Raw genomic sequence first — 143,593 nt, forward strand, 5'->3', positions numbered from 1 at the left:
CTAATCAAAACTTAATCACTACGTACCTTCTTTGTTTCAAAATACTTGCAAGTTGCAATGCAACTACCACTTTTTAGTACTAGACAAATTAATTTTAAACTTTTACATTGATAATAAGAGTGATTACATGTTTCATCTTAATTAATTTGTTACTTTATGTTGCATATGTGATACCATCCTATTAAACCACCTGTCAAAAAAATGGTTCCAAGTATTTTGAACGAGAGGTATTATTAACGGATATTTTGACATGTATAATATACTCTTTCGTTCTTTTTTATTGTTCTTATTTGAAATTTTGACATTACAAGTAGAGGTGGCCACGAGCCGTGTCGGGACGGCCCACGTGCCAAGCCCGCGTGTCTCGTGCCACAACGTGCCGTGCCAAAACGGGCCAAGAAATGCTCGTGTCGTGCCGGGCTCGTGCCAAGTTGTAAAATCTAAGGCCCATGCACGACCTGGCCCATGTGCCGTGCCGGGCCGGCTCGTGCCGTGCCATCGTGCCTTATACAAATTTTAACCAAAATAAGTGTGCCGACCCGTCGTGCTCGTGCCGGGTTCGTGCCAAACTTTTAGAATGTTGTTCATGCATGGCCCACGGCCCACCACTCGTGCCGGCGTGCCATGCCGTGCTCATAGCGGGCTCGTGCTGGACCGGGCTCAAATCGTGCCGTGCCGGCCCGGCCCATGGCCAGCTCTAATTACAAGTGACAGAATTGTTTAAATTCATTTGAAATATAAGAAAAAAAAATTATAGAAGATGAGGTGGTAGCTCAGTAGAGTAGCAACCCGAATTTCAGGGTATTGCCCAGGATTTGAATCCTCATCCCAGCCAATAAACAATATATTGGCCATTTAATTTTAGACTGTTTAGCCTTGTACTCAGCTTCGGAGCTAGTGTGCCCTGCAGGCTAGTAGCCTAACATGATTGGTTTTGGACCAATTATCTTTCCTAATAAAAAAAAATAGTATCGTATGAAGACTTGTTGGATTAGTATTAATGATTACTCCCTCCGTTCCATAATATAGTGCTTGCATTTCTCTTTGGGTGTCCCAAATATTGTGCCTATTTCTTTTTTATCAATTGGTTTGGATTAAATTATCCTTCATTTTTACATAAAACTTTCCAAAATACCCCTACTTTTTTAAAAAAATATGTGCCCCTCTTTATTGTTTTACACCATTTCAAGGTATATTTATTGTTCTTTTATTTTATTTTAAAGGAAAAAGAAAAAAAAAAAAAAAACTAGTTCCAAGGCAAAAATGCCCAATAAACATGTACTTCAATATATATTTTTGTGAAATTCTAAAACTTTTTTCATTTTCCTTAATTCTTGTGAAAAATGAAAAGTGAGCAGTTGAGCACTGTATTATGGGAGGGAGGGAGTAGTTTATTGTACAACAGCAAACTCGCAAGTTGAAACAAGAAGAACAAAGAGAGACAAAGTGGGTAAAACCGAAGTAATGAACACTAGAATAGTGAGAATTAATGAATACCATGAATCAAGGGGCAGTACAAATCTGTGCAATCTGCAAGTCTCGGACTACCCATGTGGGGTGCTTCAAAGCCCACCTCATTGCAGAAATTCCAAGCTTCCAATGCAAATCTGGTATTTGGGTTCTTCATTTCTGGGTCTCCAATGGCTGAAATGAACTTTTCTGAGGCATATGAGCTTGATGCTATTGCTGCAGAGGGTGTTCTCCATAGATGGAGCAGCAATGGTAATAGCAGTAGGTGAAGAGGAGAGAGAAAATGCATGGCTTTAAAATTATTATTCACAAATCACATATGCTGCCATATGAGTTATGACATGGTATAGAAAAGGTAAGTGGCGCGTCAAGAATGCGGCAAATATCTGTACTATACGGCAAGCAAAACTGCGTAAGTTCCCTATCAATTCCAAAGTAAGTGGTAATTGTAATCTTTTTTAGTTGGGGAAAGAGAGACATCATGATTGCTTTGGCTGAAATATACTTTATTCGTTTCTTTTTAATTGTTACACTTTAAATTTTATACATATTAATGTAAAACTTTCAAAAGATATCTATCTTTAATTTTATATTTATAAAAATTATAAAAGTGCATATTTAAACTTTGAAAAAATATAGATTTAATTTTATATCTGTAAAATTTATAAAAAGTGCATATTTAAAATATCTTTTTGTTTTTTTTATATCATTTTTACTTTTCTATGCGCGTCTCCTAATGTCACTCTTTGAACTTAAATATCTTTCATTATATATTAAGAAAAATTCTAACAGTTGAATATTGATAATGTACCAATTGAGACGAATCAAAAAAGACCCCACATGACTATATTTTTTCTTATAAATTGAAAAAAATGGAGAAGACTCTCTCTTAGGATGCGTTCTATTCAACCTATTGGCTCTGAACTTATTGGACCTTATCTGAACTGAACTTATTGGAACTTATTAAATCTGATTGGACCTGATTCAACTTATTAGACCTGATTGAACCTGATTGGAACTTATTGGACCTTATTGGAACTTATTGACCTTATTGAAACTTATTAGACCTTATTGGCCATGATTGAAACTTATTAGACTTTATTGGGCCCGATTGAAACTTATTAGACCTTATTGGACCTGATTGAAACTTATTTGACCTTATTAGACAAAAACATTGACCATGAATAACATAAATATTACCACTAACGTAAATATTACCCCTCAAATTTTTTTATGGAGTAATAATTATTATAATTCGTCCTTTAAAAAATAATGATTATTAATTATTTCTTATGATAATTAATTTAACAAAAAAATTACTATTTATATAATTGCCTATACATAACTTTCACCACTAATATATCTAATAGTCTTGTTTAATACTATATAATCATTGTGGTACTATATATTTGACCATGATTATAATATTATTTAATAGCAATATGAATACTCAAATAATAGACAATAATACAAGTATAGTACTATACATTGTGGTACTTTAATAAAAATTCTATATAAAACATAATCAACTAATAGTAATATGAATAATAAAATAATAGACATAACAAATAAATAATAAAATAATAGACATAATACTAATAAATAATAAAATAATAGACACTAATACAAGTATAATACTATAATCATTGTGGTATTTTAATTAAAATTCTAATAATAACATAATCAGCTAATAGTGATATGAAATTATGAATAACAAAATAATGGACAATAATACAAATGTTTATTAAACATTGACTATTTGGACCTTATTGGACCTTATTAGACCTGATTGGAACTTATTGGACCTTATTAGACCTGATTGGAACTTATTGGACCTTATTAGACCTGATTGGAACTTATTGCACCTGATTGGAACTTATTGGACCTTATAAGACCTTATTGGAACTTATTGCCCTTATTAGACCTTATTGCAACTTATCTGAACTTATTGGACCTGAAACTTAATTTTTAAAGTTAAGCAGAACGCACTCTTAGGGTGCGTTCTGTTCAACTTAAAAAATTAAGTTTCAGGTCCAATAAGTTCAGATAAGTTCAGATAAGTTCAGATAAGTTCAGATAAGTTGCAATAAGGTCTAATAAGTGCAATAAGTTCCAATAAGGTCCAATAAATTCCAATCAGGTGCAATAAGTTCCAATCAGGTGCAATAAGTTTCAATCATGTGCAATAAGTTCCAATCAGGTCTAATAAGGTCCTATAAGTTCCAATCAGGTCTAATAAGGTCCAAATAGTCAATGTTTAATAAACATTTGTATTATTGTCCACTATTTTGTTATTCATAATTTCATATCACTATTAGCATTATGTTATTATTAGAATTTTAATTAAAGTACCACAATGATTATATAGTATTATACTTGTATTAGTGTCTATTATTTTATTATTTATTTGTATTATGTCTATTATTTTATTATTCATATTACTATTAGCTGATTAAGTTATTATTAGAATTTTTTATTAAAGTACCACAATGTATAGTATTTTACTTGTATTATTGTCTATTATTTGATTATTCATATTGCTATTGAATAATATTATAATCATGGTCAAATAATTAAGGTTAACAATAATAATAATAATAATTATTATTATTATTATTATAATTACAATATTTTGCAATTCGTCTTTAAATAACTAGAGATAACATGTTTTCGTTACTAATAACTATGAAAGATATAAATGTTATCAATTGATTGCTTCATTATCATCACTGGAGTATCTTTCTTCATCGGAGTATCTTTCTTCATCTTCTACATCATCCTCTTCAATCAATACGTTTTCTTCATCAACAACCAACCATATTTCATCTGCAAATATATAAATAGTAATTTTTTTGTTAAATTAATTATCATAAGAGATAATTAATAATCATTATTTTTAACGGACGAATTATATAATTATTATTCCATAAAAAATTTTGAGGGGTAGTATTACTTAGTGGTAATATTTATGTTATTCATGGTCAATGTTTTGTCTAATAAGGTCAAATAAGTTTCAATCAGGTTCAATAAGGTCTAATAAGTTTCAATTAGGTCCAATAAGGTCTAATAAGTTTCAATCAGGGTCAATAAGTTTCAATAAGGTCCAATAAGGTCAATCAGGTTCAATCAGGTCCAATAAGTTCCAATCAGGTTCAATCAGGTCCAATAAGTTGAATCAGGTCCAATCAGGTTTAATAAGTTCCAATAAGTTCAGTTCAGGTTCAATAAGTTCAGTTCAGATAAGTTGCAATAAGTTCAGGTCCAATAAGTTGAATAGAACGCACCCTTAGGGTGCGTTCTATTCAACTTATTGGCCCTGAACTTATTGGACCTTATCTGAACTGAACTTATTGAACCTGAACTGAACTTATTGGAACTTATTAAACCTGATTGGACCTGATTCAACTTATTAGACCTGATTGAACCTGATTGGAACTTATTGGACCTTATTGGAACTTATTGACTTTATTGAAACTTATTAGACCTTATTGGCCCTGGTTGAAACTTATTAATTAGACCTTATTGGACCTGATTGAAACTTATTAAACCTTATTGGACCTGATTCAAACTTATTTGACCTTATTAGACAAAAATATTGACCATGAATAACATAAATATTACCACTAACGTAAATACTACCCCTCAAAATTTTTTATGGAGTAATAATTATTATAATTCGTCCTTTAAAAAATAATAATTATTAATTATCTCTTATGATAATTAATTTAACAAAAAAATTTACTATTTATATATTTGCCTAAACATAATTTTCACCACTAATGTATCTAATAGTCTTGTTTTGATTATATAAAACACTAGTAGAAAATCAAAAATTTATATCTTTCATTGTTATTAGTAACGAAAACATGTTATCTCTAGTTATTTAAAGATGAATTGCAAAATATTGTAATTATAATAATTATTATTATTGTTAACCTTAATTATTTGACCATGATTATAATATATTTAATAGCAATATGAATAATCACATAATAGACAATAATACAAGTATAATACTATACATTGTGGTACTTTAATAAAAAATTCTAATACTAACATAATTAGCTAATAGTAATGTGAATAATAAAATAATAGACATAATACAAATAAATAATAAAATAATAGACATAATACAAATAAATAATAAAATAATAGACACTAATACAAATAAATAATAAAATAATAGACACTAATACAAGTATAATACTATACAATCATTGTGGTACTTTAATTAAAATTCTAATAATAACATAATCAGCTAATAGTGATATGAAATTATGAATAACAAAGTAATGGACAATAATACAAATATTTATTAAACATTGACTATTCGGACCTTATTTGACCTTATTAGACCTGATTGGAACTTATTGGACCTTATTAGACCTGATTGGAACTTATTGCACCTGATTGGAACTTATTGCACCTGATTGGAACTTATTGCACCGGATTGGAACTTATTGGACCTTATTAGACCTTATTGGAACTTATTGCCCTTATAAGACCTTATTGCAACTTATTATCTGAACTTATTGGACATGAAACTTAATTTTTTAAGTTGAACAGAACGCAGCCTTAGTATGAATAGTGTCAAGATTCCATGTGAGAAAGATAAAAAAACAAAGGGAGTACATAATAAGATAAATCTAACAAGATACCACATGATTATATTTTTATTCACGTACAAGTCACTAATGATGGTCAAAGTGAAATTTGTAACTATTGTAAAATGTCAAAGTGTCACATCTAATGAAACGGATGAAGTATAGAGTTATATATGTTTTTCATAAAATAGAGTTAAGTAAATTGTTTATAGCTATCAAGAAAAAACTTATGTTCCGCTCAAAAAAAAAAAAAAAAAAACTTGTATAGTTATAGTAAATACTTCACACATTCTATTAATATTGCATTTAAGAAAGTTACGTGAAAAGAAGAGAGATAGAGATACATAAAAAGTGGGAATTATTTGATTAGAGAGAGATAGAGAAAGATATTACCAATAAAGAAACTTTGCAAGTAATGTGAAACTTTTCAATTCCAAAAGAATCAATGAAGTAGAACTTTTGTAACAACCTGAGTTAATTAAAAAATATTAGAAAGTAAAAAATGTCAATAATTGAGCGTAACTTATGTGATTAATGTGTTAATTAGGAATTGTAAATAAGTGTGCGATAAATATTTTCTTTCATAAAAATTTCTTTATAAAACAAGTATTATGTTTTCTTATATTTACGTATTTGTGTGTGCTTATAAGTGTGATTTATTAGTTAATGGAATCTGCGTAATAAAAAAGTAAGAGCTTCTATATATTAGTATGTGTAATTTAGGGATTAAGAAATATTTGAAGAAACACTGGAGACAAGAGTAGGAAAATGTTGAGGCAAATGGCTAATTATATTATGAGGTTAATATTAGAGGAACTTTTACAAAACACGAAGGCTAAAGATAAATATATATGAAGAGCCAATCTCATGTAAGGGAGTGGGAACCATGTAAGGTCCTAAAATCTCTTATAAGAATGAAAATTGTATAATTAAGGTTCATTAGAACAAGAAGAGAAGATCATAATTTATGTCGTTTGATCATTTGTGATAGGAAGACTAAATCACCCTTATTAAAGGGGCTAAAGCTGAAACTGTCCGAATTCTCTCAATCAGCTAACAGAGGATTAAGCACAGTAGAAGAGACCTTGTCGAGCTAACCCAGACTATTACCAACTCACTCAACAACATCACAGAGTGCAGAACTAAAATCCCAACTCTATTCAATTATATTAACTATTACAACAAGACCCTGATTATTCTCACACTTTGTTCCAGTAAATTCCTATAGAAAATCCGGCAGCTTTTCCTTAATAGACAACCCTAAAGCGGGAAATAATTTAAACCTATATACAATACAAATTAAATCCAACTCCAAGAATACACTAATCTTAACGCTTTCGCGGAGAACCACCAAGAGAGAATCAGGACCACCAACGACTCTTAAGTAAAGAAATAGATTATAAATAATAAACGATTAACTATTACAAAGTCGAGCATCCTCACTTGAAAGTGAAATACTACAACTCCAGCTCGTATCAACTTCAAATTGCAAAAATATTAACTTACTGCTTCAACCTGAAACATTTAGGAAACAACCACCCACCAAGTGACAGGCCACAAAAATGACAAAACAACATATAGATACATCAACAAGGCTGAGTACTAAACCCGTAAAGAGATTAACACATACTTTGAGGGCTTTTACTTGAAAACGACGAAGCACTCAACATGATCAGAACATCCAAATCCATCTCAACATGCATAGAGTAAGCTCTTATTGATAAATATAATATATCTTTATTCATTACTTGTTTCATAATACACCATCATTCACATAACAACAAACACAACAACGTGACTCCCAACAGAGACATATTTCATACATTTTAATTTGACCTTTCAACTTACCATAATTTCTCATAAGGAATTTGAGGTTGTCAGCTTTGATATAAACAATATACTTTATTTCCTTTGATCGATTTCTTAGCAGAACCCCAAACATATGCTTTCATACTCTATCAATAACTTTCTTATATTTTATTTGATAAACCCTTAACTTTCACTATAACGATTCCTTATCAGGAATCTAATCACATGATACGATTCCTTACCAAGATTCCAATAACAAGATATGATTCCTTTTCGGGAATCCAACATTAATATAACTTAGGGAAATTCCCATTGGTAACCTCATACTTTTGCTGAATCTCACTGGTAACCTCAAATTTTTTAAAATGTCATTGGTAACCCTGTACAATATATACATTCTCAACCATGACTTTGATGAGGAATATTCCATTAAAGAAGGGAATATTCCGTTAGATTAACTCCTTAAACCATAATTAATCATCATAATTAAACCCTAAACTCAATATAGGCAAATCAGATCGTTTTTTGCAAATTCTGACCTCGAAACCGACCCTAGTGAAGGCAAAATTGACCCCTAAAATATTTGAATACCACTTCTTATTTAATTTTTTCATCATTTCGTATCTGCACGCAAATCGAGGTACGTTCGGTATGTAAATACGGGAAAATCCGATCGATTTTTGCGAATTCTGGCCTCGAAACTGATCCTCTTAAGGGCAAATTTGACCCCTAATATATTTGAATACCACTTTTTATATTTTTTTTCATCATTTTGTTTTTGCATGCAAATTGAGGTACTTTCGGTATGTAAATACAGGAAAATCGGATCATTTTTTGCAAATTCCGACCTTGAAACCGATTTTATCAAGGGCAAAACTGACCCCTAAAATATTTGAATACCACTTTTTAATTTTTTTTCATCATTTCGTTTTTGCACGCAAATCGAGGTACTTTCGGTATGTAAATACAGGAAAATCGGATCTTTATTTGCAAATTTCAGCCTCGAAACCGACCCTAATAAGGGCATAACTGACCCCTAAAATATTTGAATACCACTTTTTAAATTTTTTTTTACATCATTTCGTTTTTGCAATCAAATCGAGGCACTTTCGATATGCAAATACATGCAAATTTGAAAAATTATTCATTACTTAAAAACAAAATAATTTGTTAAAAATTGATATTAAAATATTTTAGGGGTAAGTTTTGCCTGTATATACATACCGAAAGTACCTCGATTTGGGTGCAAAAACAAAATGATGAAAAAAAAATTAAAAAGTGGTATTCAAATATATTTTAGGGGTCAATTTTACCCTGGATAGGGCCGGTTTCGAGGTCGAAATTTGCAAAAAACGATCCGATTTGCGTGTATTTGCATACCAAAAGTGCCTCGATTTGCGTGGAAAAATGAAATGATGTAAACAAAATTTTAAAAGTGGTATTCAAATATTATAGGGGGCAGTTTTACCCTTGTTAGGATCGGTTTCGAGGTCGGAATTTGCAAAAAAGATCCAATTTGCCTATATTGAGTTTAGGGTTTAATTATGGTGATTAATTGTGGTTTAAGGGGTTAATCTAACGAAATATTTCCTTTTTTAATGGAATATTCCTCATCAAAGTCATGGTTGAGAATGTTTATATTGTACAGGGTTAATTACCAATGGGATTTAAAAAAATTCGAGGTTACCAGTAAGGATTAGCAAAAGTACAAGGTTACCAATGGGAATTTCCCTATAACTTACTATGATATGCATCCTTATTAGGAAATCGATATCGGTATTCATATTGAAATATTGAATAAACATCCATTACATTACCTGATATGATTCCTTATCGGGAATCAAATATTGAAACAATTAACCATCATACGATTCCTTATCGGGAATCGAAGATCGAAATAACTTTCATAATTTGAGATACTTTATTCTAACCAGGGGGAAAGAGAATGCGGCGGAGGAGGCAAAGATTACACTCCGACAGTAAGGGTCGTCCCCCAACTATTCGCTTTACTTTCGGCCAATAACCGCGACTAGTCCGGAGTTCATTTTTCGCTGATCAAATCAACAATCCACATGTTTCGCATTACCTTATATATCGCCCGATTATCGCCCCACAGAATAATGGACATGTTTTCCTGTGAGGCCTCCACGGTTCACAATCCACGGGGTATTGTTCATGTCACATCATCCTTCAATTCAAACAAGGCTACTTTTCCCTTTAGATTCCTTTCGATTACCATTCCTAACTCAATAAGATAATTCTTGGAACTCATCCAATACTTTTGATAAATCTTAAGAGACTTTAAACAACAAGCCAACTATAAGACTTTTCCTTGTAAAAATATAATCACTTGATATAACATCGTCTTTCAAAGTATTTCGAGACCAATATTCATGAATCTAGATTCAAAGCAATTTAAAATTATAAACTTATGAACTACAACAACTGATAACAATCAAATTCGACAAAACATCAACTACAATGACAAGAGGTCTCTCAGTTAGAGTTAACTAACGAGAGTTACTAAAGCAGCTATGCATAACTCATACTTTTGTATATAAATAATTTATACTCTTTTACCCTTCATGTTTATCAATCTAGATTTGTCTCAAGAACAATACTAGTAGTGTAATGAAACAACCACAAAACTCATAATAGGTCCCTCACAATACATTTAAATCCTAATCCATACTTTCACCCTAACCCTAGATAAGAAACTACTCACTAATCATGGATTCTAAGCAATAAAATATGAAATCTATAACTAATCTAGGGCTAAACATGATTAAGAGATAATTAATCAAATAAAAATAACAATTATGAAACTATAATAAAGGAGATCTAATAATATGGAAGAACAAAGAATAATAATGAAAAGAGAGAATAAAAACTGAAACTTTGAGATTAAATTGAATAGAAAGTACCTTCAATGTTGTAGAAATCACAAACTTTAATCTACGAAACTCAAATCTAGCAACAAGCGTAATGATTTTCTCTATAATATGAACCCTAATAATAGTCTCTAGTCTAAGGAAATAACGCATCAGTGCCAAAACTAATAAAAAACTATCGTTTTAACTAGGCTCAGTTTTTTTTCTTGTGCGGATACGAATGGTGCGAGCTCACCAAAATCAGGTGCGGTGCACCATTCCTTCTGCCTTATAAATCAGATTACATGAAGCTTGTTCTCCTTCCTTTGGCCTAGAACGGCCCCCACCACAACACCCGGAGCATCACACATGAGCTCAAAAGGAAGCTCCCAATTAGGTGGTTGCATTATTGGGGCTGAAACAAGTGCATCTTTCAACCTATAAAAAGCTTATAGACAATCATTAGTAAAAAGAAAGGGGAATCTTTTGCTAAAAGTTGAGTCAAAGGCTTGGCCATTTGTGAAAAACCTTTAATGAAACGCCGATAAAAACTGACATGGCCAAGAAAACTCCTTACATCCCTAACATTTGTTGGAGGTGGAAGGTGTTTGATTGTCTCAAGTTTAGCGGGATCAACCTCAATGCCCCGACTAGAGATCACATGACCAAGAACAATTCCCTCTCCTACCATGAAATGACATTTTTACCAATTCAATACCAAGTTCATCTTTCGACATCTTTGAAGTACTTTAGACAAATTGTTAAGACATATGTCAAAAGAACCACACACCGAGAAATCATCCATAAAAACCTTTATTTTCGACTCAAGCATGTCGGAAAAGATGGCGGTCATACATCTTTCAAACGTTGAAGGTGCATTACACAATCCAAATGACATCCTTCGATAAGCAAAAATGTCATAAGGACACGTAAAAGTTGTTTTCTCTTGATCTTGTGGGTGAATCGGGATTTGTAAAAATCCGGAGTACCCATCAAGGAAACAAAAGTGTGTATGACTCGCCAACCTCTCTAACATTTGGTCAATCAAAAGGGATTGGTAAATGGTCTTTACTGGTTGACTTGTTCAACTTTCTATAATCTATACACATCCTACAACCCGTAACCGACCTTAAGGATACAACTTCACCGTGCTCATTCTCAACTATGGCCAAGCCTCCTTTTTTTGGAATTACTTGGACCAAACTTACCCATTTACTATCCGAAATAGGATAGATTATCCTGGCCTTGAGTAGTTTCAAAACCTCATTTTTCACAACTTCTTTCATATTTGGATTTAATCTCCGTTGAGGTTCAATGCAGGAAGCTTGATCATCTTCAAGATAGATACGATGCATACAAAGGGATGGGCTTATGCCCTTAAGATCATTAAGTTAGTAGCCGAAGACACTTCTATTTTCTTTCAAAGCATGTATCAAAATTTTCAATTGGGCGCCTTCTAGCTTCGCATTAACAATAATGGGAAAAGCTTTGTCATCATCAAGACATTGATATTTTAATGAGACGGGGAGGGGTTTTAACTCTACCTTAGGAGGAGGCGTAGATCTCTCCTCCAAATTGACATTAAGTAATTCAAACCTTCCATGTGGTGAGTGGTAGATCTCAGACTCATCTAGGAGTTTCTCATACTCCTCTTCTTTTAGTGTACCGCTATCTATCTTACCCCAGAAAGTCTTTTGGAGAGGGTCTTCAAGCTCCATGGCTCTCTCCATCTTCCTAATCTCTTCATCTAGCACATCAACTCTCATAACTTCTTCCATAAGTTGCTTTTTCATGGACCTTGGGAACCCGAACACCATTTTCTCATTTCCAACTCTCAAGATGAGAGTGTTGTTATCATAATCAAAGAGCATTCTAGCCGTTTCTAAGAACGGCCTCCCTAGTATCAAAGGTGTGCAAGGATCCTCGTCCATGTCCATCACCACAAAGTCACAGGAATGGTGAACTTACTAAATCTAACGGGAACATCTATCAATTCTCCAATGGGTCTTCTAATGGTGCTGTCGCCAATTGAATAGTTCTCCTTGATGACTCCAAAGTATGATTAGGATTGCTAGCTATAGCTAAGGGCATTAAACTCACTCCGGCTCCAAGATCGGCCAAAGCACTCTTTTGTTCAACACCTTCCATTTTTACCGGAATTAGAAAAGCACCCGGATCGGACTTCTTTTCTGGCATAATTCCTTGAATGATCACACTAACATTGTGTGGAAGGTGAGAAATCGTTGCATTATCAAGTTTATCTCTATGAGTCAATATATCTTTTAGAAACTTTGCATAGGCCGACATCTCCTTTATAGCTTGCAAGAATGGAATGTTGATTTGGATACCCTTCACGAGTTCAAGAAATTGAGCAACTTTATCATTCAACTTTTTCATTGCGAATTTTTGTGGAAAAGGAATTAGCGTGAGATATTGCCGAGTTGGTGCTCCTTTCCCGTTTTATTTTTTTATTCCTATGTATTTTTATCACTCTTTTGTTTTTCATTCTCCCCTTCTTTCTTTTTCTCTTCTTCACTCTTTTTCCTCCACAACTACTTCACTTTTTCCCTTCTCGACCTTGACTTCTTTCATAACCAAACCCTCATATCTCTTCTCCGATCTCCAGGTAACGTCATTCACTCTACCATGATTAGCGGGGTTGCTACTAGGTTGGTTCGAAAGTGATTGTTGAGACTGTTGTTGGCTAATTTGTTGGGCTAATTGGGCAAGTTGTGTCTCCATCATCTTATTATGAGTTTTCATTTGTTGGATGGTGAAGGACACTTCCGCATTGGATTCAGTTTGTTGGGTCATGAACACTTCAAGTGCGTCTTCAAGTGAAGTCTTTTGTGATGGGGGAGGGTTATACGGGGGTCTTTGAGCTTGTAAACCACCCCCTTGATTGTACTAGGAGGTGGGCACGAAGTGGCTTGAAATTGGTTGTTTGGTAGTTGAGTGAATTGGTTTTGGTTTTGGAAGGGTGCTTGTTGTGTTTGGTAGTAGGGTTGTGGTTGGTGAGATTGTTGGTTTCCTTGCTTCCACCAAAATTTTAGGTGATTTCTCCTACCAGGAGTATAAGTAGGTGCGTAGGGGTCATTTTGGGCCCCTACCGCGGCTACTTGCTCCAATGTGCGTGGCCATGCATTGAGTTGCCACATGATCACAACCTCCACATGGTTCACAAGGTTGTGTAACATTTACCGGGCTTAATAATGAAGACGATGCCAAGTTGATCTTGTCAAGATTTTTCATCACAACTTGCAACTTGGATGCCAAAGCATCATAATTGTCAACATCTATCTTACCTGCGCTCCTTGTATTTAGTTTTCGACCGGAACCCCCCAACCACTATGTCTTGCTACCTCTTCAATGGTGGCTTCCACATCATTCAAGTTAATTTTCAAAAGCCGCGCTCCCTCACCCGCATCAAGATTAGCACGAGTTATGGGATTTAGGCCATAATAAAAAGATCTCAAAAGCATAGCCAAGTCATATCCATGATAAGGTAAGTTCGTCTCAAGTCCTTGAATTCCCATGCCTCACTCAATGTCTCACATCTAGTTGAGAGAATGTAGTTATTTGACGTTTTAGCTCCATCGTCTTCTCTTCCGAAACAAATCTCCTCAAAAAGGCCTTAGTCACCTCCTCCCATGTTGTTAGAGAATTAGCGAGAAGTGATCAAGCCATGCCAGAGCTCTACCATCAAGTGAAAAGTGAAAGAGATGAAGTCGAGTTTGCTCTTGAGTAGCATTATGCTCATTAACAATGTTGCACAACTTTACAAAGTGAGCAAGATGCTTGTAAGGAAATTCACTACATCTCCCTTCAAATTGTCTTTCCTTGATCATTCTTATTAATTGGATTGGAAATTCGTACTTACAATCCGGAAGAGGCGGACGATTAATACCATTTCTCTCCTCGAATGCCATTGGAACCCCATAGCCGTCAAGAGTTCTTTGTTGATTTCCGGCCATTCTAGAAGGAGAAATAGAAATTGTTGGAGTGCCCTGAGAAGATGAGCCTGATTTATCACCAACTCTAACTCGTGGAGATGGTGAAATAACTCGAAGTCTACCCCTTTGCCTCTTTGCAAATGGAGTATCACCTGCGGGGTTTGTGCTCATGTACAACACCAAAGCTAAGTAGAGGCTTAGTGATAACAAGGACGGACTTAACGACCCAAGCAATGAATTAAGAATATGAAAATAATAAACAATCGTAACTCATAAAACAAATAATCCAAAGTTCACCTCTACTGCGTTCGCGGCAACGGCGCCAAAATTTGGTAGGGCAGGATCTCGACACTCGAGATGTCGTTAAGGCCCAAAAATCCCCTCAAATTAAAATTTATAAAACACCTCAACACAACCCACTAACAAGTAGCAAGGAAAAGCAAGGGATCGAACCCAAGGGAAAACTGGCAGTGAACACAAATTTCGAACTATTAGAGGATGAGTCTCGGCTACAACTAGGATTGATTGTTGTATCAAAATAGGTCAAGCAATTAACTTGTAATGAGAATACAATACGATGAAAATAGGTCTTGGGGATGAGGCTCCAATCTAAGTTCATATGAGATAGTCAATGGAGAACCAGTTAATTGAGGTATGGATGAAATGAAGTGAACTATATGCCATAACTAATCACCTTCTCAAGCAAATTAGTACTATGTTAGACTAAGAAACTCCTACTCTCGTGGTAATTACTCAATTCAACATGCTTAAGTACATTAAGTTCACAAAATCTTGACTCAAAGACCTAATCTCTTAGTGAATTCAATACAAGTGAGTCTAGTGAGCTACACATCCTAAATTCACCTCTCGATTACAATTAGGATAGCTTAGAAGATTTTCAATGGTGAACAAGCAAAGAGACCCATAATTAAATTACACTAAAACTCAATTTTCACATTCACAATCCCATCAACATGCTCCAATAAACTATTCATAGTCACAAAGAGGGGGTTTCACCCCCAAGCCCGAAAATGGGACTACTCACTACTCATGATAAACAACGTAGCACACATAGAAACACAAACTACCAACATGCAAGTAGAAATCGAGTAGAGAAATTGGATAAACTAAAGAAAATCGAAACATGCAACTACTTGGATCGAAATCAAGTGCTAAAAGTACAAACTTACTGATTACAAGAAATTACTGTCAAGTTTAAAGCTTAAAATCCACTACGAGTGCATAGATTATTTGAGATGCTCAAGAGTTTGAAGTTGTCACCCCTTCTCTTTCTTGTTTCTCTCTCCTTTTAAAGCTAAAAATTGAAAACTATAAAGCAGAATCAGTCCCCCTTTTACATTCTCCCCCCTTTTGCTTTTATATGGCACTCAAAATAAAATATTCAATCGTTGCGGAGAAAACGAAGTAACGGCCAAAGCAAAGGGGAGCGTCCGCTCCTTCATGGAGCGCTCGCTCTGGGGTTCTTGGGGAGAGCTCGCTTCATCATGGAGCGTTGCTCCTGAGGGCTTGCAGCCCATCCACAAATTCTGCCCAAGTTGAGCTGGAGCTCCAGTGAGGAGCGGTAGTTCGAGCTTGAAGCAGCAAAGTCGGCTCCAGCATGGTGAGAGCACCCCAGCCAAAGCCATGAGCCACCTCGACAACCTGCAAAACAACACAAACAACACCAAAACGCAGCGACAAACTACTCTACTACACCAAAAAAGACTCAACGACACAAAATTACGAAAAATGAACTAAAAACTAACGAAAACGCCTCGACCAAAGCTTAAAAGGAGCCTAAAAGACGACCTTGAATGAGCAAAAAAGCTCATTCATCAGCGTCCATTTTTTCACAACCAAAGGTTTGCCAAAGAACGGATGAAGGCCAAAAAATATAATAGAGTTTCTATCTTCTTTATATTTCATTTGAATCACAAAAAAATCGCTCTTTATGTTTATAAACCACTGGTTCAGATGACAACCCCCATTGAGTCTTAGCATAGGATATAATAACAGTCATAGTTGGTTTTTATCCTACAACATATATGATTAAAGCATTGGAGTTCATCCTATCAATTTCATTCTTATCAAAATTGGCAGTGGGACTCCCCTCTAATAATGTAGGAGCTATAAACATGAGGCCCATACCTTTGTCTGTGATTCGATTCTGCCCAGTAAATTGCTGCCATTTATGCGTCGTAACATCCACTTGTCTTTGAGAAGAAGTAATCGCCATCGCATTAACCTCCTGTCCACCCTATTCAGCTACTGTTAGTGTTCCATTAGCTGGATTTTCTATACTACCGCTTTCGTCAAAGTCGCTGCTCCATTCATATTCTCAGAAGATCCTGACGCAAGTGAATCATTTTCCGGCGCCTTCGCCTTCTTCCTCCACCCCATTATACCTCGAGGGTGCACGATAGTGTAAACCCTTATCGAATGCCTTGAGAGGTTTTTAGGACATTCACTTAACAACTTTGAAGTTTTAATAAGCACTTTTAAAGAGGGTTTAAAATATTTTAAGGATGCTGGAATTTTATTTGAGTATTCATTAGTGTTTCTGTAGTTGTATTGATATTTGGTAGGTGGAGAATTCTCTTTAGATGATTTCTAAGGTTGATAAAGTGGCCTCTCATATGTCAACACAATGTATGTACATACTTATGTGTTAGTAGACTAGTATCATGTCCTAATATAAGGATCTGTAGTATCATGTATAGGGAACTATTTATAGTTCATATGTGATTTATATTTAAGTTGAATTACATGTTTTATGTCGTTGTGTGAAGCATGTTGCCTATATTGGTTATATTCTGTTTATATGGTTGATTGGCGCAAGCATATGGGTTTGGGAACTTCATTTTATTAATTCACATGAGAAATTAATAATTATGTTGTTATTGGATCATTAATCGGATAATGTTATTTTCTTTGGAGTATTTTATTTACTTTACGAGGAACGATGGCCTTATTTGGTAAGTTGGTTATTCACCTATGAAAGGTTGGTTGATTGTTGACTTAGATTAACAAATAAATAATGGTTATGAGACTAATAATGGATTTATTCCTGGATTTTTGACTTGTTAATCATCTTATCTAATCCTAGGATGAAAATTGAAGTTTCATGTATCCTTGATGATTATATTTATTGTGTTACTTTGTGAGTTATCACAAATAAATGATTTATTAATCACTTAAAGTTGAAAGTGAATAGCAATAAGTTTTAGACTTGTGCACATCTGATCAAGTGTTGGACTTGTATGAGTTGGAGTACATGGTGGTAGCTCATGGCTTTTCTTGGGACCAGATTGATCACCATGTCCTTTATTATTTAATTAGTACGTCGATATCGTTGGTTAAGGGAGTACGGAGTCGCGCTTGTACTTCCTTCTAAATTGAAGACTTGTTTGGTGTGGACAACTCTTTCCATTGCCAATTCAATATAAATTATAATTAACTTTGGTTGTGGAGTCGAGTTCAGTATAGTCAGTCTGTCATGTTATTACATTATTATTCATCTCTACTTTGATGCTTACTAGTATCAAGTAAGGATTTATATTTATTTATTATGTAGTACATAACTTATCTAATTACATGCTTTTGTGTGTATGTTGATCATGGTTGTGCCTTATTGATCTTGTGATGACCCATTTGGTGAGCAGTCTCTCAGATTAATAGTGCATCGACTATTTCAGGTTTGAAGATGATGCATCATGGGTTCGGGATTTATGGAGAGCTTGTGTTTAGCTTAAAACTTTTATAACTAGTTGACATTCATTTATGGTTTGAGTATTTGACTTTTAAGATGGTTTGACTTTTCGTTTGGTTTAGAGTTGAATTTATGGTTGACTAAGTTAATTATGTTTCTAAAGTTGTTATTTATTATTTCCATTGTAAAATTCTGAATAAGTCGATACGTTATCACACAGGCGATAATGCTTTTATAATTCTCTAAGATTTATATTAAAAAGGTATTTCGAAAAATAGAGATTTGTCAGGGTGTTAAAAAGTGGTATCTTGGAGCTTAAGTTATTATTGGCCTTCTGTGCCAAGTTACTTAAAATGAATTTTATAGAAAACGAGTTCCTACTTATTCGTTGTGCTTAAATTATTTTTTGAAATATGTTTCAATATCAAAAAGGGTTCGAAAATTTTTAGGTTCAAAATTTCTTTTAGTCTGATTTTTTATTTTATTTTATTTGATATTTTATTCGATTCTTTATTATAATTTTTTCGAAATCAAATATTAAATTATTTGTTGTTTATTTTATTTTACTTTATTAATGTTATTAGAAATGGATAGTATAGGACAGACACATAGGATAGAAATATTATATGTCTGCATTTAAAGATTTAGTTCAGCATGTTCATGTTTTTCTTCCCTTGTTAACTATTTGATGTTATTCCTAGCTTTAATTTTTTTTTGTTGCTTATTGTTTATTGTAGAAAATATACGCTAAGTAAGGGTATTATTTATTTATAAATATCGTGTTCATTAGTTAATGAACCCCTAGCCTAGAGGTTATCATACTGATAGAGAAGCTACTCGAGTATGAAGCTACTACAACCCAATTGTAGTGAGTCATGATGAGTATGATGGAGAGTCTGACAACGAGACTTACACTAGCCTACAGGTTATCATGCGTCTTGTGTTAAAAGTAGGCATCCCTGATAGCAACGACGAGGTCATTCAGGAGTAGAAATCATGGCAGAGGGAAGACCCGAAAGGACATCTACCATGTTGTTTTGAGGGTTGATAGTGATTCTAAGTCAGAAGAGGATGAGCCTCAACCTAAGAAGATCCAAAGATCTACTACAACTAGAAATTCAGATTGCTTCTACTATGACGGTGTGGACAATGAAGACATCGAAGATGAGATGTTCACTCCAGAGAAGTACAAGGAAAATAAGGATATGACTGATAATGTAACTCCATAAACTATTTATACTTATCCTTAGATTAGTTGTTGAATAAGTAGCTAAGTACAATGGCTTAAATTTCTTTATCTAGTATCCCTGTTTTGTTAAGGAATAAGCTTGATTATTATGGATTGAAAAAATATTATTATCATCATTTTGAGGAATAAAAGTGATTATTTAGCTATTCAAGTTGAGTAAGAATTTATTTTAGTATGCGAATAGGGAATATTTTATTCTACTCGTGTGATTAAAATTGTATTTAGTCCTCATATATATTATTGATGCGAATGCTATTCATGAATGAGTATATGGTTGATGATGGTTTAAAGTGATTGAAATTAGCAATATTATAATTCCATATAATGTTATTGTGATGGGATCTTGTATGATGAAGTCGAATTGACGCCTTCATAGTAAATGGCAAGTAGTTGTGAATTTAAACCTAAAGTAGATCTATGTTAAATTTCAGGTCTTGAGGTAGAATGGCCAACAACGATAACGCCTTAGTCTCTGCTATTTGCCTATTGATAGAGAAATTGACTCAAGAAAAAGCTGAGCGTCTTGATCTTGCAGGGGACATGTTTAAAAGACTAGCTAAGATTAAGCTGCCATGCTTTAAGTGGCAAGTTAACTGATGTGACCAAGTTATGTGCAATCATAGAGCGTTAAGAATTCCATTTCACTAAGGTTTAAGTCTTAACAACGATAGGGAGTTATATGATGAATTTGATGTATTAGAAGAGATTGAAGGACATTTTGTGGTTCTATATGCTTATGATCATTTGCAGGTGGATTTCCGTCCCATGTTGGCGATCCATTCAACATAAAAAGCTCACAAAGATCGTTGAAGTAAAAGGTTATATGGTTGATACATCCAAGTTCACCCTCTTAGTGTTGCTACAACAGTGATTGTCCACATTTTGCATTAAAGAGCTCATCTCAGGCATTTTCTCAAGACTAAACAACCGAGGTAGTAGAAAATACCCGGGCGATGTACCATAATTGTCCAAGTCACGCATATCGAGCGAAAGTAAGAGTTTGGCAGTAGCGAGTTCCCGGGTGGCACACTTTGGCCCTGTTTATATTCTTCGGCGATTTTCGGTCTTTCGTAGGTTTTATTAATATTAGAAAAACGTCGTTTTGTTTTGATGTTATGTAATCCCATACCTTAGAGAGAATAGAGAGGACGAACCTTAATCCCTATTTTCCCTTTTGAGTTTGGAGATCATTACTTTGAAGATTTCTTTAATGGATACTATTTCGAGCATAGCTAAATCTAGTCTTAAGAACGGTTAATCAAGCTTCTTTTTATTATTGTGAGGTTTCTTCTTGTTAACTACTTATTAATTATAATTGTGATTTCTTGATTTTAATTTATGATTATTGTGCGTATTGCTAGGACTACTACTAGTTTTTACATTCAATCTATCTTTTGCTAGAATTTAGAATTGTTCAATTTATCTGCTCTTCTTTCATGAGTAGCAACATAGGGTTAGATTTACGAATCTGATTGTTATTGATTAATCATTAGGGAAACCATAATATCCAATTTGAATATTTTGTGCTAGCAATTTATTGATTGACTCATTGATTCCTAGTTCGTTGACGTTTTATCGATTTGAATCTAATCTCTAAATAGGTTAGGTTAATCTTTCGTTCAATTTTTTATGATCGTCTGATTATGATTGTTTGATGGTTCTTTTGCGCTTGAAGAATAAATGATTATTGTTGCGGTCATTACATGGCGTATTGCGACGGTTTTGGCTAGGAACTGCAGCAATATCTTGGTCTATTGTTGCGGTTGTTGCCCAAAACCGCAGCAATAGGTCATGGTACATGTAAATTTTAATTTTTTTGCATTTTGCAATTAAATTTGAAAGAATTAAACCAGACAACTAACCCCTCCACTATTAATCTCTCATCTAAGGAGACTATTGCAGCATTGAAGTACAATAACAACACAAAAGTAACTAAACCAAACCGCCATATATTCAATAAAAATAATATTTTACCAACCCTAATTACAAAAATATGTAATAAAAATGAAAAAAGAGCTAATAAGGAAAAACTTTTAAAAAAGGAAAAAGAAAAAAAAATTACAGATACAGAAGGACATAAAATAAATAAAGAAAACTAAAAATTAAAGGAAAATGGGAAAATGACATTAGATCTTGAAACCAGGGGCGGACGAACGGCTTGGTGCGGACGACGTTGGTGGAGACGGAGAACGATTTGGTGCGGACGATGTTGGTGGAGACGAAGACGGCGAACGACGGTGGTGGAGACGAAGATCGCGAACAAAACATAGAATCTGAGGCGCAACATCTCTCCATCATCATCATCAGCAATAGTAGGCGGCGACATAGGCGGAATCATCAACATCTCTTCATCTCAGAGTCGTCGGAATCATCACAGTGAGTCATTAATCGTAGTAAGGACGAAAGAGAGAGGTTAAAAATGGTCAAAGATGAAGGGTGAGCATCGCTAGATACTGGTGAAGGTTGAAGAGGGTCGCTAGATTCAAGGTCAAAGATGGTCGCTAGATTAAAGGTCGAAGATGAGGACGAAAGAGAGAGGTCGAAGATGGTCGTTAGATTCAAAGTGAGAGGAGTGAGGGTGAATTTGAGATGAGAGAGGAGAGAGGAGAGAGGAGTGAGGGTGAAGTTGAGAGGAGAGAAGAGAGAGGAGAGAGGAGAAAGGAGTGAGGGTGAAGGGTGAGAGTAGAAATGCTGTATGAGAGTATGAGGAAACAAAACAAACCCTAGCTGATGATAGCATGCGTTATATATTTTTTGAATATATTGTTGCAGTTTTTTGTCAAGAACCGCAATAATATATTAAAATATTATTTTTTAATAATATTTTAATATATTGCTACGGTTCTTGACAAAAACCTCAGCAATTGGTCTCGATTTCTAAGTCAACGTTTTTCAAAAATTTTCCTGTTGATACCATATTGTTGTGGTTTTTGGTAGAAACCGCAGCAATATTATATTTACCTTTTGTTTTTACGGTATATATTGTTGCGTATAGGTAAAATCGCAGCAATATCATCGCGAGAAAAATGAAATTGATTTCCAACTTTCAGTAATGATCAATAGTATGAATCGAAGTGACCATTAACCGAAGTTAAGATTCTTCTCTTATTGATTACCTTTCTTGTTTCTTGTTCTTTAGTTACTTACTTAATCATTTCTTTCATTACAGAACCCCCATTTGATCTATTATAAGCACGAGTTAGTCCCTAAGTCTCTGTGGATACGACCCTACTTGCCACTTACATTCACTTGTATTGGACAGAAGGAAAAATATACTTTCATCTTTGGTAGCTCGTGCGATCGCATCCCACCAAATTTTGATGCCGTTGCCGAAGACTTGCCAATTACTAAAACGTGTTTATTATAGATAGTTATTTACATTTTGTATAATTTCTTAGTACATGGTTGATACTCATACCACTAATCAAGATCAATTGCAGTACGATCCATAACTTGAATTAAATCTTTGCAGGTTAAAGAGAGAATTGCGAACAAATTTTCGAGAACTTCTAGTTGCTTTGAACTTTGAGAATAAATGCCACCTAGGCTCGAGACTCGTACTCTGAGGGAGATCTCTGCTCCTAATTTCGATCAATAACCACTAAGTATCACTTTCCCAACTCTGGAGGAAGGTACCACCTTCAAGCTTAAGTTAGGGCTCATTCATATATTACCATATTTTCATGGGCTCAATGGTGAAGACCCTAACAAGTTCTTATCTGAGTTTCATGCTATGTGCTCAAAGCATGAAACCGAGTAATGCCACTGAGGAGCAGGTTAAAATGAGGGCATTTCTTTTTCTCTTAAGGATATAGCCAAAGATTGGCTCTATAATCTCCCACCTGGGTGTATCTCCAGTTGGTCTGAAATAAAGAAGCGGTTCCTTGATAGATATTTTACCTCTTCAAAGTCATCCACACTCAAGAAGGAAATTAGCAACATAGAGCAGCGATATGATTAACCTTTGTATGAATATTAGGAACGTTTTAAGAGGTTATGTGCAAGCTATACGTATCATGGATTTAGTGAGGAAGATTTGATCTTATACTTCTATAACGGGTTTTTTGATGATGATTTGCGGATGATTAATGCAGCTAGTGGATGATCGATCATAAATAAGACTCTAGGGAATGCTAGAGCTTTGATAGAGGAGCTTTTAGAGGGCTGTAGACACATTAGTAGGCGATCCACCCAAAAGAAGATGAATGTGAATAGCTCAAATGCGCAAAACCCCAAACTTGAAGAATAGGTTCAAGCTCTTACCTCACTAGCAAGAGAACTCATTGTTAAGGGACATACAACAAGTTAAGGTGTATGAAATATGTGCTTCAAATCACCCCACTAATTATTGCCCACAACTTCAAGAGGGATTAAGCGAGGAAGTCAATGCTCTTGGTTCAAAGGTGCATGAAATTAAAGGAAGTATGATCCTTATTCCAACACAATATCATCAACCGCAACAGTTCATGAGACCTCAGTTTGCAGTTCAGAGTCAACATTAGAGTTAGAATTTGACTATGAGGCAAAGTTCTACAATGTCTACTGAAGATATGCTTAATGCCTTAACCAATAATGTGACCAACCCACAAGGGAATATGGTATAGTTCCGAGAGGAAACCCACTCTAATATAAAGAATTTGGAAACACAAATGAGTCATGTTTCGATGCAGTGAGCAGACTAGAGGCTCGTGAGTTTGGGAAATTACCCTTCCAAACAAAAGTAAACCCAAAGAATAATGTGAATGCTATCATGATAAGGGGTGATACACAGCTGCAACAGGGTGAAAACATGGTTACTAAAAACAAGGAAGTCACTTAACTTCCAAATCATAGGCCTCCCTCACCTTTTCCAGAAGCTTTGTGGGCCGATAGAAGGTATGAAAGCAACGAAGGTATACACGAATGTGAGGTAAGTTATCCTATTTTACCTAAAGTAGAGAAAACTAGTGAGCATGTTTATGATATTTCTCATAATACACTTCCCCCCAAGTATGATGACCCATGCATGTTTACCATCACTTGCACTATTAAGGACATTTGTATTCCCAAAGCTATGTTAGACTTGGGTGCTTCACTTAATGTGATCCTATTTTCACTCTATATGTATTTAGAGCTTGGCCCTCTGCATGCAACGAATGTCATAGCGTAATTAGCTGACAGATCCAACTCTTACACGAAGGATAAAGTAGAGGATGTGTTAGTTCATGTTGGTAAACTTCAGTTCCCTACTGACTTCTATGTACTGATGGACATGGAGTCTGATAGTCATGTTTCTCCTGTTCTTTTAGGGAGGTCGTTTTTGAAAACGTCCAGTACAAAAATTGATGTTGGTGCTCGGTCATTCACTCTGGAGTTTGGGGGAATACATAGAAGCATTTAGTATTCATGAGTCCAAGAATTCCCTAGCGAATGATCATCCCTCTTGCTTTGTGGGTACTATTCAGTCCATAGAGTATGATACATATGATACAAGTGAGGGGCATGAGTCATTGGAGATTGAAAAAGTCAATTTCAAAGAAGTCATAAGCCATTATTTACAAAGTGACTTACAAAGAGAGATAGTAAGGTTACAAAAACATAAGAGACCACCTGATTTACCACATTGTTTTACACCATTATCACTAACGCTAGCTGTGCAGGAAGTTGTCTCATCAGAATTACATGTACAAGTGTTGGAACAAGGAGTTCAATCATCCCCTTTTTCTTTTCTATTTTTTCCCTTACTTTTATTCTTACTCTTAAACCTGAGCCCCTTTTTCTTTTCTATTTTTTCCCTTACTTTTATTCTTACTCTTAAACCTCACCATTTTTTCTCCTCCACCACAACAAATTATCTTTCACCCATCACCCTTACCTCTCTTGATCTCGAGCTACATTTCAAAACACTCTCAACCAATCTTAATCGAACTTAAGCCAAAAAAATATCAAAAGAACATTGAGAGGTGTCCATTAGAGAGACTTTGGTGAAATTATAAGGTCGAGATTGATGCAGGAGTTACATGAGCAATACTTATGGTGCCCAAGCAATAGTGAGCATTTGCATACTAGATTTGGTTCTACTATAAGGTGCAAATATCGAAATTATATTCTTCCAATGAATTTAATTTTGGACTAGTCATTTACTTGGTTGTTATAGGGAGTTGTGATAGAGTATAAATGTATTCCTGGGGCCTCAACCATCAGCTTGAGCTTTTGGTTGAGTTGGTCCTTTGACATGGTATCAGAGCCAACGTGACATAAAGGTCACGGGTTCGAATCTCATCACCCCCTCATTGCTAAGTGGAATATTTAGCGCCAGGTATGAGGGAGACCTGTGCTGCATCCACACTTCAAGCCCAAAGGGCTCTTGCGTGAGGGGGCGTGATAGAGTATAAATCTATTCCTGGGGCCTCAACCATCAGCTTGAGCTTTTGGTTGAGTTGGTCCTTTGACAAGTTGGCTTGTGATATGGTGTTGTGCATTATTTTTTGCCAATGTGTTTTCTTGTGTTGTTGGGGTGTGAAATGTTTTTGATTGGTATTGTTGACGGAGTGAGAAATTTTGTGAGAGTTGGTTTTTTTGAGTGTTCCCCTTATATGTTCTTGTGTTTTTCATGTACTTGCTCTCGCATTGGTGAAAATGTGTTGTATAAGTAGGGGGGAGGAAATTCTAATATTTTGATTTGATGTATATACGTTTTATTTGTGAAAAAAATAATACAAGGAACCCGCTGAGTGATGATGGTTCTAATAATTGAATGAAAAAAAAGTGATGAATGGAACCCGCTAAGTTGAAAACCTGAATGTGCGGGCAACTCAGGCAAAATGGGGGCCCAAATTGGTTGAAAACCCGAAAGGGTAATCTATGCAAAAAAGAGGCTAATTAGAGCGGGTGAGATGGTGAGTTCATAAATGAAAAAAAAAGGTGTGATGCTAGGATGAAAACCCGAAAGCGATCATAGGCAAAATAAGAGATTAAAAGAGAAAATTTGAAATCATTTGCCGGACTTGGTGTCATAAGGAGGGTTGATGATATAAGGAGTGTCTCGGGTAGGTTTTTCATCTTGGTGTTCGGAGTTACATGTGAACATGTTAGAACTCACTCATCGTTGGAGGAATAAGGAGTTTGATTGTTATGATTGTGTTTAGATGGTCCAAGTTCGAGTCCTTTAAGATTTTTTGGGATTTGAACTTCCTTCAATCATTTCATGACATGAGAATGGTTATGGTGTTGTGAGATTAGAATGGTTTTGAATCTTTTGAGATCTTTCGGTATTCAAAGTCGTACATTTAGATTATCTTGGTGTTGAGCATAGTGTGAGAATGCTATATACATTATTTTAGGCGATCTTTTAGCTCAAATGTGGGGGTAACTCTTACTCTTAGACTTGGCTTCCAGCAACTCAGATGGAATAACAACCTTTATCATACAATAGGATAAAGAGATAAGGAGAGTAGTGAAAGGTGAGCAATAACTTGGAATGGGTGCCTCATTGACATTTATATTGGGTTTACTCGAGTTGGAGTAAAGTTCAAGTGTGGGGGTATTTGATGTGACCAAGTTATGTGCGATTATAGAGCATTGATATATAAGTTAATTTCACTAAGGGTTAAGTCTTCAGAAAGAGAGTTTACGTATCTAAACCTTAGTGTGGAGAAGAGGGAGTTATAATGAATTTGATGTATAAGAGGATATTTAAGGAGATTTTGTGTATCTATATGTTTATGATCATTTGCACCTAGATTTTCGTCCCACGTTGGTGATCCATTCAACACAAAAAGCTCACAAAGTTCGTTGAAGTCAAAGGTTATATGGTTAATGCATCCAAGTTCACCCTCTTAGTATTTCTACAACAGTGATTGCCCGCCCTGGGTGTTGAAGAGCTCACCTCAGGTATTTTCTCAAGACCAAAGAACCTAGGCAGTAGAAAATACACGGGCCGCGCCTCATAATTACCCGGGTCGCGCATATCCAGCGAAAGTAATTACCCTGTTATGATTCTTCGACAGTTTTCGATCTTCCGTAGATTTTATCAGTTCTTCTTTCATGAGTAGCAAGCTAGGGTTTGATTAATGAATTTGATTATTCTTGATTAACCATTAGGGTAATCATAATTTCCAATTTGAATATTTTGTGCTAGATATTTGTTGATTGGCTCATTAATTCCTAGTCCCTTGACGTTCTATCAATTTGAATCTAATCTTTAAATAGGTTAGGTTAATCTTTAGTTCAAGTTTTATGATCATTTGATTATGACTGTTTAATGATTCTTTTACGGGGAAGGAATTTGATTTCCATCTTTGAGTAATTAAGAGTAAAGTTAAGTATTTAAGGAACCGATGATCAATAGTATGATTCGAATTGACCATTAACCGAACTCAAGATTCTTCTCTTATTGATTACCTTACATCTTTATTGTTCTTTAGTTACTTAGTTATTAATATATTTAATTACAAAACCCCCATTTGATCTATTATAAGCACGAGTTAGTCCCCAAGTCTATCTGGATGCAACCCTACTTGCCACTTACATTCACTTGTGTTCGAAAGAAGGAAAAATATACTTCTATCTTTGGTAGCGCGTGCAACCGCGTCCCACCACTGACCCTACAATGTTAGAGAGCTGGATTAGGGAGTTTGAAAAGATTTTTGGGGTTGTAAATTGTTTTGAAGCTAGATAGGTTAAGTTGTGTTATACCTAAAAGATGAGGTTGACTTATGATGAAAAGAAAACGGAAATAGACTTAGTTAAGTGGAAGGATTTAATTTGGATTCCTTTATTGATTCGTTAAGAGGAAAATTTATCCTGCTTTTATGAGAAAACAAATAGCTAAAGAGTTCATAAAACCGTAAGACAGGAGTATGACAATTTCTGAGTATTATAGCAATTTCATGGCATTATTTAGGTTTGCACCTAAGGTTGTAGCTATTGAAGAGCTAAAGGCTCAAAAATTTGAGCAAGGTTTGAGTGAGGAAATCCAATTAGGTTAGGTGGTGAGAGCTTTGCATCCTTGGATGTTTTTTATGGGAGAGCCACCCATATTTATGGTCTTTAGTCGAGGTGTGATAAGAAGAATGTTGTAGTGCCTGAGAAAAAAACTTCAATGCTGGAGGAAATCAAGGGAACTTTACGAAGAATAGAAATAGGAATGGAAAGTTCCAAGGAAGGAGTGGTCAAGAATGGTCATTACTGCCAAAAGAAGGGACGTAAAGAGTTTAAGTGCTTCACCAAAAAAAGAAAAGAGCAGAATGGTAATGTGAGTGTTAATCATTGAAGGTCTAGGTTCAACAAATTAGGCAACCAAGGGTCGAAGCTTATAAGGTCGCAGAACTATCAAGGAAGCTACAATAAGCCTGCTAGTGAGAGCAGCAACAACAACCAAAGTAAAGCTCTAGGTAAGCTATTCGTGATGAGCCGCAATGAAGCTAAGAGATCTGACGACGTAGTTTATGGTACTTTTTCTATTAACTGTGTTCTCGTTAAAGCGTTATTTGATTCTGGGGCGACCTTTTCGTTTGATTCGTCATTTGTTATTAAAAGTTTGGGGTTGGTAGACATTGAAGTAATTGACCTGTATATAAGTATACCTACTAGAGAAGTCAGAAGGTGTACCAAGCTGTATAGAGACTTGCCTCTAAAGATAGGAGATTGTGTTTTTCCTTCTAATCTGATAGAGTTTAATCTGAGAGACCTAGACCTTATTCTGGAGATGCATTAGTTAGGTTTCTATAAGGCCAAAATAGATTGTTGAGAAACCTTTTGGGGAAGTTAACTTCACACCGATGTTTTGGAAGCCTAAGAACATTGGGGTCATTTATGCAATACAAGTGAGGAAGTTGGCGAAGAAGTGATGTGAGATGTTTTTCTGTAGTGTGCGAGATGTAAGTAAAGAGGTTGAATTGAAGAATGATGACGTATCAATTATGAATGAGTTTATGGATGTGTTTTAAAGTGAGATTTATGGTATGTCACCTAAAAGAGCTGTTGAGTTCACCATAGACTTAATTCCTATTACTGCACCTATTTCTAAGGCAATGTATAGGATGGCACCTCCTGAGATGAGCGAATTGAAGACGCAGTTGCAAGAACTGTTGGATAAGGGTTATATTAGGCCTAGTTCGTCACCTTTGGGAGCTCCTGTGTTGTTCGTGAAGAAGAAAGATGGAAGTATGAGGTTGTGCATTGACTATAGGGAGTTGAACAATGTGACCATTAAAAACATGTATCCTTTGCTTAGGATAGATGACATGTTCGACCAGTTGAATAGAGCGAGTATGTTCTCAAAGATTGATTTATGTTCGGGATATCACCAATTGAAGGTAGATGATAAGAATATACCTAAGGCTAAGTTTAGGACACGTTCGTTATGGTCATCATGAGTTTATTGTGATGCCTTTGGACTGACTAATGCCCCGACTATATTTATGGACTTGATCAATAGGATATTCCATGAGTTCTTAGATAAGTTTGTTGTGGTATTTATTGATGATATTTTTATTTATTCAAAGATTGAAGAAGAGCATAATGAGAATTCGAGGATAGTATTGGATACGCTTAGGAAGAACCATTTCTATGCCAAGTTCTCTAAGTGTGAGTTTCGTTTGGAGAATGTAGCATTTATGGGTCATAATGTGTTTAAATAAGGAGTTTATGTGGATCCTACAAAGATTCAAGTTGTTAGTGAGTGACCTACACCAAGGAATGTGTCGGATATTAGGAGTTTTCTGGGATTGTCTGGCTATTATAGGAGATGTGTGAGAGATTTCTCAAAGCTAGCAAGACCAATGACTAATTTGATGAATGAAGAGTCAAAGTTTGAGTGGAGTTAGAAGTTTGAGGAAGCTTTTCAGACTTTGATGGAGCGTCTGACCTCTACACATGTTTTAACCCTGTCCGAAGGAAATGAAGGATTTGAGGTGTATAATGATGCTTCGAAGAATGGTCTGGGGTGTAACCTGCAACAGAATGGGAAAGTAATGGTGTATGCATCGCATCAGTTCAATTCGTACGAGTGTGATTATCCTTCCCATGACCTAGAGTTAGATGCTTTTGTGTTTGTCTTGAAGGTTTGAAGACATTACTTATAGGGGGAAACTTGCAAGATCTTTACTGACCATAAGAGTTTGAAGTACATTTTCACCTAGAAAGATCTGAGTATGAGGCAAAGAAGATGATTATAATTGATCTAACATTATGACCTAGACATCCAATATCATGAAGGAAGACGAATGTAGTTGCCGATCCTTTAAATAGAAAGTCGGGCCATATCATGATTTCATTGGTAGTTCCCGAGGATGTATGTCAGGATAAGCAAAGGCTTAGCCTATAATGTAATACCCCGAAGTTTCAAAGATTATTTTATTATTTATTAAGATTTAATATTATTTCCACTTAAAAATAATTTTATGATAATGAGATTTTATTTGTTAACTATGTTTATTAAAATAATGATTTCATTTAGTTTTGATTTATTTAACAAGTTTCAATTAAATCATTTACTTGTTTTATTATTTATTTCATCATTTCTAAATTAATTAAACTCTTTACTTGGGTTGTGGGAATCTTTGTTCAAGTTGTCCATCCATATACTTTTTTTTAGCCCAAAAGAAAAGCTAAACTTAAAAACAAAAAAAGAAAAGAAATAGTGAAAATAATTTTCACCACTTTCCTCCCTCATTCCTCTTCTTCTGATTCAACAGTAAATGAGTTAAACGGGTCATCAATTTTCAACTTTTGTCAGTAGAAAATTCAATTTTCCCAACCACAATATCAGATTTAAGGGTAAATTTTCAAAGGCTAGACTCCATAGCCCTCTCATCTCTCACATCCACCATTAATGGCCTTAACCAAGCTCCAATTTTCTGACCAACCTCCACTATAAATACTGAACTCCATTCACTAAAATCCTCAAGAAAACAATCTCAAAAGGTTTGCTTCAATTCATTTCTCTCCCTCCTTAATTTTTGAATTTTGTTTTGAAAAGATTAAAAAAAAAAAATTTCAATCCGCCATTAAACTCCAACCTCCAACCTCCAACCTCCTCCCCGCTTCTCTGTTTCTCCTTCGAACCACCACCACCTTTTCACCACCACAACAAAACCGCCTGAACGACCACCTGAGTCGCGCCACCACCCTCTTGCGGCAGGCGGAAACCGCCAACTGCCAGCCCCAAAACCCATCGCAGCCAGACTTACCTCTCTCGCGCAAATCCCTTTCTGTCGCCCAGCCACCCTCGACCCGCGCCCAGCGTCCGTGGCGTCTGCCACCCTCCGCCTGGCCGTGTGCCGGCCAAAACCCGCCAGCCGAACTCCTTCTTCCCCCCTGCTTTGTGCCTCTCTTGCTTCTTGTCTCCTCTGTTTCTCACTTCTGCGTTTCTTTTTTTTTTGGGGGTTAATGAAACTGATTCTTTGAATAGTAAAACCACCCTTTTCCCTTTATTTAGTTTTATTAGTTTTTTTTTTCACAAATGACTTTCCTAAATTAGCCTATTTTTAAAGTTAGTATATTTAGATTGACTTAAATCCTTTATAACTTGATAAAAGTTTTCTAATTTTTCTAAAATGATATAACGAGTAAAATAAAGTTAGTTTTCTATGTTTAAAATAATTGTTTAAGTTAATAAAAATTAAGTTGAAGAATTTTTGTGAATATTTAAAATGATCTCATATATAGTGTGAAAACTATAAACTTTGATTTATAAACTCTCTTAAGTTCATTATGGATTTCGTTAAAGTTATTTGAATTATTTAAATTGTTATTTTATAAAAAGGGGTTAGTTAGGAACTAACTTAGAGATTGTTAATATTTATTGTAGACTCCGATTTCGTAGACGAGGACTGTCAAGAGCACTAATACGTTCGTGAACTTAACTTTGGGCACGCGTCACGAGGTAATCTCCGATGTCCATCTAAACATAGATCCCGCTAGTGTAAAATGAATTGATTACGTGATTATTATGTGCTTATAAAATTTATAAATGATAAGTATGGACTATAATCATGAGGTCTCAACGTAATGCGGATTTATGAATACGAATGATAAAATGAACAACGATATGGATTTCGATAATGAATCTTGACTATGGACAATGTACGATATGACAAAGATGTTATTATAACGTTATTAAAATCGGTTAGTGTCATTTAATAACGTTATGATTATTCCTACTATATTACGATGATTATCATTATTATTATTATTTTTATTATTATTATCATTATCATTATTATTATGATTATCACTATATATATATTTATGATTATCATGAATATTATTATTATTAAAATTTTATGAAAGTTGGAATTAGTAAGAACGTGTGATAATGAAATAATCTTGAATCTGAAGTGATAGATGAAATCAAGTGACGGTTGTGTTTATGAAATGAGTTATTGAGATCTCTATAAATGGATTGAGATTATGATATGTTCACACTAAATTGAACAAAATGACTTAAATGTGTATGTGATTTATGTGACGACTTGATTAAAAGATGTTAATCACGTAAAGTGAAATACCGGAGGGAAATGATGAACAGATTGCCCTGTATGAGTGGTTCAGCGCCCCCCTACAGGTTCTCTGGTTACTATGCTGATTATTCCGTTACTATCTTCCTTCTATCTTGTTGTGATCCAAGTAGAAGGGGTGTACACACTAGGGACTCTGTTATTATCGCCATTATGATTTTCGTAGGTGGTTACAGGGGGTTACCTCGGCCTACAAGTTGGTGGTTACAGGGGGTTGCCCCGGCCTACTATGTTGAAGTAAGTGGTTATAGGGGATTGACCCCGGTTTACTGGCGTTCTCTTTCCTCTCCTTGAATAACTGGATTAATTGAACTAATGATGTGATTATTCAATGTATATATATGTGTATATGTGCTATGACTTCCAAAACTAATAATCTACTATTTTATAAAGTATTTTCAACTTAAGTATTTTACGGGATGGAGTTGGAATTACTCAGTTTTTCTGATTTTTGGGAGCTCGCCTCTCTTGTCTCTTTTCAATGTATTTGTGCAGGTTGGTGATCGAGCGGGGGAACAAATAGGGAGATCATTTAGAGTTGTCATCCACTTAGCATATGATTTGCTTCCGCTGGAACGTCTAAACACTTAATTAATTAGTAGTGTTTAATGAACAATTTACTTAGTTGTAAAAATTAATGAATGTGAGTTTAGTTTGTTTTAATTTAGCCTTGCATTTATTTCTAAGGAGATAAGTGCGGCGGTAGCGCCACCCGTCGAGTCGAACCCTCGTGGATTTATTTTCCTCCAAACCCGAGTCTTATCGAATGAAGAAGGGTTCGGGTCGGTGAAGGGGTGTTGCATATAAATTCTAAATCCCGGGGAGATCGAGGCAATATTGAGTACTTTGTCATTGGGGTTGTCAGATTCTCGATGAGATAAAAAAGAGTCAAGTTGGAGACGAGCAGGTAGATAAGATTAAGGAGAAGATGAAGCAAGATTTATGATGATGGAAGCTTGAGGTTCAAGGGAAGGTGATGTGTACCACAACAGTGTGAAGAGCTTAAGAGAAGGCTTATGGATAAGGGGCATAATACTCCACATTTTGTGCATCTTGGGGGTAACAAGTTGTATAAGGATCTTAAAGAGATTTATTGGGGGTCAGATATGAAGCGTGAAGTCGCAGAGTTTGTGTCAAAGTGTCTATCATGATAAAAACCCACATGCCCACCTCCCCACACCCCTACCTACCCATCTGCCCATCTCCCCACACCCCTATCTACCCACCTGCCTACCCACATACCACCTCCCACACCCCACCCCACCCCTGCCCACCCACATACCCTCTACCAACCTCCCACAACCCCCTGCCTACCCACATACCACCTCCCACACCCCTTTGCCCACCTGTGAAAACCCCTCCCCACCCACCTCCCCACCCTCTGCCCACATCCTAGCCCAGCCCAGCACCCACCGTGGTAGCCCCCTCCTCCCGCTGAACACCTCCCTTCCAAAAAAATAAAATAACTAAAATGCAATAAAAAAATAAATTTTAAATAACTTAAAAAATATATTGAAATAATGTATAAAGTGTACATATTATTAGGAAAATAACAAAATCCTCCCAAAATGTTCATAAGCAATCGTCACAAAGGTAAGTGGCCAACTTATCCCGAAATTCATTTAGTTCTTCCATGGTCAAGCGCTTCAAACTTCTATTCATATAAACCTTGCAAAACAGCAAAGGAATAAAACACATACTATAAGAATTCAATCAATTATTGTAGTTTAATAGTTCTAAAAATTACATATACCTTCCGGAAATTCAACCAACAATAAATTGAAGGTTAAAAATTTACACAATAGTTATATTATACCTTATATAGTCATATTCATAAAAACATTGGGGTTAATGACTCAAAATCTAATACATGGATGCAAAATGTCAAAATAGGCCCAAAATTACATTTACGTTCTCGAACTTCGACCAAAAACTAATGCAAGTCTAAAATCTACACAATAGTTATATTATACCTATATTATCATATTTAAAAAGAATTTGGGGTTAAATGACTCGACAAATACAAATTGGACGCGAATCGGAAAAAATATGCCTAAATTCACATTTATGTTCCAGAAATTCGACCAACAACAAATGCAAGCCTAAAAATCTACACACTAGTTATATTATACCTCATATCATCATGTTCAAACATAATTTGGGGTTAAATGACTTGAGAAGTACAAATTGGACCCGAATCGGCAAAAATGACTCCAAAAATCGCATTTACGTTCCTGAAATTCGACCAACAACAAATACAAGCCTTAAAATATACATACTAGTTATATTACACCTTATATTATCATGATAAAAAATAATTGGGGATTAAATGACTAGAATCTAATAGTTGACACGAAAAGGCCAAAATAGGCAAGTGTGTAGGGGTGGGGGATGGGTGAGCCAGGGGGTTGGGGTAGGTGGGAAGAGGTGTGCTGGAGTGGTCAGGCGGGCAGAGGTTAGGGATGGTGGGGGGTGTGTGCAGGGGTTGGGGAGGGGTACGCAGGGGGTTGGGAGTGTGGACAGGGTGGGCAGGGGATTGGGGGACGTGGGGAAGGATGGGCAGGGGTGTGCAGAAGTAAGGGAGGGGTGTGCATGGGGGTTGGGGAGGGGTGTGCAGGGGTGGGGGAGTTGGGTGTGAGGCAGGGGTGTGGGAGGGGGTGGGTAGGTGTGGGGTGGGGTTTGGAAAAGGTGTGGGTGGGAAGAGGGTGTGGGTGGGCAGGGGTGTGCAAGTGTGGGTGGGCAGGGATGGCTGTGGGGAGGTGGGTGTGTGAAGGGTGGGCAAAGGTGGTATGTGCACCTCTGCCCTCCCTACACACAGCCACAACCACTTGGAACCTTAATCCATACAACGACTCGTGAAAAATCCATTTCTTTTGTCTCGACATCGTGTAGCAAGCCGATGGCAAATAATTCTTCTCCGAATCCTCCACCTTCTGTTTTCTTTTCCGAGTTTTCTGATCAACCCTTTCATCTGCTAATGTCTTCTTCCTTCCGTCCCTTTTCTAAGCCCATAACTTTGATCGAAGCCCCTGTTTAATGTTGTCATGATGCCTTAACATCTTTTGTCTTGCTCAAAATATTCATAAGTGCCACAAGAATAGCATCATAAACATTCTTCTGTATGTGCATGACATCCAAACAATGTCTGACCTGTAGATCTTTCCAATATGGGAGTTTTCAAAAAATCGACTCCTTTTTCCATAATCACGTAGGTCCATCAACCTCACTCGCAAGGTTAGCAAAGATTGTTTCAATGCCCTTAACCTGATTATGAAATTCAGTATCAGTTAATGGTCTACGAGCAACTTTCGCTTCAACTGCCCATCGAATGTGTTACTTCTTAAACCGATAGGGATGGTCGTGTTTGACGAGCCTTCGTGTGCGCATATAGACATGTTTGTAGCCCTTAAGGCGTATAGACTTCGTGTCATCTATACAAATTGGACACAGTTGTTTTTCTTTTGTCGTATACCTAGATAAGTTCTCATAGGTTGGATAATCGGTTGGAGGTATACATCTATGTCATTTCCAGGTTGTTTCGGCCCCGATATAAGAAGCAAAAGCATGATGTACTTGCATTTCATGCACAACCAAGGAGGCAAGTTATAAACCACTAAAACTATTGGCCATGTACTATGTTGAGAACTAAGATTGCCAAAAGGGTTCAGGCCATCCGTACATAATTCAAGCCTCAGATTCCTATCTCATTACCAAATGCCTTATTCCCCCTGTTGATATTTTTCAACTTAGGCGAATCAGTCAGATGCTTCACCAGACCGTATTTCTTCCTACAATATCCATGCCACCTCAAATTCTTCACATTTGCTTTGATTGAGAACATGCGCTTAAATATATGTATTATAGGTAGATATCAAAACACCTTAGTTGGTGGTCCTTCACTACCCCCAGCTCCTTCACACTTATACCTCGACAATCCATAACGTGGACATTCGTGTAAATGCTCGTACTCAGTACGATGAAGCACACAATCGTTAGGACAAGCATGTATCCGCTCGTACTCTAAACCTAAAGGACACATGAGTTTCTTAGCATAATAGTACGACTTTTACAGTTCATTTCCTTCAAGGTGCATATCAGCTAAAATTTCCAATAACGATGTGAAACTATAGTCTGTCCAACCAACTTTCGACTTAATGTTGAAGAATGTAATCACGGCAAAACGTTTGGTGTACTTTGTACAACGTCGATAGAAAAGCTTTTTAGCAGCCTCAAACATAGACTCAAAAATACGAGGTCGTTTACATGAATGATCTTTAACTACGTTTATCATCTCGTCTACTCGATCCCTATCTCCATTCCCATACTCATCATCCCAATTCACATCCCCGACATACATCGCTCACTATTCTAGAGCTTCCTGTATACTTTCCCTCCACACTATGCCAAACCCATACGTGATATTAAGGCCTAAACCCACGACAAAAGACATGCTCCTTAAGAAAATGTATACTACTAACCTTGCTCACATTTCCACAATCAACACAAGGATAATAAAAAATCAACTGCTTTAGAGGATGCTTGATATTGTAATGCAGATTTACAGAATTTCGAGACCCCATTCACAAACTCAATCGATTCACGATTACCGTACATGCAAGTACGATCCATCCGATCCTTCAAGAAGACCTCTAATAATCAAACACAACCAATATTTATAATGTATCAATCATTTTTTAATTACATACACATGCAAGAAAGTCAGATATTTAAATTACATACAGACACATGCAAGCTAAGATAGAGACATGTTCAAATGTATGCATGTAGCCGAAAGTCCTTATCACTCCAACCTAACCATCCTTGGACGTCTAATCTCACTAGTGAATATATGCCAACTTTTCAATTCTATGGAAAATCCAGCAGCATTTCCCTACAAATCTCCAAGTACACAATGTAGATAATTGCTTATCTACATATGTACCCAGAGAACAATGTAGAGATACGATAAGCCAAGACTTTCCTCAAAATTGAAAAGAAGACACACATCAAGTGACATCAAACATCCAAGAACAGTCTCAAATCGGGGACTATTCAAGACATACTCCTAATCAGTAAGTCTTGAACGGGTATCTAGGCATATGATGATGATTCATAGATAAACTACATTATTTTCATACAATCGCATATCAGGGCACATACATACATCAATAAAAATCATAACTTTAATCAAGTTGAAACACATGACAACTTTATCTAGCTCATCAATCAACCAAACCAAAACAAAAACATGTAAACAAATTAAATAGTATACCTCTTAACATTAATGAGGACAAATGAAGAGAGAAGAGATAGTTGGAACTTCATTTTATCCTTTCTTAGTTTTTTCCTACAATTAACAAAACCCACATTGCACATTTAATCACATAATATCAACAAATTTAACTAAAAACAACACCTTCCGCACCCCTCCCCACCCCGACACTCTGCCCAGCATCCTCACCCCTGCCCACCCTTGTCAGCCCTCCCCACCCCTGCCCACCCTCCTCAGCCCTTCTGTTACCCCTTTCCAATCGCCTGTCCACCCCCCCACCCCACACACACACCCTCCAACACACTTAAATGAACATTTTGTAGTAATCAAAATGAAATTAAAAAAAATTAACACCTTTATCTTGGAAACGAATAATTTGCATTAATGTTTTGAAAAGTAATAAAAAAATGAAAAAGAGGGGAACTACCGGAAGAGGCGGAGAGGAGATAGTGAAGGTGGTGTTGCGTCGTGGTGGTGCTGCACAGTGGTGGCGCATACAAAAAAATGAAACCCGCAATTAGAAAAGAGGAAAGGAGAGAGTGAAGGTGGCGAAAGTGAGTGAGGAGTGAGAGGGAGTAAGTAAGTGAGTGAGTGAACGAGGGAAATTCGTGTAGTTTTTAGTAATAAAGATGTGCGCGCATATTTTTAGTCCAGGGAAGGGCTGAATTTAGCCCTTCTTCGCAGCCCTTCTAAATTGAATGATTGCAGTTTTTGGGCGAAACGCAACACTTCACTGAAGTGAAGGGATGCGGGCGTCATTAAACCGTAGCCCTTCGTTACAGAAGGATTGCGGTTATTTGCGAAGTTGCAGCCCTTTGCATAAAGGGTTGCGGTTACCTTAAAAATCGCAGCCCTTCTCATAAAGCATTGCAGTTACCTTAAAAACCGCAGTTCTTTATGTCAAAAGGGCTGCGTTTTTTGGTTAATCGTAGCCCTTCATACTTAAGGGCTGCGTTTTCTTAAAAATGCAGCCCTTCTAGTTTTTTGCTCTAGTGAATAAACATGGGAGGAGAAAATTCTCGCTTTCGCTAAATTCAACCAAGAACAACTGGAAAAAGGGAAAAGGAACTGGGAGGTCAATGATTCGGACCAAGAACCTATGCTTGACACATGTTGGAGCACAAATAACGAGGCTCAAGAGATAGCTGGAATCCTTTTAAAGTAAATGGTGCATGGAATAAGAACAAGCGCACGGGTAAAATTGGAGCAGGTTTTGGATGGTTGTTACTCAACTACAACACAAGTCGAACCCATTCACAACCTTCTCTAGCAAACTCTCTAGTCCAAACTGAGTTTGAAGCCATTTAGAGTGCCATGAAAGAGGCCGAAATCATCAATAGGTCCACTATAATATGAACTTACAATGTTTAAGTTGTCAGAAACCTAGCAACTCTAAACATCGCAAGCAAAATATGGTGGTTGGTGGAGGATATCAAGACTATTGCATAATCTCTTTCCTCATGCTGATGCTGGAAGGTCTAAAGGGAAACAATTAAGGAGGCACACTCCCTTGTTTCACCCCTCCCCCCCCCTAATTTTTTTCTTTGTTTCTTTTTTTGTCTGTCTGGTTTATTCCGAGCTATAGCCAAAATTAAAATTACTTGCATCTTTTTTATAATTAGAATCTAACATAAGTTTATTTGGTAATTTTTTTTGTGAAGGAAAAAAGAAACGAGGGAGGTTCCCACATGGGGGGCCACCCTAAAGCATCCTTGAGGATTATTACAGAGAAGGGGAAATCGGAAATTTCAACCTGTAGGTAAGATAAGTCGTAGAATGACCCATATGAGCCAATGAGTTAGCCGCAGTTAGCTTCCTAATAAATATGTTGAATTTGAACTTCTTCAAACCTTTTAAGATCCTCCCCTGCATCTAAAACGGTAGCGTTAATTGTCCACGGAATTTTCCAAATCTTTTTAATAGCTTTGATGACAGCCGAGTTATTGCCTTCAATATTAACTTTCCTTACACCCAAAGAGAGCGCCCCCCCTAATACCTTCTCGAAGACCTCTGGCTTCAGCAGCTAAAATAGACTCAAAACTACTCAGAGCACCAGCACCACATAACTTAAGAGTACCAGTCTCATCTCTAATGATAAACCCGAACGCAACCGGGCCATTAAAGAGTTCAGATCCATCAACATTTATCTTCACAAACCCGACCTCTGGAGGGGTCCAAACAATCAACTTTCTGCTCTTTTCTTTGTTTTAGGAGAGGGCGACTTCCTTTTTCCGGAAGAAAGAAACAGCTCCTCCGACTGCAAACTAGGCATACCTATTTTGCTAATTTTGTCCAAATAAGCACAAATCATACTACTAATCCTTACTGCAGAACAGGCCTCGTATCGAAATATCACACCATTTCTATTGTACCAAATAAACCACGATGACAAACATTTCTATGTCTACCATATAAAACTTCTTTTTAAGAGACTATAAGAGCTCGACAAACGACATATCTTCACTGATAATACCCGGAATTGGTAGATTATTCCTCCGTGAAAGTTCTTCAAGCACATCCCTAACTAAGGGACAAAGAGGAAAGATATGAGCAGCATCTTCTGAAAGCGCATTCCAGAAAACACAATCTAGAGGTAGATAGAAATGACTAAGTTTCAGTCTTTTCTTTGTTTGGAGACCATTATGAAAAAGTCTCCAATTGAAAATTTTAACTTTCGGGGGGACTTTAAGTTTTCAAAGCCAATTGAAAACAGGATGGCCATGAGCCTGGGAGTTCATACCCTGAAGCAAACTAACTCCTGATTTCATCGTATAGTTTCCATCAGGAGAAAGGCCCCATAACAATTTATCCTTCATAATATTGCTTGGGATATAAACACTTTCAATATCATTTAAAATGTCCCGAGGCACCAACTGAGATAAAGAATGTAAATTCCATTGACTATCCTGAGAAATAAAATTACTAGCTAAAAATTCTTCAGACCCCTCTACAACCTGACATTTGTCTGCTAAAGGAAAATCATAAACCCAATGATCAAACCGGAACGAAACTGATTGACCATCCACTATACTCCATCTGACTCCTATTTTGAAACTGCTCTGTAAGTTCATATGTTTACGTCATTGCCAAGAAATATTAGCTTTTAGTTTATAATTAATCAAATTTTCCCCTTTTAGGTATTTTTTTAACAAGACTTACCCATAGAAGTTTGAATTGGAGGGCTATATTAATTTTTTTTGGATTTCTAGAGCCCCAACCCTCCTAATTTCTTTGGCTGACAAATCTTATCCCAACCTATCAATTTGGGGGATTTTACATCCGAAGATTTTTCCAAAAAAAAAATTTTATAACTCTTATCTAACAAAGATAATATTGAATAGGGGAAAAGAGAAACTCTGCATCTGAAAATTGGCTTTTGTTGCTAAGTTAGATTGAATAAAAATTGTTCGACCCGCTTGTGAAAGAGAATTAGCCTTCCATTTAGTCAATGGCGAAGCAACTTTTTCTTAAACTAGTGGTTTGACCGCGCGCTACGCGCGCGCATGGCTAGTAGTAACCAAATTGACGTAAATGCAGGTCAAATGGCCTATAATTTTTTATTATTATAAGAATTGTCCATTTTTGTCACGAGAAGCACATTATTTTTCCTTGTGGTAACTTCATTTTTTATCTAATACTCCCCCAAAATATCGTAATGGTAAGAGTTAAATGAAGTTTATGTATATAGTAGAGAGCAAATATTCTAATACTAAAATATAACTTAGTAAATGAGAGGTATATTTAATAGAATTATATATTTTCTACATCATGATCGAACAATAATTTTTGGTTCATAATCATGCAAGTCATTTTAAATTGACTTAGTAAATTAATAGGTAAACTTTATCTTCTTATGATATTACATATATCTCAAAAAACAAAATAAAATTTCAACACTGAGAGCTTCGAAAATAACCAAACACGAGACCAAAGATATGGGAGCAATATGTGTAGTATTTCAAGTTACTGAATCTAGTACGGTGTTACTACAAATTATTCGACGTCATGATAAGGTAATAATTTATGTTACGTAAGAAATTTCTAACAACAATATTCATGATTTGTTTGCATTGGACATGAGTGCTAAAGATTTCAATAGACTTTTATGCAGCAATTCAAAATCAATCTTTAAGAAAACATAATTTTCCTGAAATTATATATACTTGTGTTAGACAACATAAGAAACTAACGACAAGATACCATTTTTCAACCCAAAAAAGCGTAGTACAAAATAATCGGTCAACATGTATTTGAGACAATTATACTGTACTAATCGCAAAAATAAAGTAACAAAGCCGACAAGCACACTGCCCTTTATTACCGGTTTTGAGCAAGTAGTGGGCGCTCCAATGATATTGACAGCCTCAAGAGACCTTGAGTGGATGCTTAGCCTTAACAAGAGCAAACACTAAATAGTGCACTCCTTCACACTATGTCCTCCACCAAGTGGTACTCTTGGCATGAATTCTGCAGATATCAACAAGGACAAACAACTTGAAACCGACGCTCCAGGACAAAACTAAGAGCATGTTAGTGATAAAATCTATTAACAGAAATATCGACAAGAAAAAGGAAGTCGACATCCTGAAAAGCATTTATTTGGTCAAAGACTCAAAGCCTAGAATTGATGACCAAAGCCTTGTTAACTTTTATGATAAGTAAATATCCGCTTTCATTAACAAAGATCAGTTTTCATCAGCAAAATCACTTTAATTAACAGTAAGATTCAGTTCTAATCAGTAAATTATAATAAGAGACAGACAAAGAGGATCTTGTGTCACCAAGTGGAAGGGAAAAGGCCCAGTTATTTCTATCTCAAGCTAAAGCCTGTGGGAAGTTTAGTTTTGACATAATGTCCGCAATCATTTGAGCTTGACAAATATAGATATATTACAAAGCATGCAGACTTAAACGACCAGGTACAACATCACATTCGACTCCTCAGGAAGGTACAGCCCAACTATGAAGTATATCAGCGGAGGTGTGTCGAATGTACACGCTCTAATCCAAAAGTTAAAAGAAATTGAAGCTATAAGAGCTAAAAGCATTCAAACATGGGAAGATGCTTGCTCTCACATGTTAGATTAAAAAGCTTCTGCATAGCATTTTAAGAATTATTTTATATATGTATATGGGAACTTCAGCTAGGGCCTGATCAAGCAACCAAGTTATTCTGAAGTCCACTAACACAATTTCAGCAATGCTTACTCTAGAACGAATAGGAACCCATTGTGATCTACACAAGTTAACATCGAATTGTAGATAAGAAGGCAGAAATACACTTACCTACAACTTTCCAATTCTTTTTATCATCATCAACTTCAGCAAAGTGGAAGCTTGGTAGCAGATGCATGTGAATAAGAACAACAGCAAATAACTTTTTCAAATGAAGCTAAAGATCCTTTCTGTATGCTGCCAGATTCTCAGTACCTCTTCCTGTCTACTTAGATGTAGACTATCCATCAAAAAAGTACTTAGATATAGCTTATCTCAGCTCAACTTGTATTTTTAGTTCAACGCTTTGACTTATCGCCACTCAGCGTTTGTTAGACACCTAAACAAACCAAAACTTGAGCATATTGCAAATAAAGTTTCTTCCTCAAATCTCTCTGGAATACCTTCTCTCAACTCTTTCCAAGTCAACCAATCCTAAGACTCAGGTTACTCATATCCCCTGTCAATCCTACACTAAATTACAATAAACTTAACATCTACAAGAAAAGTTAAGTACATCTCAAATTGCAGAGCATTAAATATATTATCACCCTGGCATATATGGGTTGGTCAACTTCTGCTTAATGCTGCTTCTTAACCCAAATAAATATGCTATAGATATAAGTATAAACTTTGATATATCTTGCAAGCTAAGATAGGTTTGTTTATAAATACCATGACATAGATCATGTTTTATGCATATGAACACTGTTTTCTACTAATTATTTATGGACATTTGCTTTTCTCTATTGGTGGCTTTCTCCTTTAGACCTTGACGGCAGGTGGTTTTTCTTTATCTCGATTTTCTTTACTTATTTTCAGCGTAGTGACTATCTAGCTCAAAAGCATTAGTTTTAGGGGAAAATTCAACATACTGCAATTCATTACAGGCTCCACACATAAAAATGTGGATTTGTGTACAGAATTGAGGTAGACTACGGAAGAAACCATCCATGCAGGTTCAAAAATAGACTTTAAGAGCATATAAGCAAAAATTGAAGGAAACTACCTGTGATGTGAAAGCAAGATATCCACCTCGGAGGTCAATTAGACCATTAACACTGTAACAAAAAACAATCATTAAGGCCTTAATATCTTGAAGAGAGAATACATCACATTTAAAAGCAAAATAGAAAGCTCTTTTTTTTCACGGGACCTTCTTTTTTACAAAATTATTGGCCCTGCATTCGACCTATCTAATAATGATCCTATTCGTCAAAAACTATGTCCAATATAGTTCGTTTCGTCTTGACCATCCCTTACGCCTCCCATTAATCATGCAAAAATGATTAGGTGATTATTTTTCCCTGGTCTCCACCAATTATTACCATATGACAATTAAGTTATGTAATATCTCAATCCTTAACTTCTTCTAATTCTAGACCTCCAACTTCTTCATTCTTTTTCCTTCTACCATATCCTCCCTCTATACCTATCTTTTTCTCTAATTAGTTTTAGACATTTTACGAAAGCCAAACTATTTCTATTTTGTCATGTTTCCCCCTTCCTTCCTAGCTCACTTTTCCTAGTTTTATCCTAACTTCTCTAATTTAGATATGAGTTTCTATCACGTCTTAATTTAGATACGAGCAAACATTAATTAAAGTAGATAATCAAGAGATACATTAACTTACCCGGAATCAAAATTGTTTCGTCTGCAATCATATATTTAATTTCTAAGGAGCTGCACTAATGAGGATTATAGAGAAAGTGGGAGGGGTGGTTTTGTGGTATTTCGTAATTCCAAAATATTGTAATTGGTAATTTGAGGTTTTGCATAACCATGTAAAATATGGATATCACATCCTAAATCAAGAGATATCCATTAGGGCATTGAAGGAGTTTCATGTGAACATGGCATGTAAAATTAGGATGTAAAATTAGGTTTGTGTTTGGAAATCAATTAGAATGTTTGCAGGGGAAATAGCTTCACATTGGATTCAAAGTGAAGCTCACGCACAAATGTTTTCAGGGATCTTAACTAAAAATTAGGCTTGTGTTTGAAAATCAATTAAATCCAGAGTATGGAAATAAATTAGGATATACCCTGCAAAATTAGGCTTCACAAATTAGGCTATAATCAGCATATTCTGTTCACATGAAAGCCTAAATATATATAGAGTTTCAGGTTCACGTAGAGGAGGGTGTCTGCAGGGGGGCAGGGTTATATGTGCGCGAGGTGGGCAGGGTTGTGTTTGCACTATGCAGTGTGTGTGCACCGTTGTGGTGTGAGCAGGGGTGTGGGCACTCATCTCACTCCCTTAGTGATCTAAAGGGACTGCCTCACTGCCCACTCATGTGCCATGTTTATGTCCTTGATTTTCTAGCCGCAAGCACATATGTACAATAAAGCATCCATAATGTGATTGTGTATTTGCTTAAGTTTATATATTGTTCTAGTAGACTTGCTAATGCTCTAATAAGTGATAGCTGGTTAGATTCAGTTTTTGTGTTACTCTAATAAGCACTTTCAACCAGGTTTTTTTTTTTTTTTCTAAAATTGCAATTTTTTTGTGTTACAGCCGTATTCTGGAAGCACTAATATGTTTAGTTATGGATTTTTTTATAATAGAAAGAGGGAAGTATAATATATAATCCTTGCATTAATTTGTTAAGTGGTATGTTTTTAAATCTATTATTCATATGCATCAACCTTTGTAGTTTAGGAATGGATGAGGTAATTGTCATTGTTCGGATGTCACGCTATGTTCTACCATAAATTATTTCCTATTATTCTTCAAGGCTAAAGATAACCAGTCTTGAAGGCATAGATATACCAATCTTACTACGATTACTATCCATCCTTTTCATATCCAATAAAAGCTTTCTAAGCGAAGCTTGAATTTCATAGTTTACAATAATAGCAGAAAGCAAAGAATAGAACGAAATGCAAACTAAAAATAATATATTAAAAAATTAAGTACATGTAAAACCGACCTCTTGGTGAGCACATCTTCGAAGTCTGTCAGTCTGTCGAGCAAGTCGAATCTACTTCATGACATACCCAAATAGAACATCACCATCAGCACAAGAACCACATATGTATATAAGATGTCATGATTCCCAAAATTAGTCAAAAAATGCTTCACCATCAGCCTTCCATCGCTACTACTACTAAACAAATCATTCATATATATTGCACCAAACTTTTCCAATAACAATCCAAGAAAACACACAAGTGAATGATCAATCAAGTATACGGACTACAGAAACTAAAAAGAAAGTTAGAATGCCATGAGTTAGAGAACTACAACTCAACGTAACTAAGCTTATCTTGAGGATAATTATGCCACGCACTTATCAAGTTTCAGTAATGAAAAACGAATTCAAGCACACAAAGACATGAACAAAATAATCATGCCTAGTAAACTCCATAATCCTTGAATTTTAAGTTCTAGGTATTGCCAGACACCTCTCATCCTTGAAACTTAGCATCCATCCGAAACGCAAGTAATCAAATACTCATTTATGCTATTCTTTAGGAAACAACCATAATCATAAAATTCATATTGAAGAATTCAAAAATCCAACAGAATTGCGACTAATGCAGGAAGCATATAATCATAACCTTACCAAAAAAAAAAATCACCATCACCTCAAACATAGCAGAATTTTCGATAATCCATGAAATAACTAACTGCAAAATAAGCAATTCGTAATACCCAGAACAAAGTAAATGGAGTACAAAATATTATTCCTGGCCCATTTAGCCAAACAAGCATATACCACATGCCACACCTACGATTCCTCTAGAATAACCTGATCTCCGTTATTGATCACATATTACATAGCGTTTCACTATAGAAAGGTCAAGACTTCATAGCATGTCAATATAGAAAGTCCAGATCAAATATCCCAGACATATCTCATGGTTTTTATGATACTTCAAACAAAATTCAAACTTTCAAGACCTTTAAAAAAACCCAGAGCAGAAAAATATTGTGTGACAAAGCACATTGTTTGTATTTCACTATATATCAGTTTATTGCAGAAACTCGAGCTGTAGTAAAGCCCAAATTGCAAAAATTATAATATGGAGCAAAGAACAGGATAAACTAATCCAAGCAAAACATGTCTACTAACTCTTGTAGTTACCAACTTATAAAGAACACCCTAAATCCAATTTTTGACTTAGTTGATTGCATAGTTAGACTTCTGTATTGATGTCCCTATCTAGGTTTACAAAGAAAATGTGACAATAGACATTGAAGTGAAAATTTAGGAGGAGACATGAATTGATGAAAGGAAGGTGTTTTCTCGATTGATGTGCGAGAGGCTGAAGTATACAAAATCAAATTACCCATTTTCAACTTAAATGAAACCCTAAAACATGAATTATCAGGCCTTTGAGATTAATCAAATTTAAAATTGAAAAGAAACCCTTAATGATGAAATATCAAGCCATTGAAAAATCATAATCGATAAGGTTTTCTTACCTACATAATGCTATCATGGCAGAAAAAGCTGCGACTTGCGAGAAGAATAGAACAACGCTTCTAAATCATTTTAGGGAAGGATTATAAAACATTTTTTAAGAAATGGATGAAGAATAATCTGATTTCTCACTCAAATTTGTGTGAAAGTGACAATTTAAAAGCTTGTATGAAGACTTACTCGTAAACATACCTTCGATTTTTGGGAAATTCGAGTTCCAAGCTCGTCGACAGAGTTCATTCTCCCGTAAAATGTTTCTCTAAATATTCCTGAAATCGGGAGAAGGCAATTTGACCAACTACTGCGTTGATCTAAAAAGAATAGTGAGAGGAAAAACAACTTCCATAAACACTCAAATTTCAGAAAATATGACACACAAAAAATAAAGAGAAAGAAAATAAAAAAAGAAATGAAGATAGAAAGAATGGATAGAAACAAAAACCTTATTACATCGATCTTGTTGCATCTTGTTGTAGAAGAAGGAGCCTAACTCACAAATCGCAAAAAAAATGAATTAGAAACTCGAATTCTTCCAAATCGTGGTCTACTATTTCAATTCCTGAATCCTGAATATTAAAGGCTTGAAATTGCTGCAAATGGAGTCCAAAATGTGCATCATGAACTTGAAATTGAAATTCGGAAGGGAAAACCCTAGAATTGGGGAAAAGTATGCTAGGGTTTTTTGTTGAATTATCTGAAGAAGCTGTGGAGAGAAACTGGAGAGAGAAGAGACCGAAGACAGAAAAGAAAAAGGAGAGAGGAGAGAGACGCATTAGAGAGGAGGGAGAAGAAAAATCGTGTGGCTCAGATGGAAGGAAGAGATGGACGGCTGAAATTGCCCAAAGACTTATGAACAGTAAACTTCACCCATTTGTGACTCAAAACACTATTGATTTGAATAGTGTCTAACTTTGCCACTTTTAAAAGGTTATGGATATCCACAAAAGTGTGATTCGTAACTTTAGTGCATATAATAGGACAACCCAAATATTTACCTAACACAAGAGTCTCTTCCGTCTGGAGAATACTAGCAAACCCCTTAGAAATGAGACCACCTACATTTTGCGTACGTTGAAAGGCTGATTTATGAAAATTAACTAATTGACAAGACTTAAAATAATATTTGTCGATAATGTCCTTTATGATATGACAACTATCTGTCGTTGCTCTAGCAAAAATCATTGTGTCGTCTGCAAAAGTAAGAAAGCGGATCTTAACGCTAAAATGGCCTAGTTTAACCCCTATATCTCTTGAGCCAAATAGACTGGCTTGGTGGAATTTACGAGCTAAAATTTCTGCACAAAGAATGAAAATATAGGGAGATAAAGGATCCCCTTGTCTAGTTCCCCGGGTTGGGGTAAACATTTTTCCAGGGATCCAATTTACGAGAACTAAACAAGAGACAGTAGTAATGCATTGCCTTAACCAATTAATTCATTTATCACTAAAACCTAACATTTCAAAGACCTTAAAAATATAGTTCCATTCTAATCTATCATACACTTTTCCATATCTAGTTTAATAGAAATCCATCCCTCTAATCCTTTTTGATTTTTAAATGAGTGAAAAACTTCATGTGCTATTAGAATGTTATCTTGAATTAATCTTTCTGGGACAAAAGCCCCTTGAAGAGGGTGAATAATTTTACCTAATACCTCTTTTAATCTATTTGTCATTACCTTTGAGATAATCTTATAATTAGTAGAACAAAGACTAATAGGCCGAAAATGGTTAGGATTTGAGGGGTTATCAATCTTTGGAATAAGAGTGATAAAGGTATGATTAGCTTCCTTTAGGAGATTTTCTGAGTGGAAAAAGCCCCAAGAGCTCTAAATAACGATCTTCCAATTAGAAACCAATACTTTTGAAAAAAGAAAGCGGGAAAACCATCCGGCCCAGGGGATTTATCAGGTGTTAAATCAAAAGTAGCTACTTTAACTTCCTCAGACGTGACCTCTTTACTAAGCAATTCATTATCTTCTTTTAAAATTTTCCTTTCTAAAAGATCAAAATCCTCCTAATTGCTAATAGAACAATTTGTGTTCCTCAAAAATCATTGTCGAAATTCATTAGTTAATACACACCTCAATTCTCGAAGGATGCCTAATCTCATTACATTGCTCATCTTGGAGTGAGTTTGTCAGATTACGATTCTTTCTAATGATGGCACATGCATGATAATAACTAGTATTTGCATCACTTAGTTGTAAATGATTAGATTTAACTATTGTTTTCCAATGAATGTCTTGAAAAATTAAAAGCTTATTTTTTTAACTATAAATAAATTTATATTAAGGTATTGAGAGTCACTTTCTACAATCAATCGCTCTTGAATAGATTTTGATTCCTCCTCAACTACTCTGAGTTGCCGAAAAATACTCCCAAACCTTGTAGTAGACCAGACTTTAGCTTTTTCTTTTAAAAGTTTACATTTACAAGTGAAACAAAACAGATGAGATCCTTGAAAACGAGTACTGCAGGACTTTTTAACTATACAATCAAAGTCGTCTGTCGAGGTCCATTGTTTATTAAAACAAAATGGAGGGGCATTTCTAACTTGACTTAGATTTAAAGATAGCAAGATTGGGCAATGATTGGAAGAAGTAAAATTATGATGCTTAACTTTTGAAGTAGGAAATAAATTCATCTAGTCCAAACTAACTACACCTCTATCTAATCATTTAAGTATATTATTAGGCCCGCGGTTTTTTCCGCCAAGTATAAGAGTTTCCTTCAAAATGTAACTCTACACATTCAACTGATTCAAACAAAAGATTTTAAATTAAGCTCCTCGTAATTTATCATTACTTGAGCTCAACTCATTGAAATCTCCCATAATCATAAAAGGCAAATCTAGTGCACTTAAATATACAATCAGCCCCTCCTAAAAATCTTATTTTAGAGCATAGTTAGGTGGAGCATATACAAAAATAGCAATGAATAAGCAGTTCATAAATAAAACTTCAATTGAACAGGTCATAAATCTACTAGTTTTATGAACAACCTTCAAAATAAATGAATTAGAAGGGTTATCCTTCCTTAAATACCATAGGCCACTTGTTAGCCCAACAGTAGGGACATAATCAAAATAAGTGAAGCCACATTGCCTTACACTCCCTTCAAAGAGAGAGGATTTCACTTTGGTTTCACAAACAACCATAACGTGCAGTCATGCACATTATTACATTTACAAAAATCTTTAATTTCTTCTGCTGCAAAATACCTCTTGCAGCCCGTAATGTTCCAAAAACTTACATTCATTCACAAAAAATTGGCAGATGAAAGACAACCTTGACTAGACACTGCCCCTTCTTCAGGCCAGATGAGGCAGAATCATCCTCCCTATGTTCCTTTCTCCTTTTGGCTGAAGTTGAAGAAGAAACTTGCTTCACAGGATTAGCCTTTTCAACATCCATTCCCTTAATTTGCTTGATCATTGATGCCTCAGAATTAATTGAGTGAAAAGAATTTTCAGGCTGAGACAAATATCATCTATCATAGCATCAGCATCATTCTGCAACTCATCAATAATATAGGTGTCTTCTTCAACACCATAAAAGGTGTCATCAATAGCAAGAATGTCATCCTCCTCAGGGAGAAAATCATCAGCATCCTCATTAGAATTCCGAGCAAATAAAGTTGCTGGGTACACTACTCTCAGAGGAACAAGAGAAATAATTTCATCATTGGCAGGGGGAGGAGGGAAAGGCAATAGCCCAAACCCTAGCATTGCACTGATCATAGGACTCCACATCAACAACATAAAAAATCATTGAAGCTTTACCTTTCTCATTCGTCTTAGACAAACTCAACGCAACAACTCTCCAAGCTCCAACTTATTCACCTTCATTAATCACATTACCCTTCTAACCAGGATTTAAGTAGGATTTCTTTCGAAAAGAATTATGAAAACATCAGATCCAACACCAGGAACATGAGAATTTCGAGGAAAATACTTAGGCCTTTCCTCTACTACATTAGCTTACTCAGCTGTAGTGAGAGACTTAGCTTGCCTTGAAGCATTTTCAAGGAAATCTGCCAACCATTTCTTTTTAGGATTCATAAGTAACATAACTGTAACCTCTTTCTAAGGAGGGTACAACAAAGAGCACTTCTAAATACTATGATCATCACCTCCACAAAAAGAACACCCAGTAGAAAAATCTTCATACCACAAAACATAACCGCTAGTATTGCCACCAGCCCTAACAATTTCAGCATATTCTAACAATGCATCTGTAATATCAACTCTCACACAAAGCCTTGCGAAATGGAGTTTATGCTCTAAAAGAGATCTTGTATGAAGTTTAACAAAAGTTCCCACATTATTATAAGCCAAAAAGTTAGCCACGGATTCAGGATTTAACAACTCAATAGGAAACCTTGGAATCCTAACCCACAGGTCTATCCATTTCAATTCCTCAATATAAGGATCAAAGTTAGCACGCCATGGTTGGAGAACAAAAAGTTCCCCCTGCACATGCCATGGTCTTCCGGACCACACAAGACAAAGATCCCCAAAGTTAGCAAACCTAATCATCACCCAATGATTACCCATATCCATGAATTCAATTTCACCCTTACAGAATTTCCATTCAACTTCCGTTCTACTAATAATAGTCTGCAAATCAATAGCTTTACCTAGCATTTTACCTGTCAAACATGACTTAGGGAGATCATCTACATCTTTTTTAACTTGAGGAAAATCATCAACATTAACAACATCAGGAAAAAAAAGGGTCAGAACAATCACTTACACCCAACATAGCAGAACCAGAAACATGGGATAACCCAGCCATAGACGAATTAGGGACAACCATATATAGTAATAGGAGGATTGGTATCCAAGGACGTACCATCACCTTCGACAAGTTTAGATAAAATAGCATCTTTAAAATATTTAGGAACTAACATGATAATACAACACACTAACTCACAAATGGAATGGTAGAAGAAATATAGGAAATCACTAATCAAAGAAATTTTCGAGAAAAAGATTTACCTGAATGTTCCACCTCTAATAGTCAAAATATTTAGGGAAAAAACCCTAAACTCCACTTCTGAATTCACCTTACCAGAGAACTTTCACATCGCATAAAATACATTAGTTGAAATAATGGATAAAACTCCACCAGACGCAAAAGAAGTCTGCTTTTCGCAAACAACAGACCGCTTTCTCAAAGAAATGATGACCTTAAACTAAAAAAACTGAAGACACTTGAAGCCAAACACTGACAAAGAAATAAATGAACACTCCTATCGATGAACTATAAAACCCTTGCCCTCTCAGATTTTTGTACTTAAAGCTCATAAATTGAAGCCACCTAATTCAAATTAAGGACGAATTAGGTAGCGAAATGATGAAAATAAGCTCAATTAGTCTTCTCCTAGGCTCATAGTCCTAACAGTGAGTGGTTTTAATGTTTACCACTCTACTAATTACTGCATATCTGTAAAACTTCTTGCAGTTTAAAGATGAAGAGTTACCTACTTTTGTGGATAACCATGGGATGATAGAGATCATCTGTAATGATATAGTTACAACAATCACAACGATCTGAATGAATGAGCTTGAAATCGGTAATTTGTTCTTGTTCTTAAGGTTAGGATTGCCGGCGTAAGATGAAATTGGGGCAAAAATACTCGAGATTCTCTCTCTTGTTTTCATTCTCATGTTTTCTTTTTGTCTATTTGTGGTAATGTTTAGTTTTGTAGATTGTTTTTCCAACTTCTCGTACATCATTTTCATTAAAAACATCATATAAATATAATCAATTATGGATCGGCTACCCAGTTGCAGAACTGAATCTAATGGACACCTAGGGATACTAGGTCCAAATAAATTAGATAGCGAAAATGGTTGCATCCGGTTTCGAATACCAAAATCAGTCTTAGTAATACCAATTTTAAATAAGGTGGGTATTAGCCTATTCCAGGTTCGAACTGGTTAGCCAATATTTTTTGTCACCTAATTAAGTGGTTGTTTGGTATACAAGTTATTATATAGGCAATAAAAATTTTCATAATTTTATGATTTGGGTAGTTGTTTGATTTATAGGATATGATATAATAGGAACAGTGAAAATTACTTAGGAAATTAAAATTTTCACAAAACATAGGAGTTTATTCATCCACCTCACCCTTGATTATTCAGAATTTTAACATCAATTCACGGGGAATGTAATTTCCTTTATGTCAACCAAACATTATAAGAGTATTTTCTAAAAATTACGTAAGGAAAATAACTTTATAGAAACTCTCATGTACATGCTCATATATACTAAACAACCACTAACTACGTGTAGTCAAAGAAAGTAAATGATCTCAAAAGAACCTTTTTGCTTGATAATCTAGACAATTTTGAGATATGGGTGATTGCATTTTTATTTATGCCTTTAAGGAAACAATCCACTTGTTGGAATCTGACTTCAAGCTTATGCAAGAATGCAATATATAGAAACCCATGTGTCTTATTCAGGGCTTTGTTCCGCAGCCATAGCCAATTACCATTAAGATTCTTTTAAGGTTCGAAATTTAAAGGAGTGATTTGACAAAATATTCTTACTGTCTGCAACATGAAGAGGGGAATCTGTAGGTATAATCTCCCCCATCTTCACTTATTATAAATATTGTGTTTTCTTGGGCCAAAAACAAGAGAAAACCTCAATGATAAAACAATAGTGGCAGAAGGAAGTTAGATGGACCTACAACAACTTTTTACATTTGTATATAGAGATGCTTAGAACTAGAATTGCGGTATAAATCTCCAGACATCAAATCTAAGCATTGTTAACCAATCCCGTTTTGTGAATAAGAAATCTTGTATGTATAGAGGTTTGTAAGAGCAACAAAATAAAAAAAAATAAAAAAATGAGTTATCTGATCAATTATATACAAATATATTAAAAATCGATTCTATCAAAGGAATGTGCCACATGACACCCTTCTCAAACTTGTAATACACATATTTACGATTCATTTTGAAATATTAACAATGTGTAGCTATTAAGAATTGAACACATGCCCCTTAAAATGAGATGTGAGAGTTTAACCACCAATTTACTACCACTTCAAAGTTTATTTGGAGTGCCTAAAGACAAATGAACAAAGTGTCCCCTCGAGGATAGTGCCCGCATTGGCGACGTTGAAGCTTAACTCCTCCATTTCCGGCGAGTTTCAATGATGGAGTTTTCGGTGAAGCCGTCTTCACGCAGCGCGCGATCCGTTTATGCTTCAGCCCCTGCAGAAACAGGTTTCGGATAAAATACCACTAGGGCCTCTTTTCTTTTAGAACCTAAAGGAAATGGTAAGATCAAAACTACCTTAAAGGGAAGCCGATCTTCATAAAAGAAAGACTCCCAGCAGCCTAGCTCATTATTGGATGATGCCTTTTCCGCATCAAGTTGATCGCTCCCCCCGCCTTTCAAAGTAAAACATAATAAAGTCTTATAATTATATGTAACTATCAAGACATAGACAAATTTAATTTATCTCTAACACTTCTATTAAGGTTTCTCTTACCCCAATAACATTGAAATTATCATATTTATCCTTAATTTCCTGGGAGGTTTTTTTTTTTTCAACTTACCATGCCATAACGTCCATTTTTTATTTTCAATTTCACTTATTTGAACTTTTTTTATAACTTAATTATACTTATTTATATGATTATATATATGTCTAGTAATTTATACCAATCTATCTAAACTTATTTGAATTATATAATTCATTGGAGATGAAAAGAAGCCGCTTTTCATAGCAATATCTTAGTAATAATATATCATACATGTGTTTTGTCGACATATGAAAAAGCAAGACTTAACTTAGCTTGATCTACAACCTTTAATTAGATGACTAATAACTAACAAGTATTAAACATTTAGACCTTTTTACTAACTTTTAAAGTCAAATTTACGTGCTAGTAAGATTTATAAACTGTTTACATGACTTGTCCTACGAGATACTATGGGTTTCTTTCTGCGCTGCTTTTGACGAAAAAGAAAGACAAACAACACGTGGAGCTTCTACACACAGTACTTCACAATGTGCTATAGCTTTTCGATCACTAAGTGGTTTGTTGATTGTGACCTGATATCATGGCCTACACAAAACCTTATCAACCGCTAATTGGTACTCCATACATGACTAAAGATGCGAATCATTTGGAAGAACCCCTCTTCTTAATTGCGGGGCATTTGCCTTTGCCAGCATATAATGCTGAAAAGAACAATTTATTATTGGTGTTAAATCATAGATGTTCTATACATATTATTACATGATATCATGAAGAGACCAAACTTTTTATTCTGGTTATTCAGAACATTATTTATTCACTAATGTGTTTGGGCACATTCATTATGCCCAGGATCACACGCCAGCTGGCACGGACACATGGGCATTGTGGGTCCCACCCCCTCATGACGTGTCCAACGGTTTCTTGGAATTTCCATTGGGCCAACAATAATCATAACCATAAAAGGCAATACAGCTAATCCCTAGGAGGCCCATCCCATCAAAAAGGTCTTCTTCTAGGGATTCTCATTGCTATAAATACCCCTTGTCCCATCAAGAGAAGGGTATTGAATTCTCACCTAACTAAATAGAACTTCTCACTCTAGACTCACTTTCTACCTCAATCATCAACTGACTTGAGCGTCGGAGGGGTAATCCCGAAACAACCCCCGGGGTAGTCTAATGTGTTTTGCAGGAATCTGGTGAACATATACCCAGCTCAGAAACCCCATCATTGGATTACAGTCCTGCTCAGCACAGATCATTAACCTTAATTTCTAGACATAAACAGTTTGGCGCCGTCTGTGGGAAAAGTACAAAAAGTTACTTCGCCACCACTTAGCAAAGTTCACCAATCGCCACTCAGCAAAAACCCAACCCCATTGTTGCTCAGCAATGGCACCTACCAAAAACACTCGTAACAAACAACCCTCTACCCAGGACCAGAGGTCTAAAAGGGAACCTTCACCTTCGCACCACAGGAGATCGGACCGAGCACCCTCCACCGCTCGCCGGTCCCCCACGGTCCAAACCATCGACCCGGATCAGGAATTGTCCCACGGGAATCAAAAAATAGTCCCCATCCTAGCAGATACAGCATGCTGACCCTCAGCCATTGTTCACAACAGATATTGCCCTCATAGCAGCCTAGGTGCAGCAGACCTTGCAACAGAGTTTCATGGACATGGTGACCACCTTCCAACACGGACAGGTTCAGAACCGCCTCGGCAACCCTCATGAACCCCGGGATCAGGCCTTCGGGCGCTACTAGAGAGAAGATCATGACCCTCGCGCTGCTCTCGGCCAGCCTAGCCGGCAAAGGTCCGAGACCAGAGAACCCAGTCGATCCCATAAGAAGCGGTCTAAGCCGGATGAACGCCCCCCACCTAAGGAGAGGTCGGCCCGTCACGAGTCAGCTCTTCAAAGAGAGGAAACCCATGTTTCTAAGTCGCCGAGGGGAGATCCCAGGCACAAACCCTACGATGCTAGACACTTCCTTAACCAGAAGCGCTGCAGCTAGGGGTACGATGCTCGTCAGCTCCTGGACAAGAAACCAGCTCAGCAGGAGGGGCAGGGTGACTGCGCATTTCAAACCCCTTCGATTGAGTAATGGCGGTCTGAAGTTCATGACCCCGTTCAGCCGGGATATCCTAGAAACCCCCACCCCAGGAAAAATCAAAACACCTCAGATCAAGCAGTTTACGGGCCTTACCGACCCGGATGATCAAATGTGCCACTTACAAGGCCTAAATGAGTGTGCAGACCAGCTGTAAGGCCATGTGGTGCCGTTTCTTCCCTACTACTTTGAAGGGCCTCGCCTTGAATTGGTTCCTAGAGCTACCCGCTGGAATTATCACCGATTTTGCAGTACTCGAGGACATGTTCTCCCATCAGCTCGTGGCGGGAAAAAGGCAAAAGAAAACAAGCCTTCATCTCATGGGAGTTAGACAAGAAAAGAACGAGAGTCTAGCCGACTACATCAAAAGATTCAACGAAGAATCACTGAAGGTATCCGATCTGCAAGATGCGGTAGCCTTCGCCGCTCTAATATCTAGGCTTTAGCCTGGTCGGCTCAGATCGTCCTTGGCTGAAATTGAAGTCAAGACCTTCTCTGAGGCCATGACAAAGGCTCAAAGGTTCATCCAAGTGACAGACATATGTCGCTACTCGGACGATGGGAGTAAGAAGAGGAAAGAAGAAGGAAATCACAAGAACCAACCTAAACAGCAAAAAATAGGGGGTCGATCGGACCGTTTCAGTGACCATGGCCACGACCCCTAATTCAGCAAGAACCGATGAGAGATCTACCTGGACATCAGCCCATCAGCGGGACAAAAGCCAATGGTGTGAGTACCACCGGGAATGTGGTCACACGACCAAAGATTGTAGAGAGCTGAAGCAGGGGCTAGATAATCTGGCAGACCAGGGCAAACTGAACCGCTACCTTAAGCAAACTAGCGAAGAAAAAGGCAAGCAGAAGGTCGGGCGGTCTAATAGCGGGGACACCAAGGGGTTCATCGGTGTCATTGCAGGCGGCTTCGCCTCGGGAGGCCTAACCGGCTGAGCTCGCAAAGCTCATCTCTAGATCCTCAAACATCAAGTGCTTGATGTTCAGCAACCCCGGTCGGATTGCCCCATCATGACCTTTGGGGAGTCCAGCCGGCCCATAAGCACACCACACGATGACCCCCTGATCATCGAGCTCAAAGTGGCCAACACTAGGGTGAAGCGAGTGTTGGTCGACAATGGGTCGTCGGCGGACATCATCATGCTGAAATGTCTGAATAAGCTGAATTATAGCGAGAAGGATGTCGCCCCCTCGATCAGCCACTCATAGGCTTCGGGAAAACTCTGTACATCCAGTCGGGTCTATAAAATTACCCACTCGGGTGGGCGAAAAAGGCAAAGGGAGAAGCCTACCAATTGACTTCTTGTTGGCCGGTCGACATCCCCTTACCCTACACTATAATAATGGGGGAACCCACTCTAAACAAAACAAAGGCTGCCATCTCCACCTACCAACTTCTCATGTAGTTCGAAACAGACGATGGTAAGGTAGGGAAGATCCAGGGAGATCAACAAGCAGAAAGAGAGTGCTACGTAAATAGTTTGAAGAAGAATAAATCTGATGTCGACGAACAAGAGGACTCGAAGAAGAGAAAAGGAGAGGATGGCCTGTCAGGGGGCCTTGGGGTATACATCACAGAGAACCCCAAACAATACGAACGGCCTCAGCCTGAGGAAGATGAAGAAGTTGCGATCGATGATGAACCTGATCGGACAGTGAGGGTGGGCAAAGCTACGGACCCGTAGACAAAAGCGGAAGTTGTCCAAGTGCTCAAGGAGTTCCAGGATGTGTTCGCCTATGAGGCTTCAGAAATTCCCTGACTCGACCCCAAGATCATGTATCATGACCTGAACATCAAAGATGGGTTCACGCCGGTAAAGCAAAAGCTGAGGCATCAGGGTCCTGAAAGAAGTAAAGCTGCAGCAGCTGAAGTCAAGAAACTACTTGAAGCTGGATTCGTAGAAAAATGCCAATACTCGGAATGGTTGGCCAATGTTGTGCTGGTCAAGAAATCAAGTGGAGTGTGGCGCATGTGTGAAGATTTCACATACCTGAACAAGGCCTTTCCAAAAGACAATCACCCTCTGGCGAAAATCGACAGGCTGGTTGACTCTACAGCCGGTTACGCCCTCCTAAGCTTTATGGATGCAAACGTCGGGTACCACCAAATACCTATGGCCAAACATGACAGAGTACACACCACCTTCGTCACACCCCAAGGGGTTTACAGCTATAAAATGATGTCGTTCTGGTTCAAAAATGCGGGAGCTACTTATCATAGGGCGGTCAATAAAATCTTCAGTGGTCAGTTGGGTAAGAACATTGAGGTATACATCGATGACATGATAGTCAAAACCAAGGCCCACTCCGATCTCTCCTCAAACCTTAGAGAAACTCTGAGCACATTGAGGAAATACCGCATGATGATGAACCCGAAAAAATTTGTGTTCGGAGTAAAAGGGGGAAAGTGCCTCGGTTTTCTAGTAGACGAACGTTCGGGAAGTGCAACGCCTATCCGGTTGTCTAGCTGCGCTCGGATGTTTCTTATCTCGGTCAGCCGATAAGAGCTTGGTTTTCTTTAAAGCTCTCAAAAGAAAAGAATTCGCTTGGGACGAAGAAGCCGAGCAGCCCTTCGCCTCCCTCAGAGAACACCTCTCAACCCTCCCAAAACTTATGTCCCCCTTGCCGGGGGAAACGCTGTTTATATACTTGGCGGTATCTGATTACGCGCTCAGCGCAGTACTCGTGAGAGAGAAGGAAAGCAACACCTGGTCTACTTCATCAGCCATGCTTTTCGAGGAGAAGAAGCAAAATATAGCAAAGTGGAGAAGATTGTGTTCACCCTCGTCATGGCTAGTCGAAAGCTCAAGCCTTATTTCCAGGCGCATCAGATCAACGTCCTCACCGCATAACCCCTCAGGAAAGTGGTAGAAAGTAGGAACCACTCCAGGCGGATGACAGATTGGGGCGACCAGCTCGCTGAATTTGGTCTAGAGTATGAAACCAGAAGGAAATAAAGGCCCCGGCCTTGGCGAATTTTATAACTGAATGCACAACTCGACCTCCGGTCGGCCAAATGGAAGAATGGGAAATGTTTGTGGATGGTTCCTCCACCAACTCATGGTGTGGAGCCGAACTGGTGCTCAAACCCTCGGTCGGAGACAAGATGGAATATGCCATCAAGTTTGAGTTCCTAGGGTCCAACAATGAAGCTAAATACGAAGCTCTCATCTTTGGGCTTTAGCTCTGCATTTTTGTCGGGGCAATAACAGTCAATGCTAAGTCTGACTCGCAGATTATATTGGGTCAAGTCTCGGGCGAATATGAAGCTAAAGAAGACAACATGCGGATGTATTTAGCCAAGGCCCAAGAGATCATCAAAAAGTTATCTCATTTCCACATCAGCCACATACCGCGGTCGGAAAATTAGCAGGCTGACGCCTTAACCCGAATGGCCAGCTCAGCAGAAGGGTCTGGCCTTCGGTTGATAATGTGGGAATTGTTCCGCCAGCCTAGCATAAATGGAAAGGAGCAATTATCTATGAATCGAACCTCCACTTGGATGGAAGATGTGGTCAGATATCTTAAGGATGGGGTACTCCCAGGAAGTCCCAAAGAGGCCGAAAGAATCAAACACAAGTATGGATGGTTCCTATGGAACGAAGGCAGCTCTACAAAATCATACACCCATCCCTTCTTCAAGTGCGTAACCCCAAAGAGGGAGATTACATCCTAAGGGAAATCCATCAAGGGGCTTGTGGCAGCCACCAAGGTGGAAGAACCATCACTGGCAAAGCCCTAAGGGTAGGATATTACTAGCCCATGCTGAAAGCTGATGCTCAGGAGTTGGTGAAGAGATGTCCCACTTGTCAGATCCATTCGGACATCCCAAAGGCACCAGCTACTCCCCTCACTACAATACAAGCAATTCTTCCATTTGATAAGTAGGTCATGGACCTACTCGATCCCTTTCCCCCAGCTTCTGGTTAGTGCAAGTTCTTGATAGTGGCCATATACTACTTCACCAAGAGGACTGAAGCCAAACCACTAGCACCAATAACTAACAAACAGGTTCGAGCCTTCATATGGAAGAATATCATCACCAGATTCGAGGTGCCCAGAGCCTTAGAATCTACAACGGCAGGCAATTCAATAGTGGTCCTACCCGAGATTACTGCGCACGCTTCGGCATACAAACCAGGTTCTCAGCAGTCCCCCGACCACAAACCAACAGTCAAGCAGAGTCAGCCAACAAGATAGTGCTTAAAGGGATCAAGAAATTCTTAGATGCGGCGAAAGGGGCTTGGGTAGATGACCTACCTGGGGTACTCTGATCGGCCAGGACAACCACAAAGTAGGCTACTGGTAGCTCCCCATTCGGCCTGGTTTATGGCAGTGAGGCAGTTCTCCCAGTAGAATTCGACATCCCTTCACCCTGTATGACCTTCTATGACTTCAAGTGAAATGAAGAAGAAAAGCCCATTAACTTGGATTTGCTACCAGAAACGCGAGGTAACGCCTTGTTGTGATCAATTCGTTACAAGCAAAGAGTTACTCGACAGTTCAACTGCCGAATAAAAGTTAGGCTCATCCAACTCGGTGACTGGGTAGTAAGGAAGGTCGAAGCGACAGGGCTCTCACACCTCAAAAGAATGCTAGGGGCAAATTGGTACGACCCTTATAAAGTAACTAAAGTCGTCAAACCTGGCACCTTCTGACTAGAGAACTCTTAGGGAACTCCGTTAGCTCGGCCATGGAATGCAGATAACCTCAAAAGGTTCTATGTCTAATGTTCGTCAATTGCGATCGGGGCATATGTAAACAGTGTAATGTAGCACCAGCCAAGGATCTGGAATGTAATCGCTCGGGCCATTTCAAGGTGACATATATGAATGACTTTACCAGTCGGTCAGGACTTAACCAGTCAAAAATAATCGTGTATTTTCAAGAAAACATGACTTAACTAGTCCAACAAAAAAAAAAAACTAACCAAAGCGGTGGTCGGACAACATGATAAACAAAGAGATTGCAAATGACAAACAAAATCGTTCCCCAAAACTTGATCATATTTCATAAAATATCTGTTACAAAATAAGGCTTGGTACTACCAAAAGCCAGTTAATACTAAGTACAATTCAAAACACTAAAAATCTAGGTAGGAGGGGGATCGGTCAAATCATTGGTGCTTCCAGTAAGCTCTTCGGACCGACCTAACTTAGTTGGAGGGTCCTCCCCTTCGGCGTCGTTAGACTCGCCATCTGAGAGGCCTATGTTCAGCTTGGCAAGGATGGCAGCATCCTCGACGTTGGCCAAGACCTGATAGCTAGCCATGGCGGCGTCCCAAGCAAAGGTAGGATGGGACTCGGCGAACGCCTTCTTCATCCTATCCAAAGCGTCGTCCTCCCCCATTTTATGGGATTTTGAGCTAACCTCATTGGCGAACACCTCGTGGTCCTTTGATTGCCTCCAGGAGGTGAGCCAATCCTCCTAAGTGCGCACAAGTTTTTCCGTCTCAAATAGGCGAGCCAAGAGCTCAGCAACTTGCTTCAAGGCCTCGACTGTTTTTGTCTCAGTCGCCAGCTTGGCCAACATAACCTCCTCTCTTACAGTGACCAGGTCATCCCTTTCAGCTGTCCATTTATCCCGTTCGGCCTGAAAGTCCTCTTGGTCTCATTTGATGCAACGCTCAATGTTGGTCAGATTGGCCTCAACAATCCTCTGGCCCTCCTTAGCCGCGTGGACCTCATCAAAATGTTTCTTCCCCTTCTTGCTCAAGTCATCCACCTCCTCGACTAGATGAACTCTGTTCTTGGCCACGTTAGTCAACCGAGCTGAAAACTGAAAGGGGAGTGAAGACAGTTATGCAAAAATCATGACAAAAATCAGAACAAAGAGCGGCCATAACTCACCTCGACCCAGCAGCGGAACATGTCTTCGGTCTCCTGCTCCCCGCTCGAGCTATTGATTTACTCCTGGTAGGCCATGCCATAGAGGTAGACTTTGGCATTGTACAGCCCGTGACGATCCAGTTCATTGAAGGGTCGGGCCAAAGCCAAGCTCACTACCTCCGGATCGTCGGTCAGTCAGCGAGGGGGAGAGGTGGGAGTATACTGAGGAGTCCCCACTGGCTTGAAGTCAAAGGAGTGGAGAGAGATACGGGTCCCCTCGGCCTGTTTTGCGGGCACTTCGCCCTGAGGGTTGTTAACCTCCACGGATTTTTATTTTTTAGCCAGCTCAGCCTAGGCTTTAGCTACTGCCTTCTCAGCCGCCCTTTCCTTCCTCTTCTTAGAAGCCTTGGGCTTCGAAGGATCCTGAAATTTACCAAAAGGGGTTGGTCGGAAATCAAAATGTTGTGGCAACAAAATCAAGTAAGAAGCTAACCTTGGAGGGAGGGGGAACACCCAGAGACTTCTCCTTCAGCTCTGCCCACAACCGAGCAGCTCCCATGGCAGCGTTGTTTAGCTTGTCGGCCATTTGTGGATCTGAATCAATCATGAACGCTAAGGAAGAAGTTGTAACAAAAAAAAAACAAATAAGTATTGCAAAAAATGACAAAGTATTCAGCAAACAACCCCCTCGGCCAAATACCCTTGGGGAACGTCCGACTCAATCCCACTACCGATAGTAAAAGCTCGTTTTTAAACAGGCGACAACTTTGTAATCAATTGTTGGCACTAGTGGAAAAAAGTTCTTTTGCTACTTGTCAAATGTTTTGGTTGTTTCACAAACAGAGCATTTGCTTAGTTCCTTTAATATTTTAATATAAAAGATTCACAAATGCTCCGTTCGACCGGAGCATTTGTTTTTCCTGCCACTTTTTTTTTTCACTCGCTCCCCTCCTCTCCTCGATTCTAATGACTGCTCTCCCCCTTTTGATTTTTCTCTTGCTTCTCTCTGTTCGACCCACTCTCTCTTTCTCCCTTTCTCTCTCTTACCCTCTCCACTCTCGATCTCTCTCATCTACCCTGTGGAAGTCTCAAACAAACATTTTCTCGTTCATCCCTCCCAAATCCTATTTCCTTCTTCTGCGATCTTAATCGTTAAAACCCTCTCAATAATGAACTTCCCCAATTTCACTCTCTCTCCTATATACCCTAATTTCTCCCTTCCAATTCAAACTTTGCTTCTCTCACAAATCCTAGAATTTCTCAAATGGCATCGAAGGAGGTTTTTAATTTGCTGAACTTGTACCAAGATGACAATGACAACGACATAGAAGATGCCAAAAAGACCGAAAATGAATACGAAGTTACATAATATGAGCCACAAAGAAGAGTAGAAGAATTGCGAGGTGTGAACAAAGATGACTTGCGAGGTACATATATCTCTCAACTTCCCCTATTTCACTCTCTCTCCTATATCTCTTGCTACTCTCTCGCTGGCTGCTCCACTCCGATGCTAGATCCGCCCAATTTGGAGCAGCAGTAGCCCTAGAATCTATGGTTCTAGGGTTCAATTCAATGCTTGTTCTACTTCAAGCTCATTGTTCACTCTACTGACTTAGGGTTAAGATTACATTTCTAGGTTAAATTTTTTCTTGAATTTTATTTTAATTAGGGTTAAGATTGCATTTCTAGTTTAAAGTTAGGGATATAAGCTTGCATATATACTCTAAACTGTCTGTATTTTGGAAATTTCGCCTCCTTCTCTGTCATAATCATGCTGAATTTGTCGAGTAAGATTTCTAGGTTTCAAAGCAAACAGTTATGGCTATCAAGTCTTATATGTAATCACTTATGTTAGTGCACAACTGGTTGGTTTCTAATATTTATGCTGAAATTTATATCCAGCTTTATCTGTGTAACTAATGCTATCATTCCTTAGAATGATTTAAGACGAAAAGTGACATGAGAGCAGAAAGCGGTGGCATTAAGTTATAAGTATCGACTTTGCTTTTGCTTATCTTGTCTCACCAAGAAAACGTGGCCTTAACTTCTTATAGAGATCTGTCTCTCTTGGTTTTTTTCCTTGTCAATTAAAATGCTTCTGTTAGAGAGGCTAGGTAAAGTTCTGCAGACCCTTCCGAAAAGGTAATTAGGTTTATATGGCCAGGCTTACAGCTAGGATGACAAAATGCATCCATGGCAACAAAATGGATATAAATTCCAAGCTGATTAGTGGTTTTGGTTTTTCTCTTTACCTTGAAAATCTTATTTAAGGAAAAATGAAGTTCAGATAAAGTCCTGCAAGGGCTAGAAACGTTTATTTTCAGATAAGCTAAAGCTCAGACAATTACTGATTAGGCAAATTTGGGTGAAAAGATTAGTCACCTGGGTTATTAAAGGTTTTAGGTGTTGAAACCTTTATTTATATTTTGCAATTACTCTTGATTATTTCATGTATATACTGCTAATGACCCAGGTCCCAACTGTCATGGAATGTCTCCTTGCAGAGTTTAACAGAGCTTGTATCTACACTGTTCCAAAACATATAATGATCTCAAAGGTATATGGAGCTTAATGTTTGTGTTGTCACCCTTCATCTGAAACTGACTTCTTATGTCTTGTCTTTGTTCTTTATGATGATCATGTTGTTATTTCTACAATACTTGGACCATTGTTCTCATTTGATTTAGACTCATTTAAATAGACCCTGCATAAATTGTGTGCATTGCTTGATTTTTTTTTTAGCCCAAGAATGGGCTTTTTCCTTTTTTATGTGTTTATTTTGTTTATCCGTCGTTAATTCTTAAGCAATGCAAGTTTCTGAAATTCAAAAACTGATATCTTCTCTCTTTTGCATACATAAGTCTGCATTTGGAAAAGAATATAATTATTTCAAAGCCATAGGCTATAAGGAAGAAGATGGGGAGCTAGAGAAAACATATAACTATCTGAAACGGTTAGGATCTGTGATGAAACTATATGGGGCTCTAGTCCAGGTTTTCATAGATTCCTTCCAAAGACTCCACAACTCATAAATGGTTTGTTATCAATTCTTTCACATCAAAACAAATAAACGGCATGTGTTTCTTGTGTAGACTGTAGCTGAAGGAGTTCTGAATATGCATGGATTGGAAGAAGGTTGGAGATGGCTTGCAATGTTCTTAAATGTTATCCCACCCAATAAGTACACTATTTTTGCTCTAGAAGCTTTCCTTGGAGTAAGTTGTCTTATGTTTAGAAGATTATAGCCCTCTCGTCAATAAATATTTGTCTACATTCCATGTAAGACCATCCAAAACAGTAGGCCACTTTTAAAATGTATCAAGTTGAATTTTGAATTCTTAATCTTACCCTTAAAGATACCCCTTTACTCTAAAATCAATGAAATACTACTACAGTAGTATGGTGGAGGTTTAAAAATTCAAAAGGTGAAGGATGATTGTGGTATAAATTCAAAGAAATACTACTATAACAATATGGTGGAGATTTAAGAATTGAAAGGTGAAGGATGATTGTGGTATTTATTTGGGACAGAGGGGAATTATTTTTCACTTATTTTTAATATTACAACTTTGTTATGTTTACCTTTCATATTAAAGTGTTAGAAATGGAGAAATTATCAAGTGAACATAACTTAAAACAGAATATGACGAGGAGGTAATTATAATTCGGTTGCCTTTTCAACTTTATCACGATTTATGATTACTTTTTTGCGTCTGAGAAACTTGTATTTGCTATATATGAATATAATTATCAAGAGCCTCATAGTTTGATCATGTTTTGCATGAATTCATATTCCCTTCCCCACTTATATTCTTTGGGTTCATGTACTTGTAATTAGTATAGCCTGCCATTGAGAGGCTTTTGGAATGGAACCATTCTAATTTATGAGAAAAGTTATTTTCATGCTTTAGGCAGAGTACCATTATGTTCTTTAATTTGGTTTTCCTATGATTTTTCTGCAAGGCAAACTGCGTCCCCATATATATATATATATATGTATATATATATATATGTATATATATATATATATATGTATATATATATATTATATGTATTATATGTTATATATATATATGTATATTATATAATATGTATATATATATATATATGTATATATATATATATATGTTATTATATATTATATGTATATATATATATATATGTATATATATATATATATGTATATATATATAATAATATTAATATATATATATATATATATATATTGCTGGTAAATTTCATGTAGGGATACGGGAAGAAATGTTGATGATCCTGCTGGAGTCCATTCGCTTGACTATTATTAACAATTCGCTTGAATATCACCCGGTAGTTATCTATCCCAACTTAGTATTATGAGATACATATTGACAGCATACGAAAAGTAACTATTGTACAGTTCTTCATTACGCGATTCTATTTCTTTTTCCCCCTAGGAGTCAAGTGCTCAATTAGCGATGGGAGCAGCTTTTGGAATTACACCTCAAAGTATTCCCCTCCTAAGAATGATGAAATTGTTGGCAGACTGATCACCCAGCGCTTTGATGATACCGAGGAAAAGTAGGTATGCACTGAAGTTTACTTGATTTCATACATGCGTAGATATTACCAACATTATACATGATTAAGGTTAAGTAGTTCTATCATGAAGATAAAGGATTCTTATTCACGAATCAAAATCATGTTATTTGTGTGGATTACATGTTTAATTAAGGTTAAAATACTTACCATATCTTGATTTTCGATTAGCTTACCTTGGGAGCTGACTTGTTTTGTATTTCATCTCGCGGGCTCTCTTCTGAGAGTGTATTTTATATACTGATTGTCTGAATTTATTAAGCTGGAATATATTTCTCAAAAAGAGAGGTTTTTGTGAGAGTCTCATGTAAGTCCAAGCTAAATTAGAATGGTTTGTTCATTAGACTTATTGCCGTGTCTTGACTCGTTAGGGGATAGGTTTTTTTCTATACACATTGACCTTCTTAGGCCTCCAAGCAAATCACGGGTGTTACTTGACGACCAACTTTGTCATTTATAGACTAAGTTTTGCATTCTTAGACTAACATAATGGTTAAAAGACTTGCTATATAGCCCCTTGATTGTCTGATTATGCATCTTATCTCTTAATGCTACTTCTTTCACATATATGTCTGCTCCTTTGCAGGTTTCTGTGTTTCTACGGGTTTCTTACTAAAGGAGCGACGAACACCAACAAACACAGCGCTGCCAGAGGAAAGAAAAAGGCGGGAGCAAGAGAGAATTGGGGAACTGAATTGGGTTTTTAGTCTTTTGAGCAATTGATTCGAGATTAGGATAGATTTTCTATCATTTGATGGTTGATGTGAAGATACTTATTGATTTATCTGTAGAGCTATGAATGGCACGAAGAAGAAAAATATCTGCCTTTTTCGTTGTTGCTGTATGATTTGCTTAGCTTGCTGATGTGCAGCAACGACTGTATTTTTTTTTAAAAAAAATAACATTAGCAAATGCTCCGGTTATTAGGAAAAACTGAAGCATTTAGTACACAAATGCTCCGGTTTTTAGCCAAAAACCGGAGCATTTGACCCATTTTGAGCATATAAAAACATCAAATGCTCCAGTTTTTTGCACAACCGGAGCATTTGAAAGACTAAATGCTTCGGTTGACAACCGGAGCATTTGAAAAACGTTCAAATGCTCGTATGGCGTCTGCTACAGGTCATATACGGAGCATTTGTATGGTTTTTAACCGGAGCAATTGATGTTTTTTCCACTAGTGTGGCTACATAAACCTCGCCCCCCTGGAAAAGCTTGGACTCGGTCTTCATATAACAGGCAGCGATTGCTTCCTCTTCGGACAAATCAGGGACCCTAAAATTCAGTTCGAAGTTGGGCTCCACCTCTGTTCGGACAGTAGGGATCCCCCAATCAACTCCAAAAAACACAAAGGCAAATTCCCTCCTGAATCCCTTTTGAGAAGAGGGCAAGTCGAGCACCGCCTTGTACCCCTGTTGGATCTGGAATACCACCAAGCAGGACCATTTTCAGCGGCCATCATTTCAACTAACTTGAACATGTGCCCCCAAAGAGTGAGGGTTGGTCGGACTTTTAACATGGCGCGGATCACCTGAACTGCTATGATGCCTCCACAAGAGTTAGGAGAAATCTGGCTTATAGTTAAATTGTAAGCATTGAGCAGATCTTTCACAAATTGAGTCAAGGGAAAGCGGAGCCCCATCTCCATCAATTTATAATATATTGTCATACAGCCAGGGGGAGGATTCAAAACCATGTGGAAAGCCTCCGGTCGGACTAACAAGTAAGGGTCCATTATATGAAACCAAGTTACCTACCCTCTCCGATCGTCATGGAAAGCCTTCAGCAAATAAGGCAAAGGAAATTTCGAACGTGGACCCCACTTTAATTTGGATCTAGATCGGGATACTCCGGTCGGCCTGAGGTAGAGGTCTCTTCTTCGTCTCCCGACATGGTATTCCTTACTACACCATCAGCAAGATATTTATCTAAGTAATTCTTAGAGGAAGGAAAGGTAAGGGACACTTCCCAAGGGAAAGGAATAGTGCCCTCGGCCTCCTCCTTCGCTGACGATTATGGGCTCGAAAGCAAAACTGCGTCGGGAATGGCCAAGGGGTTTGGGCAACTTATTAAGGTCGACACCAAAGTTATTCCCATCCCCCTCACCTCCTCGGACAATTTGTAGGGAGACGAGGTCAGGGGTGTCATCGACTCGGACGAATCTCCCATTATTTATGCACAAGGGAGTCGGCAGAGGTTATTGAAAGAAAAATAAAAAGTTAATAGAAAAGCAAGTGCGTACCTGGTCGAACGATTGGAACCAAAAAATCGTTGGGAAAGGTAGAGAGAAGTTGGAGCTTTTTAGAGAGAGAAAGAAAACAAGAATTTGAGGAAATGAGCAAATGACCCCTCTCTCTTTCGCCTATACGGAATATATAGGCACGCCTCAGGGCGTGTCCCTTCATGGGCTTGCCAAACGACCCAAATTGCGTCGTTTCTCTCTTGAAAAGACGGCCCAAGGAAGTCGAAACGTCAAAACCTCTATACATTCCAGCTAGCTCAACCACTCAACCTACATCATCCCCATGTGGAAATTTTGGTCGGCGCCACCCGCTCGATCAAAGCAGCTGATCCTAAAATCCGTGCTATTCCCGGATACCCAAAAGCACCCGGTCGGACAGGAAAGGAGTCCACAGCCCTTCACATAATCCTCTAACTTCGCTAAATCAACCAAGTGCTAAGAGGCACCTGGTCGGCTACTTAAGGACTCATTAGCTCTGTCCGAGCAGCATCAATCATTGACGAACCTGGTCGGTCGCTTTGGGACTCATTGGCTCCTTATCCGAGTAGGTCTCCTTCATCATCCTTCACTTAGCCAAGTATGCTAAGTGCTAGGAAGCACCTGGTCGGCTATTCTAGGGTTCATTAGCCCTTTTCCGAGCAGCGTCCATCATCAAGAAACCTGGTAGGTCGCCTTGGGGCTCGTTAGCTCCTTATCTGAGTAGGTCTCCTTCACCATCGTTCACTTAGCCAAGTTGGCTAAGTGCTAGGAGGCACATGGTCGGCAATTCTAGGGCTCATTAACCCCTGTCCGAGCAGCGTCCATCAACAAGGAACCTGGTCGGTCGCCTTGGGGCTCATTAGCTCCTTGTCCGAGCAGGTCTCCCTCATCATCCTTTACTTAGCCAAGTTAGCTAAGTGCTAGGAGGCACCTGATCGGCAATTCTAGGGCTCATTGGCTCCTGTATGAACAGCGTCCGTCATCACGAAACCTGGTCGGTCGCCTTGGGGTTCGTTCACTAGTAGAAAAACGACGATTTGCGTCGCCCCAAGTGCGTCGAATTTAAAGCAAAACGACACAAAAGGTTAACTTGCGTCGGACGCAAAGAAGAGTACGACGCACATCATGTGTAAATGAGCACCAGTATGAGCTATATGCGTCACATATACCATAGGTGCGTTGCGAAAACCCAATGTGCGTCGGACCATTAGGCACATACGACGCAAATCGTCTTCGCGGATCTGCGTCGCATGGTACTTTAATTCGTTGCAAAAAGCGTAATTTGTGTCGGACTTCATGGCCCATCCGACGCAGATCCTTGGCCGACAACATACTCCAGCCTTATACTTCACGTATTGGTACTTAAACCTAAAAACTCCAGCTCGCCGCTTCCACTCTCACTCTCCTCTCACTCCATTTCGTTCCTTAAACCTAAAAACTCATCTCCTCTCCTCTCTCTCTCTCTCTCTCTCTCTCTCTCTCTCTCTCCCCTCCCTCACCCACTCCATTTCGTTTGATTTGCGTATTGGTACTTAAACCTAAAAAATCCAGTTCGTATTTTCTCAATTCAAGTTCTTCCTAACTCAACTCCATTTTCCGACGAGCGCCATGAACTTCAGCGAACGAACGAACGAAGGGCGACATTCGAAGAAGAGCTGCGAAGAAATCTGATTTTCGGCGACTACACAGGTTCGTTTTTTTTTCAATCTGATTCATTTTTTTCAACCACTTGATTTTTCATCTACACTCGAAATCGCCATTTTCGACGACAACACAATCGCCATTAAACTACTCGATTCCAACTACTCGAAATCGCCAATTTTTTCATTTTTTAGATTTGATTTTCGATTTTAATTTTCTAATCTGAAAATTCTTTTTTTCATTTTCAGATCTAAAAACTAAAAACTTTCTACTGATGACCTTTCATTTTTTTCATTTTTTTCGTTTTTTTGTTTAAAAAACACAAGCAGCAGGTTTGGTGGTTCACGAAACAGAGCGGCAGTAGCAGCTACAACAACAGAATGCGGTTTGGTGGTTCACGAAACAGAGCAACGAGCACTTGTAGAACACAGACTATTTGTATTTTGTTCCTTAATTCGATTCAGTTAGAACAATATTGTATTTTCTTGTAATTTCGATTAAATTTGCGTTCCTCATTTCATTCTTGTACTTCTTGTTGTTTCGATTCAGAATGTTTCGACTGTATTTTGTTGTTTCGATTCTGATTAACGCAAAACAGTTAACTATTTGTATTTCGTTGTTTCGATTCAGATTAATGCATTCATGGTTTTGTTCTTGTATTTCTTGTTTGTATGTAAACTTACTGTGTATTTCATTTTAAATTTGGATATGAGATTTTTTTTTGTAATAAAATTACCAATTGCGTCGCACATTCAATACGGTGCGACGCAGATTCTATTGTTTTTTGTTTGATTTGCGTCACACATCGCATACAGTCCGACGCAGATGCTTGATTTGCGTCGCACCCTGTGCAAGGTGCGACGCAAATTCCCCTTATAGTTTGTAGTTTCTGAACTAGGAAGAGCACTTGGCGTCGCACCGTATACGTGCGACGCAAATAGCTAAAATATTTGCGTCGTTTCCGCATACGACGCAAATCAATAACAGGTCATCTGCGTCGAGACCTGTGCCGTCGGACCCAAGTCCGACGCAAATAGGGTTCCCAGGACCGATGCAAATCGAGTTTTCTCTACTAGTGATTAGCTTCTTGTCCGAGTAGGTCTTCCTCATCATCCTTCACTTAACCAAGTATGCTAAGTGCTAGGAGGCGCCTGGTTGGCTATTCTAGGCCTCATTGGCCCCTGTCCGACAGCGTCCGTCATTTAGGAACTTGGTCGGTCGCCTTGGGGCTCATTAGCCCCTTGTCTGAGCAGGGCTCCTTCATCATCCTTCACTTAGCCAAGTTGGCCAAGTGCTAGGAGGTACCTGGTGGGCCATTCTAGGGTTCATTCGCCCCTGTCCGAGCAGCGTCCATCAGTGAGGAACCTGATCGGTCATCATGTGGCTCCTTAGCTCCTTGCCGAGCAGCGCCTAGCATAAAAATACATGGTCGGACACTTTGGGCCCTCTAACCTCTTGACCGACCAGGTACCTCTTTTCTCCGTCCAGTCTTTCAAAACGAGCATCAAGAATTACCCGGTCGGTCATGCGAGGACTTGTCAATCCTCCGATCGAGCAGGTCTCCCTCCATAGAGGCATCCGCTCGACCACCTCGGAACGTATGATTTAACCCGAGTGGCCACCACCTGAGAAGCCACCTGGTCGGGTACCCTGGAGCCGGTCGGCCCCCGTCTCACCAGGTCCCCCTTCTAAGTTGCTCGGACGAAAATTTAAGGTTGATCGCGACCCGGTCGGCTAGGGGATCGAAAGCGCTGCGGCGAATGATTACGCCACTAACGAGCATCACCCGATCGGACGGCTCTTCCGCCCTTTCCTGGCATGGGGCTAAATGTTTGGGCCCATTCATTATTCCCAAGATCACGCGCCAGCTGGCACGGACACATGGGCATTATGGGTCCCACCCCTCATGACGTGTCCAGCAGTTCCTTCGAATTCCCATTGGCCACAATAATCATAACCAGAAAAGGCAATACAACTAATCCCTAGGGGGCCCATCCCATAAAAAAGGTCTCCTTCTAGGGATTCTCACTGCTATAAATACCCCTTGCCCCCATCAAGAGAAAGGTATTGAATTCTCACCTAACTAACTAGAACTTCTCACTCTAAACTGTCTGTCTACCTCAATCATTAACTGACTTGAGCGTCGGAGGGGTGATCCCGGAACAACCCCCGGGGTAGTCTAACGTGTTTTGCAGGATTCTGGTGAACAGATACCCAGCTCAGAAACCCCATCTTTGGATTACAATCCTGCTCAACAAAGATCATTAACCTTAATTTCTAGACAGTAACACCATGTATAAAACATTTGAAAATAGTCAAATTATACATATATAACCTCTCAAAAATGTAGAATGACTTGAAACTCGAAAATATTAGATAGGTTATATATAGCAAAAAAAAAAAGTAAAAACTAAGTAAATTAATATGTTGATTCAACTAGAGATTTTGGTTATTTGAAGTTCAGAGAAATAATTGTCAAGTGTAGCAAGCACGTGATAAGTACCACATGTCAATATATATGTCACTTAATATTCATGTCAATAGGATGCAATATAAGGGACCAGGTTGACCACTAGCTTATTGTCTTTTATCACTACTTGTAAATTTTTCCATACATCGCAATTTTAACAAAAATAATTTTGTATCATGCATTAGATATATTGACAGGAAATAACATATAAAATTTGGATATCAATTGTAATTAGAGAAATGGATCAATCAATCAAATTAAATTACAGTACTAAAATTACAAAAGTAAGAATTAAAACTCCTTCCTTTTTCAAAAGATTTTTATATTTATTGTAGCAAACCAAGAAATAATTAGAAGAAAGTGTGTGAAAGTGGATCATCTTTGTTTATTTAAATAAGAGAGGGAATATGGTTGTGAAACTTTTAACCTTCTTCTGATAACTTCTTTGTTTTATAAAATTTTTCATTTTTTTTCCCTACAATGTTCTTAATTGTTCTTATTTTTTCTAAATATAAGCGAAAATAAAGAGAAGAAAATGGTCCTGTAAAGGCAAAATAGAACAATGTTAATAAAGGAGGTCTTTTAAAGAGTGTTTCAGCTCCAAGTGTAAATTCAAAACTATAATCCCAAATGAAAAGTCTCGTTCAGTCTTCGTTCAATCTCTAAGGGTAAAACAAGGAAATCGGTGCTACACAAAAAAAAAAAAAAAAAAAAAAGAAAAGAAACAAGAAGACAAGATATTAATTCTTCATATAGGAGTTCCGAGCTACATTGGTGCCAAGTCTACAATCCCTCCAACATGACATATCTCCAGTCCAAGATTATGGTAGCGTTAACCTTCTATGTTGCTAAGCTCCATTGCTGTTAGCACTCATATTTACCAAAAATATTTGTAGTACTACTAGGGAATCCTTGTACTGTTGTACACTCATGAATAGGCTATATGGCCCAAAAGCAATGGGTGTGTCATGTGTGCTTTGTAGTCTCTTAGTGTACTGTTGAAAAAAAAAAAAAAAAACAGAGAATCAGTTGGAAAGACTATGACGACTGTCTAAGATTCGCAAACCCTGAATTATAAACATATATATGTGCACAAAACAAAATACATTGATATAAATAACTCCCAAGCATCAGAATAAAATTTAGGCCATTGTTAGCCAGCTCGGAAGAGCACTACAAAGTGGTAATAACTAATAAAATTGACAGAAAAATAAGGGGCAGTCCACTCCAACAGAGCATTAGTTACTTTAGTAAAAAAAAGTATTATTAAAACAACTAATATTATGATTTGATGAAATTGAGTGGTATATATAAACAAGTTACAATTGCTAACAATGGAGAAACAAAGGCAGGTTTCACTTCACAGCCAAAAACCCAGAAAAATTCAAGGCAGCAACCTCGAAGCTAGTTCAAACTAGTGGGGGGTTGTGTGCTTATCAAACCTTCACAAAATCTTATAAAACAAAAACATTCAATCTCTTTTGAAATACAAATACAAATATAAATACAAATACAAGAATCGTTAGTTTATATTTGAAGTTTAAGTCAATCAGTTTTTGTTGAGAAAAAGAAACAAGGGAAAATAATGGCACGTGGGAAGGTGCAATTGAAGAGGATAGAAAATCCAGTGCATAGGCAAGTGACGTTTTGCAAGAGGCGAACAGGGTTACTTAAGAAGGCCAAGGAGTTGTCTGTTCTTTGTGATGCTGATGTTGGAGTTGTTATTTTTTCCCCTCAAGGCAAGCTCTATGAACTCGCCACTAAAGGGTACGTGCATATTACACTCTTATTTTTATAATTATTAGGAACAAAGAAGAGTTTTACTTTCTCAAACTTTTCATATATTTTGAATCTCAAAAGTACATATATACATAGTTTTTTCCGAAGTTAAACAAAACGACCCCATAGTATACTTATACTGTGGTAATAATTTAGGATGTGGTCCATATATATTCGATGAAACATGCTAATGTTTTTGGGGAAAATTAATTGTAAATAATTAGATTAATGGGTTATTGTGATTTGTGAGTATGATGAATTAAGGATTCTAGATATGGCCCTTACTTAACTTTCTCATTCAAACTAAGAGGGTGTTTGGTATAGAGTAATTTGATGTAGGAAACGGATTCAAATAAGTGTTTCCATTTCTAATTGTTTGGTATGAGTGTTAAGTAACAAATACCGGTTTCGAAGGGAAACACAATCCCCGCATTTGTTACCCTTATCAAACTAGTGGAAACAAATCACGTTTCCTTCCTCAATCATAAACCTCTCAATTGTTTCTATTCCACTAGGATACCAAACAAGTATTAAAGGTAACAATTATTATTTTCGTTTCCTCTCCTTATCAAAACCCTTTCCATTCCGTTTCCATTAATCTTAGCCAAGGTGAAGATCTATTTGAAATTTAAGTTTAGATTATTAGTTCAAAGCCCTTTCAGAAATAAAAATTAAAATTACTTTAAAACTCCTAATTAAGAGTTCATAAAAATAATAATTGCGAAGATTAGATACCAACCCATTGTTCGATTATTTTTGTTTTTTTTTATAAACTTCCTGTAGGGCTATGATCGTAAATTATCACTAATACGAAAAATATGACCGTGTGAAGTATTATTAAATTTGCTTAAATATGTTGTTTAAATAATATACTTTTCGTTCTTTTGTGAATTTTTTTGAAATACATTGATTGCTTGGGGTTATGTCTCGTATGAAACTTAATTGTACACCACTTCTACCAATAGCTCGTACGAAACTTAATTGAAAGTCATATCGCATCTAAATCGGTATCAACGAATAGCGAAGCACAATTAAACTTGATCAAATATAAAGTTCCTTTACGATAAAACTATAATAATAGTAAACCAGATCCGACAGTACAACATAGTCCATGCTTGTTCGCTGAATCATCCAACCTATTATTAGAGTCTATAACATTCTAACATAGTTTTGTGAAGAAATATTTGTATTGGACTGTTTAGCTAGATAGAGAACAAAAAATCCAATAGTAAATGCAAATTTGTAGAGGCGATTATATACTTCCCCTGTTTTGAAATAAATTAAACGTTTTTACCTTTTATGTAAGAGTTTTTTGAGAGTAGCGGTCATTTATTTTAGAACTGAGTATTATATTATTTTTCTGTATAACTAAGCATATGTATAAATAGTTAAAAGTTTATAATAAAAAAAATTCAAAAAAACAACCATCGTTTATTAGAAGAAGAAAATAAATAGAGGGAATGCTACTTTAGAGAGTAAGTTCTTAAGATTAACTATAAATGGAATCGTTACAAAAAAATAAAAAAGAATCCATAAGGAAAAGAACTTTTAAATTAGTACTGGACATTAGGCAAAGATTTAATCAGCTCTTCGGAGTTTGGACTAGTGCTTTCTAATTAAAGTCATGGTGTCTCCCATGGTTCGCAATCTGAAGGGGTCAATCGAATAAATTACATACTTTTTATTTATATTACTATTATATTACCATTGGTTTTATAAGACACCACCTACTTTTTATTTAATGATTCAAATTTAAAATTAAGAATATAATGGACCATCTTTATGAATATAGTGACAAGTTTGATTTATTAAGTGATCATTTTATTGTATTTAGGGACCAGTTCCATCCATTCACTAATGACATTATTTAATCGATTGAGTTAAGTGTATTTAATGAATATTTTAATCCACTGAGTAAGACAGTCGGGTTATTTTCAGAAGATTGTCTATTGTAGTTCGAGATTCAAAAGAAAACAAAGAAACGAGAAGAGTTGGGACGACTAGGTTGGTGTGAGATGTTGAGTGATAGTTTTGGTTTAGAGTAAGATAAGATGGCCAGATGGGCTTGCTAGAAGAATGTAAGCTTGTGTTCGTCTAGTTTATGTTGAAATTAGACCACCTATTTTAATAAATTGTGTATTATACATAATATTTTTTATGTTTAACTTTTATTATTTTTGAATAATAGGTTTGTTTTAAGGGAAATTTAAAATAACAGTTAATTCCACTTTCAAAAAAAATCTCCCTTTTTAGTTTCATCTATCCCTAAATTATTCATTTCCTTTCATTTTCATTTTCATTTTTGGTAAACTTTATTCCCTTTTGTCTACTACTTTTGTCTTCTTTCTCTCTTTCTTGTTTGCGTGATTCTTAATACGTAACTTTAATCATGAATATCGCTTATTTATATATTAGTAAAAACATAAAAATCAAAATTTTGGAAATACACATTAGACAAAACTAAAAAGGTCATATACACTCATATTTGTTTTATTAAATATAGGTAACTATTTATAGTCGGGTTAAAAAATTTCACCACAAAAGTAAAGAAGTAGAGAATAAAAAATATTTAACTGAGTATTTAATTGCTCACCACATGCATGGATTCATTTGGTGATTTAACTTTCACTCGTTCATAAATAACTTTCTCTCTTCAAACAAAAAAAAAAAAAAACTCAATTAATAAAGACCTTGTTTATGAACTTAATGTTTGTATCCATGGTAGAATATAATGTCTTATGAAACATAGGAGTAGCATATGGAAACATAACTACATCTAGAATTCGACACGGACCAAAGATCTGATTCAAAGCTAAAAGCTAGTTGGACCTGACCCATTTTTTTTTTTTTTGATAATTTTGGTCTCATTTCATTGCAAGCTCAAAAGAGCAATCAGAACAAAGTCACTTACATATATCATCATCACACATTGCAGCCAGCAATATAATAACTGAAATATATCATCATCACACATTGCAAGCTAAAAGCTAGTTGGACCTGACCCATTTTAAAGGTTTAGAGCCTAAAATTTTGAAATCCATTTAGTCTATATGTTGAAAATCATATATGACGGATCCAGATCTAGACCCGCCCCAGCCTAAAGATCCATTTTCCTTTATCTATTAGATATATAATAATAATACAAATATATAATAAGCCTCTAACCTGTTTACACTAACATTTGAATTTTTACCTTTTTACGTTAACATTTGAATTTTTAGCTTTTTACGCAGCCCTTGAGTAAAGTGACTCAAGTATTTGAGCCCTAAACTTCTTATTTTATCCATTTCCGACCGAAACACAAGCCAACTTGTTTTTGGATGTGTTTTAATTTGAAATATTTTGTAAAAGAAGTAGACTATTATTTTGATATTTTATGATTTTGATATCTAAAAAATGGTGTAAAAAAGCACGTTTAAAAATATTGAAAACTCTTAATAACTTTTAGATCCATTTGACCTCATTTTAAACCGAAGACCCGACAGACCCATTAGATTCGCGTAAGGGTCCTTATTTATTAAACCCTATTGGTTTGGATAGGTCTGGGTCCAAATCAAACTTTACGAGTTGGAGTCTGACTGGGTTTCCCCAAATGTGACATATACCTACCCCTCCCTAACTACATGTATCCAATAAATAGATTACCTATTACTAATAGTAGACCATTAAAAAGTACGTACCTAGATTTGAAACTTGTGTGATGTATGGTTTTTATTCCATATTCTGGTTGTATTAATTATTATGAAATTTAAATAAAAGTGACAACAAAAGACAATGAAATCTAAGTACATTAGGGGATATTCACTTCACCTTAATTTTGCTCATCTTCATACTAAGAAAATTTTATAGAAATTAAGAGAAGTAAGAAAATAAAGGGAGAGAAATTCAGAAATTTTAAGAAGAAAAGTTAAGGAAAATTACGATAAGTTTTGGAAAAAAAACAAAGTTTTAAAAAAAGGTTATGAAAAAAGAAAGAAAATGAAAGAGTATCACAAAAATAAATAACACCATAATGATTGCACACATATGGTCTCTATTATCTAAGTGAAAAGGGGAGGCATGGTTTCCCTTTATTAAATGAATAATATTACCCTTACTTTTTTAATTACATTAATTTTGTCTACATTTTAAAAATAATAATGGGTAATCAATCAATCAAAAAATATTTGCCATTTTTTAAAAATTACAATTAGAATAACATAAAATTGTAGGTAAAAAAAATAGTAAAGACTAAAAAAGTTTACAAAAAAAAAAACAAAGATAAAAATTTAATTTAATAATATCAAAAATCTTTCATCAAAAGAAAAAATTACAAAAATAAAAAATCAACAATATACTTCCATAACATTATAGTCATGTAAAAAAATGATCATTTTAATGGTTTATATAATTTCAATTTGTGTCAGTCAATTACATAAAGGATAATAAGGTCAGATAGAGAACTTACTTGAACTTATTTTTGCTGAAAATAACTTCTAATAAATTAAACAAAACATAGCCTTTATTGAAAAAATTGTCGACTTAAACTATTATAATGAGTTGTCGCTACATTATGTGAAGACACGAGAATAGGAGGGTGAAAGAGAGGAAGTAAGAATTTTTTTTATCCCAATTAAACTTATTACTAAGTTATAGTATCGTATAAATGTAGATAACATCATTTCTAAAATAAACTCATATTATTTTCTCGAAATGTTCCCACAAGAGAATTTATATTAGTAACTCAATTACATTATTAAGATATATTTACTTTTTAATTAAGCATGAAAATGGGGCTATTACAATGGACCACCGTTAAAATTAATTTCGTACACGAAATTTAGAAGCACGAAACATTGATTTATTGCAAAACGAGTTCAACACAAAACAATTTCAAAGATATCAAATGATGGGAACTCATAACTTAACTCTATTACATCAAAAGATTGATTGCTCTAAACCGATAAGCACAAAACTCCTATACAAATTCTTCATAATTCCTAACGAATAGAACTCAATTACCTTAATTTAATACTAATAATGATTTCAAATTGAAGTATTAAATATTATCTTTATACTAAATAATGTTTAATTAGTTTTTCCTAAATAATTTCAATAATAAAATATTCAAGCCTGTTCACGAGTTTTTGAAGTTGATCTTAAGTTTGTTCGGGTTTGCTCATTAGGGAATCGAGCCGAGCTAACACGAGTCGAGCCCGAAGTGTTCGCGAACAGGTCGAGTTCATCATCAACTCTAGTATGGAGTGCACCATTGTGAAAAACAAACGAATGAATATATGAATCATAAAACTTTGAGACATTGTAGAAAGAGAAAATTGATTGAGAGAATGAAAATTAACCAAAGATAAAGATTGTTTTCTTGAGATTGTTTTCTTGAGATTGTTTTCAATTTACCGACTTTGTGGAATAATTTACCTAATGTTTCGGCTAGTGGGTTAGCATTTCAAAAAAGATTGTTTTCTTGAGATTGTTTTCAATTTCACGCATTGTTTTTCATGGTTTCTAGATGTTCTTTCCTGTTAAACACATGCTTTGACACACTTGTTTTATTCCTTGGTGGATGTTGGTTTGGACAAGGTGCATAGTGATGCACGCTGATGCTTAATCCATACTTTGAACATTATAGCCATTATATTTACCTAATTTCAATCCTTCATTTTTAATGACTCATCGTAAAACTATGTAAAATGTAGATTCCCACGAATCTCCAATAAGTACTCAAACAATGATGCTTATGAAGTTCTATATATATAGTTCTTTGAATTTCTAGTATCTTAGCTTCAAATTAAAGATGGCTGCTAATAAATGTAAAACTGGTAAAGAACCATGCAAGGGCTTATCGAGAGGTACATGAAGTGCACAAACGGTTTTCACGTTGCTGAACCTGCGGCGGCCATTGAGAAGTGCATGCTGGTATGTTGAACTTCTCTCCAAACACGTCTACATGAATTATATTCTCTCTTTTCTCAATTAATTGTCTTATTAAGCTTTGGCAAATATGTTATGAGTAAAGTAGTTTTTAAGCCCGAAGTATTTTCCAAGTATGTAGATATTTTATTTAATAATATCTTACTTTGAATTAATAACATTAAATGTCATGTGATTTAGTGGTTAAGAATTCACTATACAAGTTTCAAATCATGGGATCAAATCTTATCCAATTCAATTTCTTATCTTTTTTATTAAATGTGGATTGTGTGAAATAAAACATACTTAGGGATAGCACCACGTGTCATCACTACTTATTTAGGGACGCCTTTTAATATATTAGTATAGATAATAGAAGATTGTATGTTTTTGGGCGGGTAGAGTAAGATTAAGTGTTCGTCTATCCAAAAATAGCCTTAGTAAGAAGACATGGCAGCATGGACAACTATGTTCCATCAAATCGTTGATATCGATAATACAAAATAAGGAGGAACAAATTGATCAAGCGACTGTTTTTGGTATGGCCGTATGGGCTAATACAATGTACTCCAACTCATTTTTTTAATACTCTAGATGTGCACAAATTCAAAATGTAAGCTTCACATAATTATTAGTTAAATCAAAGTTCGACATCAATTTATATACTTCATCTGTTTCTAAATAAGTGCAACATTTCTTGTTTTCACGTTTGCCAATGCATTATTTTAATCATTAATATCTTTAATTATCAATAAGTAAAAATTATAAAAAGTTGATATTAAAAAAATTCACATTTAGACGAATCTAACAAGATCCCACATGACTATGTTTTTCCTAAACTGTAAATCACCAAAGTTAATTAAAGTTTAAACTGTGAATAGTAAACACTATGCAAATGTTGCACTTATTTAGAAACGGAGGAAGTATATGTTTTATCTTCAATTATTATTTCTAATAAAATATAAGCTTTATTACCAAAAACCAATGAAGTGCCACCATCCGACACTACATCTTAAAAATTAATAGTACAAAACAATGTTAAAGCCAATAATAAATCAATATGAAACCAGCAAAATGTTTTATATTCAATTATCAATAATGATCCTAGAACACAACGATTCATTAACTATTAGTTCCCTTAATCAATATACTTATTGAATAAAATCAACAATAAACCAATGTCCATCATAAATTAATCACAATAAAACAATGGTCATAACTCATAAGGCATTACCTTCCTTTACCTAGCTCAATCAAGATCTCCGATCATAAAGGAGTAGTTAAAATAATCAAATTTGGAACAATTAACAATGAATTCCAATAACTAACTATCACTAATAATAGGTAATAATTACTCCACATGATGAATACATAATCAAAATTCTTTACAAGCTAACATCTATATTCTATACAAACATATAATAACAAATAACATGATTCCACGCAACACGCATCAAATTTCATTGTAAACAATCTTTCCCAAGAAGCATCAAATTTCCCTAAACATGATACGAAGTTCATATTCATTCCTGATTATATACATTGTACCTCGTATAAAATATTCTTTGTACCACTTTCAAGCATTATCAATTACCTATTGAGTTATGTTCTCCTTCATGTGACAACATATAATCAATATTCCATGACCAATAAATTTCCATTAGCTATTTATATATTAAAAACCTTCCAAAATCCTCAAAAATACGATATTAATGACAAATCTTATGAGGATATTATCTTTCAATTGGTTCAATAGATAAACAACCTCACTAGTTGAAAAATAAGGAAGGGTTGTGCTAAAAAAGGCTCTTAGGGCTGCGCTTTTTGACAGCAGTCCTTTCAATAGCAGTTCTTCACTTTTTAAGTAGGGTTACGCTTTTCAAACGCAGCCCTTCACAACGAAGGGCTGCGCTTTTTTCAACAAGTGCAGCCCTTCTAAGCTTGAAGGGTTGCAGCCTTCATGAGCCCTCCTACTATGAAGGGCTGCAGTTTTTCAACCAGCGCAGCCCTTATAAGCAAGAAGGGCTGCGCTTTTTTCAACAAGCACAACCCTTCTAAGCAAGAAGGGCTGCGCTTTTCTCAGCCCTTCCTTTTTTTTTTTAACCAGCGCAGCCCTTCCTTTTTGTTCCCGTAGTGCCTCTAACACCCCATAATTTCAAAGCGAAAAAGAAAGAAATAATAATAGTATTAATAGGACGATGGATGAAACATCGTCTTCTGAAAATATACAAGAAAGGCGTTTAAATAACTAAGTGATGAACCAACATAAGTAAATAGTATAAATAAATTAAATTAATTAGAGTAGTGTCTAAAACAGAAAACTGACTCTCAAACTAATTAAAAATCTTGGCCTAAAACATCTAGCTTTTTAATGCTCACAACTCAACTCAAGCCCAAAACTAAAGAAGATTCCCATCACCATAACCTGCAAAATATACAACAAACACCCACAATCAGTGGGGAGTAACTAGCAGTTCTCCCATAACAAAAGAAATCAAAGCATGATTCAGACATAGATTAATAAGAAAGGAGATAATAAAGTCAAGTCAACTACAATGTGCATCCACTTCCATATAATTCACAAGTAACGCAAATGAATAATAAATAGCAAGTGAGTTGGACAAAGATAAATAAATCATCTCAAGAGTACTTTTATAAAAATAAAAGTATAGGTAAAACAAGTTATTGAGTCAGAAACCGAACGCCAGTGAATCACAATTCACTTCCTATGCTTTGTCAGATCGCAATCTCCAGGTCAGTCTATGGGCTTACGTTCCCCACTGCATGTGTCTAAGAATGGCCAAACTCCCGATTCAGGGTAGAATACGTAGAACTATCTGACCTGTCGGACAACAACAATTAACCCAGGTGTACCCCTAGTTCGCAAACTAGGTGGTTGGCATGTTCTTCACCGGGCACTACATCTATCCCATCGGATGTTCTTATCTCAAAATAAAATCATAAATATCATCAAAGTATCATTCATCTCAAAAATATTCATCAGAAGGGATTGCCACCCGGCCTTATACCCATAATTCATCAAAAGATATTTCTTCAAATGTTCTTCAAAGTAGTAACTTACAAACTTAGAACAAATGTTCCGACAAAAAAAATACTTTGAACATCACTAAGCATCGACAATGATAATAAACTAGTTTTTACAGCACTAACAGTTCAATCAGAAATGCATCATATCAAATAAGATCACCAATTAACTCCAACGCTTTTTAAATAAATGACACGTACACAACTAATCATTTTTACATAAATCAAACATAAACATAATGATACCCAGTAATAATCACCATAACCTACTAAACACTAGCTTCCAAGAACATAAAAGATCACAAATTATTTCTGATTAACAAGCTCTTAAATAATTAAAAAGAACATCCTCAAACTCACAACAAAACAATAATAATTATTAAACTAATAAGTATGATTAGTAAAATAACAAAAAATTATCATACGACCCTAATGGCTCTACTGATATGATAAAAATTTTATTTATAATTTTCGAACTCTAAAAGTATTTTTAAACGTTAATTTACAGAATACTCAATAAAGCAAATATAATAATTAAAAATAAAAATAAACGCCCAAAAATTACTAAAAGTTCAGATAACATGCATAAACTCACGGTAATACATAATATACAAGGAAATAAATTTTTCGGCCTCCAGAAATAATTGTCACGATTTATATACTGACAGACACGAAAATGCAAAAACAGATAAACCAATTAAATAAACCAGTAAACAGTAGTAAAAATTATTCCAAGGAATTAAATACATACTACACATATAAAATATTCATGAAAAATTATTTCAGCAATTTTAACATTCGTTCAACAATTATTACACAAATAAGCCAAAAACGCACAAAATACCAAATAAATCAAATAAATACTAAAAATCAGACGAAAATAATTTTTCTGTATACAATATTCATACAGCATGCATCCAGTATATTCATGTCAAATTTCATCAATAATTTCATTCGAAAAGTAATTTAAATAATTCTTCCGTAATAATCTAATACGGAATAATACCCTAATCACTATTGTTCTAAGATAACTAATACTCCCTCCATTTCATTTTAATCTACACACTTTGACATTTTACACTATTCACAAATTTCACTTTGACCATCATTTGTGATTTATACGTAGATCAAAATATAGCCATGTGGGATTTAGTTAGATTCATCATAACATGTATTTTATTAATATACACTTTTTATAATTTTTACAAATACAAAACTAAAGATATATGTCCTCAAAGTTTTGCATTGGCATGCGTAAAAAGTGTAAGTGTGTAGATTAAAATGAAACGGAGGGAGTAGTTACCTACAACGTCGGGAGGAGAGTTGAGTCTAAAAGAATTCAAAAAATATGCGAGCAATCCAATTTCTCCATGAACGATAATTGTAGCAACAAGTCACTAGGCATTTTCTTCTTGAACGTTGAAAACTCTTATTTCGCACTGCTCTGTTCCGACCATGATTTCCAGTATTCAAAAGCTTGGATTATAAATCGCTCCGGAAAAAGTTAAGAACAAGATGTTATAAACGTTTTTGCCAAATTTGAAGACGATCCAACGGTTAGATCTCCGACTACGGTTATTTTTGTAAAGGTGTAACAGGAAAAACAGAGTTGAACGTTTCTATTCTTTTCCTCTTCCTTTTCTCTCTTTCTTTTCATGAAAACGGTGTGGATTAAATGAGAATGATACTGAACTTCTCTTTAAAAAAAAAATCAGAATTTTATGTCAAGGAAAAATGAAGGATTTAGGAGAATGTTAATGAGGGATTAAATAAGCGGTTACAAGAGATCCAAAGGTTAGCTTAATAAGCACCAAAACTCTTCATTCTCCACTCCATAATTGTTGTTTTTCGTCTAGCATGACACGCCACATGCGATGCAACATTTCATCACCCACGCTGGTCCAACAACGTTACAAAAACGCTACACGACAAAACTGCATCCTAAACGCCTATAAATAACAAAACTAATATAACCTTCAAAATAAATAATAACAACTTAAAATAAATATATATATAAATATATCACAACATATAAATATATATACACATTTTCACAACATGTTCCAAAATAATTTAAGTAATAAATTTTTTATTTTTATGAAAAAAATATATATCATTTTAATACAAACAAACTCCAAAAATAAAGGGTTAAAATTACGGGGTGTTACACAACTTGTTATTTTAGGTCACCTGTCCAAATGTCTTATTTTATGGGTTTAGGTTTTCAATTTAAATTCTAAACATTAATTAAATAAAAGAATAAAACTAAAACCCATTACCCTTTTATCCTTTCCCAACCAAAACCCCTCCCCTCCACACCCTCTCCCCCAAACCTATGAACACCCTCTCCCCCGCCGTACCCCACCCCGCTCCACCCCACCTCTGCAATCGCCTCTCCCCCACCCCACCCCTGCAAACCTCCCTTCCCCCACCCCATTCGAACACCTCCCCTAACCCCTGTGCCTGCAACCATTCATTCCCACAGCCTTCTCACCTTCTCAAAACACAATAAGAGTGAAAACGACGAGACAAAGATGGTGGCAAAGAAGAGAGATAGAGACAATTAAAAGTGCAATGATGGCGTAGTTTATACAGAAGTAAGAGATGTTGTTTTTTATTGTGAGGAAGGTGTCGTTGACGGAGGTTGGGAAAGAGAGAGAGGAGAGGAAAAGTAAGAGGTTCCATGGACGGCGTGTTGTGAAGGTTAATTGGATCTTGTGTGTTTGCACGTATGATAAATTTGAGGTTGTTGGTTTTTGATGATGAGGTGTTGAGAGATTGGATATTGAGATTCTGCCGTACGTTGTCATAAGGCCGTCTTGGATATATTTGGGGCCGTGTTCTAAATGAAAATTGAGGCATTTATATCTTAAACAATAATATTTTTTACCGGTATGATTTCGACAGTTTATTCCCAATCCTTAATAATACTTACTGTATGTATAATGTATCAATTGTGAGTTGGGAATCTGATGATTTAAGAGAACTTGAAATTTAATCCTGTGTACAAAATAATTAGGAGCTATCAAAATAAATTGTTCATTGATGTTGTTGATGAAAAATAATCTAAATAAGAGGAATTTTTTGTTTCTGTTGATAAAATCATTAGTGAGATGGAGAGGCTATAAATTTCCATTGAAAATTGGATAAGAATCAATGAGGATTTGTCAAATGGTTTTCTTTTGGAAAGTATGAAAGAAGTCAATGGTGAATAAATGATGGAAGAAAGGAAAGTTGATGAATAAATAGAAAATAAAAGCTTAGAAGATGAGATGAATTGAGCGTGAGAAACAAGAAGATGTGGTACGGAGTATTAGTCCATCAAAGCAAATTATTCATTTTTATTTTTCTTAAAGCAATTTATTAAAAAACACATTGGTCCCTTCCTAAATATGGGGCCCTGAGCTAGAGGGCTTTTTTTGCACGTGCCCATCTACGGGCCTGGTTGTTATTTTCAGGTGAGGTGAGATTTTAATGGAGGAAATGTTGATGTGAATGTGAGGAATAAGGATTTGTAAATTAGAGGAGTGAGGTTGGGGAAAAGGGGAAAATAGAAATATCTTTGGAGGTGCTTCTGAAGGAGGTAGAAAACGTTTGGTGGTCTTTTTTGCAAAGGAAAAAGAAAACGTTTGGCGGTCTTTTGTGATGGAGGGAGAGATAGGTGGTGGTGGTGGCTTATGAAGGATGGAGAAAGAGGTGGAAATGTTGTTGGGTAGTGGTGTTGACTATTTCCCACAAATTTTCGGTTTGGTTTTAGTGGGGGTTCTAGAGCTAGGGTGAGGCAGGGGCGTTGGTTGTGAACTTGTGGTAGGGAGGAGGGAGAAAGAGAGGTTGTAGAAGATGGTCGAGTGAGAGAAGGATGGAGGAGGGAGAAAAAGGATTAGGGAATAGAAATCACTAGTAGAATAAATGCTTATTGCGTGCTGCGGTCATAAAGAGGCCTATTGCGGCGGTTTCGGACACGCAGCAATTAAGGGGGCAGCAATAGGTCATAATTATATTGCTGCGGTTTTAAACCGCAGCAATATCTTCAGATATTGTTGTGGTTTCTAGCCCAAACCGCAGCAATATATATTTTTTATTAACAAAATACAACATATTGCTGCGGTTTCTAGCCCAAAACCGCATCAATAGGGTCCTGGTACAGGCAAAAGAATATTATATTTTTTTTTTTTTTTGCATTTTGCCATAAGATTTGAAAGATAAAATTCGGGCAACAAACCCATCCACAAATGAGCATTATATCGTTTAATAGAAACTAAACTCAAAATGAAACCAACATCACTTCTCATTCACAATAGATGAAACTAACAGTAAGAACCAGAAAATTATATTATAACAGTAAAATCTAAGTAAAAAAACTGTACCAAATTATAACCGTACCGGCTTATAAAGAAAACAAAGATGATGAAAACCAGAAAATCTGATCTAAGAAAAAAAAACTAAAATCACCGCCATCAACCACCGTCCTCAACCAAAGAAATCATGCAAACCAAGACACGCATCTCGAAAGAATCGAACACCTTACCAATAGAATTCGCGACGATCGAAGTATTATAACGAACGAAACTTCGAACAAAACTCGCCGGAGATTCATCGCGAGAAGGAACTTCAAAATTTTCAGATATGAGGCCGAGACAACGATGAGGGACGAAATTTCGAACAAGACTCGCCGAAAATTCATCGCGAGAAGATCTGGCCGGTACCAACAAATCTAAATAATGAAAAAAAAAACAAAAATAAGGAAACAAAAACAAAAACGAATAAAAAACCGAAGAAGGAATTCGTCGGAGGCGGCGAATTGGGGTCGCACATGGTCGCGTCCGCTTCATCGCGTCCGCTTCGTTGGCTTCGTCGGGTCGCACAAGGTTGACAGAAGGTGAAGGTTGACAGGAGGCGAATTGGCGTGTTTAGAGAGGTTGAGAGAGATGAGAGAGAGAAGTGTGTGTGAGGCTGAGAGAGAGAAGAGAGGGTTGAGAGGTTGAGACGATGAGAGAGATTAGAGAGGGTGAGGCGTTGAGAGAGACTGAGGGTGAGGGTGAGAGATGGAAAATGAGGGAAAAAACCCTAACTGTTATATTTTATAATTTTTTTTAATGATATTGCTGCAGTTTCTGACAAGAACCGCAGCAATATATTAAAATATTATTTTTTAATATATTGCTGCGGTTTTTGTCAAAAACCGCAGCAATATATCTGGTCAAATAGTCAATTTTTTCAAAAAAAATTTTGTTGATAACATATTGCTTCTGTTTTAGGTAGAAACCGTAGTAATATCTTTATTTTATATTTTATTTTTCTTTTTACGTAATATATTGCTGCGTATGGGTAAAACCGCATCAATACCACAGCAGCAATAATCAATTATTCTACTAGTGAATTAGTCAAAGAAAAAGAAATTTTAAAAAATTAACCATTCATCACGTTAATACCCTCATAAGCTTTGCTTATTCAAAATTAATTCAAAATCAAACTTATTTTGAGTAGACCGTCCAAAGATTGACTTATTTTTGATAATTTTTTCTAAATAATTTTAATTAATTAAACCATCAATTAAAAAATTAACCTTTTCCCTTCAATCTTTTTTAATAGATAAAATGCATATTTTTACTCTAAAATATTCGAACTTAAATAATTTCTTCTAATAATATATGAGATGATCATAAATACATTTTAAATTAATTGAAATGTATTTATAAATTCATTAAAGTGTGAAATTCACATCTGTCAAAATTTGACGCTAAATTTTTTAAGAGGAGAGAAAGAACTTTTGAGGAATTTCAAATTACAGAAGCCTTTCTTTTATATAAGATAAATTCAATTTATCCCCCTAATTTTGTGGGGGTGTGACATTCATTAGTTATTGCATTTGATCATAATGTAGTATACATGTATAGGTTTGCCCAAATCATCATACCAATGACATTTTTAGAAATATAAACTATAGATGATATCTACCTTCTTATTTATATGCTATTTGTGCTTTAAGGAATCCAAGGACGAAGTCAACATGATGACACATGAGATCAAATTACTGGAGAAAGGACTCTGGTATGTTTTTCAAGTGTTTTGTTTGATTATGTTATTCCTACTAAAAGTACTCAAATTTTTTGAGGTTATTAATTATTTATATTGATATTTGCCGAATGTATTATCCAGCCAAAGTGGAGAGTGATATTATATTTATTTCAATTGCGACCATTTTTTAAGATATATAACTAGTATATAGGCCCGGGCTGAGTTAAAATTGTATTTCCGACTTGATATGCATTTTTTTCCATTCCCACTAAAATATATTAAGAAAAACTCAACATTTTAAAGGTTAAAATAATGTGGACACTTAAAGCATGATTAAAAATAATTGGTTGAGATGGTAATAGTGTCATGTATAATAGCAAAAGATCATGGGTTCAAATCTTGTTGAAAGCTAATTTTACTTTTGTTAATTGACATGACTTATGTACACATTGGATAATTCTAGTGGAGTAACAAAGGTGCCACGTGGCGTGTATACATTGTCACGCACACCTTTTAATATATTTGTATAGATCATTGATTTCTTCACCAATTACCCCAAGTTTTCAGGAAATCTACTAGATACTCTTGCACTTTTCAAAATTAACTCGTTACTCTCGGGTTTCATGGTAATACATCAAATGCTATTAATGACTAATGATGGTTAACTCCGATCCGTTAGTCACTAACCCTAATTATTTTTACGGTTTTTTTAGCATATACCCCTGAGAAGTTTTTTTGCACCATATACCTTTTCGACTTTTAAAAATCACCATGCATATAACCCCCTAAAATACATCCACTTACCCTCAATTACTAACGATATTAAGACTTTCGTTAGTCATTAACCTTTAATTCACCCTCTAACCCTAATTAACCAGCCTAACCCTAACCCTGACTCCTAACCCTAACCCCTAATCTAATACCCAAACTCTAACCACCCAACCCAACCCACCCCCTCCCCTAACCCAACCCCTCATCCCACCCCCACCCACTCCCCTCACCACCCCTGCAACCCATGCCCCCCTCTCACCCGTAGCCCCACCATCGAAGCCCCCCTTTCAGAAGCTCCAGCCCCCCTCCCCCTCCTTGAAGCCTAGCAGATTTTTCGCATCCAGATTTTTCGAACTCATATTTGAAGATTCCAGATTTAAATAACCCAGATATTTCAAACCTAAATTTGAAGAACCCAGATTTTTCGAACCCAAAGGATGTGGGGAAGGGGGCTGCGGGGAGGGGGGCCTATGGGGATACGTGGGAGGAGGGGGGTTGCGGGGATACGGGGGAGGGGGGGCTTCAGGGGTGGAGGGGGGGCTTCAGGGGTGGAGGGGCAGTGGAGGGAGGGGGTAAGGGGTAGGGGAGAGGTGGTGGTTGGGTGGTTAGGGTACGGGTATTAGATTAGGAGGTTAGTGTTAGAGTTTGACTTAGGTTTAGGTGAGTTGATTAGGATTAGGGGTGATTAGGGCCTAAATGACTAACGAAAGTCTAACAATGCTAGGCATAAGGGCAAGTTGATGTATTTTTTAAAAAGTGGAGGGTGTATGGTGAATTTGTAGACTTGCGAGGATATATTATTGCTTTTCCTCAGCTATAGATTCAATGTGTGAGTTTGTTTCAAAAATCTCTTTGTGCTTTTCCTCCTGAGCAAACATCCTATAAGCCTCAATGACTTTAGGAAGTGACAGCATCATCAACGTATTGCCTCTAGTAGTAGCATATTATTCAGATTGCTTCATTATAAATTGTATTCCATCTTTTCTTGATGCCTCTCATACAATCTCTTAGTCACATTACAAGAACACTTGTTACATGTACAATAAGCAAGTGGATGTGCCTCATCAATTGCATCCCACATAGATTTTATAGTAGTGAAAAATTCAGGATCAGACTGTGTTCCTTGATTGACCTCAACTAACTTTTGTTCTAGAGCATTTATCTGGGCTATTGAAGTGTATCCATATCTCTCTTCTAGATTTAACCAGAAATCCCCAATTAATCTTCTAAACATAACACTTCCAGCAATGTTTTCATCCAAGTTAAACAAGATCCATGAATATAGTAAATCATCGCATCTGCTCTAGGCTTTATACTAAGTACTAGTCTCATTTACAGGTGGTTTAAAGGTTCCATTGACAAATCCTATCTTATTCTCTGTAGACAATGTCAACAACATGGCTCTCTTCCAAATAGTAAATCCATCACCATGAAATTCGAAAGATACTAGTTGAGTTGAATTTGCATCTGAAAGGATGTATGAAATAAATGCTGCTAGGATTTTGATTCAAAGGCAAAATAGAAAAATATTTTGCTCATTCTCAGACATGATTGGAATGAGATGAAAATTTCAAAGTAATTATAAGCTTTCTGTGAAATTTGAGTGAGGAAAGATATGAATTATGAAGAAAACGATGAAAGCATGAAGCATTGTTGGAGAAATTCACCTAGTCAATCAGAAATCAAGGATTACGAAGGAAATGTTGAGAATATGAAGAATTATTGGAGTAATTCAGCTAATTCTCAAGAAACCAGAGGAGTTATGACAGTCAAATAATGTGCAACAATTTTAAGCCCAATTCATTCAAGAAACATAGAATTCAACTTAATTCAAGCAAGTTATCTATGAGAAAATCGCAAGTGAGAAGAATTGGAATTGATCACATCTGATTCGGCAAATGATTTGTTGCAAACGAACTTTTCTAACTCGATTTCTTATTAATTCTCAAAAATAGATGATTATCGAGAGAATTTGTAGATTTTTAGAGAAATTTGAGTGAGGGTTTGAATTCCTACTGTTTGGGCCCATTTCTTGGACCAGTCCACCTAGGGCAAAGTTACTAAACTGCCCCTACATCTAGGGAAGCCATCCCTCCACCAGCTGGAGGTGACCAAAATGCCCTCATTTATTGGGGCTCCTCTCCTCTATAAATAGGGGTTGTCTCACCAGACAAAGGTAAGCAACTCTAAGTTGCCAAAACCCAGAGCATCTCTCTCTACAATTGATCCCTTTCTCTCTCTACCTCAATCATTTACTGACTTGAGCGTCGGAGGGGCGATCCCAGGACCACCCCCGGGTAGGCTAACCTTACCTTTTGCAGGATTCCGATGTACGGATAACGGAGCTCAGACGTACCTTCTTGGGGCCATATTAAGTTTCTCAGCACACATCAACACATATGATCACCCTCAATTTCTTAGCAGAAACAGTTTGGCGCCGTCTGTGGGGATAGTACAAGAAGTTACTTTGCCACCACTCAGCAAGATTCACCTTGTTGCTACTCAGCAAAACTCACCTCATTGCTGCTCAGCAATGGCCCCAACCATGAAGACATGCTCCCAAGCCAACCGTTCCTAGAGAGCTCAAGCATCCCATATGCACCTATGGTGCTATCCCTTTGTCCGAATGATGAGGATTCCACCCCAATGGAGAATCCACCACGGAGTCGGTTATCCCGCAGCATCAGGTCAGATGTGAGTAGCTGACCCAATGCCCATAACTTCAACAAACGTCACCTTGATTGCATCTCATCTTCAACAAACTCTCCAACAAAGTCGGATGTGTATGGTCTCCACTCGTCGTGAGGAGATCATTTGTCCTTCCTGAGATGGTCAGCCTAACCGGCTAGGGCCTAAATAGAGGGAAGGATCGCGTCAACCCTCAAAAGGATAAAACATGTTATCACTCGGAACAAGTTGTATGAAAGAACACAACCCATAAAGACTGACCTGAGCAAGGGGTGTGTGGTGACTCAGAACCGTAAAACCTCTCCAGAATAAGAAGTGGCACCCTCGAGTGTATGATGTAATTCAGCCAGAGGGGCCTATTCATCAAAAACATCGACTCATCGACGATGTCAACTCATTTAAGGTACCCACTCATCCTTGGGTGCCCACTCGGCGAAAAGAATATGCTCAGCGAGATGTGCCTATTCATCAACGGTACCTACTCCTTCTATGTACCCACTCATCCTTGGGTACTTGCTCATCCTTGGGTGCCTGCTCAGCTGAGGCATCTACACGGCCTCAGATGCCTGCTCAACTTATGAAAAATTTATCTCAGCTTCAAAGGCACACTATCAAAAGCCTTGCATCACCCAGATCAGTCCAGCAAAACTAAGACTATCAAGCCAATAGAGGCGAACAAAAGGAGGCTCAAAAGGCTAGAATTTCGCCATGACACCTCTCAGTCAGGAGGGGAAATCTCACTAACATAGCCAAAAATGGCTAAGTACAACATACCGGAGCATTCATGACGTCAAAATGGCGAAGCTCAATCAACCCATATCCTCCATATCTGGACCCGCTCGTCACTAGGAGACCCCTTCTCCTTTGCTGAGTCACTCATACTTAGCGGCATACTCATTCAAGCTAAGTACTTAAATTGGCGCCCACTCGGACGACATGTGGCTCATTAGTCCCTTATCCGAGTGGCATCCGACCCGCTCAGCTGATAGGAGACCCTCTCTCCTTCGTCGAGCCGCCCTTATACTTAAGCCAAATTTAGGCTAAGTAATTCACTGATACCTGCTCGGACAGGGACCCGGTCGGCCATCCTGTATTGAGCATAACTTGAAGCGAGGCACAATCTCGGCCAAGGGAGCTGTTCGGGGAGCTTATACTTCGCAAAAGTTCGAGGGCGTTGCTTCCTAACTTTCACTGGGGCTTCTCCCCCCCCCCTCTCAGGCCTAGCAGGGTACCCCGGGAGCGTAGATCTCTCTCGGTTTCCGCTGGACGATCGCCTTGGGAAAGAATGATGCTACCCTATCCGATCATCCAACGTGGGGCTAATTGCTTGAACGCCTCAGCTGGTCAAATGAATACAATTGATGGAGGTGCGATGATGTTCGTCATCTCCTGAATAAAAACTTCTCCAATGGCACTCAAATATGGAGAAGCCTCCCCCGACTAACTTAGTCGAAAAAACGGCTAAGTATCAACTATTGAACCTACTCGAGATCTGAGTAGCGTCAGAAGACCTCCTCGGGAAGCATGGATCTCCCTAGCTTCCCCGAGTCGAGAATCTCCATCATGGGCACCTCCTCAGTCAGAAAAGGAGCGTCCCACTAACTTAGCTCGAAAAACGGCTAAGTATCAACTATTGAACCTACTCGAGATCTGAGTAGCGTCAGAAGACCTCCTCGGGAAGCATGGATCTCCCTAGCTTCCCCGAGTCGAGAATCTCCATCATGGGCACCTCCTCAGTCAGAAAAGGAGCGTCCCACTAACTTAGCCGAAAAACGGCTAAGTATCAACTATTGAACCTACTCGAGATCTGAGTAGCGTCAGAAGACCTCCTCGGGAAGCATGGATCTCCCTAGCTTCCCCGAGTCGAGAATCCCCATCATGGGCACCTCCTCAGTCAGAAAAGGAGCGTCCCCTAACTTAGCCGAAAAACGGCTAAGTATCAACTATTTAACCTACTCAAGATCTGAGTAGCGTCGGAAGACCTCCTCGGGAAGCATGGGGCTCATTAGCGCCCCCGAGTCGAGCATATATAGCGGTACCTCCTCGGCTATGCCAGGAATACCCTAACACTTAGCAAAAATAGCTATGTGCAAACAAATCGAGTCGCTCGGTCACTAGGAGACCCCCTCTCCTCTAACGATTCGGCCTCGAACTTAGCCAAATTCAAGGCTAAGTATTTCATCGGCACCAACTCGGACAAGCTTGGGATTACCCCTCATCCGAGCCGCGTCCACCACTCAAGGGATCCCCTCCTTGGTCGGTAAGTCTCCTAAGTCCCAGATTGACTTAGCGAGAGACGGCACCGGCTCGGACAAGCTTGGGGTTCATTGGCCCCTCATCCGAGCCGCGTCCAACCAACTCGGCCCTAGGAGGCACTCCTCCTTGGTTGAGTAAGTCTCCTAAGTCCCAGATAGACTTAGCGAGAGCAGGCACCGGCTCGGACAAGCTTGGGGTTCATTGGCCCCTCATCCGAGCCGCGTCCAACCAACTCGGCCCGAGGAGGCACTCCTCCTTGGTTGAGTAAGTCTCCTAAGTCCCAGGACTAGCGAGAGCAGGCACCGGCTCGGACAAGCATGGGGCTCATTGGCCCCTCATCCGAGCCGCGTCCACCTAACTCGGCCCTAGGAGGCACTCCTCCTTGGTTGAGTAAGTCTCCTAAGTCCCAGATTGACTTAGCGAGAGCGGCACCGGTCGGACAAGACTTGGGGTCATTGGCCCCTCATCCGAGCCGCGTCCATCTAACTCGGCCCAAGGAAGCCGTCTTCCTTGGTTGGGTCTCTCCCAAGTCCCAGTTTGACATGGCGAGAGACGGCACCGGCTCGGACAAGCGTGGGGCTCATTGGCCCCTCATCCGAGCCGCGTCCACCTAACTCGGCCCAAGGAGGTCTCCCTCCTTGGTTGGGTCACTCTCCTAAGTCCCAGATTGACTTAGCGAGAGACGGCACCGGCTCGGACAAGCTTGGGGCTCATTGGCCCCTCATCCGAGCCGCGTCCACCCAACTCAGCCCAAGGAGGCCTTCACCTCCTTGGTTGAGTCGATCTCCTAAGTCTTGAATGACTTAGCAAGAGAAGGCACCTCCTCGGCCAAACTTGGGGCTCATCAGCCTTCCGAGTCGAGCGTGTATCCCGCGGTACCTCCTCGGGCTACGCCAGGAGTAACCTACCATTTAGCGAAAATAGCTAAAGTGCAAACAAATCGAGTCGCTCGGCCACTAGGAGTAGCTTTCTCCTTTGACGAGTCGCTCTCATACTTAGCCAAATTAAAGCTAAGTACCTTATGGCACCCACTCGGAACAGCATGGGGCTCATTAGCTCCTCATCCGAGTGGCGTACGACCCGCTCGGCTTATTGGAGACCCGCTCGGCCACTAAGAGGCCCCCTCTCCTTTGGCGAGTCGCTCTTATACTTGGCTAAAATTAAGCTAAAGTACTTCATGTGCCCCCACTCGGACAGCATGAGGCGCATTATTAGCTCCTCATCCGAGTGGCCTCGGATCCGCAAAAAGACCTACTCAACCTAAGCACCTCCTCGGCCAGCAAAGCTCGAGAGTTTCTCGGCCACTCGGCCTAGGCACCTGGTCGGACTATGAAGCTGGTCGGTCTAGGCGCACCCGGTCAAACCCCTCATCAAGGCACCCGAAGGCACCGGGTCGAGGAGGTGACCAAAGGCACCTGATCTGCCATTCGACTATGCATCCACTCGGCTAGGCCAAAGGGAGCTCGGCCAAGGAAGCTCGGCCAAAGGGCCAGCTCGGATAAGGGAGCTCGGTCAAGAGACCAGCTCGGATAAGGGAGCTCGGCCAAGGAAGCTCGGCCAAAGGGCCAGCTCGGATAAGGGAGCTCGGCCAAGAGACCAGCTCGGATAAGGGAGCTCGGCCAAGGAAGCTCGGCCAAAGGGCCAGCTCGGATAAGGGAGCTCGGCCAAGAGACCAGCTCGGATAAGGGAGCTCGGCCAAGGTAGCTCGGCCAAGGGAGCTCGACCACCCTCAAAGCACCCGGGTCGGCCAGCAGATCTCGGCCACCCTCGAAGCATCCGGGTCGGCCAGCATGAGGCCAGCCTCGAAGCACCCGGGTCGGCCTTCCTGAGGCCAGCCTCGAAGCATCCGGGTCGGCCAGCATGAGGCCACCCTCGAAGCACCCGGGTCGGCCTTCCTGAGGCCACCCTCGAAGCACCTGGTCGGCCAAGGGACCAGCTCGGCCATCCTCAAAGCAGCCTCAAAGCCTCGACCATGTTACCCGGTCGGCCAAGAAAGCGGGTCGGCCCGTGAAGTCGCTTGACCGGCATAGTGGCTCGGCCCATAGACTCGGTCGGCCAGCCTGGCATCCGGTCGGCCACAAGAAGCCACTCGGCTTTCCTAGCACCTGCTCGCTTAATCCGCGCAAGACCCGGCTCGGCCAGATCGGCCACTACCAGCTCGGCCAGCCTAGCACCGGCTCGGCCAGCCCGGCACCGGCTCGGCCAGCCCGGCACCCGGTCGGCCAGCTCGGCCACGGGAAAAGCCGCGGACGATCGCCCCATGGCCGGAACGTCCAGGCCAAACGTTCCTGCCATGGGGAGAACGTCCACCGCGGACGTTCGCCCAAGCCTAAAAAAAAATTGCTGCAGAATGAAGTTCAGAGCTTTCTTTCCCTACGACTTACAGTGCCAATGAGGGTAATGATGCATAGAAGCTGCACATACATTATCTAGTTAAGCTTTGTATAGATTACATTAGAAGTAGGTCCTGTTCATGACTCCATCATTAAATTGTAGAAAGTTGTGGGCAGGATATAAGCCTTTTTAGCGAACCTGCTATTCCTTTTTGGTACTAGGAGGCGGTTTTTTACAAAGGTTTTCTTGTCAAGTGTATAGAATCTGGGAGAATTTCTGTAATCAGCGATGTTGGCCTGTGGCCTGTGAAAGTCATCTTAGCTTAATTCACCAGTAGCAGTAGCATCTGCTATCATGCTCTTATATTTTTGTATAGAAGATTTTTGGAGCAAGAGGTAATAAAAATGGTGTCATTTGCTTCTCGTTGCTCAGCAAACTTTGCTCTTCTAATAATAATTTTAGGATACAACTATTAATATTAAGCTAACTAGGAGCAAATTTCAAGAAATCAGCACATTAATCATACCATTAAATAATAAAACCAAAGTTAGTTCATTCGAAAAACATTCCAATAAAAGGCAGACACCAGTTACATTAATATGGTGTCATTAATAGTATGTGGGTGATGGTGGTGGTTGGGGGAGGTAGGTGACGGCGGTGGAGGGTCACAGGTGGCAGTGGAGAGGTAGGGGATGGTGGTGGGGTGGTGGATGGTGTGGAAAAGAGGAAAGGGTAAAATAGTCCTAAAAAATGGATTTATGGCGATTTTAAGTAATTTTGGGGCGATAATTAACAAACCTATTTTTATGTGGTTATTAAGGTAAATAGAATTTTATTTTTTTGGGATAATAGCGTCAATGCCATTGGGAAGCTTTATTCTTTTTAAAGACTAGACACAATCCAATAAATGCTGAAGAAATTATACATGGATGAGCCATGAAAGGTGAATAGTTTACTGCTTTGATTAAGAAAATAAATCAGCAATTAGAGTTGTGAGGGAAGAGAGAATACGTGGAAGAAAGAGAAAAAAAATATAGGGAGTGACTTTTGGTGAATGGTTCAAAGATTTCATATTTGAATTAAATGTGGGTGCAGTTTTTTATGAACTTATAAACACATATTGAAAGGATACGAGTTAGCTCAAATGGGTAGAGCACTCTCCCTTGGCTTTTGAGGTTAGGTGTTCGATCCTTACCCCTAGCCAATGCATTGGTGTTTCCTATAGGCTAGTAGCCTTGTAGGGGTTAGCCCTTGGGCTGATTTAATTTTCTAATTAAAAAATAAATATATAAAGACATATTGAAAATTAAATTATCATGGTAAGGGTATTTTTGGTAATAGTATTGGATTTAATTAGAAACAAGACATATATTTTGGGACACTTTAAAAGGAAAGGAGACTTGTATTATGGGACGGAGAGAGTATAATATACATACGGTAGAGAAGAACGTTGAAAGTAACTAGAGATACGAGTTAGCTCAAATGGGTAGAGCACTCTCCCTTGGCTTTTGAGGGTATTTTTTATGAACTTATAAACACATATTGAAAGGATACGAGTTAGCTCAAATGGGTAGAGCACTCTCCCTTGGCTTTTGAGGTTAGGTGTTCGATCCTTACCCCTAGCCAATGCATTGGTGTTTCCTACAGGCTAGTAGCCTTGTAGGGGTTAGCCCTTGGGCTGATTTAATTTTCTAATTAAAAATAAATATATAAAGACATATTGAAAATTAAATTATCATGGTAAGGGTATTTTTGGTAATAGTATTGGATTTAATTAGAAACAAGACATATATTTTGGGACACTTTAAAAGGAAAGGAGACTTGTATTATGGGACGGAGAGAGTATAATATACATACGGTAGAGAAGAACGTTGAAAGTAACTAGACTAACCACTAAAGACTATTAACAAACTCTAATAACCTATTATTGATGATGTGGCAAACTGAATCCATGTCATTACTAGTCTCCAATAGGGATGTCAATGGGGCATGTCGAGTTGGAAACCGCCCCATCCCCGTCTAATTGGGGCGGGTGGGTCTAGGTTTGGTGGGGGAAGGATTTTGGGATGGGGATGAAATTAAAATCTTACCCACAATGAATGGTGGAGCGAGTGTGGATTTTATGTTATACCCATCTCACCCCCGCCCGCCTCACTTCTATCTCCTCCATCTCATACCCTTTCTATTTATCGAAAAGCATATTTTATATATGTAAATTCATTATAAAATTTCATGTTATATACTTATATCACTAACAATCTTATTTTGAAAAATGTAAATTTGTAATGTGGGGTTTGACTTATAAGTTTTATTTGTTTTACATTATTATGCTATGAAGTAGTACTGGTAGATTGTTTGACAATTGGGAGGATTATTGCGGGCATGAAGTGGGTACGACACAGATATAAAGCGGGCATGGATACCCATTGGGTTGGGGGGTGGGCAGGGATGAGTCTTGACATTTCCTTCGCAATGGGTGATGCTGCGGGGACGCGGACAAGAATTTTACACGGATGTAGAGGGACAATCCTGCACACCCTTTCTCTAATTGTCATCCCTAGTCTTGAACTTATATGAATGCTTTCTTGAAATAATAGAGATGATAATTTTCTCAATATATGACTTCTTCTATGTTAATGTGTTTTTGTATATAGTTTATGTACTATGAAGATATACAATATCTTATATAAAATTATTAGTTTCAAATTACACAAAACTATGTTTCCATGAATGTTAAACTAACAACGAGATATTTTTAGGTCTATATTAGGAGGGGGAGAAGGAGCCATGACAATGGATGAGTTGCATGTAATGGAGAAGCATCTCGAATCCTGGATTTGTCAAATTCGCACTACCAAGGTACTTATATCATATTAACTTTACTTTCCTTTCTTCTTTCGCTTGTTTCATTTACAGGGTTTGGTTTGCATTAGAATAAGCCTTATATGAGAGCACGATAATACTTTTTTTTTTGTCAACTATTGAAACCATGAATATGGAAGGGAAAACTGGATAAATGACATACCTATCTTGTTGTTACCGGTTATTATGTTTTTGGGACCAAAAAATCGATTTAATAAGCAAAGGTGGGTTTATTCCAGAATAATCCAAAAGTGAGATCATTTTTGATAAATCGGACAAAGATGGGATTATTCCTGTCCAATTTTCCTATTATTTATTATGAAATGAATTGGACAAGGACAAAATTATTTTGTTATACATGTAGCCTTGAGAGAGTTGATGTATGTAGCCTTTTTTTTTTTCATAATGCATAAATTATTTACTTCTCATTAGCTAATGCTTTAGTTTTCTATTATTTCTTATCGTAATCTACTTATTTCTTTTGTAGTAATCTTACTAAAATCTTACGTCGCATCACTCCAGAATGTTTATATGCTAGTGTTGTTATTAGGGGAAAAAAAGGATCTATTATATTTATCAGAATCAACATCTTGTTTTTTAGTATTCTAACATTTGATTTTTATCCATTTGTAGATGAATATAATGTTCCAAGAGATTCAGGCTTTGAAGAACAAGGTTAGTTTATATCTTATATTATCATATATATACTTGAATCTTTTGCAGAAAATTGCTCAATTATGATTCATTTGCGAGAGCCATTATGTATTTATGTCAACTCATATATGTCTACACTCTACATAAATGTTTTACAATAATATTTTCAAACAATACTCTATTAAATCTCACGACTTACTTTTTATTCATTTGAATATAAAGTAATCCCTCTGTTCATTAGAAGTCTTCTTACTTTCCACATGTATTTGTCTTCCAAAGATCGTTTCACTTCTAAAAAGAGAAACAAGGGGTCTTTTCAATTTTTTTTGGGTAAGTAATTATGTATTAAGGTCAACTGGTACAGCCTAGGCTATGATACAACCATAACAACAACAACGAAAATCCTTACGAAGCATCAAATCATTGACAATCAATGGTGTTTAAATTCTTACGAATTCTACTTGACATTTGTGCCTTTATGAACAAAATAAGAACATCAAAACTGATGTAATACAGAGAGAATATAGACAGAGAAAGAAGAAGCGTTTATTATTGTATATCTCAAATGATTACGGCAGACAAGATTGCTATTTATAGCTAGGAGAAACTAACAATTAACAAAGTTAGTTATAAAAGTTGTTAGACACCAGAATCAGTTACAACTAACTTCTTTAATAACTTAACATCCCCCCTTCAAGATGGACTTGGTGTTGAAACAAGGCCTATCTTGGAGCTCAAGAAATGGTGTTGCTCAGCTCCCAAAGCTTTAGTCATGATATCAGCTAGTTGAAGAGCTGATTTGACATAGAGAAGCTGAATAAAACCTGACTGCACATTCTCTCTTACATAACAAACATCCAATTTGAGATGTTTTGTCCTTTCATTCACACATTTGTTTTCAGCAATGTGTTTGACAACTTTATTATCACAAAACACAGAAATAGGCTGAGTAGTTTTGATACCCAAATCTTGAAGAATACCATCTAACCAAGCAATTTCACTGGTGGTTTGACTAAGACTCCTATATTCTGCTTCTGCTGAACTTTTAGAAATGACTTTTTGTTTCTTTGTTTTCCATGAAACAAGAGAGTTGCCTACAAATATGCACCAACCAGTCAAAGATCTCCCTGTGAAAACACAAGTCCCCCAGTCTGCATCACTATATCCAGTGACATTGAAATCTGTTTTAGAAGAGTAAAATAAGCCATAATTTAAAGATCCTTTGAGATATCTCAGCACATGCAAAGCAGCCTTGTAATGTGGTTGTCTAGGAGCATGTAAAAACTGACTAAGTTGCTGAACTGAATAAGAAATATATGGCCTTGTCATGTTCAAATACAACAACTTGCCAATAATTCTCCTGTACACCTCAGCATCCTCAAGTAACTCTCCTTCTTCAAGAGAAAGTCTTAATCCTCTAGGAAGAGGAAAAGCAGAAACAAGAGCTTCTTCCATTTGTGTATCCTTGAGCAAATCTAGGATATACTTTCTTTGATTCAACATAATGCCAGAATCACTTCTTGTGACTTCAATTCCAAGGAAATAATTCAATTCACCTAGATCCTTGATAGTGAAAGCTGAATGTAAATCAGTATTCAGTTGAGAAATAAGATCAAGATCATTGCCGCCTGTGATCAAGAGATCATCTACACAAGCCACCACTGCTATGAAAGATGTGTCTACTGTTTTTGTAAATAGAGAAGTGTCACTGGCAGATTGTATATAACCTTGTTGCAACAAAAATTTGCTGAGTTCTATATTCCACTGTCTGCTTGCTTGCCTCAAGCCATATAAGGACCTTTTAAGCTTGCAAACCAAACCTGTACAATCCTTTGTGTAACCTTTTGGAGGTAACATATACACTTCTTCATCAATAAAGCCATGAAGAAAGGCATTATTGATGTCCAACTGGTGTAAAAACTAGCCTTTTGCTGCAGCTAAAGCAATCAACACCCTAACTGTACTGAACTTTGCTACTGGACTGTATGTGGATTTAAAATCCTTGCCTGCAATTTGCTTGTCACCTCTGGCAACTAATCTGGCTTTACATCTTTCTACAGTCCCATCAGCTTTATATTTCACTTTGTAAACCCATTTACAATCTATCACATGCTTATCATCAGGTAAAGGAACCAAATCCCATGTTTCATTATTTTCTAGGGCATCCAGTTCTTGTTGCATAGCTTGAATCCATTGTGGTTCAGCTTTAGCTTGTTCATAAGACACAGGCTCTTTAACACAAAACATTGTTTGAAGATTATTTAGAGAAGTAGTATCAAGGTGAGAAAGACTAGGTTCAGTATGAACATTAAAGGATAAAGAAGATGTAGTAGATTCATCATGTTTCAAATAAGTAGGAAGAACAAAATCTTGAAACTTAGAAGGTAATTTGTGAATTCTGGTAGATTGTCTAGGTGGTGGTATAGAAGTAGAAGTAGAAGTGTGATTAGGATCAGTAGGAGATAAAGAAATATCAGTAAAAGGTGAAGGAGAAGCAGGAGAAGAAATAGGAGAAGAATGATTGGAAAAATAGGTATGTTATGAATAGAATTGTGTGAGTCATCTGTAGAAGAAGAAGAATTAGGAATAGATGAAGAATGAGAAGAGGAATCTGTAGAAGAAAGAGGTGTAGTACAAGATTCTGTAGTGCCATAGAAAGGAAAAGAAAAAGAATATACAGATTGCTGTTGTGAGAAAACAGGAAGTGAATCTTTGTGGAAAGGAAATACAGTTTCCTTGAACAAAACATCCCTACTAAGAATGATCTTGTGTTGCTCAAGATCATATAGTTTGTAGCCTTTTTGACCAAAAGGATAGCCAAGCAATATACACCTTTTAGCCCTAGGTGCAAATTTGTCAGAAGTTTTTGAAAGAGGATAACACAAACAACCTATGACTCTAAGTTGAGAATAGTCAGCAGGTTTGCCCATGAGTGTTTCATATGGGGTTTTCCAATTCAAAACAGAACTAGGCATAAGATTGATGAGAAAAGTAGCAGTGAGTAAACAATCTCCCCAAAATTTAATTGGCAAATTTGCATGAAATTGAAGGGCTCTAGCAGTTTCTAACAAATGCTTATGTTTTCTTTCTACCCTCCCATTCTGTTGTGGGTTTCCAGGGATGGATTTGTGATGTATAATGCCTTTTTCAGCAAACAAAGTAAGGCAGCAATCTTTGACAATTTCAGTCCCATTATCTGTCCTAATGGTCTTGACAGTAGTTTGGAAATGATTTGTAACATAAGCTAAAAAAGCACTCACAACAGGAGCTACTTGTAGCTTATTTGAGATCAAATGGGTCCAAGTAGTTCTTGTGCAATCATCTAGTATGGTGAGAAAGTAAGTGGCACCTGAAAGACAAGGTGTCCTATAAGGCCCCCATAGGTCTATATGCACCAAATCAAATGGTTTATGCGCATGAGAAACAGAAAGAGAATAAGGAAGTTTATGGTGTTTGGATAAGACACAAGCTTCACAATCAAATATATCTTGACCATTAATATCAAAAGGAACAACCAAATGTTTCATATTATTGATTGAAATGTGTCCTAATCTTGCATGTAAAATACAGAGATTAGGTTGTACATTAGAACTATTAACAGAAGAAAATTTCTCAGTAGAGATTACATTTGGTGTTGAGTTTTCAGAAGAAGAAATAGCAGGGAAAGAAGGCTGTAAAGCAGCTGAAAATGTGTAGAGACCAAGATGTCTTGTGCCAAGAGCCTTGACTTCTTTAGTCAAAAGGTCCTGAAATAGGCAGAAATTTTGTTTAAAACATGCCATAAGATGATTCTGATCAAGTAATTTACCTACAGAAAGTAGGTTATGATGAAAAGATGGTACAAACAACACATCATGAAGAATAATGTTTGGTGTTAATTGAATTGAGCCTGTTTTATGAACCAAGATAACTGTTCCATTAGGTAAGCCAATTTTAACTGGTTTGTTCAATGTGGTAAGACTCTTGAACATAGTGATAGAAGAAGCCATGTGATCAGCAGCACCAGTGTTAATTATCCAAGTATTAGAAGAATAACAAGAAGTAGTATTAGCTGCAAGTAATATACCTGCAAAGTTAACTGAAGAGTGTAACTCAGTAGGTGAAGAATGAGATCCTCCAGCTATACCTTGCTGTGCTATCTTGAGATATTGTTGACAGAAATTCATCATTTGTGGATCAATCATAATAGCTGAAGAAGATCCAGGAGAAGAAGAAACTTCTAGAGGTGAATTGCCAAGAATTCCAGATGATGAACCATTGACATGAACATTTGCAGCCATTTTTCCTTTACTCTTCAAAGCTGTATACCACTCAGGGTATCCAACCAGCTTAAAACAAGTGTCAATAGTATGACCTTTGATTTTACAATGCTCACAAAACCTTTCAGATTTGTCAAACTCCATTTTCTTGAAATCCTTCTTTCGAGATGATGAAGATGATGTGTTGTAGTAAGATTTAGAATTAGGCTTTCCAGCATAGAAAGCACTTGATTCAGATGAAGGAAAAGAAGCAGAATTCTTAAGTTGAAGTTGTTTTTCAACTTGTTGCAAGGTATAATAAACCTTGTTCACAAGAGGTATAGGATCAATACTAAGTATGTTAGTTTTCACCTGATCATATGAGTCATTCAAGCCAGCAAGAAACTGCATCAGTTTACGTCTTTGATCAGCATCAAAGATCTTCTTCAATATTCCACATGAACATTTAGAAATAGCACCACAAGTGCAATCTGGTAAGCCTTCCAAGGCATTCAGTTCATCCCAAGAGCGTTTCAATTTGCCATAGTGCTCAGCAATTGAGTTATTATCTTGCTGTAATAAAGCAATAGAACGATGTAACTGGAAAATTTGAGGAACATTTGTAGATCCATACCTCTCAGTAATTTCAAGCCATAATTGACGAGATGAAACTACAAACAGAAAATTCTCAGCTATGGATTTTTCAATTGAATTCAAAATCCAAGTCATCACCATGTAATCATTTCGTATCCATTTTTGGAGGTCTTTGGAAGTTGAATCTGGCTTCAATAAGGTTCCATCAATGAAACACAGTTTGTTGTGAGCAATCAAGGACATGCGTATACTTCTACTCCAATTGAGAAAATTACTGCCATTAAAGGAATGTGCAGTCAAAGAAAGAGATGGATTATCACTTCCATGGAGGAAATAATGATCATCAATGTTCGAATTGTTGTTCTGAGTAGAACTATCATTCGAATTTGCATAAGTTGTCATTGAAATAGAGAATTAAAGAAATCAATTGAAGAAGAATCAATTGAAAAAAATCAATCAAAATGTAATCTGAAGGAAGTATAGAAGAAAGAAGAGAGAGATTATGTAATGAAGAAGAAGAGAAATTTGAAGAATTTCAGACAACAAAATTGCGGAAGATAATTTGAGCTACCATAGCTCTGATACCATGAACAAAATAAGAACATCAAAACTGATGTAATACAGAGAGAATATAGAGAGAGAAAGAATAAGAGTTTATTATTGTATATCTCAAATGATTACAGCAGACAAGATTGCTATTTATAGCTAGGAGAAACTAACAACTAACAAAGTTAGTTATAAAAGTTGTTAGACACCAGAATCAGTTACAACTAACTTCTTATTAATAACTTAACACTTTACAATATATTAAATTTCTTGTACACTCCTATTAACAGATTGCACTTGCATATTCCACAAGCCATTATTCATTTCCTTCCATTTCTGGTGTACTGCTGCTATAATACTTGCACGTTGCAACCATCACCATCTTCCTAAACTTGCTGCCCCTGAATCTTCTCTTGATCCATTTGAGAAACTGAATGTAATTTATAGTAATTGCAGTAATGCCAAGCCACTCTTTCAACCTTGCGAAACACTGTGTGCTGTAGACACACTCAAAAAACAAGTGATCATGCATTTCTCTGCAGCTGCCACATATAATGCTTTGATCTGAGATTGCAATCCCAAGTTGTTGCAGTCTATCACTAATTTACAAGTACCAGTCCAGAGAAATGCCCTACAAATGGCATTGATTTGCTTGATCAAAGACTTGGGCAATAACAAAATCTGGGCCCAATATACACTAATGTTTAATAGGACATAATTCACAAGTTGTCTTTTCCCAGCAAAGAAGATGTTCCTTGTGTTCCAAATTCTAATCCTATGAATCATTTTGTCTACTAACTTCTCACAATCAGCTGCATGTAATTTCTGGTAGGGGAACCCCCAAATACTTAAAAGGAAGGCTACCATGCACAAATCCAGGGCTCTAACATATTCTATTAACCTCAGACTGATCCATACCAATACTACAAAAAGCAAATTTGCTCTTATTAGCTTTTAGGCCAGTACTAGCAGCAAAGAACTCCACACCTTGAAAAATCATAGTGATTGATCTATAATCACCTTTGCTAAATAGGATTAAATCATCAACAAAACATACATGATTAATCTTTAGTGATTTACATCTTGGATGAAACCAAAACCTAGGTTGCTTCCAGGCCTATGTATTTCATTACTCTAGACAAATAATCCAATCATAGGACATTTAAAAGAGGTCATGGGGTCACCCCATCTCAAGCCTCTCTTGGATTCAAAGAACCCAGTAGGGACCCCATTAATCATCAAGAAAAAAGAAGGGCTTGAGACACAAAACACGATCAACCGAATAAATTTCTTGGGAAATTTCAAGGCATTCATCATTTCTTCAAGGAACTCCCAACTCACAGTATCATAGTTTTTCTGGATATCAATTTCAAGCAAAGAACATTTTTGCTTTTGACTCCCTGTATATGTCCTGGCACAATAAAATGTTATGCAGGATGCTTCTACTTGACACAAAAGCACCTTGTCTCTCAAAATCTTACTTATGCATTTGTACAGAACAGAAAAACATGAGATAGGTCGAAAATCACTCACATTGGTTGGGATTTTGACCTTGGGAATGAGAGTGATTGAAGTCACATTAACATATATTAACAATTTCTCAGACCTGAAGAAGTCAAGGACACCAACTGTGACTTCTTCCCCAATGATATCCCAACTTTGCTTATAAAATAATCTATTATACACATCCAAACTTGAAGCCTTGTCATCTGGAATAGACATCATAGCTTGTTTCACATCATCTCTAGAGAAGTTACATGTAAGTAAATTTTGTTGTTCCTCTGTCAGCACCAGTCCTTCATCACTCACTGGGGGCTTCGCAAAGCATCTACTTTGCATTTGGGTGCCTAAAAGCCCTTGGTAAAGCATCCTTAAATTTCTTTTCATCCCTCAACCATTGACTAGTGCCATCCTAAATAGCATAAATTTTGTTTTTCATCACCCTGGCTCTGATTGATTGTTTGAACATTTTGGTATTATCATCCCCAAAAGTGATGCATCTTTCTTTAGATTTTGTCCTAAGAAATCTCATATACACAACTCGAGCCTTCCTATAATTCATCACAGTAACCTTCTCTGCAGTAGCTAATTAAAGTAGTGTCCCTAGGACAAGCATAAAGTTTCTCCTGAAGCTTCAACATCTGTATTTCAGATTGAGAAGCCATTGCTTGTACATCAAAGAATCCCTTTTGGTTTAGCTTAGCTTTTTAAGTTTCCTTTTCAAGATTTTGAGCTTCTGAGTTACTTTATACATCAAACACCCCTTAATATTAGTCTGCCAAGCCTCTCTAACAATGTCTTTATAAACTTTGGTGTCTCCACCCACATTTTAAAGAAACGAAATGGCTTCCTACCATGCTGCTCCTTTTGAATAATCACCAACCCAGGGGAATGATCATTGTCCTCTTCAGCCATATAGGTGACCAGAGCTTCCTCAAAATGACTCTTTCAAGCTTCATTCACCAATAATCTATCCATTTTAGAGAAAACTTATTCTTCCCATCTTGTTTATTGATCCATGTAAAGAATCTGCCTGCTTGTTTCATGTCTGTTAGCTCACAAGCTTCAATGCACTCCCTGAGATCTTCAATCTCATGCCATCTTACAGTAGATCCAATCCTTTCATTCATATTGAGAACTAAATTTACATCACCCATCATGATTCATGACATTTGAGTGTGAACCATCATTAGAGACTTCCACAGAGACCTTCTACCATTCTTATCATTCACCCCATACATAAATGAGCACATAAATGTAGCTGCAGCACCCTTAGGCACCACCTTACAATGTATCAACTGATTAGTCATTGACTCAACTGACACATCAAAGGAGCTTAGAAGCTAAGCCACAATAATTCTACCATAATCCACCACACTATTGTTTGGAGTAAAGTACCACAAAGGTTTTGGTAAAGAGTCCCCATCTTGGACATCCTTACCTTAGTCTCTAGGAGGCTAAGAAGACCAACTTTATGCATAGACATAAGTCTCTTCACATCAATTTGCTTGGCATGCCTGTTTAACCCTTGACATTCTAAGCTAGAATGATATCCATGACCCTCAGGGGCCCTTAACCCCTGCATCTCCTCAGTATTCACCTCATAAAATAACTCTTCAGCAATGGCCAAGTTCAGAACATCAAATCGATTTTGTATATCGAGTTGGTTTTTTTAGGAACCTGATGACCCCGAGCAGTTCCACCTGAGTGCGCCTTCACACTGATAGGATCACTGGTATCATTCGGCCATTAACCACCTCATTTACTATTCCATCATTATCAACAACATGTGGCACCATTTAAGTTTCATTCACCCTCCATATCTTCTTGCTCCATTTATTCTACTGCTTCTTGATGCACTCTTTATGAGAATGGCCATACCCTTTACATTTTTGACAGATCACATCTTTTCATTCATAGCATACAACCTTCTCAATGATACATCCTTTTTCATTACTAAATTAAAATCCTTTAGGAAAGAATTGATCAATCTCCACCTCAATCAACACTCTACCATACATCAATTTTTCCCTATTCATCGTAGCTAGATTAGACTTTAAGTATTTCCTGATTGCTACTACAATCTTGCTCATACTTTTCTCTCCCCAATACTTGAAATCTAATCCATGAAACTCCACCCAAATTGGTATTCTCTTCACTTTCTGTTTATTCCATTTAATATCAGGCCTCCACCCTTGAACAATCAAAGGCTTTCCATCAAAGAAATGTCAACCCTCACCAAGAATACTATCCTTCAAATTAATGGAGTTCATGTGCACCATGAATATACCATTACCAACACCTGTAATTTGATCAATCCCTTTCTTGCCTCAAATTCTTCTAAAAAACCCCTCAATTATATGCTGCGGAGTATTCACCCCCAAAACATAACAAACAACTGCAGATTCCCAATAACTCACTTTATCTTGAATATCATCCCAACCAATTTCAGGAATATGACAATTAACATCAATTGAAGGAGGTAATTGGCCCACATTGTCAATACTATCATCGTTCAATTTTAAACAATACCTAGTATCATCATTTAATTGTAGGTTTTCACCATTATTCAATTCTAACCCAGATACCCTTTGTTTCGACCCATTCCCAATTTCCTTAATCAATTGCAGAGATTTTGCACCACTATTAATGACATTTAACCATTCATAAAACAAATGCTTATTTGCGGATTATTTTTGCAATTAAATTAGAGAAGATTTAGGCGATAAAATCTCACCTTCTTCCTCTGACAAAACAGGGTCAGGAATTGCAAGAGCACCCAACCCCAAAACTTGATCCATGAATCCAGTTTTCCTAGCATCCAATCCTGGTTATTTTCTGCTATTTATGCTAGCATTAGACCCGATGCGAGGCTCGATGTAATTGTCAGCATATGTCAGACCACCAGCCTTCATATTCAAGCTCTTACTCTTTGAATTCTTCGACCCTTTGGGTCTTCCTATGGTGCCCAACAAAGCTGGTAACACGCGGAGAGAAAAGTTCAAAAAGTTTTTGGTCTTTTCACTTTTACACTATATTCTAATACATCTTTTTCTTTACCCTCTTTACTCCATCAAATGAGCCTAATTGATCCACTAAAAATTAATCATGTTTCTACTTTCTCTATGTTACCCAAAGATTTATGAAGATCCACTTTTCATCAAATCCTAACTTCATCTGGAATTTCTGGTGCTGCCGTAAGTCTAAGGAATTTAGTGAAATGAAGGAATTAAATAACTATCTATCAAACATTTTCATCTAAATTTTATTATAAATTGAATAAGCATAAGAAGAAATTATTATAATTTTCGCCAAAAGTCCCTGAATGAATATATTTCACCAAATACCTATTTATTTTTCAAAATTCACCATAAAACCCCGAGTTTTATACAAATACACCAGAGTGTCCATATGATTAACGAAAGTCAAACTCCGTTAGTTATTAATCCTTAATTCTATTAATTAATCATAATTGACCCTGATTAACCCATTTTCTCTCTTTTCCCTCAACCCCCTCCTCCTCCCCCTCCCAGTCCACCCCCAACCTTCACTCTCTCCGACAACCTCTCCTTCACTAAACACACCAACCAATCTAGCACCCCTGCTACATCACCTCTTAGGCAACCACCTCCATATCCTTTATTTTGAAGCAAACGAGAGGGTAATTGATGTATTTGATTTATGAATACCAAATAAGAAGAATTGTGTGCAAAAATGATACATAACAACTTATTTGAAATATATAAAAAATCTAATCACCAAGAAAATAAACTAAGGGGTTGGAAGCTTGAAGACATTAATCACCAACTTCCATAATTATGTTTAAACAACAAAAACGTAATAAATTTCTCTAAGCCTATAATTTAGCTCACATACCATGATTCGAAATCCACAATTCAACATCTTTATAATTTAATCAGACATATGCTCTTTATGTATTTTTAAAATCTTACAGACTTCGGTATTAAAATGTATTTCTGTATCCACTTTAAACTTCTCCTTTTTAGATACATTTATATCCCACTTTTACCTCTTTTTTTGTTAAGTTGGCCCACTTATATACTAAAATATTTAAACATTCATCTCACTTCCACTTATGTTTTGACATATTCATCTCACTATCATTGATTCTATTTTCTCTCTCTATAGCCCACAAAACACTCTCATGTGATGGAATCTCATTTTTGTCTTTTCTCATCTTAATTCTTGCGCAAAATACTAAGTAGGTAAAACAAAATAAAAAATACAGAAGAAGTACTATATAATCTTACATCACAAAGTCATGCAAAAACCACAATCCAACCAAAAAGATATTAGGGCCTATGTTTTTGGCCAATTTTATATAATTGTAGTTAGTTTATAGCACAATTGGGGAATTCGAAGCTGAACTCCTTAATCTGAATCTAAACCAAGTGGTACGAATTAAGCTATGGAATAAAAGAGTAATGGGAGTTCGGTAGCAAATACAATCACAGTTAACCTTATTTTTACTTATTTTAGATCATATCAGAGCAGATCAGATGAGATCAATTTAGATCATGGTTACATTAAAAACTTATTTCAATTAATTACCTGGAATAAGTAAAAATACATTATCGATCTCAACTTATCTAATCTTATCTGAATTCCAATTACACTTTTATTCCATTAAATAAGATCACATTAAGAATCTTATCTTCAAGTTATTTTTTTTCTTCTAAAGTAGATTAGGAAGTTTCATGAAGTACTCAATACTAATTAAATTATCATACTAATAGGCTTCAATGCGAACTTTTTCCTAAATTTAATAGAAAATATATTTGATTTGGTTGTTAAGGAGGATGTGCTTAGAGCTGCGAACAAGTATCTTCAACAAAAGGTAGCTCATTGTGAGCATTGTATTAATTTTTTTATTTGGTGATATATTTTTTTTGTTCAAATTTGTTTTTATTGTCCTATCCTTTATTTATGATGTCTTTGTTATTGCAGATCGGAGAGCAGGAAGGCTTTTATAGCTTTGAACAACTAACAACTAACACCCCTTACGCACTGACTATACCAAGTGAAATATATCAATACTAGTATAGTCTTAGTGTATTAACAACATAAATTTCTTCATAGTTAAAGAATAAGTTTGTAAAAGAATATGACTTTGTTGTACCTCATTGTAATGTGTGTTTAGATTTGACCATTTTAAGTTTGCAACTCATGACATGGTGTGCTTTGTAATAGATTGTGTTAATGACATGTATCTACATATTGGCGACTAATAGGTTTGTTGCACTTGATTTTGGTAACTGATTTTGCTATAAAGATAACAAATCTTCGTCAAAAAATAAAAATGGGCTACAATAACAGACTTCCAATGTTTTTGTTTTTATCACCAGAAAAAGAATTTGGCACATTTTCTAACTCATGCCTTTTAAAAATCAATATCTCTAACTTTGTTTGAATATTTTTAAAGGTTAGTTCCTTTGTTAGGAGGAGGAGATTGAGGATCGTTCTTACAAACAGTGATAATTGAATCCATCTCAAAAGGGTGGAAGGAGCGCCTTACAACCACGTCTATGCCAACCTTGATTATCTTAAAGTGAAAATAATGCTAGGTTATGTATAATAATCTTTAAAGTACCGTACCTTAAGTATGCATATTAGGGTGATGTATAACCTAATTTAGTTTTTTCTCTCTCGTCTCATCTTCTTCTTCTTTCCATGGCTAAAACTTCTAGTACTCCACTTTTGGGGAAAATATCGTTAAAAATTTCGTCGCTATTATTATCAAAATGAAAAGGGTTCAATATTCGTGATGGCGGAACTCTTCAAGATCCATTATCGTGTGTACCAAGTCATTAACCAAATCTTTCCCCCTCTTTTCAAGCATTTCGCCAAGAAGCAAGAGCAAACGACCATTGAGAAGAACAAGGAGAAAAAGCCCAACATTAATGTCAAGCTTTGGTCTCAGTTGGATGTGGTTGGCTTTCAATGAATTCGCTGTGCGTTCTCAATTGACCTTTTACACACCATTATAGAAACATATACAACTCCTCAACAAGCCTGGGACATATTAGACAACATTTTTCCTGATAAAAGTTAGTTCCAACGTGCTTCATATTTGGAAAACCAGTACAAGGAAGTTCATCAAAAGAACTTTGTAGATTCCTTGACATATTTACAAAAACTGAAGTTGATCAATATAGAAATATAGTTCATTTTTGAAAAGACGGTATCATGTTAGTGATAACGTGAGACCGGCTAATGTCATGCTGACATCATGTGCGTGCATCAGACTAGCAGCAGAATTAGTTGAACGCTTAGACCTATTAGTTACCCTAGTCTTAATTCTAATCTTCATCCTAATGCATTCGAATCTTCATTCGAAGCTTGATTCTTCATCTTATGAACATATTCACTTCGGTCTTGATTAATTCTCCTTTCTTTAATCTTCGATCAAGTATTCTCTTTGTTCTTCAATGAATAACCCAACAAAATCATACATAAAATAATACAAGTATGCCATTTGTGGTTAAGTCATCTCCAAAACCTAGGGTCAACAATGTCCCCCTTTTTGAATATGGCAACAAAAGGCATACATCACAAAATATATAATATATATAATTAAATTAGTCACATAAAACAAACTTAACCAAGTTAAATTTTATTTGACCTTTATTTTATTTTAAACTTAGGCAAAAGTTTGAATGTACTCAACTGCCTTTCTCAATTAATAAAGTGGAAACATGAAACAAGGCAAAAATTTAATTCACTCTTACAACCTTTCTCTTTACCCTTTTGACATCTTCAAAAAAAATATCCGATGATTTTGAAAAGAAGAATTGCATCTATAAAAACTCATCACACCAACAAATGTGTTAGGAACAATTGGTTAGTATAAGTAAATAGCGTATTCAACTCTCAAAACCGCAATCCAAGAGTATTATCATTCAAAAGACGAACACATGCACATAAGATGTAGATTAAATATTAACAAATTAACATTGTTCCTTAATAGCACCGAAAGGAAAGAAAGAGAATAAGTAACAACATGAAATAGCCATGAGATAAAAGTTTGTTATTTCTTTAGAAGATTTAGGATCATCTTCTTCCTCGAAATCAATATGTCCCCGTGCATCAACCATAACTTTCTTCATGTCAGATCTGGTATAGGAACTCTTGTATTCCTTGTTCTAATCTTTGCTTCATTCCATTCCTTTGCCTTTGTCTTTTGCCCATTGAGGACACTCCTTCATAAAATGATCGGAATTGTCACACTTACGACCAACAAGTTTGTTAGTGTATTTTTTTTATTTTTACCTTTATAGTCTCCATTCTTCATGTTCCTCTTCGTCAGTTTTTGAGTCATCACTTTCATCCGCTTTCAAGTCAATCGACTTTTATTTGGACATGTCACCACTCTCAGTGTCCAAATGTGTCCCGTGTGTCACAAGGGAACCAACAAGTTGTTTTAGATTGAACTTCGTAAGGTCCTTAGTTTCTTGTAAGGCCGTAACCTTAGCCATCCAATGATACTTAGGAAGACTCCCTAGGAACTTTCGTACCTGTTCCTCATATGTAAACATCTATTGAATGGATTTCTTAGATTTCATTTGAAAAAGTTCATATTGATTCATTAAAAGATCGATTTTTGATCTCTTAACTTCACTCGTACCTTCATAAGTGACTTCAAGAAGATCCCAAATTTCTTTTGTAGTTTTGCATCCCATTACACGATTGAGTTCATGAGGTCCAAGACCATAATTATGCAGTTTAATAGCAAGAGCATTAATTTCCATTTTATCGAAATCATCTTTTTCGAAATCAGTTATGGATTTAGGAATTACCTCATTTTTGTCATTAGTGGTAGTGACTTCAAAATCGTCTACCTCTATAACTCTCCATACCTGATAATTGTCGGCTTTGATGAAAATCTCCATTATGTTCTTTTAGTAGGTGTAGAACTTGCCATTGAACATTAATGGCCTCTGAGTAGAGTACCCTTCTTCCAGTTTCTCTCTAGTATTCATATTTTCCAAGATCCTGAACGCAATAGGGTTTCTTGTATTTTTAGAGTTCCCACTCTGATACCAATTGTTGTATAATATGAGCACTATAAAGGGGGGGGGGAATTATAGTGACAGAATAAGCGTAACTTTATACGGAATTAAAAGCAAGCTAGGGAACACATAATGGAAACAGAAGATATTTAGCGAGGAAAAACATCCAAGGCTCAATAGGAAGAAACAACCTCGAGCACAAGTGATTTTGATAAGTGCATTTTTAACGCAGTTTTTGATCTCCTTTTGGTTTGATTTGATCCTCTTTATTCTCTTTTCTCCCCTCCTTTTGCCTCATTTCCCTATCTACTTCCTTCACTTGATTATTGATTGATCATAGTGACATTTTGCTAGATTTTCAGTGAATTTTGATCGAATTTCTAGTACATCTGCTTTCACCATGTTTTCTCATGTTTTCATTGCAGCTATGACCCTTTTCGAGGCCGAGAATTGCGAGATATGGCTTCACGGATGAGTTGGAGAGACCGAGGGAAGTTGGTGTGCGCTCACACTACTCTTTCGGTGCCCGCACAGAAAGGTGCGCCTGCACGCCCAAGTGGTGCGCCCGCATCATCAGGAGTTCAGAAAAGAAGATACCAATAGGGTATGGTGCGCTCGCACCAGACATAAGGTCCACTCGCACCACCTTGGTGTGCCCGCACCCTCACAACGGTACGCCCGCACCATTTGACGACAAATTTAAGTTTGAGGTAGGAGGATTAGTGCGCCCACACCTGCTTGTGGTGCTCCCGCAGCTCCTCTTGTTGCACCCACACCTCCTTTTGGTGCTCCCGCACCATACGTGTCCGCAAAAGAAATCAAATTTTGAGGCATCAAAAGGAAGACATTTTTAATTTCTTAACTGATGATATTATTCTAGAATATAGAGAGTATCATTAGGGTTCATACTAGAGATATAAACACATGAATTTTGTCAAAGATTAGAGATTCTTAGATCATAGTTTGTGATTCCTACAACATTGAAGGTACTTTTTATTCAATTTAATTTCAAGGTTTTAGTTTTTATTCCATCTTTTCATGATTATTTTTGTTCTTCCTTATTATTAGTTTTCCATTCTTATAGTATCATAATTGTTATTTCTATTAGTTTAATTATCTCTTAATCATGTTTTGCCCTAGATTAGTCATAAATTTCATGTTTAATTGCTTAGAATCCATGATTAGTGAGTAGTTTCTTATCTAGGGTTAGGGTGAAAGTATGGATTAGGGTTTAAATATTTTGTTAATGTGATTGTGTTGTTCTAAAGAAGTTTATGCATTGATTTTGGTGTTTTGAGACCTTAGGATAGATATTGATCAAATTTATCGTTTGATATTTTGAATTCAAATGTTCTTATATTGAATTTTGAACTCTTTTATCATCCCCAAGAATCAACTTAATTTTAAGACCAATGTATTGGGTAGAAATTAAGGGAATTTATTGAATCTCATAATCAATTGACTAAAGACCATTCAAGAGAGGATTTTGTTCATTTCTTAAGTGATTAATCTTGAGGACCATTCGAGGGAGAACTCGAGTATTTTAGAGGAAAACTAAACCTTGAATAATCGTCTCCTTTGCTTCACAATCGCGTTAACGATCATTGTCCATTTCTATTCATACTAGTTACCTTAACTATAGTATCTTCCAATTTGATATTTAAAGTCGCTTTATTTGATAGTTCTCTGATATTAGCTAGTAGTTCTTACCAAATCATTTTAAACCCGCCAAAAACCCTTCCATTAAGTAATTTAGACTTGATAGACTTCATTTAATCCCATTTTTCATGTGGATCGACCATTGACTTGCCTTTACTACGTTCTTAGTAATTGCTTGGTAGGTTTTATAAATATTGTTTGAAAAGTAATTTTTGGTGCCTTAATAATACACTAAAAACCTCTTATCAAAATGACGCTGTTGTCGGGGAGATTGTGCTATTAATTGAAGTTTATTTTAGCTTAGCTTTGCTTAGTTGATTTTTCTTTTATTTTCTTTTTGATTGTGGTTGTTATTTGCTAATCCTCTACTTAGCGTTGTTGTGTTACATAAGAAGAAGAGCTCACGGTTCACCCACTTTACCTCTAGATCCTGAAAGTGACCGTACATTACGAAAGCTTCTGAATAATTTGGAAGATTTGTTTTTGGGTTCCGAACCATCTTCACCAGTCTCAAGTACAACAAGTGAAGTTGAAACAGAAATGGGTGAAGTAAATCCACAACTCTTTAGGGATTTCGAAAATCCGGGTTACTATGCTCTTCTAGGCCGTATTCGACTCCCCACCACTATTATAAATTTCGGCATTCATCGTCAGTATACTTGGATGGTGAAAGTAGAACAATTTTGTGGGGATCCGATAAGGATCCTCTTGACCATCTTGACACGTTTATTAAGATATGTGCCATTATAACCACAAATGACGTCTCTCCAAACTACAACGAGCTGCATCTATTTCGATCTTCTCTTATCGAAAAAGCAAAATCAGGGATCAAGAGCTTACCTGCTAATTCCCTCACTACATGGGAAGAAGTAACAATGGCCATTATGAAGAAATACTTTCCTGAGTGGAAGACATTTGACATAAGGAGGAAGATCTCCTCATTTGAGCAAGAGAATTATGAGACACTTGCGGAAGCTTGGGAGCGGTTCAAGGAGATGATCTGTTCATGCCCTCACAACGAGTTTAACAAAAACCTCCTCATGCGGTTTTTCTATGATGGCCTTGATTGTATATCACATGCCAACCTTGATGTTGGACTGGGAGGTCAATTTTCTAAGATCCCACAAGGTCAACTTGAGTCCACTATTGAGGAAGTGATCAAGAACTATTCATGGGGTGGATGACTAAGAGGTGCTCAACCTAAGAAGAGTGGAAAGTTTGAATCAGATCTCATGGATCAAATTCAAGCGAAGATGGACCAACTTGACAAGAAGCTCTCAAAGATCAATCTCGCTTCATCTAATCCTTCACAGGTAAATTCTTTTTCTTGTGATATTTGTGGTGGTACCGACCATGATACTTCTTATTGTGGAGGTACCCATTCTAAGCATAAGGCAGAGATAAACTCTAGAGGATATGGTTATTAAGGGAAGCAAGGGTATAGAAGCAATCAACAAGGGGGTTGCAAACAACTTCAACAAAACTATACCCAAGGCTTCAACCAACCTCAACAAGGATGGAATCAACCTCAATAAGGGTATAACCAAGCTCAACACCAAGGGTATGTGCAAGGGTATAACCAAAATTATAATCAAGGTGGTTCATCCTCACAAGGGTCTAACATTTGCCAAGCCCCATATCAAAGAGCCAATACTCGAAAACCTCCCTCTAATCCTCAATTTCCCAAACAAAATCCCGAACCCATTCCATCTCCTGATCCAACCTCTCTCCAAATTCTCCAACAACTCCAATCCATGATCTAAATTCTCCAACATCAGAGCAAAGGTTTCAAGAGCTACAAGCTCATAACAAAATGCTTGAACTCCAAATCGCCTAAGTAGCCGAGAAAAATCCCTCTACTCCCACAAATCAACTTCCGGGCCAACCCATCCCTAACCCAACCTCCATCAAGCCAAAGCCATCCCTTTGTGGTCTGGAACAAGTTATGAGGGTCCTGAGATGCCTAATGGGGAGTTAGAGAAGGAAGAAGAAGTTGAGGTTGTTAGGAAGGAAGATGAAGTTGAGGAAGGTGAGAAAGACACTAGCGGAAAAATGAAGGGCTATGCTGAAAAAGGCCTGTAGGGCTGCGCTTTTTGACAGCAGCCCTTTCAATAGCAGCTCTTCACTTTTGAAGTAGGGCTGCACTAGAAAAGCGTAGCCCTTCACAACGAAGGGCTGCGCTTTTACCTAAAAAGCGCAGCCCTTCCTACCAAAAAAAAAAATTTTTTTTTTTTTGACATTTTTTTACTCATAATCTCACATCTTCTGAAATTATACAGAAGAGAAGAGAAGAAAAGAGAAACGAAACGAAAATGAAAATACTAAACCCAAAACAAAAAAAAGAACGAAACGAAAATGAAAAAAGGAACAAAAACTAATATACAGAAGAGAATAAATTATAGATCTGAAAATACAAGAACATTAATCAAAACAAAGATGAAAATACAAGAACATTAATCAAAACAAAGAGAAGTATGCAAGAACATTAATCAAAACAAAGAGAAGTATACAAGACCTATAGATCTGAAAATACAAGAACTACCTCCAAATATTAACCTAATAATGTTTAAATACATAAAACAAAACCCTAATACATAATTAAGGAAAAAAAATTGGAAAAACTTAATATGGCAATTTGGAGCGTTAAACGAACTCGGATGGCTTAAAAAGCCTAAACATCACGGCCTAACGGTGAGTTTGACTCGTTGGCCCGTTCTTCTTCCGAAAAGGTATCACAATAGGCAATCGGACTCCGTTGGCATGATTAGTGCAAATCATTTCAGGCTTTTTGTCGCAACTTTTCTGGGAGTTTTTGAGAGAGAAGAGAGGATGAGAGAGGAGGAGGAAAGGGAGGAGGGACGTGAGAGAAGGAGGAAAAGTGAGGAGGGACGTGAGAGAGGAGAGAGAATGAGGGATAATATATTTTGACAAATCCCGCTTAATATTTGAAGCCCGTGAACTTTTTTTTTTCAATTTTTTTTAAGAAGGGCTGCGCTTTTCTTCAAAAGCGCAGCCCTACATAGCAGAAGGGTTGTGCTTTTCCTAAAAGCGCAGCCCTACTAAGTGAAGGGCTGCGCTTTTCTTCAAAAGCGCAACCCGGCCTTTTGCTATGTAGGGCTGCGCGTTTTATAAAAAGCGCAGCCCTTCACTAGTAGGGCTGCGCTCTTTTTTAAAAGCGCAACCCTTTCTTTTTTTCCCCTAGTGAGAAGAAATTGTGGAAAGAGATGAGTGACAAGTCCTGGTTGGTGATAAACTCTATTGCCAGCACCTTCACAACCTAAGACCTATGTGCCTCTAGTTCCCAATCCTCAAAGGTTGGTGGAGAGAAAATTGAGTGACAAGTTCACTAAATTTCTCAATGTGATGAAGAGCCTGCAAATAAATATTCCTTTCCTTGAGGCTATGTCTCAAATGTCGGCCTATGCTAAGTTCTTGAAGAAAATTATCTCCATCAAACGTAAACTTGAAGATGAGCTTATAACCCTACCCTACCAAGTGAGTGCTCTTATGCAACGAACCATGCCCAAGAAGCAAAGGGACCCTGAGAGTTTCACCTTTCCGGTGAAGATAGGTGATTTAGAGCCTAAGGGTGCATTATCCGACTTAAGAGCGAGTGTCAATTTGTTGCCACTATCCATTGCTAAGCACCTTAATTTTCCTCTTCATCCTACGCGAAAAACGATTCAATTGGCGGACCGCACTGTGAGAGTCCCCTATGGTGAGTTGGAGGATGTATCAATCCAACTTGGGCATGTGTTTGTGCCATGTGATTTTGTGGTAATGGATATGGAAGAAGACCCGGAGACTCCTATTATTCTTGGAAGAGAAGCTCTAAAGACATTGGGTGCCGTGATAAATTGCAAAAAATTATACAATCACGGTTAAGAGAACCAATGAGCGGGTTGTATTTGAGTTCTCTAAGACTTTGAAAAGGCCTACGATGGAGAGAATTTGCTGGGTAAGTCTAGTGGAGGATGAGATAGAGGATGCTGCGAGTGTGGTTTACATAGGGGATGAGTTTTATGCTTTTCTTAGCGAAACCCCTAGCTTGGACATGGAAGAGGTGAAAGAATTCTCCATGCTTCTTGACACTACCATTGAGGATACACAAGTTGAAGCATTTGAGATTCTAACTACATCCATTGACAATGAGGAGTGTTCTAAGCCTCCTCCAAAGGTAGAGTTCAAACCCCTTCCCTCTTCTCATAAATATGCTTTTCTTGATTATGCATGTACTTATCCTGTTATTATCAATTCGAGTCTTGATGACAATTCTATATCAAAATTGATTGAGATACTATAAAAATATAAAGATGCCATTGGGTACTCGATTGATGACCTAAGGCGATAAACCCTTCTCTTGCTATACATCGCATCCATCTCATCAATAGAGCATCATGGAAGGCTCAATCCTAACCTCAAAGAGGTTGTGACAAAAGAAATCATGAAACTGCGTGACGCAGGAATCATCTACGCTATCTCCAATATCGAGTGGGTGAGCCCGATTCATGCGGTTCCTAAAAAATGGAGGCATGATTATTGTTGAGAATGAGAAAGGAGAAACAATTTCCACTCGAACTGTTACCGGATCCAGAATATGTATTGATTAAAGGAAGTTGAACAAATCCATCCGCCAGGACCATTTCCCTCTTCCCTTCATTGACCAAATGTTGGAGAGGCTTTTTCGTCATTCACACTTTTGCTTTCTTGATGGTTATTCCAGATACTTTCAAATCCATATTCATCTGGATGACCAAGAGAAAACTACATTTACTTGTCCATCTGGGACATTCGCACATCGAAGGATGCCTTTTGGTTTATGTAATACCCCATCCACTTTTCAAATGTGTATGACATCAATCTACTTTGACATGCTAGAGCATTCTATTGAGGTGTTCATGGACGATTTTAGTGTGTGTGGTTCATCTTTTGAAACATGTCTAGTTAATCTTGAATGTGTATTGAAACGGTGTCAAGAGACGAACCTCATATTGAATTGGGAGAAGTGTCATTTTATGGTCAAGGAAGACATTGTCTTTGGGAATAAAGTGTAGAAGAAGGGCATTGAATTGGATCCGCCAAAGGTTTCGGTTATTGAGAAGCTTCCGCCACCAATCGATGACGGGAGTTCGTGCTTTCGTTGGACATGCGGGTTTTTACCGGTGTTTCATCAAGGATTTTTATCAAATAGCCAAATAATGACGAATCTACTCCAAATAGATGTAGTTTTGAGTTTGAAGAGTCTTGTATTAAGGCTTTTGAAACTTTAAAAAAGGCCATCACTTCTACCCCGATTGTGCAAGCTCCGGATTAGAGCGTGCCTTTTCAACTATTGTGCGATGTAGTGACTTTGTAGTGGGCATTAGTCTTGGGCAACGAAAGGAAGGAAGGCTACATGTGATAGCCTATGCAAGTAGGACCTTGGATGATGCTCAAAGGAATTATGCAACTACAAAGAAGGAGATGTTGGCCGTAGTCTTTGCATATAAGAAACTTCGATCTTACTTGACTTGTAATAAGGTTGTTGTGTATACGAACCATTATGCGGTCCGTTATTTGATGAGTAAGAAAGATGCAAAGCCTCGACTCATTAGGTGGGTGCTACTTCTTCAAGAGTTTGATTTTGAGATGAAGGAGAAAAAGGGCACGGAAAATGTGGTAGTCGACCATCTTTCTCGCCTCCCTCTTGATGAGAAGCTCTTGGATCCTGACGAGATCCCTATTGAAGAATATTTGAGAGAAGAAGCACTATGCGCCACTCTAAATAATGAGATTCCATGGTTTGGAGATTATGCGAAATACTTGGCTTGTGGGATTGAACCTCATGGTTTTAATTCCCAAATAAGAAAACAGTTTTTAAAAGAAGCTTCAAGGTTCTATTAGGATGACCCACTCTTGTTTAAGAAGTGCGCTGATGGGGTATTTAGGCGGTGTGTGCCCAATCATGAGATGACCTCGATGTTGAACCATTGTCGAACCTTGGCATATGGAGGGCATGGCGGAGCAAGCAAAACTATTGCCAAGGTGCTCCAATGTGGTATGTTTTTGCCATCATTCAAAAAAGATGCCCGGGAGTTTATTTTGAGTTGCGATAGATGTTTTTTTTTGGCAATTCAAAGTTTTTATTGACAACCAAAAAAAGGTACAATCTAAAAGGAGAAGGCTTCAAAAGCTACCTTTCCCACACCTTCTAGAAAAGGTTTGGAAAAGTGGCCCTTAAAACAAGCTCCTGCAAGCTTCACCTGGACAAACCTAGGGAACAACAGAGCATTAAAAGCCTATAAAAGAAGCTGAGCTACATCCTGACCTTGTCTACAAGCAACAGCAAAAATAATTTGCTTAACTACCTGCTGAGGACTAAGAGTTTGATCATCAAACACCTTCCTATTTCTCTGTAGCCATATATGATAAACACTTTCTTCAAACATCATATTAAGCAGTTGATGATTTTTACAAGTTTTCCTACTGTATTTTGCCACAGTAGGGATGATTGTAACAAGATTAGTAACAACAGGACATCAATAAGTTGCAGGCATCTACTCTAGATATGCTTGCTGTAGGCACAAGTGAAAAACAAATGATATGATGTTTCCTCAGCAGCATTACATAATGGACACTTTTGATCTCTGACTACTCCCCATTGAAACAACCTATGTTTTGTGTTTAGTCTACCTTGAAGCAACAACCATGCTATAAAAATGGCTTTAGGAGCTGCCTTACTATTGCAAGTAATTCTTCTTGACTCCACCTTAGGCCTCTCACCCCTCATAAACCAATAGCATTTCCTAATACATAATTTGCTTTGATGTACAAACCGATTGCAGGTAGTTTTAGCTATGAGAATATGCCTGGTGTCAAAGATTTTCTTCATAGCCCAAGACAGTCTATTAGGGATATTAACTGTCCAGATATCCGCCTGCTTGATATAATAGACATGGCGCCATTTGATTCATAGTCTATCTTGCTTTAGAGCAAGAGCCCAAAAATGTTTTGCAATTTCAGCTTTATTCCAAGTAGGGATTTCATTAAAATTCAACTCTCCACAATCCTTCTTGTTACACATATAATCCTAAGAAACAGGAGATTTGCTAGAAGTGGTATCCAAGCCTGTCCATAAGAAGCTTCTGAGAGTAGTCTGGATTTCCTTAAGAACTTTCTTTGGTAATAAGAAAATCTGACACAAGTAAGCTTAAATGCCCTGAAGAACATATCTTATCAGTTGTGTTCGACCAGCATAGGAAAGCTTTCTAGCTGTCCAAGTTTTGACCCTAGCAACAACTTTTGCAATGAGTGGCTTACACTTAGTATAAAACAATTTCCCGGAGTGCAAAGGCACCCCTAAGTATCAAAAGGGGAAGCTCCCAATTGGCATTTGGAGCAACTCCTGAAGATTGTGAACTTCTTCTTCCTGAATCCCAGCAAAATACACATTGTTCTTGTCAAGATTAGCAACAAGCCCTGAGGCAGCAGATAATTTATTGTAATGCTTGCATAAGTAGATTAAGAGAACTCTGGTCAGCTCTTGCAAAGAGAAGCAAGTCATCAGCAAACATTAAGTGGGTGATGCCAAGTCTTTCACATCTACTATGAAAGTTGAAATCTGAATTATGTTTCAATAGATCTAGGCACTTTGATAGATACTCCATACATATAGCAAACAAGAAGGGAGACATAGGGTCCCCTTGCCTTAGGCCCTTCTTAGCAAGAAAAGGAGGGCTAGGGGTTCCATTTATAAGGATGGTGTAGTTAACAGATGTGACACACACCCTGATCCATTGAATAAATTGCTGAGGGAACCCAATTTCTGAGAGCATCATTTGCAGAAAAGACCATTGTACAGATTCATAGGCCTTCTTCAAGTCAATTTTGACCATACACCTAGGGCTGACTTGCTTAGTAGTGTACCCTTTGATAAGTTCATTTGCCAAGAGAATATTATTAGAGATGGTCCATTAGGAATAAATCCAGCTTGAGCAAGATCCACAACATCACCAATAACCTTCTGTAATCTTAGTGTGATAATTTTAGCAATTATCTTATAGATCACAGAACAACAGGCAATACGCCTTAGATCTTTAACATAGGTAGGATTGGGAACTTTAGGGATAAGAGTGACCACAGTAGCATTAATCTTATTAGGCATGACTCCATTTTCAAAGAAATCCCATATAGCCATGTATATTTGTGGTTTAATAGTATGCCATATTTTTTTGAAGAAAAAGATATTAAAACCATCAATACTAGGGGCTTCAGCATCATCAATGCATTTTAGAGCATAATTAATTTCTAGAGTTGTAACAGGTGCAATAAGATCATGATATGCTTCCATACTGACCTGTATTCCACCTGTAACTGTTGTAAGATCAACTCTAGGTAGAGTGCTTATTGCTAATCCTAGCAAACTCTTATAGAAGTTGAGCACTTTTGCTTGAATGGCTGTATTCAGTGTGAGTTTGTTGCCCTGAGCATCATAGAAGATACAATGCTATTCCTAGCATATCTTTCTTTCATTGCCTGAAAGAAGTAATGATTATTCCCATCACTTAGCTGCAACCACTGAATTCTAGATTTCTGCTGATAAGCACTTGCTTCAACTGCCAAGAACTTTTTTAACAGCAGAATGCACTCATGCTCTTGTGCTTGTAGAGAACTGTCAGCTACATTGTTTCGAATAGCTGTTTGAATGCTGTCTAATTGCTCTCTGATTTGAGTGATTCTTTGATCGAGATTTGCAAAATCCTTCTTGTGCAAATGCTTTAATTTGCACTTCATTGCTTTAAGTTTCTGCCAGATTTGCTTCATCCAATTTCTATTCTCAAAAGTGCCCCAGCAGTCATGAATAAGTTGGTCAAAATGTTCATGATTGGCCATGTAGTTGAAGAATTTAAAAGGTCTACGTCCTGAGTGAGTACTATTGGAGCATTTAATCAACAAAGGATTATGATAAGATAGTCCTAAGTTCAAATAGTCCACAGTAGCACCGGTGTATTTGCTCACCCAACGAGTCCTAAGTTCAAATAGTCCACAGTAGCATCAGTGTATTTGCTCAGCCAATGAGAATTGATTAATACACCTATCAATTCTGCTAAGGATTCTACTATCCCCCTGACTTTTATTAGTCCAGGAGTAATAATGACCACAGCTCCTGAGCTCAGATAAGTCACTATTTTCCATACAAGATGCAAAATCTTGAATTTCATAAGTAGTAACAAGCCTAACTTGAAATCTATCAACATAGTCAAGCAAGGCATTAAAATCCCCTAGCACACACCATTCCCCCTGCATAGAGCTATCTATTCTAAGGATATCAATCCATAAGCTCTTCCTTGTTTCTATAATATGTACCCCATAAACAATAGTAATTTGCATACTATCCCCTATTTGCTTATCAGTAAGCACTCCATGGATCCATTGCTCTTGTGTGTGAGCAATTTGGAAGGTAACTATAGTAGGATTCCACCCTATCCATATTCTGCCGCTAGGAGTGTCAGTGTAATTATCTTCCCACCTCCAGTTCCCTCCCACCTTCTTCCCGGCTCTTTCTTTATTATTACTTCTCACTTTAGTTTCTAGAAGGCCAATAATATGAACCTTATTATTACCTAAATATTTCATCACTTCTACTACAGAAGAGGGATTATTCAATCCCCTCACATTCCAACTACTAATAATCATGTCGGAGGGATGTGAAAAGAACTTCCCCCCTATCTACTGTGTGTACTACTGTACCTGGCCCTCCATAATCAACCCGCTAATTTTAATTTCCCTTAGAGGGTACTAAATTCCATACAATCTCTCCTACTCTAACTTCAGCTGGATGCTTCTCAGCTGCAATTGGAGTTTGGACAGGAGTAATAGTTGCAGTAGTATTTCCACATTCTCTTGTGCCCTCTGTAGTGGTGTACATGCTGCTATCTCCTTCACTGCTTCCCTGCTAGCTTCCTCAACAACCTGAGCTGGGGCCTTAGCAACCCACTTTTGGGTAACCTTAGGCTCAAGTTTAGCCCCAGGTGGATGCGTCTTCCTTGGACAATCATGACCAGCAGTTTGACACTTATGACAAAATGGTGGAATCCAGTCATAATAAATCTTCTACTCTATAGTGTGGCCATTAGCATCCTCGATATACACCATTTTAGGCACTTCCTTAGTCACACCTACTTCAATAAGTACCCTAGCAAAAGATACCCTCATCTGCTTAGTAGTGCACTCATCTGCAAACAGAGGTACTCCTATCATACTACTAATCCTACTGAGAGTTTCAGGGCCCCAACAATTGAGTGGCAGAGTAGGAAAGCGTACCCACAGAGGCACCACCCTTATGATTTCTTCATGAAAGTTGAAATTAGGAGTCCATGCTTTAACAATCATTGGCCTATTGTTCAGTGTATAAGGCCCTGCATATAGGATTTCATTCCTATCCTCGAGATTCTCATATTTAACTAGAAAATAACCATCTTCATGTAAAAACACCTTAGGCTTGGTTATATCATTCCATTCAAGTGCAATAAACCTAATAATGGCCTTAAGAGTAGGTGTTTGACCCACAACATATAGCACAACAACATTCGCCCAGACTTCAGAGAGATGAGCAACTTCCAGCTTATATATTTGAGCTACAGATTTACCATTCTTGATAGATGGAGAGACAAACTTGAGGGACATACCTTTAGCAGTGAGTCGTTTTTCCGCCGTCAATGTAGCCAAGGTTTTAGAGGTGGGAACATCTGGTGGTGGATTCTCCTTTATTTGTATATCATCAACAAGTTCACTAGGAACTTCAGTGGTTGCTACATCCTCCACTACAGCAGGTTCACTGGTAAGTTCCTTGTTTTCTAACGTCTCCCCAATAACTTTCGTATTTACAGGTGAAATGTCCATATTAACCCTTTACACCATTGACGCTTGCCTTTGAGCTATTCTATTCAGCTCAAAGGTTGATTTCATTACCGCTAAAACACTGTTTACTCCCAAGGATTCAGCTCCAGTAGAAACTACTGGACTTACAACATCCACAACATTGAAACCCTCATTACTTCCTTTCAAAGTTTCATGCTTTGATGCCAACATTTGTGCTTGACGAGTTATAGGGGGATTAGGAGTCTGCTGCTTCTTCTTTCAACCCATAATAAGCAATAAATTTGTAGCTTACACCATACGTAACCTCAAGCTTACCAATGGAAGAAGAGAGAAAACCCTAAGACCTAACGACTCTTTTCTTTCGTTTTTAGAATTAAACCTATTTGCGATGAATGTTAGTGGTGGTATCACAAAATGACTTGAGATACCTCAACAAAACATTATCGAGGTTGAGCCATTTGATGTTTGGGGAGTCGACTTCATGGGTCCATTTGTTCCTTCTTTGGGCCATATGTACATTCTTGTTGCGGTTAACTAGGTAGCTAAATAGATTAAAGCCATTGCCTCCCGCACCAATGAACATAAGGTTGTGAACAAGCTCCTTAGGAAGATCATCTTCCCACGGTTCGGAGTGCCCCGAGTCTTGATAAGTGATGGCGGTTGACACTTCACCAAAAAGCAACTAGAAGTACTTTTGAATAAGTACGGGGTAAATCACAAAGTTGGTCTCCCTTATAACCCCCAAACGCAAGGCCAAGTTGAAGTCTCCAATCTCGAAGTAAAGAACTTTCTTGAGAGAGTGGTCAATAAGAAAAGAAAAGATTGGTCGTTGATGATGCTCTTTCGGATCTTCGCACGACTTTCAAGACACCTATAGGAACCACTCCCTATCGCCTTGTGTATGGCAAAGCACGCCATTTGCCGGTTAAACTCGAGCACAAAGCTTGGTGGGTAATCAAAGAGCTCAACATGGATCTTCACGTGGCGGGAGATGCTCGAAAAGAAAGGTTAGTTGAGCTTGACGAACTCCGATTTGACGCATATGAAAGCTCGAGACTATGCAAGGAGCAAACAAAGAAATGGCATGATCCCCGAATTCAACAAAGAGAATTCTGGGTTGGAGACAAGGTCTTGTTGTTTAACTCAAGGCTAAAACTCTTCCCCGGAAAATAAAAATCCAAGTGGTGGTGGCCTTTCCAAGTGTCGAAGACTCCACCCTATGGAGCCTATGAGATTTTGGGGGAGAACAGTTTGTTTTCGGTTAATGGTCAAAGATTGAAGCTTTATCAAGATAATCACTCCATTGGTTCCGTTTGTTGTTTGATCCTTTGCTCACCCGAGCGCATCTCTTGAAGAATGTATCCTCTTAGTCCAGCTAATGACATAAAACAAGAGCTACCTAGGAGGCAACTCGTTTCTCTTTTCCCTTTCTTTTATATTATTTGTAGTTTTTAGTTTGATTTTTTCTTTACCAGCTAGCCAACAGAGCTAAAGTGAGCTTAAGGGAAACTTGATTCTTATGAAAAGTTGAGTTTAAAAGGGTTGGAAAAACAAACGAATGTGCTGGACACTCTGATTGGTGCACCCGCACCCTAAAGTGGTCCAGCCGCACCAACCAAACCCAACTTATGCAATTTTGGCAGAAACCTTGGTGGGCCCGCATCATTCTAAATTTTTTTCGAAAATTAGAACGGAGCGCCTGCACCACTCAGAGTTGCGCCCGCACCAAGTTGAAAAAAGAATGGACAAATAACATAAGCCTTTGGTGCGCCCGTATAATTTTAAGTCTGGCAGAAAGTTTGGTGCGCCCGTACCACTTGCGAGGTACGCTCACATCGAACTCACTGGGCAAAAACACGAGATTTGACTTCATTTTTTTCGGTCACTTTCTCACCTCATATTTTCGAACAAACCCTGACCCTCACTCACTTTCTCTCTCTTCAACCTTTCTAGATCTGGCCACGTCACGAGCTTTCCGGTGATTTCTGACTACCCTCTCACCGGAAACTTCATCTCCTTCATCTCCTTCATCTATACAACACTCTAGTGCATAAAATTTGGGAATTTAGAAAGCATTGGATTTATAGGGTTTGAAATTTGGGGATTTTCATCTGTATGTTGGTGATCTCTTTCAATCCTTGTTTTTCATCTATAATCTTGTTCTTTGGAATTCTAGTATGTTTTCTTTTTGATTCCATGCTTGTTTTTTCCTATAACTTTGGATTATTCATGAAAGTTGACTAAATTTGTGCTTGACAATGTGATGAACAAGTGAAATTATATGTTCTTTGTGGAAATTTCATATTCGTTGAGATTTTTGTGAAGTACATCAAATTATTCAATAAGTGTTGTTGAGAAAACATTGCACAATTTGTGGTTGGATTGTTGAATTTGTGTTTTAAGACAGAGTAATTCTAGTTCTTGACTGTTAGCAACTTTGTTGCTATTGATTGTGGTATGGTAGTTTTTAGGTTTAGTTTTTTATTTTTTCATTTGTGTGTGTTCCTTTGTGTGTGGAGTTATTTGCCAACCATCATGTTTTGTGCTATTCAACAAGACCGCCACTTATTCTTCTCCGTTTGAAGACAAATCAATTTTTTTTTACAAAACACCACCATGGGAAGGAACAGTGGCGAGGGATCGTTATCCCAGTCCAAGAGAGCTAAGATAGGGCCCTCCTCACAAGGACCCTCTTCTAGTTCTAAACCCCCACCCATCTATCCTGTAAAATTTCCCAATGTGACTCACCGTCAAATATTTACAAGGCTTACCAACCGTACCCTTCGTCCCACGAAGTTATGCAACTATATTACCTGCATTCACCTTAACATTGATTCGATGATAAGGCAGATAGAAGCTAATCTAGGGTTGTCCGACTTTTTCAACATCCGTGAGCCCACTTATGATCAGCTTACTCTTGAGTTCTTGAGTATGTTGAACATAAGTTGGGAGTCGGACATAGGTGTTTTGACTATCCAAGGTCGTCTTTTCAATCAAGTCAGAACACTCTCCGCTGATGAATTTTTTGACGCTTTTGGAATGGACTACAATGAACAGGGGTGGTGGGCCAAGATTATCGATGCCACCACTTTGTTTCAGACGAACTCGTCCAAAGCTTCAGAGATAATCCATCCCACTCTCCATTACTTCCATAGGATGTTGGTTTACACCATCTTTCCTAAGCAGGAAGTCGAGCAATGGAGGAAGGAAGAGCTATTGGTTCTTTGGTTGGCCACTGATGGTGCCCACCTTGGAGCCCGAATTAACTTTGTCGCTCTCTTCCTTAACCGATTGCAAGAGATCCAGGGGGTAACGGTATTTGGGGAGATCATTTGTGGGGGAATGATCAACCAGATAGCGTCTTACCTCGAGTTGGACAAGAACCAGGATCGCTTGGAAGAAAGCGTGCCTTTGTTGGTCAGTCCAACTTATTGGATGGTGCAACCCTGCAGCGGATGAAATTTCTGCGTCATTGTATGGTGACTCGCTGCATTTGACTTTTGTGTCTGTGTGTGGTGGGGGACCCTATTGTTACATGGACAATGAATTCATCTGGAGCCACCCTCTGACTTTGAAAATCGTTGATGGGTTCCCCCTACCCCTATCGACCCTCAGGATTGCTCTGATATGACCTACATTCCATCAACCACTGTGGAGAGGGTACTGTTATGGCTGAATTTTTTGACAGGATGACATTGACGCAATAATGTGATGACCCGATGACATGATGCCATCTGACATGATGACGAAGTAACTATGACTTAAAGACGCAGCGTAGGACGCGAGATTGGAGCAGAGCATTAAGTGGTAACGGTTTAGCTAAATAAGGAAGGAGTGTAATGAGGCGTAAATTCAGCCGTTGAGGAGCAGGGATCATGACGTTGGAGCGTAAATGAGGAAGATCTCCCATGATTGAAGGACCGAAATTAATGTAATAATTAGTGAGTTTATTATGTATTCGTTGAGAAAAAGCCGAGGGGGGGGGAGAAAGGCATACAAAAGAGGGCAGATGATCATTAGTCATTTTTTACGAAATATTATCGGAAGAACACTTAAGAAAAAAAGTACTTTTGTAACGTCAGTCACTCACTAAGAAAGACAATGAACCATAGTAGATTGGTGGATCTCCATCCATCCGCGATTTTTACCCATCTTCATTGGGGTTTTCCGCGTCACCAATTTTGTGTGTTCATCCCCTTTGATCCCCATTGCATTCGTTTGTCGCATTGTCTTAAACATAATCTGGTTAAATCGTCCCAAACTTTAATTTCGTCGTAAGTAATAAATTTTAGCATAAACAGGTACCACGGGCTTCGAGAGTTCTGAGGGTTTCGAGGTCCGAATACCACATTCCTGTGAGTGAGGTGGCCGAACCTTCCTCCTCTCAGTCCTTTGATATGGCCTCCGTTATGACGGCCATCGCCCAGATGCAGGCCTCTCACGAGGCCAATCACCGTGTGCTCACTGCTACCCTTGCCGTCATCCAAGCCGACCTTGACCATGTGTTTAGTTTGGGTTGGCGAACTCATCTCGCCAATGTCCACTCCGGACACCAGCCACCTTGCCCTAACCATCGCTACTACCCTCCTACCTTCGACCTTCGTGAAGGGCCATTTGAGGAGCCTTCTTTCTGGCCCTACCCCCACTACCCGTCTTACTTCCCCGACGGGTACTCAGGTGTGTATTTCCCTCCTAATCCCCCTCCCGATGGGGTGATGGTTGGAACTACTAGGTGATATTCATGCACCCCATCCCTCCCCCTCCTTTTGCAACTCCAAATGCGGAGTTTTGCTTAAGCTTGGGGGCCTTGCATGTATGCCTATATTTTTGGGAGTTTGGGGTCATAGGTAGTTAGTGATGTTGGGTTCTATCGGTTTTAGGTATAGGTCGGTGATTGATCAATCTTCTTGGTCTTATGCCCCCACCCCTATTTCTTATATTTCACATTTGTACAACTTGTTTTTGGTAGTTTGTTTAGGTAGCCTTGCTTTGCATAAAAAAATTTCATATATAAAAAAAACACATTTTTCTTTTATTTTTTTTCTGCATTTAAGATTGCTTGGTTGCATGCATGATTTGTGGCCAAAAGTGTTCATAACTTGATTGGAAGACCTTCCCTACATTAGACTTGATGATTTTGGAAGCCTTGTTGTGACTTTAAGTGATTCTTGAGAACGATAACTTTTGGTAGAATCTTTTTGAAATTAGGCGAGTTGGTTGATTGGATTTCCTTGCCTCTTGTGTGATGAATCCTTAAGGAGGGCCAAGAACCTCGTAAGACTCATTTACAACCTTCACCATTGATCGCCTAACTTGTGACTTGCATTTTATCTCCCCAAGATTGCATAAGACCGAGCCTATAGAAGAATGATTTAGGGCGTTTCTTTTTGCTAAAAATAGGAGCTCCAAAGCCAAAAAACTTTAATACCAGCATAATTATCCGCTTCTTAAACCATATGAGCTTTTCTATCCTATTTTTGCCTAACCCTCATGTCTGGCGAAACTTTCCCCAAAGTGGAGTGCATGTCTAGTTTGTGTTGAGTTGAGTTGTTCTGATACTAAGTCTTGGTTGAAAGTGAGTTAGTGTGCATGTATGATTGCAAAAGTAAAGACAATTGTGAGAAAGGAAAGGCAAAAGAATTAAAAGGATCATCGTGTCCATATGTAGGAAGTCCAATAGGATTAATATTATTTAAGAACTCAGCCACCAAACTATCGACCTCTTCACTCACAGTCCCCTGAATTATACTTCCTTTTCGTTGCGCTGGATTCCTTATTTCATCTTTTAATGAGCCCATATTTCTCTCAAAGGGATAGCACCACCTTAAAAATACCGGACAACATAGCTTAATCTCTCGAACTAGATGTACAACCAAATGGACCATAATGTCAAAGAAACCAGGTGGGAAATACATATCAAACTTGCACAAGTCTATATCATGCTAGCCTATAGAGCATCAAGCTTCGACGGTTGTGACGTTTTGCTACATATAGTATTGAAAAAAGAACACAACTCTGTTATGGTATGTCTCACGTGTTTCAACAATATCCCTCGAATTGCAATCGATAAGAATACTGGCATCATTACATGACAATCATGAGACTTCATACTCGATAGCTTCAACTCACCATATAAGGTAACAAATCTTTTCATGTTCGATGAGTACCCTGATGGAGCCTTAATGCTGTATAAAGTTGTTTCTCAGCTTTAAATAGAGTGTAGTAAGCCGAAGGCAAATAGTTCATACAATCATCAATCACCTTTTTCTTTCCTTTTCCTTCAATTCCTGCAGCCAACCCTTCTTCAATTTCCTTTTTTTTCCCTTTCCTTTTCCTTTGCTAGACACTTTCTCTTTTTTCTTTCTTTTCTTGGTGTCCCTCTTTTAAGCCCATAGTTCTGGTCGATGCCCCTCACTTTCCAGATACAGTCGCACTCCTTTGCTATCCTTTGTCATATGTGGAGTATTCATAAGTGTTCTTAGAATGGCGCCACATACATTTATCTCTATGTGCATGACGTCGAGATCAGAATAATGTCTAACCTCTAGATCCCTCAAATATGGAAGTTTCCACATAGTAGGCTCGTTTTTCCAAAGTCCCTTAGCACCATCACCCGTTCCTTTGTCGAATATCATTTCAATACCCTTGACCTGATCAAAAACCTCAATATCAGTCAATGCCCAACGAGCAACCCTTTCCTCGATTGTTCATCGAATGCCTTCTTCTTATTACGATAAGGATGGTCGCGTTGAAGGAACCTTCAGGTCCGCATATAAACTTCTTTGTGGCAAGTAGAAATGTATTTAGGTTCTGTGTCGTCGATGCAAGTCAGGCATGCTGCTTTCGTCCCTTTGTTCATGTATCCAGATAAGTTGCCATAAACAGGAAAGTCATTAAGAGTGTATAAAAGCATGACACGCAATGTGAATACCTCATGAGCATGTGCATCATACAGAAACTCCTTCCTCCCACATTTTTCTCAAATCATCAATAAGTGGTTGGAGGTAGACATTTATGTCCTTTCCAGGTTGTTTCGACCTGAAATAAGAATCGATAACATGATGTACTTACGTTTCATGCACAAACTAGGAGGAAAGTTGTATATAACTAGAAGAATCGGCCATGTACTATGTTAATAACTAAGAGTGCCAAATGGGTTCACCCCATCTGTACATAAGACAAGCCTGAGATTTCTATTCTAGGCACCAAAGGTCTTATGCAGACGATTGATACCTTTCCACTAAGGAGCATCAATCGGATGTTTGATAAAATCGTCCTTCTTCCTTTGTTCTGTATGCCACCTCAAGTTCATAGCATCTTTTTTGATTGAAAACATGTGCTTGAATCGTGGTATAATCGGAAGATACCACATCACCTTTGCTAGAGGCCCTTTCTTATCATTATCCCCTGCACGCCTATACGACTTCCCACATCGAGGACACTCGGCCATGCACTAAAAAATACGAGCCCGTTCCTAACATGATCATCCACCCCTCCATCATCTCCTCGATATGGTCCCCTTCATCATCATCATCATCCTCTACTTCAATATTCTCATATTCGTCCTCGATGTTCTTGTCATTCTCAAGACATCAAACTAAGCTCTTTCATGCACTCATTAAACAACGACATTCTAACCATAATATATACCCTCCTCACTGTGTCAAACCCATACATGGTAGTCTTGCCTAAACCCACGACGAAAGATATGATCCCTCAGCGACCCAAGCTTAATAACCATGCTCACAATACCACAATCAACATAAGGACAATAAAACATGACTTAATGCAGCATCACAAAATTCAAAGACCCCATCCACGAATTCACACATGTCACGACTACCATACATCCATGCACAATTCATTTCAATCAGACCTCTAATTAAAATCAAGCAACAAGTACCTCATGTCAATAAAGAACTTCATTACAGATTAATTTATGAAAAATATACATTTAATAAACGGTTTTTTCACCAAGTACCCCACGAGTTTTCAAAAAATCACCTGGTACCCTCCAAGTTTTCAAAATTCACAGGGTACCCCTAAGTTTCAAACTAATATACGGGGTACCTTAAATGCCCTTAATGACTAACGGTGTTAACCGCCGTTAGTCATTAATCCTAATTTTCTGCTTTAACCCTAATCAACCCCTAATCTTAACCCTAATCATAACCCTACCCTAACCCTAACACTAAACCCTAACATTAACACTAACCCTAACCCACCACCACCACCCACCCCCACCCTCCCACCACCTCTGCCCCCTCCCCCACCCTCGCGCCACCCTCCTCCCACACCCTCGCGCCGCCCTCCTCCCCCTCTCAGTTCATTTCAGCAGTCCCCCACCCCTCCCTCCCCATCGCGTGCCCCCGACCTTCCCCCACCCCCCGCCAACCACACCACCACCCCCTTCCATTTCCGCACTCCACCGCCTGCGCCCCCCACGCCACCCGCAACCCTTCTTCTTCCCTCTGTTTTTTTTCGTTGTGGGGGGACTTTTTTTTTCACGGAAATTGGAGGAGGTTGGTGTAACGAGGGTGGGGGAGGGGTGCGAACATGGAAGCGAGGTGGTGTTGTGGTGGCGCGGGGGCGGGCGGTGTCGGGGAGGGGTGAGATTTCAATGGCTGCGAAAATTGCGTGGAGTGGGGGACGGAGGGGTGGGGGGCTGGGTGGGGGGGGGGTTGTGAGGGTGGGGGAGGGGGGGGCTGCTGGGGTGAGGGAGGGGGGCTGGGGCGGTGGGGTGGGGGTGGGACAGGGGGAGGGGGGGGGAGGGTGGGGGAAGGGTGGTTAGGTTTAAGTTTAGGGTTTAGGGTTAGAGTTAGGATTAGGGTTAGGGTTCGGGTTAGGGTTAGGGTTAGGGTTAGGTTTAGAGGTTAATTAGTGTTGAAAACAGAAAATTAGGATTAATGACTAACGGCGGTTAACATCGTTAGTCATTAAGGGCTTTTAAGGGTACCCCGTTTATTAGTTTTGTGTCTGTGTGTAGTGGGGGACCCTATTGTTACATGGACAATGAATTCATCTGGAGCCACCCTCTGACTTTGAAAATCGTTGATGGGTTCCCCCTACCCCTATCGACCCTCAGGATTGCTCTGATATGACCTACATTCCATCAACCACTGTGGAGAGGGTACTGTTATGGCTGAATTTTTTGACAGGATGACATTGACGCAATGACGTGATGCCATCTGACATGATGACGAAGTAACTATGACTTAAAGACGCAGCGTAGGACGCGAGATTGGAGCAGAGCATTAAGTGGTAACGGTTTAGCTAAATAAGGAAGGAGTGTAATGAGGCGTAAATTCAGCCGTTGAGGAGCAGGGATCATGACGTTGGAGCGTAAATGAGGAAGATCTCCATGATTGAAGGACCGAAATTAATGTAATAATTAGTGAGTTTATTATGTATTCGTTGAGAAAAAGCCGAGGGGGGGAGAAAGGCATACAAAAGAGGGCAGATGATCATTAGTCATTTTTTACGAAATATTATCGGAAGAACACTTAAGAAAAAAAGTACTTTTGTAACGTCAGTCACTCACTAAGAAAGACAATGAACCATAGTAGATTGGTGGATCTCCATCCATCCGCGATTTTTACCCATCTTCATTGGGGTTTTCCGCGTCACCAATTTTTGTGTGTTCATCCCCTTTGATCCCCATTGCATTCGTTTGTCGCATTGTCTTAAACATAATCTGGTTAAATCGTCCCAAACTTTAATTTCGTCGTAAGTAATAATTTTTAGCATAAACGGGTACCACGGGCTTCGAGAGTTCTGAGGGTTTCGAGGTCCGACCACCACATTCCTGTGAGTGAGGTGGCCGAACCTTCCTCCTCTCAGTCCTTTGATATGGCCTCCGTTATGACGGCCATCGCCCAGATGCAGGCCTCTCAGGAGGCCAATCACCGTGTGCTCACTGCTACCCTTGCCGTCATCCAAACCGACCTTGACCATGTGTTTAGTTTGGGTTGGCGAACTCATCTCGCCAATGTCCACTCCGGACACCAGCCACCTTGCCCTAACCATCGCTACTACCCTCCTACCTTCGACCTTCGTGAAGGGCCATTTGAGGAGCCTTCTTTCTGGCCCTACCCCCACTACCCGTCTTACTTCCCCGACGGGTACTCAGGTGTGTATTTCCCTCCTAATCCCCTCCCGATGGGTGATGGTTGGAACTACTAGGTGATATTCATGCACCCCATCCCTCCCCTCCTTTTGCAACTCCAAATGCGGAGTTTTGCTTAAGCTTGGGGGCCTTGCATGTATGCCTATATTTTTGGGAGTTTGGGGTCATAGGTAGTTAGTGATGTTGGGTTCTATCGGTTTTAGGTATAGGTGGTGATTGATCAATCTTCTTGGTCTTATGCCCCACCCCTATTTCTTATATTTCACATTTGTACAACTTGTTTTTGGTAGTTTGTTTGGTAGCCTTGCTTTGCATAAAAAAATTTCATATATAAAAAAAACACATTTTCTTTTTATTTTTTTTTCTGCATTTAAGATTGCTTGGTTGCATGCATGATTTGTGGCCAAAAGTGTTCATAACTTGATTGGAAGACCTTCCCTACATTAGACTTGATGATTTTGGAAGCCTTGTTGTGACTTTAAGTGATTCTTGAGAACGATAACTTTTGGTAGAATCTTTTTGAAATTAGGCGAGTTGGTTGATTGGATTTCCTTGCCTTTGTGTGATGAATCCTTAAGGAGGGCCAAGAACCTCGTAAGACTCATTTACAACCTTCACCATTGATCGCCTAACTTGTGACTTGCATTTTATCTCCCCAAGATTGCATAAGACCGAGCCTATAGAAGAAGATTTAGGGCGTTTCTTTTGCTAAAAATAGGAGCTCCAAAGCCAAAAAACTTTAATACCAGCATAATTATCCGCTTCTTAAACCATATGAGCTTTTCTATCCTATTTTTGCCTAACCCTCATGTCTGGCGAAACTTTCCCCAAAGTGGAGTGCATGTCTAGTTTGTGTTGAGTTAAGTTGTTCTGATACTAAGTCTTGGTTGAAAGTGAGTTAGTGTGCATGTATGATTCCAAAAGTAAAGACAATTGTGAGATAGGAAAGGCAAAAGAATTAAAAGGATCATCGTGTCCATATGTAGGAAGTCCAATAGGATTAATATTATTTAAGAACTCAGCCACCAAACTATCGACCTCTTCACTCACAGTCCCCTGAATTATACTTCCTTTTGTTGCGCTGGATTCCTTATTTCATCTTTTAATGAGCCCATATTTCTCTCAAAGGGATAGCACCACCTTAAAAATACCGGACAACATAGCTTAATCTCTCGAACTAGATGTACAACCAAATGGACCATAATGTCAAAGAAACCAGGTGGGAAATACATATCAAACTTGCACAAGTCTATATCATGCTAGCCTATAGAGCATCAAGCTTCGACGGTTGTGACGTTTTGCTACATATAGTATTGAAAAAAGAACACAACTCTGTTATGGTATGTCTCACGTGTTTCAACAATATCCCTCGAATTGCAATCGATAAGAATACTTGCATCATTACATGACAATCATGAGACTTCATACTCGATAGCTTCAACTCACCATATAAGGTAACAAATCTTTTCATGCTCGATGAGTACCCTGATGGAGCCTTAATGCTGTATAAAGTTGTTTCTCAGCTTTAAATAGAGTGTAGTAAGCCGAAGGCAAATAGTTCATACAATCATCAATCACCTTTTTCTTTCCTTTTCCTTCAATTCCTGAGCCAACCCTTCTTCAATTTCCTTTTTTTTCCCTTTCCTTTTCCTTTGCTAGACACTTTCTCTTTTTTCTTTCTTTTCTTGGTGTCCCTCTTTTAAGCCCATAGTTCTGGTCGATGCCCCTCACTTTCCAGATACAGTCGCACTCCTTTGCTATCCTTTGTCATATGTGGAGTATTCATAAGTGTTCTTAGAATGGCGCCACATACATTTATCTCTATGTGCATGACGTCGAGATCATAATAATGTCTAACCTCTAGATCCCTCAAATATGGAAGTTTCCACATAGTAGGCTCGTTTTTCCAAAGTCCCTTAGCACCATCACCCGTTCCTTTGTCGAATATCATTTCAATACCCTTGACCTGATCAAAAACCTCAATATCAGTCAATGCCCAACGAGCAACCCTTTCCTCGATTGTTCATCGAATGCCTTCTTCTTATTACGATAAGGATGGTCGCGTTGAAGGAACCTTCAGGTCCGCATATAAACTTCTTTGTGGCAAGTAGAAATGTATTTAGGTTCTGTGTCGTCGATGCAAGTCAGGCATGCTTTCGTCCCTTTGTTCATGTATCCAGATAAGTTGCCATAAACAGGAAAGTCATTAAGAGTGTATAAAAGCATGACACGCAATGTGAATACCTCATGAGCATGTGCATCATACAGAAACTCCTTCCTCCCACATTTTTCTCAAATCATCAACAAGTGGTTGGAGGTAGACATTTATGTCCTTTCCAGGTTGTTTCGACCCTGAAATAAGAATCGATAACATGATGTACTTACGTTTCATGCACAAACTAGGAGGAAAGTTGTATATAACTAGAAGAATCGGCCATGTACTATGTTAATAACTAAGAGTGCCAAATGGGTTCACCCCATCTGTACATAAGACAAGCCTGAGATTTCTATTCTAGGCACCAAAGGTCTTATGCAGACGATTGATACCTTTCCACTAAGGAGCATCAATCGGATGTTTGATAAAATCGTCCTTCTTCCTTTGTTCTGTATGCCACCTCAAGTTCATAGCATCTTTTTTGATTGAAAACATGTGCTTGAATCGTGGTATAATCGGAAGATACCACATCACCTTTGCTAGAGGCCCTTTCTTATCATTATCCCCTGCACGCCTATAACGCGACTTCCCACATCGAGGACACTCGGCCATGCACTAAAAAATACGAGCCCGTTCCTAACATGATCATCCACCCCTCCATCATCTCCTCGATATGGTCCCCTTCATCATCATCATCATCCTCTACTTCAATATTCTCATATTCGTCCTCGATGTTCTTGTCATTCTCAATGACATCAAACTAAGCTCTTTCATGCACATCGTTAACAACGACATTCTAACCATAATATATACCATCCTCACTGTGTCAAACCCATACATGGTAGTCTTGCCTAAACCCACGACGAAAGATATGATCCCTCAGCGACCCAAGCTTAATAACCATGCTCACAATACCACAATCAACATAAGGACAATAAAACATGACTTAATGCAGCATCACAAAATTCAAAGACCCCATCCACGAATTCACACATGTCACGACTACCATACATCCATGCACAATTCATTTCAATCAGACCTCTAATTAAAATCAAGCAACAAGTACCTCATGTCAATAAAGAACTTCATTACATGATTAGAGTTTATGAA

The 143,593-nt window shown here is 37.7% G+C and overlaps 2 protein-coding genes and 1 non-coding gene across 5 annotated transcripts in view; 1 reads left to right on the forward strand and 2 right to left on the reverse strand.

Annotated features, from left to right (window-relative positions):
- LOC104897967 (hypothetical protein) overlaps positions 1-1,891 on the reverse strand; it is a 5,507-nt gene extending 3,616 nt beyond the window's left edge. Inside the window, exon 1 of one of the 2 annotated variants that reach the window (XM_010684948.4) lies at positions 1,498-1,891. In XM_010684948.4, the coding sequence (XP_010683250.1) occupies positions 1,498-1,759 (262 nt within the window). In that variant the 5' untranslated portion in view covers positions 1,760-1,891. The remainder of the gene's footprint in view (positions 1-1,497) is intronic. The other variant, XM_010684956.4, reaches the window with a different exon arrangement.
- A 73,856-nt stretch (positions 1,892-75,747) lies between these two features.
- LOC104897950 (agamous-like MADS-box protein AGL12) lies at positions 75,748-114,902 on the forward strand. 2 transcript variants are annotated; one of them, XM_010684931.4, is made up of 7 exons: positions 75,756-76,228; positions 82,063-82,153; positions 91,182-91,243; positions 102,019-102,118; positions 102,755-102,796; positions 114,470-114,511; positions 114,622-114,902. In XM_010684931.4, exons 1-7 carry the CDS (start codon positions 76,047-76,049, stop codon positions 114,712-114,714), a joined length of 612 nt encoding a protein of 203 aa, XP_010683233.1. In that variant the 5' UTR covers positions 75,756-76,046; the 3' UTR covers positions 114,715-114,902. The 2 variants fall into 2 exon arrangements, with proteins under 2 accessions (XP_010683240.1, XP_010683233.1); XM_010684938.4 differs by lacking the exon at positions 114,470-114,511 and having other exon boundaries at positions 75,748-76,228.
- A 5,357-nt stretch (positions 114,903-120,259) lies between these two features.
- On the reverse strand, positions 120,260-120,366 carry LOC125494511 (small nucleolar RNA R71). Its single transcript, XR_007270758.1, has one exon. It is a non-coding gene; the product is annotated as a small nucleolar RNA R71 (small nucleolar RNA).
- Positions 120,367-143,593: the final 23,227 nt, after the last annotated feature.

Source organism: Beta vulgaris, chromosome 1 (assembly GCF_026745355.1).
Source record: "Beta vulgaris subsp. vulgaris cultivar EL10 chromosome 1, EL10.2, whole genome shotgun sequence".
In the NCBI taxonomy this organism is placed as follows: Eukaryota; Viridiplantae; Streptophyta; class Magnoliopsida; order Caryophyllales; family Amaranthaceae; genus Beta; species Beta vulgaris.

Coding starts and splice junctions, on each gene's coding strand:
- LOC104897950 (XM_010684931.4), top strand. CDS start 76,047: ATGGCACGTGGGAAGGTGCAATTGAAGAGGATAGAAAATCCAGTGCAT. Junction 91,244..102,018: donor TTACTGGAGAAAGGACTCTG/GTATGTTTTTCA, acceptor AGATATTTTTAG/GTCTATATTAGGAGGGGGAG. Junction 114,512..114,621: donor ACAAGTATCTTCAACAAAAG/GTAGCTCATTGT, acceptor TTGTTATTGCAG/ATCGGAGAGCAGGAAGGCTT.